The sequence below is a fragment of the Solanum lycopersicum genome, chromosome 2, assembly GCF_036512215.1.
Source record: "Solanum lycopersicum chromosome 2, SLM_r2.1".
Lineage (NCBI taxonomy): Eukaryota > Viridiplantae > Streptophyta > Magnoliopsida > Solanales > Solanaceae > Solanum > Solanum lycopersicum.
The window spans coordinates 40,746,803-40,890,768 of NC_090801.1; the positions used below are offsets into that span (position 1 = coordinate 40,746,803).

Below are 143,966 nucleotides of genomic sequence, written 5' to 3' on the forward strand. Positions count from 1 at the left end.
TTTTCTCTTTCGAGAATTTTTATCCTTGGAACCATTTGGTCTACCATGCTTCAAATGTGGTCTACTTATTTGCCTTAACAATTTGTCCCGTCGGGATATCAACTCGAACTGGAGCATTAACAGCTGGAATATACAACTTAGTAATCCTTGGTAGATTAGTAAATGCATCTGGTAGCTGATAGAAGTATTCCTTCAGTGACTCATCATCTATACGGTGATTTGGAACACTTCTCAAGAATGAGGTGAATCTATCCCAAGAACTACTAACTGACTCTCCTGGTAGTGCCAAAAAGTTGTTCACTCTATCTTTGTGGTTTAGTTTCTTGGAGACCGGATAGTAGCGTGCTAAGAAGACATCTCTTAATTGGTTCCAAGTGAAGATTGAGTTGTACGGGAGCTCAGTGAACCATATAGCAGCCTCTCCCGTCAGTGAGAGAGGAAACACTCTGAGACCTATTACATCTAGATCCAAATTAGGCCTCCCCACACAACTTTTACACACTGCCCTTACCATAGCTATATGGGCATGTGGATCCTCAGAAAGTAGCCCTGAGAACAAACCTCTGGCAGTGAGCATTTGCATCAGGCTACTAGTTACCACAAAAGTGTGGCCTATGGGTAGAGGGGGCGAGACAAGTGGCCCATCTGAATCTGCTATATTATCATACCCTCTGTAGTATGCTTGGGGCCGTGGAACGGGATTTTGTCCCCTCTGTTGATATTCACCCGGAGCATCGGGTAACATCTGACCATGAAAATCAACCGGAGCTGGGATGTTCTGGTTCGGATCCTCATAATTTATTCCCAAGTTTCAATTCATATTGAGCAGTGTACGCTCTAGCTCGTGATCGTTGGGAAACAAGGGTTCTCTTCCTCGCCGTGTATTTGGCATACAAGGAGGATAATTCAAAAAAGAAATCAAAAACAATAAAACAAAGTAAAATCAAGAAAATATCAACTAAACTATAGTAATAGGTTCAAGTTAATCTAAAAGCTAAAATCCCCGGCAGCGGCGCCAAAATTTGATACGCTCAAACTTACTTCTCAAATAAGAAGTAAAGCGGTCGTGTCAAGTAAATAACCCAACTAGTGAGGTTGGGATCGTTCCCACGAGGAAAATAGTCTAGACTTAACTTCAACTTGTTATTACTATTGCTTGGTCAATGACTTCCTTGGAAAGTAAAAAACATAAAAAGGGGGATTTCTATTTCTAAATGAGTGGAAATAAATAACAAACTTGAAAGAGACACTTAACAGCTTTGACAGTTGGATTTTAATCAATTAATCAAGGTAACTAGGGTTTACGTGTTCCCCACAAGTTCATAACTTGATAATTCTAACAATAGCAATTCTTTCCTATTATCTTCCATGCAAAGTGATAAGTTATGTATTTCTAAATCCTTGGTCCGGCATCTAGAAAATCTCACTCCGAACCTTGGTCCGGCTACGTGTGTTGCTATTCTAACCCTTATCCTTACCTCATATTAAGCATCATATTCGATATTTGACTAAGTTATTACCTCGTATCAATAAATACAAGCCTATTAGATAGTATACACTAAATCTATGTTAATAATTCTTTTCCTATTATCTACCTCCTTGGTCCGGCAAGTAGCATTAAGGCGAGTTCTAACGTTGACCTTCCGTTAAAAAGATTTTTAAGCGAAAGAATTATTAATACATGCAAGACACTAATCTAGAATTGTTATTTTAGTTAGGGTTTATCTCATTATCTGCCTATGGTTCCCACAACCCTAGTTATGGAGTTTAGTTACTCATAGCCATAAACACAATATTCAAATAGATTAAATACAAATTCATGTACTTACTTCAATGAGAAAGAATAAAATCCAAAGTTTGCTTGATTAATATCCAAAAATCACTTGCAAGAATCTCAAAATCCAACACTAATACATAAAGTCTAAAAATCTGATGTCTAATCTCATAAAGTCTAACCTAAAAAATGAGGTTTTTCGAACTACTTATAAAAAACAAAAACCTAATTAAACAAGGATTCTAATTACAAGAAATCTGCCAAAACGCGGCTGGGTCGACGGACCACGTGACGGACCGTCATGGTCACGACGGACCGTCATGGACTCCGTCGTCCCATACTTGTGCACTTTCTTCTGCTGCTATCTTCATTCCCCTCGACGGCAAGTATGACGGACCATCATAGGAACAACGGTCCGTCGAGGGTCTCGTTCCAAAACACTTCAACTCTTGGAATCTGGGTACTGGGATCACTTCTCTGAACTTCACAACGAACCTGCAGGACGACGGACCGTCATAGCCACGACGGACCGTCACAAGCTTCGTAATCCCACACTTGGTCAGACTTCCCCATCTTCCTTCAGCAGCTGCACTACGCTGCCACCCACGGACCGTCACAAGCACGACGGACCGTCATCAGCTCCGTAGGTGGTCTCTTCTGCAATTCTTCACTCAAAATCTCCGCATTCAGCTTTGGACGGATTTCCTGCAAAACAAAGAGAAACTTATATAAAAATTAGCACAAAAAGGCTTTTGGACACACTAAACTTAAGGAAAAAGTGTTAATAATACCGTAAAACCACGGTATATCAACACTCTCAACTTAAATTTGTTGTTTGTCCTCAAGCGACGCACTATGACTCACTACACAATCTTTGGACAATAGTATCCATGTTTTATCCTTTGCAATCATTTGGCTATCAATCCCGATTAATCTCATCACATCTATGCATGTTATCACTGTTAGACTTGAATTTTGTGGGATCAGAACATGACACAGACTCACCACGCACTAACACCTATCCTCTTCAATTTCTCACCGTGGTGCTAACAATTCTGGTATTGTGACTAGTGTCCTCACTTTAAACAAAATCCTCCTTTTTCACACAATGATTTCAGTTTGAGTATAAGGATTACTTTTCAACACTCACTCTCAGAACAAAGTCACACTCATTCGTACCTTTTGCCATAAGCTTGCTCTTATTTTCACTGCCTTAAGTTCACTATACAACCCTTAGGATCACGATAGGACTTTTTTAGCTAGTAACATAGGCTCGGGGTCAGGTAAGGTATATTTTTGTATACTTTAGTGACTTTTTTCCCTCCTTGACATATCGGCTAAACCTTCCACTGTCTCTCATTTCATCTTGCCCAGTTTCTCATATTCTTTCACTTTGCTATTTTCTCTTCTTTCTTCATTTGTGTAAGTGACTCTCTTCTTTTCTTGCTTGTATTTCTTGTGTATTTTTCTTTTTCTTGACTTTTCTTTTCATCTAATTCTTGAGTCACTTTACTTTTGTTCTTTCTCTCACTTCGTTCTTTCAACCCCACTTTCCAAAGCATTCCTCATAGTAGCCACCCTCAACTCATGGCTTTGCCATGAGTCAACGTACACAATACCCAAAGTCGGGTCAGGGCCATAACAAAGGTTGTTTATGCATTAGCCACCCTCAACTTATGCTTTTGGCATAAGCTGAGGTGCACATGTCCAAGGAGGGACCAGGGCCAACACATTGTTCCCAGAAAAGATCAGTTGGGGTGAAAAAGAAAGGTCAAATTTTAAGCTCAGATTATTTGGATCAAATAAGGATAAATTTCATTTGGTTTCTTTTCTTTAGGCTAGAAATGGGCTATATTGAATAAGGGCCTATGATCCTTTCCTAACTATCTATTACAACTTACTTTTAGCAGGACTAACCAGGCAAGTTCTAGCTCAGTACCAATACTGGACTATTCAAATTTCCTCACACTCACTTGACATCTCATCACTATACCAGATTATCAGGCACCTAGTTCGAATTTAAGACTTAGGGTAATGCAATGGTGTAACTCTGTTTCATGCTTAGAGCCACACAATAATCAGTTACTATGCCTAGTCATGCATTATTTTCCAGTTTATCAGGATATCATTTTAGCCATCATGCTTCAGACTTAAACGATGTACAAAAGATATAAACATGACGGTTCAACAGAAAAAGTAATCAGTCTTTTGGGGAAAAAGAACACAGGCAAGAAAACCCCAAAAGAGGATAGTGAATTGGGCTACTTAGACTTCACCCTAACACTCACTATCCATTTACCCCACCCCCAACAAAAAGGCATGCAATTGTCCCCAATGCATAAAAATCTAAATACAAGAGTGGTAGGTGAAGCAAACCTATGGCGCAAAGCGCCGTCGATCCGCAAGATGGTGCGTACGGTTTCCCGAAACCTACGTCCTCTGCAATCTGGACACCCTCAGTGGTGTCTTCAGCAACAACCGCACCATCAGTAGTGCCTCCTGCTATCTCCACAGTGCGGGAGCTAGACGCCCAGCCGCTAACTCAGATGCTCTCATGCGGTTCGCCTCCTCCTCAGCAAGGGAGGCTCTCCGCGCAGCCTCCATCTCTTGGAGCTCCTTCTTCCTTGCTCGCGCCTCATCCTCTGCTCGACCCTACGACTCTTGGAACTGTCTCGAGGGGGAGGTGGTGGAACTTCTGAAGTAGCAAAAAGGGCTGCCAACACGATGTCCTCAGCAGGCTCGACAGAAGGGGCCTCAGGCTCCGGCACCCTAGCCTCTAAGATCATGTCGGTGTCTGCACGAAGACTGTCGACTGCAGCCTGAAGAGTCGACACATCCACCGGAGGGGCTGGTCGGGCTAGCACTCTCAATTCAAAGGCGTCCAGACGCTGGTTGACCTCAGCGATCTTCCACTCTGTAAACTGCATCATCTTCCTCTCTAGACGTTCTTCGGACTCTGTGATAGACCTTTGCATCCACGGCTGGATATGATGCAGAAGAGTGGCCATTTGTGCCTCTAGTTTTTAGACCCTTGCAAGCGGGACCAGTGTCGGTAGAGGGGCTATGCGAGAGGAGCTCGGGGCTGTGCTACTACCCGGGATAGACTCGACCGGGGTAGTGTCAGTGGACACCTATGTAGCTGTGCGGGACTGGGCTACCGTATCAGCAAGATCATCAGCAAGTGGGGGCAGCTCTGGACGGGGCCCTCTGCGTGGAGCCAACTCATTGGCTCGTCTCTGATGAGGCCGACGTCTACAGTGCCCTGCGGGGTCTTAAGCTGATCTACGTGCCATATGGGCACACCTGCGGACCTGCAAAGGGCAAAGATCATGCATAGGAAAGGATAGGTAGTAGTGACCTTGAATGCCATCTCGTGCATGACTGCCTGGAGAAGCCATGCGAAGTCCACCTCAAATCCGGCTATCATCGCCTCCATCAACACTGCTCGATCCCAGGTAACTATGTTATCAGCAGTTGTGGGGGAAAGGTAGTGACGGACAAGCAGCCACAGGAACTTTGCTGTGAATATGAGGTTGGCCTTCTTGATGTCCCCCTTCGGCTCAGTCACCCAATCGGCACCCTCTCCATCTACTGACAGGTGCAGGCCCATCCACCTCTTGGTGGTCTCTCTCAATGCTGGCTCGCAAGAACTGTCCATCGTTTACTATCTGCCAGCAGTAGCCAAACTCGGCAGTGATGGGGGTCCGAGTAGCATCTACACTCTCGCCGTATAGAAATCGGCGGATGGCTGACAGGGAAATGTCAACATGCACACCACGGACTCGAACCTGCTCCAGTGGGGCCTGTTTAGCGGGGGCAGCCTGCCTATCGATCTGTGATCGGAGAGTCGCTACGTAGGATGCGTAGAACTCTCAGACCATTTCCTCGTTGTATTGTCCCAACGGACGTGCTGACCACTCTAAGCGATGCCTGGTGAAGAGCTTGTGGATCTCCGGCATCGTTGGGAGACTCCCTGTAAGTACCCGCCGCTCCAAGGTGAGTGTTCGAGTCATCACTCCTTTATCAGTCAGGAACTTGGCGTCGGAGTAGACTTGAAACTTCCCGTCGACACACCACCGGTTGGGCTGGTCAGTGGTTGGAGTGGGGACCTGAGCTGGTGAGCCGGATGTGGAGTTTGAACTGTAAGCCTCATCAGACGAGGTCGACGCTGCAGCAGTGGCGGGGGCGGGAACCTCAGCAGAGTCAGAGGCTTCCTCGGACCAGGATACTCCCAAGGAGCCAGAAAATCCTTCCTCATTTATGGCTGACCCAGAGGGTGTGCAGGTCAGTGTGCGCTCCTCATCAGATTGGGAGGCAGTGACTACGCCGGACTTCACCTTTTTGGGTGTGGCTCTGGGAGCATGTGCAGCACGGGAAGGTGTGGAAGTGCCTGGGGGCACATACTCAAGGTCCCGCTCATCATCAGAGCCGATGATCATGCGTGCAGATGGGACGACAGACTTTGATCGCCCGCGTGCGCAGCTTCGGTCTTGCTTGGGTGACATAGTAGATAGTACCTGCAAAGGATCAATATTAGTACGAGTAGTGGCAAACAAGACAAGCGAAACCATACGAAATAAAACATTAAAAATAGTATGTCATTGCTGTAGAAGCAGTGACACATGACGGGCCAGGTGACGGCTCGTCGTGACTATGACGGACCATCGTGAGGTCCGTCGCGTTTTACTTGGACTATATATATATATAGAGAACCCTGAAGGAGAGTCTCTGACTAGCATGACGGTATGTGCAGGACGGACCGTCACAGGTACGATGGTCCGTCGTATATGTCCGTCGTAGGACACGAGAAAAAAATGGAGACCCTTGGGAGAGGGTTCTCTGACCGTTATGACGGTCAAGCAGGACGGACCGTGGTGGGTACGACGGTCCGTCACATGTCTTCGTTGAAGGACACTTGGAAAAAAAATGAGAGACCCTTAGAAACAGGGTCTCTATCAACCAGAACGGTTGTACAGGACGAACCGTTGTGAAGACGACGGTTCATCACATGTGTCCGTTGGGGAACACTTGGGAAAAAAATGAGAGACCCTTAGAACCATGGTCTCTGTCTAGCATGACGGTTGTGCAGGACGGACCGTCATGCGTGCGACGATCCGTCACATGTGTCCGTTAGGACAGGGGTGCTAGGGCTTTTGTAAGAAACCCTACGATGGTCCGTCGTAGGTACGACGGTCCGTCATCGGGGTCTCGTTCTGAATAACAGTGACAGAACTAAGGGTACCCTAAGCATCCTCGATGAACCCACATCAACCTTGTAGTGTTTTGAACTTACATGTGACTAACCCAACTACCTAGGAAACTAGAAAAGCAAAAGCACCTATGTCGAGGGTGGTAAACATATTAATTTCGAACATTTGTGATCTAGGTTAGAGAGAATAGTCTAAAGTAAACAACATACGATGAGGAACTAAGCATAATACTAACTAATAAACAACAAGGCAAGATAAAAGAGTATAAATTTAGAGACACATACCTTAGAAATGGACAAAAATAAATGCACACGTACTCGGTGGCAAGGTAGACACTCACAGCAACAGTTTCCACTAGTAGATAACACGTTAGAGCTTTGGAGAATTGTGAGAGGGCAATGATCGGTGGTTGAGAGAGTGTGGAAGTTTAAAAGAGAGGGGAGATGAGAGGAATAAGGAAGTAATGGGGTGAAATGAGGGGTTGGGGGGTTTAAACGTTCTGATTTTGAAAAAGGGTTCCGCCGGGTCTGGTCGGGTCGGGTATACCTCATTAATCATGCGACGGTTCCCCGACGACGGACAGTCGCAGTTGTGACGACCCATCATTGGTTCCGTCGTGTGTGCCCTAGTTTCAAAATAACAGAAAAACGTACCTGGTACGACGGATGCATACGGCGGTCCGTCGCTTGCGACGGTCCGTCAATGTCTCCGTCAGTGACTGCTACAGAGTAATTTTCTGCAGAATTTCCTGGTGATGTGCCTGCAAATTTAAAACCCATTAGTAGAAAAATGCTACCATTACTAAAAAGATGATAAGTATTGGGTTGCCTCCCAACAAGCGCCTGATTTAATGTCGCGGCACGACTGGGGACCCTTGATTACTCAAACTTCATCAAGATGGTATGCCTCTATCACTTCATTTGCCGATTTAGCATGCCCAAATTAGATTTTTATGCGCTGTCCATTCACCTTGAACCCCACACCCTCCTTAGTTTCCAACTCAAATGCTCCATGAGGGAATAGTTGGGTAACCAAGTAAGGACCAGTCCATTTGGACTTGAGCTTTCCCGGAAATAAGCGCAACCTGGAATTGAATAACAGCACCAAATCCCCAACCATAAACTCTCGCTTTTCAATTTTGTTGTCATGGTACTTCTTCATATTTTCTTTGTATAGTGCTGAGCTTTCATAGGCTTTTAGGCAAAATTCATCGAATTCATTCAACCCATTTAACCGTTGCTCTAGAGCTTCGCTCCAATCCATTTTTAACTTCTTCATAGCCCAAATGGCTTTATGCTCTAACTCAACCGGAAGATGACAAGCCTTCCCATATACAAGTTGGTATGGAGACATACCTATGAGAGTCTTATATGCTGTCCGGTAGGCCCAAGGAGCATCATCAAGCCTCCTTGACCAATCCGTTCTACTAGCATTCACTATTTTTGACAATATCTGTTTTATTTTCCGATTAGACACTTCAACTTGCCCACTAGTTTGAGGGTGGTAAGGAGTGGCCACATTATGGCGAACCCCGTATTTCTCCAATAACCCCTTGAACAATCTGTTGCAGAAGTGGGAGCCTCCATCACTAATAATGGCCCTTGGAGTGCCAAAACGAGAGAATATATTCTTTTTCAAGAATGCAGTGACACTCTTTCCTTCATTGTTTCCAAGGGCTATGGCTTCGACCCATTTAGATACATGATCGACTGCTACTAGAATGTACTTCATGCCATGAGAACTCACAAAAGGGCCCATAAAGTCAATACTCCAAACATCAAATAACTCAATCACAAGAATGGGGTTTAGAGGGAGCTCTTGCTTTCTTAAAATACCACCATCTCGTTGACATTTGTCACATGCTTTAGCAAGCCCATGAGCATTTTGATGAAGAGTTGGTCAATAGTAACTACATTGTAATATCTTATGTGCGGTACGGATACTACTGTGATGTCCACCAACGGGTCAGGAATGGCATGCCTCCAACACACTCAACATTTCACATTCTGGCACACAACGCCGAATAAGCCCATCGACACAACTCCTATACAAGTATGGTTCATCCCAAAAGAACTTCTTCACATCGTACATGAACGTTTTCCTTTGATGAAAGGACAAGTCTGATGGAACAATATCACTAGCCAGATAGTTCGCAAAATCTGCGAACCATGGAATCAAGTCTTGTGAAGCAGCCAATACATGTTCATCGGGGAAAGTATCATCAATGTCAGTCTTATCCCCTAACTCTCACATAGCTTCATCCTCTAGACGAGACAAGTGATCAACAACTTGATTTTCAGTTCCTTTTCTATCCAGCACTTCAAAGTAAAATTCTTGTAGTAGTAATACCCAACGAATCAGCTAGGTTTCGCATCCTTCTTCGCCATCAAATATCTCAATGTTGAGTGGTCAGTATACACTATAACTCTAGTACCAAGCAAATAGGAGCGAAATTTCTCAAAAGCAAAGACTACTGCAAGGAGTTCTTGCTCAGTCACTGTGTAGTTCTTTTGGGCTTCATTTAGGGCTTTACTAGCATAGTAAATTGGGTGAAGGATTTTGTTTCTTCTCTGTCCCAATACTACACCAAGAGCCACCCCACTCGCATCGCACATTACCTCAAATGGACTGTTTCAATCCGGGGAAATAATGATAGGCGCAGACACTAACTTTTCTTTTAGCTCACTGAATGCTTTAAGACAGAATTCATCAAAACAAAATTTACAATCTTTCTCCAGCAGTTTGCACAATGAGTGTGCAATCTTTGAAAAGTCTTTGATGAATCTCCGGTAAAAACCTGCATGCCCAAGAAAACTTCTCACACCTTTCACAGAGATCGATGTGGAAGTCTCTCTATTACCTTGACTTTAGCTCGATCAACCTCTATGACCTTTTCTGAAATGCGATGACCCAACACAATACCCTCTTTCACCATGAAATGACACTTTTCCCAGTTTAGTACCAAATTGCAGTCTTCACATCTCTTAAGGACCTCAGATAAATTGGTCAAACACCGCTCGAATGAATCACCAACCACAGAAAAATCATCTATAAAAACTTCTATAGTATCCTCCACCATGTCAGAAAATATTGACATCATGCATCTCTGAAATGTTGCGGGTGCATTGCACAACCCAAACGGCATTCTTCTGAACACAAAGGTCCCATATGGACAAGTGAAAGTGGTTTTCTCTTGATCTTCTGGTGCAATAGAAATCTGATTATACCCCGAATACCCATCAAGAAAACAATACCACCCTTTTCCTGCAAGTCTATCCAACATCTGATCCATGAAGGGCATAGGAAAATGATCTTTTTCAGTCCATGAGTTTAGTTTACGGTAATCCATACACACCCTCCATCCAGTAACCGGTCTCATTGGAACAAGTTCATTTCTTTTGTTGGGGACCACAGTCATTCCCCCTTTCTTAGGTACACACTGAACCGGGCATACCCGACTACTATCACCGATTGGATAGATTACTCCGGCATCCAACCACTTAATGATTTCCTTCTTCACAACCTCTTGCATAGGAGGATTCAAGCGTCTCTGATGCTCAATACTCAGCTTATGATCAGGCATGAGTTGGATTTTATGAGAGCAAATACCAGGAGGGATCCCAATAATGTCCGCAATAGTCCACCCAATAGCTCTTTTGAACCTTTTTAGCACCATTACCAAACTCTGGATCTGTTGTTCATCCAAGTCTGATGCAATGATTACCGGCAAAGTGTCACCATTTCCTAAGAATTTATACCTGAGACGAGGTGGGAGAGCTTTTAGTTCTAACTTTGGAGCCTCCTCTATAGATGGTTTCGCGGGTAGGGACTCGCGATTCTTCATATCAAGCTCAAATTTCTTCGGTTTAAACCGAACATCACCTCGGTCAAGATCTGCGACTACTGACTCATACTCTTCAATGCAATCGCTATCAAAGTTCATTATCACTGCCGCTAATGCTTCTACACCTAGACGTTCTTCTATTTGTGTCTCAGATGTCTCACCCATGTTGTAGGATATAGCAGATACCGATTGGATCTCACCACTCTGCCTCATAGACCTACAAATATTAAAGGTCACTTCCTCATTGTTCAACCGAAATTTCATCTGCCCCTTTTCCATGTCTACTAAGGCTCTTCCCGTAGCAAGGAATGGCCTCCCAAGAATAATGGGCACTTCAAAATCGACTTCACAATCAAGAATAACAAAATCTTCTGGAAATATGAATGACTCCACTTTTACTAGCACATCGTGGAGTATACCTATAGGCCATTTTACTGTTCGATCAGCCATCAGAAGCCACATCGCAGTGGGCTTTGGGTCACCCAAACCCAACTTCTTGTAAATAGAGAGGGGCATGAGATTAATACTTGCCCCCGGATCACATAATGCTTTCACAAAATGTAATAACCCGATTGTACAAGGAATAGTGAACGCACCCGGATCTTCTTTCTTTTGGACCAGAGATCTTGTAGCAATAGCACTATAATGCTGCATTCTATCATCATCCTCAAAAGTAACCAATCTTTTGTTTGTGACCAGATCTTTCATAAACTTGGCGTAACCGGGCATTTGTTCTAAAGCTTCTACCAAAGGAACATTGATAGAAAGTTGCTTCAACATTGTTATAAAACGCCGATATTTGCCATCCTCGGTCTTTTTCAATAATCTTTGAGGAAATGGAGGTGGTGGCCTAGGCATAGGAGTTACCTTTTTAGGAACCTCAGCATCTTTTGCAGTGTTATCCTCTAATTCAGCATCAACATTTACCACTTTATTAGTATCTTTTGTCACCTTATTCTCATTAGATGGCCTAGGTGGGTCAATGGTTTGCTTTCCACTGCGAGTAGTAATTGCCATACAATGTCCATCATTTTTCGGATTTTGGACAGTGTTGCTGGGAAGAGTGCCCGGTTGCCGTGTGTTCACGGTTGCAGATAATTGGGCCAATTGTAACTCAAGTTGCTTAATTGATATAACATGTGTATCAACTTTTTTCCCAATACCCGCTAAATCATTCCTCAACTCTTTATTGTGCTCATCACTAGCATCGAACCTCCTCATCATTTTATGCAACATATCCTCAACTCGCGACATACTACCTCCACCATCCCTAGGAGTAACTTCACAATTTTGAGGAGGAACATAGGGTCCATTCCTGTCGTTTCTATTACCATAGTTACCCCTGTTGAAGTTGTTGTCGCGATTGTAGTTTCCATCTCGGACATAATGACCCTCACGATTGTAGGTACCATAGTTCAGACCTTGGTTCCCTTGACCTTGGCGCCAATTCTCCTTATTAGAGCCTTAGGCACTTGGTCGGAAACCCCCCATCTGTTCATTTACTGCATAGGAATCCTCCTCATAATAACACTCATCATTTGGAGGTGGTGGTTTAGCCAAGTAGTTGACTGCATTTATCTTTTCTGCACCCCTAGTGACATGTTTTAGTACCAACCCAAGCTCAGTTCTCATCTGACCCATTTCTTCTCGAATCTCATTTGTGGCTGGGTTGTGAGTGGACTACACTGCGAAGGTGTTTCTTCCTGTATCGGACTTCCTAGTACTCCAAGATTTTTTATTTCGGGAGATTTTCTCTAGTTTTTCAGCAATCTCAGCATAAGGGAATTCTCCATAAGATCCACCTGCTATAGTGTCTAACACCTCTTTGTTGTTATCATCTTGTCCCCGATAGAAGTATTCCTTCAGTGACTCATCATCTATACGGTGATTTGGAACACTTCTCAAGAATGAGGTGAATCTATCCCAAGAACTACTAACTGACTCTTCTGGTAGTGCCACCAAGTTGTTCACTCTATCTTTGTGGTTTAGTTTCTTGGAGACCGGATAGTAGCGTGCTAAGAAGACATCTCTTAATTGGTTCCAAGTGAAGATTGAGTTGTACGGGAGCTCAGTGAACCATATAGCAGCCTCTCCCGTCAGTGAGAGAAACACTCTGAGACCTATTACATCTAGATCCAAATCAGGCCTCCCCACACAACTTTTACAGACTGCTCTTACCTTAGCTATATGGGCATGTGGATCCTCAGAAGGTAGCCCTAAGAACAAACCTCTGGCAGTGAGCATTTGCATCAGGCTACTAGTTACCACAAAAGTGTGGCCTGTGGGTAGAGGGGGCAAGACAAGTGGCCCATCTGAATCTGCTATATTATCATACCCTCTGTAGTATGCTTGGGGCCGTGGAACGGGATTTTGTCCCCTCTGTTGATGTTCACCCGGAGCATCGGGTAACATCTAACCATGAAAATTAACCAGAGTTGGGATGTTCTGATTCGGATCCTCATCATTTATTCCCAAGTTTTGATTCATATTGCGAAGTGTACGCTCTAGCTCGTGATCGTGGGGAAACAAGGGTTCTCTTCCTCTCCGTGTATTTGGCATACAAGGAGGATAGTTCTGAAAAGAAATCAAAAACAATAAAACAAAGTAAAATCAAGAAAATATCAACTAAACTATAGTAATAGGTTCAAGTTAATCTAAAAGCTAAAATCCCCGGCAGCGGCGCCAAAATTTTATACGCTCAAACTAACTTCTCAAATAAGAAGTAAAGCGGTCGTGTCAAGTAAATAACCCAACTAGTGAGGTTGGAATCGTTCCCACGAGGAAAATAGTCTAGACTTAACTTCAACTTGTTATTACTATTGCTTGGTCAATGACTTCATTGGAAAGTAAAAAACATAAAAAGGGGGGTTTCTATTTCTAAATGAGTGGAAATAAATAACAAACTTGAAAGATACACTTAACAGCTTTGACAATTGGATTTTAATCAATTAATCAAGGTAACTAGGGTTTACGTGTTCCCCACAAGTTCATAACTTGATAATTCTAACAATAGCAATTCTTTCCTAGTATCTTCCATGCAAAGTGATAAGTTATGTATTTCTAAATCCTTGGTCCGGCATCTAGAAAATCTCACTCCGAACCTTGGTCCGGCTACGTGTGTTGCTATTCTAACCCTTATCCTTACCTCATATTAAGCATCGTATTCGATATTTGACTAAGTTATTACCTCGTACCAATCAATACTAGCCTATTAGATAGTATACACTAAATCTATGTTAATAATTCTTTTCCTATTATCTACCTCCTTGGTCCGGCAAGTAGCATTAAGGCGAAAGACTTTTAAGCGAAAGAATTATTAATACATGCAAGACACTAATCTAGAATTGTTATTTTAGTTAGGGTTTATCTCATTATCTGCCTATGGTTCCCACAACCCTAGTTATGGAGTTTAGTTACTCATAGCCATAAACACAATATTCAAATATATTAAATACGAATTCATGTACTTATTTCAATGAGAAATAATAAAATCCAAAGTTTGCTTGATTAATATCCAAAAATCACTTGCAAGAATCTCAAAATCCAACACTAATACACAAAGTCTAAAAATCTGATGTCTAATCTCATAGAGTCTAACCTCAAAAACGAGGTTTTTCGAACTATTTATAAAAAAATAAAAACCTAATTAAACAAGGATTCTAATTGCTGGAAATCTGCCAAAACGCGGCTGGGTCGACGGACCACGTGACGGACCGTCGTGGTCACGACGGACCGTCATGGACTCCGTCGTCCCATACTTGTGCACTTTCTTCTGCTGCTATCTTCATTCCCCTCGACGGCAAGTATGACGGACCATCATAGGAACAACGGTCCGTCGAGGGTCTCATTCCAAAACACTTCAACTCTTGGAATCTGGGTACTGGGATCACTTCTCTGAACTTCACGACGAACCTGCAGGACGGATCGTCATAGCCATGACGGACCGTCACAAGCTTCGTAATCCCACACTTGGTCAGACTTTCACATCTTCCTTCAGTGGCTGCACTATGCTGCCATCCACGGACCGTCACAAGCACGACGGATCGTCATCAGCTCCGTAGGTGGTCTCTTCTGCAATTCTTCACTCATAATCTCCGCATTTAGCTTTGGACAGATTTTCTGCAAAACAAAGAGAAACTTATATAAAAATTAGCACAAAAAGGCTTTTGGACACACTAAACTTAAGGGAAAAGTGTTAATAATACCGTGAAACCACGGTATATCTAATCTCACAAAAGACATGTTGCGAGTTGATAATAAACACACATGTGACCATCTTGTAGAAGCATCTATCAAGACCATATAATATTTAAAGAGTCCACATGCAGGTTGAATTGGTCCGCATATGTCACCATGTATACGTTCCAGAAACGCGGGGGATTCAATTCCAACCTTAATTGTTGATGGTTTAATGATAACTTTCCTTGAGAACAAGCACCACAAGAGAATTCCTTTGATTTAAGGATATTTAGGCTCTTTAAGGTGTGCCCATGTGAATTCTCAATGATTTTACGCATCATATTAAATCCGGGATGGCCCAACCGGTCATGCCAAATGAAAAAATCATTAAAATTAGTAAACTTTTTGTTTACTACGGCATGTGATTCAACTGTACTTATACTTGTATAGTACAACCCAGAAGCAAGTGCATGTAATTTTTCATGCACAATTTTCTTCTCTACATTAATTGTAGTAATGTAAAGGTATTCAACCTTTCCTTTATTAGCCGTCTCAACATAATAGCCATTTTGGCGAATAACTTTGAAACTTAATAAGTTTCTTTGAGACTTACTACAATATAATGCATTATCAATGCTTAATATTGTCCCTCAAGGTAGTAATAAGGTCGCTCTTCCAGAGCCCTCAATTAATATTTTACTACCTGATATTGTGTTGACATATGCCATTTTCATAACCAAATTAGAAAAGTATTTATTTTCTTTTAATATTATATGTGTTGTAGCAGTATCAAGAATTCATACATCTCCATTACTCATCTTGAATCCAACTAACAACTGGGAATTTCTATTAATTTTCATTAAAATAAAATACATTATAAGAAGGAAGAAACAAAATTAACAAGGGAAATTTAAATACTTCAACATGAATAACATAATAATTAAAAACAAATAAGTAAAATATTAACAAACTTCATTCCCCAGCTAAAAGATCAAGTATCAGTTTCGATCTCCAAAGAAGTCATCAACTTCCATATGAGTAATTTCACCAAGGCCATCAAAAACATCATCCTTTAAAGCCAAATTTGCTTCAACATCCTTATCATATTTTTGAGATGTTCCCGACTTATTATCATATTTAAGAGTCATATGTGACTCAGCTTGAGCATTGGAAGAGGAAGCACCACTTTTATTTTCTTTCTTTTTAAAGGAATTTTGATAGAGCCTTACAAAATGCTCATGTGTGAGACATTCATTCTTTCAATGGCCATGTTGTTGTCTCTTTTATTATGACCACCACCTCGACGATAAGTGTATCGTATCTTATCTTTGTCACGTCCCCGTGCATTATTATAGCCCCGATGATTTTTTACTTCAGATTGATCATCTGCTCCCACCACATTTGCCTTCGGTAATGGAGCAGCTCTAGTGGGACGTGCTTCATGATTTTTCATTAAAAAAGCATTATGTTGCTCAGCCACCAAAAGACATGAGATTAGTTCAGAATATTTATGAAAACCCTTTTCACGATATTGTTGCTGCAATATCACATTTGAGGCATGGAAAGTAGTAAGTGTCTTTTCCAACATGTCCTCATCTTTTATAGTCTCCCCACATAATTTCAACTGGGAGGTTATCCTGAATACAGCGGAGTTGTATTCAATTATGGTCTTAAAATCTTGAAACCGTAAATGCATCCACTCATAACGATCTCTTCGCAACACTGTTGCCTTTAGTTGGTCATATCTCCCCTTTAAATCAGTCCACAATTTAAATGGATCTTTTACCGTCAGATATTCAATCTTCAGGCCCTCATCAAGATGATGACGAATGAAAATCATAGCCTTCGCCTTATCTTGACTCTATGCTTCATTTTCCTGAGTAATAGTGGCATCAAGACCTTTAGCAGCCAAGTGAATCTCAGCATCGAGTACCCATGAAAGATAATTCTTTCCAGAAATATCTAATGCCACTAACTCAAGTTTGGATAAATTTTACATAATGAAATTATGAGAGAATATGTGAATTAAATAAAAATATTTATATAATACCTTTGCAAGTAGCAACTTCGTGCTGATAACGTGTTGTAAAGAAAGCTCAGAATGTAAGAAGAAAAACACAAGAAGTATAAGATAGAGGAGAGAATTTTCTTATTCAAGTGTATCATACAATGGTGAATGATATCTCTATTTATAGTGTTGAGATATCATAGTCAAAGGTCACCTTGAAATTGTACATAGTTATCATCAAGGTTCATATCACCTTGAAATCTTATCACATTGGAAACACTAATACATGAATCCAATTAATTGTTGGATAACTCTAATTGATCATCCACATATACTATAAAATGGATTTACAACATCATGAAAATATTAATAATTTTTTTGGAAGAACGTGAATTCTTTTTATACATAAATCATATTAAATAGCTTGACAGTTTTAAAATAACCTTTGACATTCCTAGAAAAGCTTTGTAATTAATTTATTGGTCATTGAAACATTTTGATTTTGTATTAATTAAATTTTATAAATATAAGTTATTAGATGTGTTGTAAAACTAAAGCAAAATAAGACAAGAAATATAAAAGATAATGCAATAGAAATAGGGAGACAAAAGATGAGAGTATTTATTATTCTTCAAAGTATTCATCAAATCTTCAAGTGTATACAACATGAAGTTTATGTCTCTATTTATAATGTAACATAGAGGCATACAAAAGGTTAGTCATAAACATGACATTGACATGAATATAACGGGGAGGTTATGAAAGTGAAAGGTTACAAGAATAATGGTTATAAAGGTGGAGGTTATGGAGGTTATAATAATCTTCATAATGGAGGAAAGTAATGGAGTATGTTCTTGATGTAATAGACATCCATAATATATTATTTTATAACGCTCCCCCTTGGATGTCCATAAAATCTTACTAGAAAAAAAATCTTATTAGAAAAAAAAATCGTGCAAAAAAATTCTAGTGAAGAACAACGAGTACACATAACTCTCAATACGCTTTGAATGTTGCCTCGTTAAAACCTTATTAGAAAATTCAATTGGGATAAAATCATGCTTAAGGAAAATAGTACAATGTGTATTTTTTCCCCTTGATAAAAACTTTACTTGCTATCTTGGAAACTATGCATTTCAATCTTGTATCACAACTTTTCAAATATTGATGTTGACAATCTTTAGTGAATAAGTTTACAAGATTATCACTTCAATAGATCTTTGAACGTCTATCTCATCATTTTATTAAAGATCATGTGTGAAAAAGAGTTTTGGTAAAATATGCTTTGTCCAATCTCCTTTGACTGTATCATTCCTTCAATATTATTTTCGTTTATGGTGGCTGGAATATACTTTGCAAAGAAAAATCACATATTTTCTGAATATGATAGATTGTGATTCCAACCAAACACACTCCCGACTTATTTCATAGATCAATATTATTTCTGCATGAATTTGAAGAAGTGGTTACCAGTGTTTGATTCTTTGAACACAAAGTATTGTTGTGCCTTCATATGTAATTAAATAGTCCATTTCCGATCGAGCTTTATGCGTTCAAATCTACATAATCAAGTCATTTCTGACTCGGAGATTGATCTTTTCAATTTTTTATTGAAGCTCATCTTTTCTTCTCAAAAAAAATCACACATCTTCCACGTGTTAAGTCACTTGCTTTGTTAGTATCCTGTCATGACTTGAATGATAATATGACATTCCTTTCACAATACTTTCGTTATGTATATCAAATAATCTTCTACCATTTGCCTAACCAGCAATTTGTAAGTGCACCAATTGCACTAATACATGACATTTTAAATCATTTTCATGAGAATGAAAAGATTCTTTCTTTGTGTTAAGCAATCTCAAAACCATTGGGTACTTCATGGAATTTTTTTAAGACCTTTTAAATTCTTCAAAAAGTTTCATACAACATTCATCTCGTTAGACATGATAATTAGTCATTATACATATTCAAGTATATCATTTATTTCCAGACTGAAATAAGTTTCATTGTATCCACAATTGGAGAACATATCTTCATTTAATAATGTCAAGACTTATTGAGAAAACCCTTTATACCCCAAGGCACGAATCGTACTTTATATCTTACAGTTATACTTTTGCACAGTGATTAATTTGTACCCCCCAACTGACATATATTTTGATCTATGAACTATATGTTCAAAAGCATCACTTTTTAAAGTGAAACAAAATATACTTGAATAGTGTCAATCATTTATGTATCCACACCATATGACATATTCGAATTTAAGATTATCGTAATCATTTATAGCATTAAGTGCTAAATCATATCAAATACATCGATGACGATCATTTTGATATCGATTCCAATACGACATAACTTATCGAGATCTCTTCATTTTTTAGGTACTAGAACCTTTGACAAGGTATTATGAAATGTTATGTCATAGTGCTCTTTCAAAGCACTTGCCTCATTAGCAATAACCATTTTGATAATTTGCTCCTCTCCTTTCTGAAGGAGTTTCACATTTGAAATCGACTAGTTTATCACGCTTATGGCGTACCATAGACTCTGTCCTTTAAGGACTATTTATTGGAGCATTTATAGCTTAATTAAAATATTGGATCAGCAAATACATCTGGAAAATTACTTGCAACATTTTGGAAATGAATTATCTCTTAAACTTCAAGTTCACATTTTTCTTTAATGAGGATCTAGATAATTCACTCCACACATAATTTTCAACTGCTACACATATCTCCCCCTAATATTAGAAAATCTAACATTCACCATCAACCTCATTTTGGGATCCATCTTGGTGCGTGGTGGAGCAATAAAATCATATGTGCGCCCATCAAATTTTTAGATGGAAACTATTTGGTTCCTGACCCTGAACCAATTGTGTTGAGAGAACTTTGTTGGCTTGATGCGTACATGTTAAATAAACTCATCTCATACCAAATTTTATTTGAGTGAACTATTCTCATAATCAATGGTCTAGCTATAATTAGAGGCACACAATTTCTGCTAAATCAATCAACATTATCAACATGACTTTAAAGTTTGGAACTGTGCTCTTAATTTAATAATTCGAGCAAATGACCTTACAAAAATCAATTTATAAGTTGATACAAATGCACATGTGACCATACCATAGATGCATCTATTAAATAATAATAGTAAACGGTCCACATGGCAGGTGAACGGGCCCATATTCAACTTTTTATATGTTTCAAATAATTTTAGGGGATACAATCCCAACCTTAACTAGTACAATGATCATTTTATCATGATAACAAGAAATACATGAGACTTCTTGAAGAATCTTTTCTTTCTTCAACATATAACCACATGAATTCTCAATTCTTTTGCATCAATTTAAATCGAAATGGTCAACCAGTTAAGCCAACTGATATTTTTCTAGTAAACCTCTAGTTTACTTTTGCATGTAATTTCATCGTCATGCATGTATTTATATACAACAAACAAGAAAAGGGCGGGTAACCTTTTATGTAAATATTCATAACCCGTTTTGATTGTAGTAATCCAAAGATATTTAATCTTTCAATAATTTACAGTCTTATTGCAATATGTTTTTCGATTCCTCAAAAACTTACAAAATTTCTTTTGAGACTTACTACAACCTCAATATTATGAACTATTTTCATTTCTGTATAGTAACAACTTAGTTCTTCCAAACTCTTAATTAAGTTTGTGTACTACCACAAATTTCATAATACCATTCTTATGGTGGCCATCTACTTCGAGGAGAAATTTTTTACTATTGTTATGGTTATAATTAGTACATTCAAGACTTATTTCTTGATAACTAATGACAAATTTGTGTTGCCACACAACAACATTTATTTTGGTCATGACCACAAACTTTACATAAAAGATTTATTTCTTTCTTTTGTCCTCCAATAGTTCATTATAAAACATACCACAATATTTTTATAGTACTCAAAGTATATATGACCAAAATGACAATCCATGTCAAAATATTTTCTTTCAATCTATCAAACCTTCCCTAGAAATGAGATGTGACATTCATCTAACAATACATGAACACGTTCTTATCCATACGAACACAAGTCAGATTTTTATCAAGAAATGGACCATAACCATTTGAACACGCTCCATAAGTTTTTAGTAGAAACTCATTGTCATGCTTTCACAATTATCAAATTTATGTGACTCGCCTCAACATCACTTTAAGATGTAAAATATATCAAATGTACTACCACTTTGTATTCTTTTATTTGATAGAGGATTTATAAAACTTTTTAAATTTGGGTTGCACCAATAGCAATGTGTCCAATAACTTCTCATACCACTTTGATTGATAAAATTACTTTCACATTTGAAGGACCATATTAAGAACTCATAATGTTCTTCCTTTTAATTGTCACAATGATGACCATACCCATATTCATACATTCAACCACTTGTTATTTTTTAGACATATTATGCACTGCTACTCCGATCAGTGGGGGGGGGGGGGGGGGGGGGGGAATCTTTGGTTCTATCGAACATACAGGGAATTGGAGGTAGCATTCTACTGATGTCAAGTCAGGGACTGGTTTCTTCACATTCACATATAAGAATGGAGCAAATTAATTGGGTAAACTTCGTGACTTTCAGTCAAAAATATAAATTTTATGTTAATCATCATCATATTATCACTATAGTGCATTGGGACTTAAACCCAATGTCTTACCCATATAAAGACAGCTTTGGTCATAAATTAATGGGACTTGAACCCAACTTCTTATTATCATGGAGTATTTAGACTTTAACTCGATGTCTAACCCACTTGGTGCGGCAAAACCTGAATTCACCGTCTTACCCGCAATCATTGTCTTAATAAACCAAATGTGTTATCAAAATATATATATCGAAAACCATAAACATAATCTGAATTTGACTTATAAAATAAGAAAAATGAGCAAAATCAATTTATTAGAACAACATGTTAGAATCATAAAAAAAATTCCAAGTTAAAATAAATTTAAACATTTTAATAGTCCTTCTCAACATTGTTATGAAGATTGTCATAATTTACTAACCATTTTGGAATAACTACAAAATAAGTTTTGTTAGTACAAATAATATATAAGATATGAAGTATAACATGCAATCGAAAATTTACTAGGATAATTCACAAAAATAACCTACCATTGATTCTTGACGGAGAATGAGCAACTCGTGCTGATAACATGTTATTAAACTAAGAACAAAATAACTATATTAAGATGAAGACAAGAAGAATATAAGACTAGAGGAACAATATAAGATCACTCTCTTTGGTAAGAAAATTAATGATGCATAATCAAAAGTAAAATATAAAATAAATTATATAGTAATTTACCTTGAGAGAAAAATAAACACAAATAATTTTAACTTCTTTATATTTCTTTGTTTCAATCCTTCAATTGTAGAACAATCGTACTGATAACATGTTGTAAAACTAAAGAAAAATAAGACAAGGAATATAAAAGATAAAGCAATAGAAATAGGAAAACAAAAGATGAGAGCATTTCATATTCTTCAAAGTATTTATCAAATCTTCAAGTGTATACAACATGAAGTCTATCCCTCTATTTATGGTGTAACATAGAGGCATACAAAAGGTTAGTCATAAACATGACATTGACATGAATATAATGGGGAGGTTACGAAAGTGAAAGGTTACAAGAATAATGATTATAAGGGTGGAGGTTATGGAGGTTATAATTATCTTCATAATGGAGGAAAGTAATGGAGTAACTTCTTGATGTAGTGGGCACATATTATTTTATAACAAGATGAATATTATTAAATGTTAATCAAGTGAAGGATAAAGTGGTCATTTAACTTTTGAGGTACATTTAATTACTATCTAATATTAAACTAATTAGAAATTTAAAATATATTAATTTAGTATAAGGCAAAATGGTAATTCAACTTTGCAGTTAGGATCTTCCCACTTATAATAATATATGATTATTGCAGAAAAAAATTTATGTTGAAAAATCAAAAAGATTTATTGTAGTAAGACATGAAGATATGATTTATCTATTAAAGAAAACATTATGCAGATTAAAACAAACTCTCAAAGTTAAGTACAATTGAATGAATAACTATCTGCTAGACTTGGAATTTCAAAAAAATTACATGATACTACTCTTTATATCAAGAAAATTGGCTCTATCATTAATATTATTTCTCTGTATTTACTTATGATAGAAAATAATGTTGCATTGATTGAAGAGTTCTAGGAAGAGATGATGAAAGTCTTTGAGATGACTGATCTTGATGAGACGCTTATTCTCTGCGAATGGAGATCAAGCAAATTTATAATGATGTCTTTGTTTGCCAAAAAAAGTATATAAAACAAATCCTAAAAAGATTAGAATAGAAGAATGCAAGAGACGAGTACTCAAACGAATCAAAAGAAGAGAAAGACATAAAATCACCACTGAAGTTGTTCCGAATTTTCAAAAAGACACATTAACTTTGCGGGTCCTATTACCCCATTCAACAACTTCACAATATTATGTACACCCCATTTTTCACCTAATACCACTCATACAAAAATGTTTGTAAGTCACGCACGAATAGTCACTTGACACGTGTTAAAAGTAATTTTACATTATTTTTATTTGATTTCTTTGCTTTTCTTTTAATTTCTTTTTCCTTTTTTTTTCTTTTTAACTGTTTCTCTTTCTTCTTCACCCTCATTCTGTGTTCTTAACTTTTGTCATTCCTTTCGTTGTGTAGAACAGCCGTCAAAGCCGCTGTGGCGGGACAAAATTTTCGACAACGTTATTAATTATTTGTCAAACTACCACCAATTAATTTATTTATGAAAATATATATTGGTAAATAATCAAAATCTAAATACTCAAAATATTATCAAGTCAAAACATGACATTTAAATAACTTCCTTCTTCAACTTCTTACTCCCAAATCGAGTTTTTCATAGTTTCGTTATTCCTAAATTTAATATTGGAAAATAATCAAAATCTAAATACTCATAATATTACCAAGTCAAAATATGACATTTAAATAACTTCCTTCTTCAACTTGTTACTCCTAAATCGATTTTTTCATAATTTCGTTATTCCTAAATCTAAAACTTGATTTGTAGGAGGAATAAAATCACTAAACTAATTTGTTTTACAAAAAAAAAAAGAATAAAAATGAACATAATAACATTTGTTTTTTAAAAAAAAATGGAGGGAAGGAATTGATTTCCAAGAAATATGGATAAACTAATCATGGTAGGGAAGATGAGAAAAAAGATTACAAAATTAAAAATTATTCATAGTAAAGCTTTAAAAAAATCAATACATGGGTTTTTATATTTTTTTCAAAATAAGTCAAATTGGGAGTGGCACATGGCAATTTTACATTGGTCTGAAGCCATATGAACAGTCCTTCACACACCCAAATTTCGTGACAACACGAGTGGTGTTAAAATTAGTCAAAAGGGTATGTTTATTGTAGATTTAGATAGTTTCGTGGGGCACGCAAAGTTAAGGTGTCTTTTTGAAAATTCGATACAACTTCAATGGTAACTTTATATCTTTTCTCTCAAAAGAAAAAACTGCAAAAGAATGATGGAGTTGACTAGTTGATGAAAGACTAAAAGAGTATATCTAAGCTTAATTGCATGCTTAATATATTTTCCACAACATGGCCTTACATCTTGTTTTCTGCAAGTGTTATATCCATGTTTTTGAATTGTGCCTGTGAGTTGAGTATGATTAGGTATATTAAAGGAACTCTTAACATATTACATCAAATTTAGCAATAGTCAACACTTCAAACTCTGTGAATATACTTATTTTACAGGTCTTGATCCAGTAGGAATGTTGATGATGCCTCAGAACCAGAAGTAATCAAAGACTGGAATCTTTCAGCAAAAAGAATAAAGAAAAGAAGGGGTGGGGGTGTGAAAGTTGTATACATGATAAATATGCCCCAATTTACAACAAACAATGGTTAATAAAACTAGACCATTCACACACTAAACTTGCTATTCTACAACTCAAGGGAAGCCAATGAGCTATTTGATTCCCAAGCAAAAGCCAAAATGAGGAAAACTAAATAGATGAAAGGTCTTCATATACTGTCTTGATACCTGGTCTCTCAGATACCGAACGTATGCATCTTAGAGCTATTGCAAGAACCTCCTTCATTTGCTTCTCCATTGCTTGATTTCCCATATCAGATGACAATGCATTATCAAAACAGTCGAATCCTCCAACTTCTGCCACTTTCAACCTTACCCAATCAGTCAAGTCTACACCACCATCTTCACCGGAAACAACATCACCTGCACATTTCCCAGTTAAGACCTCCAACAGAATGACTCCGAAAGCATATACATCTGATTTGAAGGAAGGCACTGGTTTCTTTGATGCAGCCAACTCTGGTGCACGATAGCCTAACACTCCAGCATCAAGAATTTGTTCAATTGTCCCCGCTTGAGTCATAAGACGGTGAAGGCAGTAATCACCAACTCGTGCATTAAGATCAGGACCATCCAACAAGACGTTGGTTGCTTTAAGGTTTCCATGAGGAACTTCACGGTCAAAATGGAGATAATTCAGGCCACGCGCAATATCAACTGATATTTTGATTCTTTGGGGCCAGGTTAGTGGTGGACCTTTTCTTCCAGGCCGATCTGCAAAGATGCCGCATGTTAAATGTATATACAGAACCTTTACTCTATACAAACTACACAAAAGCATACAAAATAGTAGAGAAGTTGAGCAGGTAGAATCATCAATCGAAAATAAGGTATTTGAGCATTGAATTATTTGCAGTTCATTGTGACCTTTTTATGAGCAAAGTACCACAACTGCTGAACCTTACTGCCAGTGCAGAGATATTAAGCAAGTAAAGGCCTGCTTACACGTCCAGTCGGACGTAGTGTATAGGGCCTTGGCCAAGTTTAAAGTTTTCCAGCAATAAATCAGAAGCTAGACTTCAGCAGTTTAAGTTGAATTCCATAGTGAAAGTGATACTGTATTTCATGATAATGCAAACTGTAACTTGATTGCGGGAATTCACAAGGAATTCGAGGATCAAGTGACTTTTTCAGGAGTTCTCACAAGAAGAACAGCTAAAGAAAGAGAAATATCGAGAGAATAGAATCAGAAAAGAAAGAGTTCAGTTTCATATGTGATTGTGAATGAACTGATTACAAGCTATATAATGAATGAGTGAATTAAATGGACTCACTATGCTAACTAAAAAGGACATGGCTTCTTATCCTTAATTTGTGTATCACAGAACGAGAAAATTTTGCACCACAACAACTGTCAAGATATCAAACTAACAAATTGATTGCCATGAAATACTAAAGCATATCAATTAATGAAAGATTAAAAGTAGTTATGAGTTCAAAGCGTTATAGCAAACGATATGCATAAGACGAACTGCAAGGTGGACGCAAGAAGATAAAGTTTACCATATAGAAAGCTTGACAGACTTCCGGGAGATATGTAATCTGAAAGAATAAGCTTCTCATGTTGTGTAGGACCCCAGTAGTAACCTCTTAATCCCACCACATTTGGATGCCCAATGTTGGCAAACTTTTTAGCCTCCTTTGTGAAATCTTTTCTCTGTTTGGCCACTCCTTCTCTCAACCATTTCACAGTCAAGAGCAATCCGTTATCTAGTGTTGCCCTGTAAGATGTTCCATGGCTGCTTCTGCCTAAGACTTCAGCTGGGGCCCTAGATAATTCCTCAGCTGTAAAAGAGATTGTATCATCAAGGAAGAACAGCTCTCCAGCCAAATTATCAGCAAGGCTTTCTGCACTATATGATTCCCCCGACTCTGGTGACCAAGTGAAATGACTCGTTTTCGAAGGGGAGAAACCTGTCGTTTTCTCATCAGCACTAATTACTTCTGATGATGATGCTTTCCTTGAAGCAGCTGCAACATTTTGTGCTGAAACAACTGCACCTTCTCTACTGCTAAAACCAGAAGGATTTGATTGGGTTTGACGGCGGATGTCTTTGTCAGTAACATGTGCCTGAGAGTTCCTCGATGCCCGTAAGTAGAATACAAAAATGGCTAGCAAGATTAAAACAACAAGAACAACCACACAAACAACAATGATCACCACTTTGATAATAGTTTTAAGTTGCCTGCTCTTATGCTTTTCTGCTGAAGCTTGACCCGATCCTGAGGGAGGATTTGGAAACTGAAGTTGAGAGTTTCCCGGGTAGAAAGATGATAAAGGAAACTTTCTCAAATTCTCAGGTACGACACCGGAGAAGTCATTGAGTGATGCATTAAAGCTTTGGATACTGTTAGGAAGGTTTTTTGGCAGTTCACCCGAGAAATGATTCTCTGAAACATCTAAAGAAGTAAGAGAGCTAACATTACCCATGGAAGTTGGCAAAGATCCAGAGAAATTATTTCCTGATATATCGAGTACTTGAAGTGCAATCAATGATCCAAATCCGTCAGGAAAGTAACCAGCGAGCTGGTTATGACAAAGATCTAGAACACGAAGCTTAGGAGTACTAGCCGGAGGAGGGAAATCAATGCTTCCAACAAATGCATTGTTTTGTAGGTGGAGTTCTTCAATAGTGGGCAAAGTTAGTAGAGAAGTAAGAAGATCCCCATCCAACTGGTTGAAACTGAGATCAAGAACAGTGATCTTAGGAAACTGTGTGATAACTTTCGGGAGAGATCCTGTGAGCGTATTGCCTGAAAGGTTGAGGTAATATAAACGCAGAAACTGAGCCGTAACCTCAGGGATGTTTCCAGTCAAATGGTTTTGGCTAAGGTCAAGAAATTCAACATTCCCCCATTTCAGCATTCTAGCTAGATTACCTTTGAACTGATTTTTCGAGAGATCAAGCACCGCAGAAGTTCCAGTCACAAAGGGAAGTTCACCAGAAAGAGCATTGGAGGACAAGTTAAGTGTTCGCAATGTTGTGGATGTTATCATGCTTATCGAACCTGCAAAATGAAGAGATTGAGAAAAACAGCGAAAACAGTTGTAAAGTTTATTTACCAAAGGGTTTCATGTATTTACCAGTGAGATTGTTTCCACTTAAATCCAACTCAGTGAGAAGCAATGCATCTCCTTTCAACAGATCATTCGGAATAAATCCGGAAAATAAGTTGTTGGCAAGTTTAAGCACCTGTAGATCATAAACAAAATTGAAACTAGGCAATTCCCCTGAGAGCTGATTGTAGCTCAAATCCAAGACCTTCAAGTTGCCAAATATCTGAGCTTCATTTCCACTTACAAGTGAACCTTTTAGCTGATTATGACTAAGATTTAAATACTTAATCGACTCCGATAAACCTGGCAAAAACTTCTCCTGCTGAGAAGCAGTGTTCACTAGCAAATTTCCACTCAAGTCAACATGAGTTGCAGTGGTAAGCATCAACATTTCCACATCCAAATTGCCATCAAACATATTACCGTGCAAATCGAGCACTTCAAGATTTTCCATCAGTTCAAAACCTTTAGTAATTTCCTTTGTGAATCCATTAACAGATAGATTAAGGTATACCAAACCAGCCAACTTCATCAAAGATGAAGGTAGAGCCCCAGAAAAAGAATTGTGACTCAAGTCCAAAGATTGCATAGACACAAGCCCTGAAATTGTCTCCGGTATCATACCGGAGAAGTTATTACCAGCTAATGACAGATTCTTTAATTTCCCTAACTCTCCAACCTCTGGAGGTATAGAAGAGTTGAACAAATTACCAGAGAGATCTAGATACTGAAGACTCTTCAATCTACCTATATTATTAGGCATTTTCCCAACAATTGAATTGTTAGCCATTGAAAGCTTAACAAGCTTTGTAAGATTAGCAAATACACTCAAATCAACATGAGCAACTAGACCCAAGTTATCAAGAACAACACCTGCAACATTACCACCATTACACATTATCCCATTCCAAGATGAAGGACACCCATTGAAATCAATAGATTCCTCATTCCAAGATTCAAGAAGAAACCCTGTTGGATCATGTTCAACACCTTTCTTAAACTCAAGCAAAGCCAATATATCAGGGGAGGGAAGTTGCCCGATGACAGAGCCAAAATAAAGAACAAAAATTATCAAGAACTTGAATAACTTCATTCTAACACCACAATGTAAGATGGGGTTCACTTACTTACAACAATAAATCAATGTCAATACACCACCATTAAAAACACCATCACAAATAGCATATCGAAAAGAAAGCAAGTCTCTTTCAAAGATTCATAGTTGACACCTCAAATTTGCTTGCTTGTAGTAATATTTTCAAGTTATGCATTTAATTAAGCTTGCATTAAATACTGGAAAATGGAATGGACCCAGAAAAGTTTTGGCCTTTAGATATGTTGAGAAGCTCAGGCAGGACCAAAACTTAGAATGGTATTGGTAGTGACTGACATTTCAACTTTTGCTATTGTTTCTCTCTATGTTTTACCTAATAAAATAGGTCTTGTTTTATTATGTGGAATTCTAGTTTGGCTTTTTATTAGCTTAATCATACAAACACTAGATATTTCAAACTTTTATAACTTATTATCCTTCTTATTTACTATTATTACTCACATTACAAATTATTATGAGATTTAGGCATATATTCTAAACTTCCCCATTCTATTTGTAAAAAAACATGTCTTGTTAATTTGATGGAATATAAATAGCATGATACATGAATGTGAGTTTTAACTTGGCTTTAGTTTTATCTATGTACTTTATTTTTGAAAGTACAGAAATAGACACACTCGTTCTACGTGGCATAATACATTGTAGGACGTCAAGTAGGATATAAAATTGTCATGTAGAACGAATGTGTCTATTTCTTGAACTTTATACATGTTTGAATGTTTAGTTATACACACTCAAAATTAAGGGTGAACACAGAGACACTCCTTCCCTGAATAGTGGCTGCTATTGAGAAGACGTATATTATTACAATATAAATTTGGGGGTTTTATGCTCTATTTGCTTTCTTCTTTTCCTTCTTTTGAGATTGGCATAAATCTTATTTTAAAAGTAGCTAGAAAAGGAGGTTGTTAGGCAAAAGTTGGGGAGAAAGAGAAATAGCTGGAAATGAAATGTGATTTTTAGCATAAATTTGTCAGTAGATATCCCTAAAAGCATAGGCATCTTTTATATTATATATTTATAAATCTGTATCACTCTGTTGTATAAAAATAATTAATGTAATATTCGAATAGAATATTTTTTTCTCATTCAATTTTTACAACGTATCTTTTCTTTGGTCCATCACTAAAAGAATATCATATTTTTTTATTTGATAATATATTTAATAACACAATCCAGTATTTTATTTATATTTTGTCCCACTTATATTTTTTCGGAAATAATTTTAAATATTACAGAATTTTCTTATATTTCTTAAACTATGTCACATAAATTAATTAAGACATAAGGACTACAAAATGAAACCTCTTGCTGTAAAACTATGAAGTGTAAGGGGCTGTCACGGTGGGTTACATATTTGCCAATTGACTAAGGTTTCTTTACAAGTATTATTGTATTTGATGTTTCATCTTTTGTTGAGTTGAGAACGTAAATAAGTCATAAAACAATATAATTGATCAAAATAAGTTATTATTTTAGAAAGTAACTAAAATAGGTTTAGTGAAAGAAAAAAAATTATTTTATCTAATATTCCAAATATTTTTCGTTAGTCTCATAACATTTATATTTTAATATATAATAAAACTATTTCTTACATTTTATAAAGTAAAAGTTTTTCTTGAGTTAGAAACCAAAATAAGCCACAAAAATATAAAAGTAACCAAAATAAGTCACTATTTTAGTAAGTAACTAAAATAAGCTTAGTGGAAGAAAAAGTTTCACTATATCCAATAATCTAAACGTTTTCTGTTAGTTTCATGACGTTTATTTTTAATATATAACCGAACTTTTTCTTACACTTTATGAAGTGGAGTTTTTTCTTCCACTTTATAAGGTGGAACTTTTTATTCCATTTTATAAAGTGGAACTTTTTATTCCACTTTATAAAGTGAAACTTTTTATTACACTTTATAAAAAGAATATTATTCACGTCTTGAAGAAGCTTTTTCAGTGTTGTCATATAGATTATATTGATTTGATATGTCATTAAAACGAAAAAAATATTTCATTATGTATTTTTATTATTTTATTCTGAAAAATCTATTTAAGGACATTTATACATAGTTGATAGCACCTACAACATAAATCTTCTATATTTGTTCATTTCAATCTAAAAAAAATATCTTCAACACCTAAAGTTAAAGTTTCGATTTATTGGGATGGCGAAATTACACATGACGAAAATACCATTTATCATAATTGTCCTCCCAAACACAATGCTAAATATCCAATAAATGTCCGATATCATAAATTTATTTCATCAATTTATAAAAAGAAATGGGTATAAACAGTACGATTATAATTTGATTATAGCCGAAAAATACCCTACTTCATTTTTATCACAAGGACAAGTAAATTTGGAGAATGAATTGTCTATAATGTCGAATCGTTGACCGACTTTTTAAGGGTTCCAAATGACTATATAGATCAAATCAAGTCAACAATACTTGGAATCTATGTTAGGAAGGAGCCTAAGATTAGTCAACAACGTTCTCCTTTATCAGTCGATGTTCATCCCTAATTAGAAAATCGTAATAGCATTATGGATTTTCGGTAACTCAATCTACTGATTTTCCTAAAATGACTCATTATCAATACTCTTACTGGCCAATATGATTTTGATTTAAACAAAACTATCAATGATAGTGATCGGTAATGCTCAATTATTGTATTTCAATTATTGTTTGTTGATTTTTTCAATTATTTATTAATTTATATTATTTATTATTCTTATTATTATATATTTTATAGCGGTTTACCTCAGCAAGATAGGGATATTGCTCCAAGTTATGGACTAAATAATTATTTTGGTCAGTCCTCACACTTTGACATGACGGAAAATGTTGGGACATCCTCAAATTTTCATGTCTCGCCTACTTTCAATGCAGATGATTATCGCTATGTCTAACACTTATTTTTTTTATTTGAGTAAGTTAATTGCATGAGCCAAATATTTATATATATTTTTACATGTGTAGAAAAAATACTACACAAGATGAACCCATTGATCCTGTGAATATCGATGATCGTGACCTTTCTAATTACGGCTCACCTTCAGCTAGTGATAGTGATGATTTGCCTAATGCTGAGGAATCAGGAGATAATGTTCCATTTGAGGCATCATCTAGTGATGATGATTTTTTGACTCCCAATCGATCGCCAAGACCAATGTCCATGAGTCCGTTTCGTAATCATGAAATTTCTATCTTGATCATCTCTCGAATGGTCTAGATATCTTTGGTGATACACGTGATGAATATATATCACAATGTATGTGGCATGAACCAGAAGATTTCATGAATGATGTTATTTATATTGAAAAAGACATGTTATTCAATTCAAAGAAGCAGTTGCAAAGAGCAGTTAAACTTCTACATTTGAACATAGCAAGGGAGTGTTTTGTTATTAAATCAACAAAGAAATCATGACGACTTGTTTGCAGGCGTGTCGAACAAGGATGTCGATTTAGGTTGACTTCTTTTATTGATAAACATACTAACATGTGGAAAGTTGGAAGACATATTAAAGAACATACATGTGATATGGGTACGTGCCGCGAAGGGCATTTCAACTTGGATGTTGAGATGATTGCTAACGTCCTCCGTGTTGATATAGAAAGAACGTCAAGGTACAATTTTATCCCTAAATAATTTTTATTTATAAGGGAATATTCATTTTTTTTATAATTAATATTATTATTAATTTCAGGTTTCCCATCAAAGAATGTCAAACAGTTGTTCTTAAAGCATATGACATTTCAGTAAGTAAAAGAAAAGTCTATCTTGATCGCAGGCAGGCTTTTGAAAAAGTCTATGGTACTTGGGAGTGTTCTTTTGCCGAGTTACCGAGGTTCATAGAAGCTTTGAAACACTTCAATCCTGAAACATAGTCAATTGCATGTTGATAGTCAAGACACATATTGATGCAGAAATAGTCAAACAATAAAATCCACCATTTGGGAAAATTATGAAAATTTGTTGATATTTTTTCGGAAAAAAAATAATCAGAAAATGTTTCAACTTAAAGCTAGACAAAAAGATGAATTTTTGTGTACTTTATGACATAGATACTTTTATTTTGTCTTATATTTTACGATATTCTACCTCTTAATTTATTTTATTTTATTTTCATATGATTTTGAAGTAGTGTTACTATTGAAACTTTTATAGGACGTGTAAACCTAAAGTTTTCTATCAATGAATTTAGATGCCTTCCTAACCAAAACTAAATTAAGTCTAAGGTTGAAAGTAAATATAACCAAAATCACATTCTAAAAAAAAAAATCCTACAAGTACAAAGCTGCAATCTTACCTATTTTTGCACCTAAAGAAACGAATATGAGTTGTATGTTGTCGGGTTGTGCTTCTCCAAAATTTTGATTTGTTTAGTGTGGGGCCGCTTCAAACTGTCGGATTGGGACCATATTCAAAGTGAATTTTTTATTTTTAAAGTCATGAAAAGGAAAAGGAGAGAAGGTGAAGGTGAAGAAAAAAAGGTAACTTTTTATAAAGTGGAAGATTTTCTTCCACTTTATAAAGTGGAAGAAAAAATTCCGTTATATATTAAAAATAAACGTTATGACAGTAACGGAAAACGTTTAGAAAATTGGATATAGTGAAACTTTTTCTTCCACTAAGCTTATTTTAGTTACTTACTAAAATAGTGGCTTATTTTAGTTACTTTTATATTTTTGTGGCTTATTTTGGTTCCCAACTCGTTTTTCTTACACTTTGTAAAGTGAAACTTTTTCTTACACTTTATAAAGTTGAAGAAAAACTTACACTTTAAAAAAAAGAATATTTTGTTTTGCTTTCTTTATGAAGTTTTTGTCATATCATATATTTGAGATACTTTCCCAATATATGCAAAAAATATAAATATTTATCACATGCAGTTAACTTATTTAAATAAAAGGTCAAGTGTATTGGACATACTGATAATCATTTGCATAAAAAATAGGCTAGACATGAAAATTTGAGAATGTCCCAATATTTTCCATCATTTCAAATTGTGAGAACTGATCAAAATAATTATCTTATCCATAACTTGGAGGAATATTTCTATCTTGCTGAAGTAAACCGCTACAAAAATATATAATAATAATAATAATAATAATAAGAAGAAGAAGAAGAAGAAGAATAAGAAGAAGAATAATAAATTATATAATTAATAGATAATTGACAAAATGAAAAATAATAATCGAAATATAATTATTGAGCATTACCAGTCATTTTTATTGATAGTTTCATTCAAATCAAAATCATATCGAACGGTAAGAATATTTTGATAATGAGTCATGTTAGAAAAATCAGTAGATTGAGTAATCGGAAATCCATCAACGCTATTATGATTTTGTAATTGGGGATGAACATTGACCGATAAGATGTAACGACCATTTTTGGTCGTTTTGAGCATTAGAACTTTTTATGTTAGAAAATTCTTTACGATGGAATTAAGTGGGTGTTTTGGACTATTCATAATTATAATTATGAAATTAGTGGGGTAATTTTACTAATTTATTTAGTTAGTGGTTAAGAAAATAATATTATAATTAATAGTGGGTCACTTTTATCACTATTATAATTAGATGAGTATAATAACTAGGGTAATAAGTAATCAGGAAAAAAAAGGAGTGGAGGAGAAGAGGATTTGTGGCGGAAACCACCTAGAGGCGTTCATATCTCTAAGGTTTGTACTCTTTTCTCATAAAATATTATTTTGACAATTAGTGGTGCTATATAAATAAGAAATCAATAATTGTGTAATAGTGATAGAGGGGTGATGGAATAACGATGATAGATAAGTTTCAATTTGCCTTTTTCATTATTACTCCATGTAAATAGTTTAATATTAATAAGTTAGTGGAGTTGAATTGTATGCAATTGATTAAAAATTTAGAATGGTAGTTTGGTAGCAAATGTTTAAGTGTACTATACATAAGTAGTATATGCTCACGATTTGGACAATTAAAGTATAATTGTTCCAATTCCAGTAGCGTTCACCTTTAATTACTTTACTTAGTTCTCTATCTTATAAATTAGGTATAGATATATTGAGATGAGTAATTAAATATTAGGTTTACTGTATCATTTGAATACAATTAAAATTGTGATAATAGAAGGAATCTAGACTTACCTTGGGTTTGAATTTTATTAAAATGAATATAGAATTAGGTAAATTGACGGGTATAGGCTAGACACAGAATAATTGGAGTGTTTATGATTTTGTTAACTTACGCCTTATGTATATATATACTTGATAGATTGGAAGGGTTCGGAGGCAATAAGGAAAGGAAAGACATTGGAGAAGTAGTTGCTTGACTTCGGTTCTTCAGTGGAGGTAGGTTATGGTTTATGTTTTTCATAGTAAACTCTTAATAGCGAATGATATGTATTGGGTAGTGTTGTAAACTCTTCTATATGCTTAATTGTATGCTTGCATGAATGTGATTATATAATTGTGATAAAATAAGCATGATGAAGCAATTGAATTCTAAATCTTGAAAAACCCTAATCTACTTTGTTAATGATGATGTCTTGGTATAAAAGAAGGCTTGATGAACGAAAGTAGTGAGATTAGGGGATCGGGTGTCACGTTCCGGCACCAGGATAGTATGATGAGGATCGGAGTGTCACGTTCCGACACTAGGATAGTATATGGATCGGGTGCTATGTTCCGGTACCAGGATAGTATATGAGGATCGGAGTGTCACGTTCCGACACCAGGATAGTATATGGATCGGGTGCCACGTTCCGGTACCAGGATAGTATGATGAGGATCGGGTGTCACGTTCCGGCACCAGGATAGTATGATGAGGATCGGAGTGTCACGTTCCGACACCAGGATAGTATATGGATCGGGTGCCATATTCTGGTACCAGGATAGTATATGAGGATCGGAGTGTCACGTTCCGGCACCAGGATAGTATATGGAGCGGAGTGTCACGTACTGACACGAGAGAAATAAAGATAATGAATCTTGAAAGATGTTAATATACTCAATTTAATGAACCTAATTCCCAAATGAGTATGATGGGGAGGCGTGAGTCCTCATTGATGTGCTTGGTGTTGTGACCAAGGGTTGTGGTAATTGTAAATGCCGCATGTTGAGTATTGTAGTTGATTTTATGATATTATCTGATATATACTGTTTTCTATTTTGAGTTGGCCGATGATATCTACTTAGTACTCATGGTTTGTACTGACCCCTACTTGTATGTTTTCTTTTTATTATTTGTGGAGTGCAGCAAACGTACCGTCGTCTTCAACTCAATCGCAACTCTAGCCAGTCTTCATTACACCGAATTTCAGGGTGAGCTAACGCTTCTAGCTTGGACTGGATCTTCTTCTTCATGTCTTGATGCCTTGAAGTTCCGGCATGGACTAGTTTTTTATTTATTCTAGCTTTCTAGATACTCTTAGAATTAGTAATTTGAGGATAGATGTTCTTGTGATGATGACTTCCAGATTTTGGGGATAATGATAAGTTTGAGTTTTAGAAGTTGATTATTGATTTCGTTAATGAGTTTTAAGTCTTCCGCATTATTATTATGTTATTAGTGGTTGAAATATTGGGGTTTAGATTGGTTGGTTCGCTCACATAGTAGGATAAGTGTGGGTGCCACTCGCGGCCCGCTTTGGGTCGTGACAAACTTGGTATCAGAGCATTAGGTTTGTTGGTCTTATCACATAAGAACGAGTCTAGTAGAGTCTTGAGGAACGGTAGGGGGACGCCTTTACTTTTCTTTGAGAGGCTATAGGACTTTAGGAAAATTCCATTCTTTCTTTCTTTCGTGCTATTACTTGGATCCAATTGGTATCTAGGTGATACAAATTGGTATCTGAACTTCTTCACTCTATTTCAACTATGGGTACTACTAGAGTATTTGAAGTTGAAATAGCAACAACAAAAAGAAAAAAAATATGTCCTTAGAAATAGATATATTTTCTCGATCGCAAAATGTGGTGGTAGTCTCATGTAGAGTGTGGGTTAATAAAGACACTACTATGACTTCATAGAGTGAGGGTATATTATAGAAAGTCATCGATGCTTACTTGGTTAGAGTTGGGAAGTGTGTTATTTTTGTTATTGAATTGATCTAAGAAGTAAAACAAATTGTATGGTCTAGAGAGAGAACATGTTCGATAATGTTTCGTGATTATTCAATGGGTAGGGATATGTGGGCTATTTGGGTACGATATTATGGATAGGTATGATGTGTTCTAGTGAGGTATCCAACGGACTTTCACGGTGTGGCAGTACTAGGGTTATGTGGAAACAGGTACGTCGATTGTCAAGTATGAATACTAATTACTAAAGGAGTTACAAGTTGTATGACATGGTAAGATAATAAGATTTAGTGTTGCATTCACATTTGAGAAACCAACTAGTTTATTACTACAGGAACTTAGATTGAGCATTATTTTAAAGGAAAATTTTAGTGATGGATCTTTGGTATAATATTAATACATTTAGGTTGTGAAATGTATCTTGAGGGTTCTGAATGAGTACTGGTGATTTTATCTCAAGCTTCAAAGGGTAGACATATACTAGAATGACAAACTTATAGGAAAAGAAACCACTAGTGAGTATACTTGGGTGAAGTAAATTGAAGATTTTAGCAATAAAGTGCATATAAAATTGGATTAGTCCCTTGAATTTGATTGGTATACCTAAGTTTAAGGTATTAGATCGAGGAAAAAGTTCAATTCATGGTGATAAAAGGGTTAACTGAGCATGATGGAAATAAAAATTCGTGAGAAATTGTAATTGGGATTAAATTATATGATTAGGATTTGTTGGTTAAATAAATTTTATATGTAATAAAGACTTGCGAGTATCTAAAGTTGTGATTTTCTACTATTTTGTGAGTAATGAGGGTATATGACAAGTTTTAAGAGATGTTGGGTCAACGCTCGAATAAAATTCAAAGGAGCTGGAATCATAACTAAAATAAGATAAAACTTGTGGGATGTGTAGCCTTAAGAAAAATAAGTGAGAGCAGAATTATTTTCTCTAATTGTAAGAACTAAAAATGTATCTTCGAAGGGATTGAGAATTGGGTTCAAAATTGCGTGATTTCATCTATTTTGTTTTGGTTAAGGTAATAGCATAACAGGTTAATCAGCTTGGTTAAAAGCTATTGAATAGAACTTAAGAGAGAAGTGTACAGACGTTCGGCTTGAGTGAGATGATAGGTTCTGTTGTACTGTTGAATTTAGAAATGAGTAGGGTTGGATTTTTAGTGAAGCATTTGGTATGGTTGGTGGAGATGAAATCAATGATAAGCTAAGATAAGGTATTATAAAAGTCTTCAAAGTATAAGCAAATGTAGATATATAAGGGTATTGGGTTACACAATTGGACTTAAAATTCAAACTTTTCAGTATAAGTCTGCATTCTTGGTGATATGTTTTTTTTCAAGGTATGAATTTGTAAGGTAATAAATGATTGATTGCATCGGTATTAAGCATGTGAAAGAACTTATACATGTTTTGGATCATAAAGTTTATTACTTTTGATTGTTAAAGGATCTAAGAAGAGTTTTCTTCTGAGTTTTGATTTAGAATGTGAAGTAAAATGTCATGGGTTGTTGGTAAAAGGATGAGATCGATGAGTGATCTAAAGAAACACGAATATTGACATATTGAAGGGTCTAACAGAATTTTGCACCATGAGAAGAATTTGAGAAAAGTTAAAGAATAAGACCTCTCGTATAAACCCATGGTTTGTAGTTGATGGTTTTATTGATTTTTGCCTATAAGTTTAGATATTACTGTGAGATGTGAAGTAGTTCGATATAGACTTACTAGAATTTATCATCGACTTTTATAAAGATTGAGTTTTGATTTGGATTGCAAACAATGAGGCATGAAGAATTAAGTATTTTACATGGGGTTAGATTGCTCAAATTTGGATAGATGACTTAAGAATGATGCATAAGGTGTAATATAATTCTACATGGTTATTAAGAATTTAGAGTTGGAATAATACTACTCTATTGTTGGGATTACATAGAATATTATGATGTGTTACATAGATATTTAATGGTGAATAGAGGTTATGAGCTAATAGGATACATAATAATTTGAATGACCAATAAAATTTCTAAGTGTTGGCATGAGGTATGTGATGGTTTAGAAGGGTAACTAAAGCATGATATGTAGAAGTGGTGTGAGGTTGACTTGGGGTTTGATTTAATAGTTTATCATGAAGGAAAGGTACTATCAAATTTTAAATAATGTTAGTAGCCTTGATTGGAACTCGTAATTGTCATGAAATGCTTAAATAGAAATGGAGATAGCCATGGTTTGAACATATATTTTATAAGAATACTTTGATACTAAATTGGTGATTGTGGGTAGCTAGAAAATCATTAGAGAAAGTGAAATTTATTCAAGAAAAGCTTTTGGCAACTCAGAGTAGGCAGAAGGAATATGCAGATCGAAAGGTTAGAGACTTGGATTTGATGGAGGGTGAACAAGTCTTGCTGAAGGTTTCACTCATGAAAGGTGTGATGCGAATTGGTAAGAGAGGTAAGCTACGTCCGAGGTACATTGGACCATTTGAAGTTCTGAAGCGCGTGGTGGAGGTGGCCTATGAATTGGCATTGTCTCCAGGGTTGTCAGGAGTGCACTCGGTATTTCATGTGTCTATGCTGAAAAAGTACCATAGTGATGGAAATTATATTATTCGTTGGAATTCACTTCTTCTTGATGAGAATCTATTTTATGAGGAGGAGCCTATTGCTATTCTAGATAGAGAGGTTCGCAAATTGAGATCAAAAGAGATTGCCTCTATCAAGGTTCAGTGGAAGAATCGGCCAGTTGAAAAGTCCACTTGGGAGGGTGAGGCTGATATGCATGAAAGATATCCACATCTTTTCACCGATTCAGGTACTCTTTCTCGCCCTCGCCTTTATTTTGATCGTTCGAGGACGAACGATGGGTAAATTGGTATCTATTGTACCGACCATTTTTGGTCGTTTTGAGCATTAGAACTTTTTATGTTAGAAAATTCTTTACGATGGAATTAAGTGGGTGTTTTGGACTATTCATAATTATAATTATGAAATTAGTGGGGTAGTTTTACTAATTTATTTAGTTAGTGGTTAAGAAAATAATATTATAATTAATAGTGGGTCACTTTTATCACTATTATAATTAGATGAGTATAATAACTAGGGTAATAAGTAATCAGGAAAAAAAAGGAGTGGAGGAGAAGAGGATTTGTGGCGGAAACCATCTAGAGGCGTTCATATCTCTAAGGTTTGTACTCTTTTCTCGTAAAATATTATTTTGACAATTAGTGGTGCTATATAAATAAGAAATCAATAATTGTGTAATAGTGATAGAGGGGTGATGGAATAACGATGATAGATAAGTTTCAATTTGCCTTTTTCATTATTACTCCATGTAAATAGTTTAATATTAATAAGTTAGTGGAGTTGAATTGTATGCAATTGATTAAAAATTTAGAATGGTAGTTTGGCAGCAAATGTTTAAGTGTACTATACATAAGTAGTATATGTTCACGATTTGGACAATTAAAGTATAATTGTTCCAATTCCAGTAGCGTTCACCTTTAATTACTTTACTTAGTTCTCTATCTTATAAATTAGGTATAGATATATTGAGATGAGTAATTAAATATTAGGTTTACTGTATCATTTGAATACAATTAAAATTGTGATAATAGAAAGAATCTAGACTTACCTTGGGTTTGAATTTTATTAAAATGAATATAAAATTAGGTGAATTGACGGGTATAGGCTAGACACAGAATAATTGGAGTGTTTATGATTTTCTTAACTTACGCCTTATGTATATATATACTTGATAGATTGGAAGGGTTCGGAGGCAATAAGGAAAGGAAAGACATTGGAGAAGTAGTTGCTTGACTTTGGTTCTTCAGTGGAGGTAGGTTATGGTTTATGCTTTTCATAGTAAACTCTTAATAGCGAATGATATGTTTTGGGTAGTGTTGTAAACTCTTCTATATGCTTAATTGTATGCTTGCATGAATGTGATTATATAATTGTGATAAAATAAGCATGATGAAGCTATTGAATCCTAAATCTTGAAAACCCCTAATCTACTTTGTTAATGATGATGCCTTGGTATAAAAGAAGGCTTGATGAACGAAAGTAGTGAGATTAGGGGATCGGGTGTCACGTTCCGGCACCAGGATAGTATGATGAGGATCGGAGTGTCACGTTCCGACACCAGGATAGTATATGGATCGGGTACCACGTTTCGGTACCAGGATAGTATTTGAGGATCGGAGTGTCACGTTCCGACACCAGGATAGTATATGGATCGGGTGCCACGTTCCGGTACCAGGATAGTATGATGAGGATCGGGTGTCACGTTCCGGCACCAAGATAGTATGATGAGGATCAGAGTGTCACGTTCCGACACCAGGATAGTATATGGATCGGGTGCCACGTTCCGGTACCAGGATAGTATATGAGGATCGGAGTGTCACGTTCCGGCACCAGGATAGTATATGGAGCGGAGTGTCACGTACTGACACGAGAGAAATAAAGATAATGAATCTTGAAAGATGTTAATATACTCAATTTAATGAACCTAATTCCCAAATGAGTATGATGGGGAGGCGTGAGTCCTCATTGATGTGCTTGGTGTTGTGACCAAGGGTTGTGGTAATTATAAATGCCGCATGTTGAGTATTGTAGTTGATTTTATGATATTATCGGATATATACTGTTTTCTATTTTGAGTTGGCCGATGATATCTACTCAGTACTCGTGTTTTGTACTGACCCCTACTTGTATGTTTTCTTTTTATTATTTGTGGAGTGCAGCAAACGTACCGTCGTCTTCAACTCAACCGCAACTCTAGCCAGTCTTCATTACACCGGATTTCAGGGTGAGCTAACGCTTCTAGCTTGGACTGGATCTTCTTCTTCATGTCTTGATGCCTTGAAGTTCCGGCATGGACTAGCTTTTTATTTATTCTAGCTTTCTAGATACTCTTAGAATTAGTAATTTGAGGATAGATGTTCTTGTGATGATGACTTCCAGATTTTGGGGATAATGATAAGTTTGAGTTTTAGAAGTTGATTATTGATTTCGTTAATGAGTTTTAAGTCTTCCGCATTATTATTATGTTATTAGTGGTTGAAATATTGGGGTTTAGATTGGTTGGTTCGCTCACATAGTAGAATAAGTGTGGGTGCCACTCGCGGCCCGCTTTGGGTCGTGACATAAGAAGAACATTGTTGGCTTGTCTTAGGCTCCTTTCTAACAAAGATTTCAAGTATTGTTAACTTGATTTGACCTATGTAATCATTTGAAACCCTTAGAAAGTCGGTCAACGATTCGTTATTATAGATAATCCACTCTCCAAAATTTACTTGTTCTTGTGATAAAAATGAAGTAGGTATTTTCCTACTATAATCATAATAATACTATTTATACCCCATTCTTTTATAAGTTGGTAAAGAAATATATGATATCGGATATTAATTGAATATTTAGCATTGTGTTTGGGAGAACGATTATAATAAGCGGTATTTTCATCATATATAATTTTGATATTCCAATAAATTGAAACTCTAAGTTTTGGTTAAGAAGACATTATTTTGTTATTGAAATGAAGAATAATAGAAGACTAAAGATGTTGAATGTGCTATGTTTGAATGTCCTTAAATAAAACTTGGATGGACTTTCAGGGGAAAAAAATTATACTTAAGTGCAGTAGTTTTTTTATTTTTATGATATTCAAATCAATATAATTGTATGACAAACACTATAAAAATATCATATGGAGAGCAAAATTTGAAAATATTCCTCTTTGTAAAATGTAAGTTTTTCTTCCACTTTATAAAGTGTAAGAAAAAGTTTCACATTACAAAGTGTAAGAAAAACTTACATTTTATAAAGTATAAGAAATAGTTCTGTTATAAAGTGAAATTTTTTCTTCCACTAAGCCTATTTTAGTTACTTTCTAAAATAATGGCTTATTTTGATCACTTTTATTTTTTATAGCTTATTTAGGTTCCCAACTCTCTTTTGTTTATGTGGTAAACACAAATACTATCTAGTGTGGTTTTGTTCTAGGGTTCTAAAAAATTTAAGTTCAACATTAAATTTTTTATTCCTTATATTGCATTCCCTTATATTAATAGCAAACAATTCATCACTTAAAAGTTAAATTATAAAAATATTTCTTTTATTTATTTAAATACTCAAGTTTTAAATATTAAAAAAAAAACACTACCTTGCAAATTCTAATAATTAGAAATGGATTCAGCTTTCTTCCATTACCCCTTCCCTCCATTTCGTCAAGTGCACCTCTAGATAAGCAATACATGTCTTATTTAAAGTTAAAAGGTCAAGATTATATTATACGAAAAAGGGCCTAAAATACCCTTGAAGTACAGAAAATGGTACAAAATTATCCTCCATCCACTTACTGGCTTCAAAATGCCCTTCTCATCCACCTATTGGCTCCAAAATACATTTGTTATCCACCTTTGGGTTCAAATTTATTTATTAATATAATTTATAAACCAACCCACTATCCAATCATTACTAACTAAACACCACCCAATTAATAAATCAATTATAATATCAAAATCGACATAAAAAATACTAAAACACGACAAAATTATAGATTCCTGAAAATGATATTAAATATTATTTGAGTCAGAATCAAAGCCCCAATTAAATTTAGGTTGAGCCACTTATTTAGGAGGATACTTTTAATAGGATTCTCTTTCAAGCTTTAATTAGAAATTTATGATTAAAGGTAAGAAGTAGTACATCCTGAATTAATTCATGCACTTTTTTAAATATAATTTTATAAATATTTATAATTTGTTTTAAAACCTTTAATATATTATTTTGAGAGAAAAAAAGTTAATCTATGAAGTAACATCACATAGTTGAGACGAAAGAATAATTAAGATGAACATAGTCAGAGTTTTAAGTTTATCGGTAATTTTTATTTAGACACTTGAAGTTTTGAATGTATGATAATTTACTTCTATAGATATTTTCGATTCAAATTTTTAAGTAAACTCAATTGCAATAGATTTCTTGTTGTTGTATTAGTAATGTGACGGGTTTATTAATTTAGAGGGGTTTAATTAGTAACAGATAGGTAGTGGATTGATTTATAAATTATATTAATAAGTTAAATTATAACAAATAGTTGAGCGCCACGTATTTAAAAAAATATTTAAATAATTTAAATTTAAAATCGTTGTATAAGTGGTCAATTTTGAACACAGATGTAGATGACAAGGGTAGTTTGGAGCCAATAGATGTGTGGGAAGGGTATTTTGGAGCCAATAGATGGATGGAGGGTAATTTTGTACCATTTCCGATATTTTAAGAGCATTTTGGGCCCTTTTCCGTTGATAAATTAAATTATAACCAATAGTTGAGTGTCAAGTATTTTAAAAAATATTTAAAAGGATCTTTTGAACCAAAGGTGGATGACAAGGGTATTTTTAAGCCAATAAGTGGATGAGAATGACATTTTTGAGCCAATAGATGGATGAAGGATAATTTTATACCATTTTCAATACTTCGAGACTATTTAAGGCTCTTTTCCATATATTATATTAGCAATTATCATAACTATAGTTATGTCGACTAATTTTAAAAAACTACTGTGTAAATTTGGTAAAAATTATAATATATATCAGACAAAATTTAATATTTGTTTAATAGCATTAATTTTATCTTATATTTTTTTTTATTTAAATATTTAGTTATTGAACATAAACCGTTTATATTTAATGTGATAAATAGTAATCTTCAAAACATTTGTATTTAAAATAATGTTTTCTTTTATTTCACAAAAAAATATAAAAAAATACTTTAAGAAAACATGTATTTTTCCCCTTCAAACGTACAATAACCACATTAATTTTCTCCTTGGAATAATTTTGATATCGTTTAATGCCAAAACCTTTTGTATTTTTATTTTTATTTTTATTTTGTATCTTTTATTTTATAGTTTTTTTTCAACATTGATAATTCTTCATTTTTTTTGTTTCTCAATGTAGTATAATATTTCAAGAATAAGGTTTGCTAGTACATAAAATTATTTAGTTGATTATCACCTTAAATATCATAAAATTTAATATTTAAATATAAAAATATAAGATGAAATTAAAGATATTAATAAATATTAAATGTTGTATGGAATATATTATATTTTTTATCAAATTTAGAGAGTAGTTTCTAAAATTAGTTGACTTAACTATGGTTATGATAGTTGTTAATATAATTTAATCTTGACATTTAAACTTTAAATAAAACATGTGTCGCTTATCTAGGGGTGCACTTGACGAAATGAAGGGGAGCCAAATCCATTAGAAACATACAATTAAAATCTAGAGAGAAGTATTGAAAACACCTCGAACTTGACGTGATTTACTAAGTTTTATTCTTGAATTATTGACAGTTATAAAACACTCTTTTACTTGACTAATTGAACTTACATACATTTTTATCATGACATACACATAAACGTGTTATTTATGTATGTATATATGGAATGTTGATGTGGCATATACGTCATAAATATTTGTACAACATGAAAGGAGTACTTTAAAATTCAAATAGTCTGATAGCCGAATGTTTTAAAGGTTGTCAGTATTTCGAGGACAAAAGCAATAATTCTCATCAAGTTCGGAAACGAAACTAACAACCTCATATTTATTTTATTTTTAAAATTATTGTGAAAAAATCTACAAACATATTTTTTTTCACCCAATAAGAAAATAACAAGTACTAGATTTTTCTTATAGTTTAGTATATCTCATAGTATTAAGAACTAAATTACATATTATCCCTAATCTTTTTCAAATAATAAAAAGTCTTACAAATTTAAGGATTTCGGATACATCAGTCAACGTTTAATATATTTCATCCTGATATATTATCTTTATTAATATATGACACATGTCCTGATTCATCGCTTAATATTTCGATAGATTATCTTTGTTGATACAAGATACAATTGTCCTGATGTATCGCGTCCCGATAGTCGTATAAGAGTGATGTATTTGGAAATATGAAAGAGAAGGGATTTCTGTAATTTTTTTCAAATGGTAGGTGATTTTAAAGATACACTGACCCCATTGTTAGGGTCGAAAAAGCAGGTGTAACGCTGAAGCTAGCAAAGTGAACCTCGAAAAATCACGAGTAAGAATATAAACGAGAAATACCAAAATACACAAAGATTAAACATGGTTCGATCAATCTATCTACGTCCACAAAGGAGATGAGCAAGTAAAAAAATATAGAGAGGAACAACCTCGACCAATTCACTCGGAATACAAGGAGGTACACAAAATTCTCTCTCGTAACCGCAACTCTTAAAACCCTAAAATTGCATCGTGAAAAATAATTAAGTTAGAAGGAGCAGACCTATATTTATAGAGTTCTAAACCTTTTCTACAAGTAAAAGGACTAGTAAAATATTAAAACTTTTCCTAAAGAAAAACTTATTATGGTAAGAAATCAGGACAAATAAAATTCAACACCATAACCCTTTTTTATCAAAAAGAAAAAGAAAATAACAAATGAAAAAGTCAAAAGACGTCAAAGACCTTCTTAATAAATATAACTTATTTATAAATTGTTCATTTTGATATAAATACACAAAGATTAACAATTGGCTCAATTGTAGTCCTCAATCCCAAAGGGTCAAGAATTAGTTAAATTATTTTTCTTACATTCTTTAATTTAACAAAATTCATACTATGAGTCAATTGCCGGACTTTAAGTATCACTCAATGTTTAAGAGGCTGCAATTCACGCATCTGATAGTTGTTGATGACCTTATGATTTTTTGTAAAGGTAATTTGAACTCAGTGAATAGACTGATGGAAACATTAACTCATTTTAGTGTTGTTATTGGTCTAGAAGCCAAATTTGAAGAAATCAATTGTTTAACTAGCTGGAGTTGATGAGGATACAAGAAGCAAAATTATTGCAAGAGCAGGATTTTCAAAGGGTGCCTTTCTCATGAAGTATCTAGGACTTCCATTATCCCCAAAGAAATGGAGGAAGATAGAATGACATTCGTTGATAGATAGGAGGTCTGTTCTTTGTTATCAGAGAAAGGTGAACTATAGTTATATTTATACTTTTTGTTGGCTATAGTAATATTTTTATAGTTATTACCGAAAAAAATAAGTCTTTCTTAAGCATGCTTGAACTATTTCTATTTATCATTATAAATATTTGACTTAAGTCATCGACGAACTTCACTTGTACACCTCAATTAAGTCCTTTACCTATTAAACACTTTCATTGCTCAAAATGAATGTCTATTATACACTTCACTTATTTGGAAAGGAAGGTGCAATACATATAATTAAGCGTGTAAAAGGGGTGTTTTTATTTTTTTCTTCTTTTTTTCCTTAGTCATAACTTCTTCCAACACCAACATCAGTTTGTCGTGGTTGCCACCCCACCACCATCCATCCTTCTAGTCTATATCCCTTCTTCAACCACCTCTCCATCTGTTGGGTTTTATTTGCCCTGATTTCTTACCATAAATAGGTTTTCCTCTTAGGAAAAGGTTTTAAATTTACTAATCCTTTTTTGGTAGGAAAAGGTCTAGGATTCTATAAATAGAGACATATTCCTTCTAACTTAATCAGCATTCACAATGTAGTCTTAAGGGCTTTGAGAGTTTTGGTTAGAGGGAGAATTTGTGGGTCACAAGTTTGATACGTTATCACTTGTGTGAACCTCCCATGTATTCTGAGTGAATTGGTTGAGGTTGTTTCCCTATGTATTTTGTACTCTCATATTTATAGTGGATTGCTCATCTCCTTTGTGGACGTAGGTCGATTGACCGAACCACGTTAAATCTTTGTGTCTTTTGGTATATTTCTCGTTGTCTTCTTACTCGTGGTCTTTTGAGGTTTGCTTTGCTAGCTTCCGCATTTACACCTGCTTATTTCCGGTCCTAACAAGTGGTATCAGAGCCAGATTCAATGATGGAGTCAGGTTCAGTGGTTCGATAATCGATGATTGAACCAGGTTAGAAAGATGTGTTCATCTTGGCGGTGTAGTTCTAGCAGTAACCTTTTTGACAGTAATGAAGATTTTGTTGGAGAAATTGTTTCAAAGAGATTCTTTGTGTTGAGACATAAATTTTGCAAAGGAGATTATGGAGAAGAGAAGCAAGTTGTTGAGGATTAAGTGAAGAAGGTGGACAAATTTATTTTGTCAGAAATTCAGGCCAAGGGGAAGATTTGTTGGGTTTTATTTGCCCTGATTTCTTACCATAAATAGGTTTTCCTCTTAGGAAAAGGTTTTGAATTGACTAATCCTTTTTTGGTAGGAAAAGGTTTAGGATTCTATAAATAGAGACATATTCCTTCTAACTTAATCAGCATTCACAATGTAGTCTTAAAGGCTTTGAGAGTTTTGGTTAGAGGGAGAATCTGTGGGTCACAAGCTTGATATGTTATCACTTGTGTGAACCTCCCATGTATTCTGAGTGAATTGGTTGAGTTTGTTTCTCTCTGTATTTTGTACTCTCATATTTATAGTGGATTGATCATCTCCTTTGTGGACGTAGGTCGATTGACCGAACCACGTTAAACCTTTGTGTCTTTCGGTATATTTCTCGTTGTCTTCTTACTCGTGGTCTTTTGAGGTTTGCTTTGCTAGCTTCCGCGTTACACCTGCTTATTTTCGGTCCTAACACCATCTCCCTTGCAATTATCACTTTCATTTGAAAAATACTATTATCATCTCTTCCTCAATTTTTCTTTAAAATTTCAGCCACTATCATCTTATTCACCGAGAAAATGGAAACCCACACTATCCATTTCCCCATCTCTTTCTATTTTCTTTCTGAAAAATATCTATCTAAATCCAAATAAATTAGATTTAAAAAACATATCTAAATAAATAAATTATTGAATTAAGAGGAACAGTGGTGATGATGACGGTGGGTGGAGGACACAGTATTTTGAATACATGAGTTGCACCATTTACACTCCTTAACCTTCATGAAGCTATGAATATGCTAAGAGATTAGTTATAAATTTATGTGTACTCCATCAATACACACTTAAAGTTATGGACATGTCGAGTCCTCTAACTTATAAAAGTTGAAGACGAAATACAGTGGTCAAATTGAGAGGCTACAACGGTTTCAAGATTTTTATTCCCCTTAGAATTCTATACATATGTTTTTATATTCGTCAATTTATCACGTCATCACGAGTATACTACACATTTATATTTTTAACTAGTTGTCCAAAATATGTTCAAATAGTCCAAACTTGAATTGGTAGAGATGTTAATTAGATATTAGTTTTAGTTACTGTGATTAAGGCCTCATTTGTTTTCATTAAGATTAAGATGTCTGAATGTGAATGTAACATTTTAATATATATATATATATATATATATATATATATATATATATATATATATATATTATATATAAAACTCATTTTTTTCTCTATTTTTGTGCACCTTTTGTGCTAATGTGGTACATTCAACCTAGTAAGTTGGTTTTGTGTTTGTACAACACATGCTCGCCACATGAGCAAATAGTTTTTAAATCTTCTCAGTTTCTGTATCTTGTATTTAAATTAAGTTTCATGAAAAGTTGAGACTTTTATGAAAAGTTGTGACTTTCATGAAAGTTGTGACTTTTATGTAAGGTTCTGAAAGATTGTAACTTTTCTAAAGAGTTGTAACCTACACTTTGTTTAATATAAATAGAGGGATTTTCTGCCACTATTATTTGTAGGTTGTTTTTCGTCATAGGGTAGTCAAAGTCAAATACATTAATGTCACGACCCAAAACGGGTCGTGAATGGCACCCACACTTACCTCCTTAGGTGCGCGAACCAACACATCTAAGCCCCAACATATACCAATAGTTCAACTATAAATAATATAAATAATGCAGAAGCTCCAAAAGATACTAAGCAACCAATTTAAATAAGTTTCTAAAGTTTAATACTTATCATCCCAAAATCTGATAGTCATCACATCAAGGACATCTAATCTCCAATATTAAGTCTAAGAATATCGAATACACTAAAATAAAGAATAAAATGGTATGTGTCCGAAAATATAGGACATCATGTCGTGACCGAGAGAATACAACACGAGCTTGAATGGATAGCTCACCCTGTAACTTGATATGCGGGAGGCTGGCTAGAGCTGAGGGAAATCAGAAGTCATAGATACACTCGCTGCATTTCATAAAAGGAAAACAAAGAAGAAAACAAGTAGGACTCAGTACGAGGCAACATGTACTAGTAAGTATCATCGGTAAACCCAAAATAGTAACTAATATACAAAGAATAATAGTATGAATTCAACTATAGCACTTAACATGTGATAAGAAACAAACAACATGAACAAGTGTCAATAACAATAAAGTAAGCACGTATTAAGTCAACGGTATCAAGATCACACATGAGGACTCATGCCTCCAAACCAAACCATTTTGGGAGTTGAGTTCTTTGAGATTGAATATCTTCCATTAATTCAACATATTTTTCCTTTAATATTATCGTGTCGGAACGTGACACTCCGATCCAAAAATACCGTGTCGGAACGTGACACTCCGATCCAAGAATACTGTGTCGGAACGTGACACTCCGATCCAAGAATACCGTGTCGGAACGTGACACTTCGATCTAAAAATACCGTGTCGGGACGTGACACTCCGATCCAAGAATACCGTGTCGGAACGTGACACTCCGATCCAAGAATACCGTGTGTCTGTGTCGGAACGTGACACTCCGATCCAAGAATACCGTGTCGGAACGTGACACTCCGATCCAATTATACTATTAATTTATCCTTTATTATCACCGCTTTCAATTCATTGTTATATTATTTTCATCAAGCCTTCTTTATTCAAGGCATCACTTCGATAGATAGGATTAGAGAATATAAATTTTACGATCTCAGGATTTCAGACCAATCACAAACCACACAACCAAATCACACAATCACACAGTCAAGTACATAGAGAACTTGACAATATCATTCAAGGCATATCAATCACTATTAAGAGTTTACTATCAAATAGCATAAACCATAACCTAACTCCACCGAAGAATCGAAGTCAAGCAACTACTTCTCCAATGCCTTTCCTTTCCTTATTGCCTCTGAACCCTTCCAATCTATCAAATATATATATATATATATATATATATATATATATATATATATATATATATATATATAAGGTGTAAGTTCACAAGGCCATAAACACTCTGATTATCTGTGTCTAGCCTATACCCATCAATTCACCTAATTCTATAATCAATCTCTTAAAGTGTAAGCCTAATGGTAAGTCTTAATTCCTCCCATTAGCATAACTTTAGTGGAATTTAAATAACTCGATACACCTAATATTTAATTACCTAACTCAATATTTTAAAACTTGCTCATAACAAGATAACTATGGAAAGAACTGAAATTTAAGGTTACGTCTATGTCCAGTAACCTCTACCAGGGAAAATCAAAACAACATATTAGATAATTTATAACACCCATATGCAAAAATTCCCAATTTTATCATAGAAATATCAAATTTTATTACCCCACCTTACTCTCTTATTGGTTATATATTTGGCCTCAATTTTATAATCAAATAATTACATAAGAATTTAAAACCTTCCTACTGTTAATTGTTTATTATTCTTCAATAGACCATTAGGCCATCATTACATGCAATTCAAAACAAAGGCATTTTCCATTCAATATAACAACTTGAATGGCAAAGAACGTGATAATACATAATATACAAAATTTATTTAAAATAGTAAACACATGATGGTAACAATTTAATACTCCATGAACTAATTAAATTTTCTATATATAACTTTCACTTGCCACTCATCCACCAACTTTAAGCCAATTCTACCAAACATTACACTAAGATATATATTAAAATGTACGCCCGATCCCTCTTCACAACAACATAGTACTAATTTATATATATATATATATATATATATATATATATATACACACACACACCTTTTCCTTCCAATCAAGAACATAACAATAGTAATAATAATAATACTCACAAGCAGTTTCTGTACAATCCAATACGACTCCACTAATTTTTCTAGCGTTTATTGAATATCCCTTTTTTCCAATTCAAATATTATACTAAAAATAATCAACACAATCATGCTAATACATTCAAAATCCAACTCTAAATTTGATTTCCTGATGGAACAACCGCTTCATGACTGCTGCAGATATGGTTTCTCTTGGCTAAAAACCCTTATTTTCCCTCTACAGAATATTTCCTCCTAAATATTATGTAACTAATTATAAGAGTGGTGAAAGTGACCCTCTATTAATTATAATATTATTTCTTAACCATTAACTAAATAAATTAGTAAAACTACCCCACTAATTTCATAATTATAATTATGAATAGTCCAAAACACTCACTTAAATCTATCAGAAAGTATTTTCTAACATAAAAATTTCCAGTGCCCAAACCGGCTACACGGATTGTTACAATTAATTAAGTTATTTATGAAGTTTGTTTCATTCCTTATAGTTTTCTTCCTCCTACTTCAAAGAGATTAATCTTTACCATAAGTCATAGTTATTCATGTAACTATGACAGTTTCTTTTTACTATTTTGGTGACCTTTTTTAAACTCTGTAAAATAAATTTAGCAAGGATGATTGAAAATCGATCTTCTTTATATTCCCTTCCTACAGGTGTATTCATATAAACAAAGAAAAATGATTTTAATCGCAATGTGACATTACTACTCTTGCACCTCTCAGTCCACAACTCATAAAACTGTTGAAATGGTTTAATTCATTATATTTGGTTCTTAAATAACAAAACTTTTATTTCTGCCACAATTATTTTAGGTTTATTTCGCTTTAGAGGAGTTGAGTTTAAATACATTAATTAAGCTTCTTATGGTGTTTCATTCCTCAAAGTTTTCTTCCTCCTATCTAATGAAGTTTAATCTTTTACTGTAAGTCATAGTAATTCATGTATCTATTGCAATTTCTTTTTTCTATTTTTGTGTATTTTTTTTAACTCAATTAAAAATTCTAATGAGGGTGATTGAAAATTTATCTTCTATTTTGTCTCTTTCTATAGTTTTATTCGTATACTTTTTGAAAAATTTCTTGTGACTTGTGCTATATTTGATAGCACATAATAACGAATACGTGATAACTAATACGTATACAATGCTGATGTTTGTCAAAAGAACCAAACAGGTTGCTCTCTACTTTGTCACAATTAGTATATTATTTTGTTTGCTCATTTTTAGGTACAAACATTTTATATGTCATTGCACCCTTCCTAGAATATTAGTATAGAGACAATTAGTTTACTTCTTTTATCGCAAGTTAACTAATTCGTGATATTTCTTCGTCTCTTCTTTTTAGGCATAGTAAATTATCATGTTTTTTTGAAACTAACAAATGTCCAAAATACACTAAAAATAATATTTTTTATCGGTAATGAATATGCACAATAACGAAGAGTGCTAGAACCTTTACCTATACATTTATTAATTGTCATTAGATTCAATGTTATCATGGACTTTTTCAGGGACATTTATAATTGTCGTTTAAGATCATTTTTGTCGTAAGGATAACTCTTTCTTTTGATAAAGTTTTTTTTTGCGTCTTTTTTTTTAATAAAGAAGTAATAACATTTTCTTTTGGCTTCTTTCAATTAAATTTGTGAGCCGTAAACTTGGATACAGATTGACAAACTATCTTTCTGAAAAATATGTTAAGGAACATGCGTTTTTCTTCTTGATTGTTAGAAAAGTAAGATTGCCTTTATTATTATTTGTGGATATTTGTGAGTTGAAGCACTCAGAAAATTATGCTTTAAGATTTTAATATGTTATGTATATCAATTTGGTTTAGAATATTCAGTTATGAATGATGTTGCCTACTGCTTGGTTGATAATTGCATTAATTCTTTGTAACCGCATAATATAACCATAACAATAACTATGGTTCAATTCCAAATAAGTTGGGATGGTAATGTGAAACCGAAGCAATTGTATTGACTATTCTGAGTGAGGAAAAATATTTATGATACTAACAATTTTAGGGTCATAAGAAAGGAGCCGAAGGTCCTCCATTTGCATTAGTTAATTATGTTCTTGTATGGACATGATGTTCCACTTTACTTGGGAGTGTTGTTGTTCGAGGCTTTTTGGTCTCTCCTTTCACGTCAGATGTTTTTCTTTATAAGTTCATGGATTTTAGAAAATTTCACTACTTCTTACCAACTATTTCTATGGAGATTTCTTAAACTTCTTTCTTATACTTAAAATATCTCTATAACTCATAATTTTTCTATAAAAAAATAAAACGGAAAAGGGCCTAAAATACCCTTTGAAGTATTGAAAATGATACAAAATTACCTTCATCCACCTATTGGGTCCAAAATACCCTTGTCATCCACCTTTGGGTTCAAAATTGACCACTTCTTTGATTGTTTTAATATTAAATTCTTTAAAAACTTTTTAAAATACTTGCCATTCAACTTTTGGTTATAATTTAATTATTTAATATAATTTATAAATAAATCACTACCCACTCATTACTAACTAAACCCCACCCAAGTAATAATCCAACTATAATATAAAAATCGTCATAAACACTACTAAAGCACAATGAAATTATATATTCCTGAAAATGACATCTAAAATTATTCGAGTCCGAATCGAAGCTTCAATTAAATTTAGATTGAGCTGCTTATTTAGGAGGACACTTTCAATATGATTGATTGAATTTAAAATTTTATGATTAAAGGTAAAGAAGTAATACATCCCGAATTAATTCATGCACTTTTTAAAAATATAATTTTATAAATACTTATGATTTGTTTTAAAACCTTTAATATATTATTTTGAAAAAAAGTTACCTATGAAGTAACATCACATAATTGAGACGTAAGAATAATTAAGATGAACATAGTCTGACTTTTAAGTTTATCGATAATTTTTATTTAGACACTTGAATGTATGATAATTTACTTCTGAGATATTTTCGCCTCAAATTTTTAAAAACACTCAATTGACAGTAGATTTTCTTTTGTTGCATTAATAATATGACGGGTTTATTAATTTGGAGGGGTTTAATTAGTTTTGGGTGGGTAGTGAGTTTATTTATAAATTATACTAATAAATTAAATTATAACAAATAGTTGAGTGACACATATTTTAAAAAATATTTAAATAGTTTAAACATAAAAACGTTAAATAAGTGGTCAATTTTGAACCAATAGGTGGATGACAAGGGTATTTTGGATCCAATAGGTGGGTGGAAAGGGTATTTTGGAGCCAATAGGTGGATGGAGGGTAATTTTGTATCATTTCTAATACTTTGAGGATATTTTAGGCCCTTTTCCGAAAATAAATAATAAAATATATAAAGGATTATTAAGATTTTGGATTGCCTTAAGATAAAATGATCTTAAACCCACCTATGTGGCACCACCACAAATCAGAATTCCCTTTTAAATTTATTTATTTCCAAAAGTAGTCTTCCCCTTTCATGAAAAGTTGTTACTCTAATGAAGAGTTGTGACTTTTATGAAAAATTGTGACTTTTGTGAAGAGTTACGACTTTTATTAAGAGTTGCGACTTTCATAAAAAGTTGAGACTTTTATGAAGAGTTACAACTTTTATGAAAAGATGTGATTTTTGTGAAAGGTTTTTACCTTTCCAAAGGGTTGCAACATTTTCTAAATAGGTGTAACCTTCTGATACGGCACAATAAACATATATGCATGCTATCCTTTATTGTCTATAAATAGAGGAATTTCCTCTCATTTTAAAATAACAAAAATTCTAAACCTCTTTTTCTTCTTCAAAACTAAATATTTATGTACTTTGTACCTGTTGAGTGGCTCACGTACGATTGCATATGCTACAGATCTAAGTATTATTTATTTAGTCATCTAATTGTGCTTATGTTATTAAGGATAAATGATAACATGCAATAAATTTCATTTTCCTTTCCATTATTAATGTTTGCTACCACGTCATCGTGCATGTGAGATTATGTAGTGTTTTAGTTTTAATAACCGATAAATTTAAAATATTAATTTATGAATTCTCTTACATAAATTGCCGGGTGATGCGCTGGTTATTTTACTAGTTAAATATATATGAGAATATCAATAATGATGTATACTGACTAATTATAAAATGATCAATTAAAAATGACATATGCCCAATCTTTTCGCTCACCACTTGCCTTTAAGATAGTGGACACTCTCTATGTCACATTAGCCTTTAGGGTATATATATTCCTTCAAGAGAGTGTGCATACTCTCTCTCTCTCTCTCTCTCTCTCTCTCTCTCTCTCTATATATATATATATATATATATATATATATGTATGTATGTATGTATGTAAATATTTGCGATATGTGAGTTCTAGCTATGAAGCAACCGCCGCAAAGATTTGATAGGGCAATTCGATTGATGCAACCGCCGCAAAGATTTGATAGGGCAATTCGATTGATACAAGAAAATTGTGAATTACATGGGGATTAATATGAAAATTTCTATGAAACATATTTTCCTGTAAATTTTCAAACTAATTTCCAAAAAAAAATCCCTATGTAATTCACAGTTTTCTTGTAGTGGCAATGAAAAGTCTAACCGTAAATATTTTCTAGTTTCTACCTTTCTAATGGCCCCCAAGAGAAAGGGTTTCGAATGAGCAAATATTAGGCTTTCATTAGCTGTTATCTTCTCAATATATTGAAGTTGAGACAAATGGAAACCCTTTTTGCCAAAAGTTTCCACAAAGATTCACGGAACCATCATTTCCTTCTCCAAAGCAAAACAAGTGTACTCTAAAAAAATTTATATATAACAGAAAAAAAAAAGGCAAAAGTGAAAAGAAAAGGAAAGAGGCTCAAAGTGATATCTTGTAAAGATACATCATAATCAAAAACTAATTGACATTAGTGATGTCAAAAGAAAGCATCATCATCATGATCTACTTCTTAATTAATTAGGATGGATTAAGTGCCTTTATGACAATTAGATGAGTAGTATACATCATATATGCAATCAATGGGGGAACCAATTAGTAAAGAAAGGGGGACCTATAGTTATTTTTGATCATGTGCCAATTGTCAAGGAGCAAAGAGCCGGAGACACAACGAAATCAATACCCTCTATGCGATGCAATTGCAACTAATATGAGTAGGTATGGTAGAGATCGCATTAATCAGATATGAGTTCATTTGAATTTAATAATTTATCAGTTATGTATATGTTCTAAAACTTTATACGAGTTTTGCATTCATTATACATTTGTGATATTCAAATCCTGAATTTCGATACATTCAATTATTCACAATTTTTTCAAAGTACTAAAGCATAGAGTCTTCTTCTCCAAGAGTTACTTTATGTATTTGCCTTTTCAATTGGTTGGGTAGAAAAGGGCTGTTTGTGGAGTGAAAGGCAAGAATATTTACTAGCTTATAGACATAAATATTGTCTAACTAGAAAAATAGAAGAAATTATGATACTTATTTTGTTGGTCTATTTTATCAACAATCATTTTACTTAAAAGTAGTTAGTACCATTTTATACAAATATCATCACATTTAAAGTAATAAGCAATGACCAAATGTTATTTATTTGTATGGTAATAAGTCATTTTATTTATTTTTTTATGTTTTTTTTTTTCAAATATACTTTTGTTGAAGTAAGCACGTCGACGGACGGTTGTCTACCTCAAGTTTCCTTTCTCTTATATACTCTTTTATTGTATATAAAGTGAATTTGTGAGGTAGTGCACACCCATTAAGAAAAAAAGTGTATATATAAATTGAACACCACTTTTCACTTTTGTCCTTCTAGTTATTTTCAAACCATTCTTGAAAATATAAATAATTCAAAGTAAAATTATAAATATGAACATTTAACTCTCTTGAAATTATCACCTAGATAATGTAAATGAGGAACAAAAATGAAAGAAATATCCAAGAATTCATTTGTCTCTAATTACTTGTCCATTTTTTCTTTTTGTAGTTGTCTCGAATTACTTGTCTATTTTGACAAATCAAGAAATGACCAAAAAAAATCATATTATACTCTCAATTTATTACTTTTAAAAAGATAGAACTTTTTGAAAATATTAAATTTCTAATTCATCTACTTCATAAGGGTGAAATGATAAATTCATTATTTTAACAGTTGGATTCTTAATAGACGTGTCAATTAAAAATGGATAAGTAATTAGTGATGCAGGAAGTATCTTTCTTGAACATTGAAAAATTTACTTATTTTGAATTAAAAAAAAAATTCTAACAATTTAGTTAATATGAAACTACTGAGGAAAATGAAGGAAGTATGATAATATAATATGAAAGAAAACTTTGAGGCCCCAAAATTTACTGTCTAATTCTCTATCTATATTCATTAAATTACTTAAAAGTCTTGAAAAAAATGGTTAAAATAAATAAGAAAAGGAAGTATGACAACCAACTTTGATGTGTCTTTTTCCTTCAAAACAATCCCAGAAACTTTCAAGACAAATGGAGATGTGTCCATTTGTCTCTGTGGGACCCACTTTCTTATGTGTCAACCAATGGTTGGCTATTGTGAACAATAAATATCCATTGGGTCCACAACTCCCATTCCTCTCATAAATATTCCTTCACCAACTTCACCTCTGATTAGTTTGGTCTTATGAATGCACCTATGTGCTCTTTGCATATACACATCATTGCAATTTCTATCTTTTTTCCTACTTTAATGCCTTTTTTCTTCCATCAAGTACATCAGATCTCAATTATTATAAAATTAAATTAATTATATATCATTAATGAGATTCATTATTTATTTTTCTTATCTACTCTTGCAACTCTAATCATTTGAAATTAGGGGTGAGCATGTTGTGATAAGGTATTTAAATTATTGGTATGGTAATATTTGATTTTTAAAATTATTATATCATCACCATATCAATTTAATTCAGTATGGTTTGATAGTTTAAAGTTTGATTTCGATATATTGCGGTATGATAAATCAGCAATCATGGTTTGTGTAACTTCGAATAATATATATTTATATAATACAATATTATGACTTGACAATTCAAAAAATGTCTTAATTGTATCATACTAATACATTGCAGTGTAATTTCAAAAGAAAGTACAAACAACTCCTTTTATTAATCAATCACATTTAAAATATATTTCAATCAAAATAGAAACTATGTTTCAACTTCTAAACATTTAGTTTATATTAACACTAGGTTGCATATTTGTTAATATTTGAATAATATATATACATATATATATGTTGTTTATGTAATTTTATACTCCAGTATGATATTCTGTATTTTGGTTTGTCATTTTTAAATAACAAATACCATCGTATATAAATATACTCTGTTGGTATCAAACAGTTTCTGAGCAACTTATTTATTGAAGGATTCCTTCTTTCTCCTTGATACCATCAAAGTATAATATACTATAGTTATATCAATGAGTTACTTAATTGTGCTTTCATAAGGTTTGCTTTAGTCCTTCGATGAGATTATTCAATCATTCATGATATGACGATGGTACTATTGATGTTAATATTATTTTTGGTTAGGTTCTGCGGTGGTATGGTGGTGATTATTCATTAGAGAAGATGTAAAGATTTAAAAAAGTTGTATTTTATTAAATATAAATTATATCTGCTTGTAGTATAATTTCAATTTTAATATTGTATATAGTTATGAAGAGTGATGAATTTGGGATTCTCATTCAAAGGATTCGAAATATAAATAAAAGCATAAACGTGTGGAAAAGACAACAAAACACAATTCTAAGAAAATAACAATATATAGTTATTTTTCCGATCCCAAGGTAGTTTATTCGACCAATTCCTCAGTCTCCCGCTCAAGTAAAACAAAAAGTTGATTATGTTACAAGAGACTTTTGGTTTAAACTAAATGCTCACAATGGGATTCAAATCCTAAGCGTGAGGATCAACTTTAAAGGAGTTTATCACTATGCTACAGCTTGCTCTATGTTTATGAGAAGATCGAAATTAATATATTTATATAGATACAAAAACCCTTGAAATCCACGTAAATCTGCCCCTGATTATGAATTCGATAGTTAGATATTTTAGATTATATATAGTATATCTCTATCATGTAATTTAATTTAAATAATACTTGAATGGTTGAATTTCAAATATACCTGAAGATTACATGGACCAACTGGACAATGTCCAAATCAAAACTAACAACCTTCTCATGTATAGCTTATATTATATGTGCTACTCCCTCTACACCTAAATGTTATTATCCTTGTTGAAGTTGATAGTCCATAATATTTGTCATTTTACGAAATCAACACATAATTGAATATATTCTATATTGTAAAACTTAAAAACAAAAGAACAATATAAAATGAAGACGTTAAAAATATAAGACAAGAGTATGAAATAATTTTTTTTCTTTCAAGTGTTCATCAAATCTTTAAATGTATACAATATGAACCCTTATATAGTGTAACATAGAGGCAGACAAAAGGTTAGTCATAAATATGACATTACCATAAATATAATTGAAAGGTTATGAAAGTGAGAAGTTACAAGAAAGATGGTTATAAAGGTGGAGATTATGGAGGTTATGGTCATCTTCATGAGAAAAGTGGTGAAAATGAGTGAATAACTTCTTGGTGTAGTGGACATCCACACAATAATATTTTATAACATTCTACTCATTTTAGTAATTATTCTTGGAAGTAAACATTATCTTATTGAGCATAGGAAATCTCAAGATTCTTTCATATCCATTAGTAAATTGCTTCAAACACATTATAACTCCCACCATTGCATCTGTTATAATATAACTCCCACCATTGCATCTGTTATAATATAACTCCCACCATTGCATCTGTTATAAAATATAACTAGTGAATAACTTTGGTGTAGTGGACATTCACACTAAAATATTTTATTACATTCTACTCATTTTAGTAATTATTCTTGAAAGTAAACATTATCTTATTGAGCATAGGAAATCTCAAGATTCTTTCATATCTATTAGTAAATTGCTTCAAACACCTACTACAACTCCCACCATTGCATCTGTTATAAAATCTGATCTTTAAAGAAAAGTTCAATGAACAAACTTACAATACAAATGGAGAAAGAACAAAAAGCTCTTCTGGAACTTGAAAATTTAATAAAAATTAGGAACGTTGAAGATTTCAACAAGGAGAATGTTGTTTCAATAGATTCAAAGAACATAAAAATAGAAGACTCAAAAATTCCAAATACTCTCATTTGGAACAAAAAATGACAAAAAGGTTGTGTATTAATGTTGATTTACTCTTCAAATCTCTTTATTTATCTGTCTTCTTTTATCAGCACACTTTCAATTTATTGAGGAGAGATTAATGAAATCAAATGAGGATTGATGGTAAAATACATAGTTTCTTAATCATATGCAGGTTGAGATCCCTGCACAACTTGACACTATAGGTGACATTGATTTTTGGATAATAGAAACTCAGAAACACGTATATCTTGTGCGATTTAAATCTATCAGCAATTCTCCAGATTGTTTCTTCAATTACTACATAACATCAAATGCTAATGCCAGCCAATAACTTATAAATTGAATTTGGCATCAGCCTCACTGAAAGGAGTACAAAAACAGAAGACAAAAATGACTCGAATATCCATCAAGCTACAAATGCAGATAAAGACTATGAAACATGTCATAAATTTTGCAGAAACCTCGCATACAAGATAAACTTTATCTGCAACCTAATAATGAGGCAAAACTATATCATCTTTTAACTCGCCAACGAATTGATGCAGCTTCATAAGTTCCGTGCAGATCCACCACCACCTCACTTCTTCCCACCCCCAGAGACATTGAACTTGAAGAATATAATATCACCATCTTGGACCACATAGGTCTTACCCTCCTGCTTATACTTCCCAGCAGCCTGTGGAAGAACACATTCACCTTAGACAACTTTCAAAGGTCATCTATAAAGAAAACTCCAGCTTAGTGCTCAAGTCAGGTCACGTATAGGAACAATTATGTTACATTGCAAACTATTAATTTTGTCTTAAGACTTATTAGAGAATTTAACATATGAACTGCCAATAGTAATTACAGAATTCAATTGTCATGGTAATTTCATCCGTAACTTTTGCAGTTTGGTTGGATAGCATAAAAGCATTTTCCATCACTGAGATATCTTCTTATTTTATGAAGTCCATCACAAAGTATCTCTTGATCAGAAGCAACATTAGCATTTCATTTTTCTTTCTCTTTTAATTAAATTAGTGTCTAGGCCAACCTGCATGTATCCTGACGCTTCTACCAGGTAATTTCTACCTTCCACCAGCCAATGTACTGGATAACGCTGCCCGTCGAAGCTTAGCAAATGGGAAGAAATCACCTTACATTATTCGTCTCCGCTAAATGTTTAAAACCTGGTCTCCCTTGGTTTCCACCCACTCCGTTAACCACAAATCCACAACCTTGGGTGATTCTTCTTGTTCTTTTTTCTTCTTTGTTTTTGAGATAAGTAACTTGAGTATCAGTCCCTCCGTTTCAATTTGGTTGTCCTATTTTGACTTGGCACGGAGTTTAAGAAAGTAAATAAAATTTTTAAATTTTGTGGTCTTTTAAATAAAAGACATGTCAAATGTACCACAATGTTCTTTAATCATGTGATCTTAAACATGCCATATGGAAGTTGGAATTAAACCGTTGCTAAAAATGGAAAGACGCAGTCTTTCACACGGACTAAAAAGGAAGTAGAGCAAACAAAATGAAATGGAGAGAGTACATATTTAGTGAAAGCGTATATAAGAATTTGCACGAGGACAAAGATACAGATGGTAGGGTGCTATATCCTATTTTCTAACAATACGAAAAGCTACCTTGGTGCAAAAGGGCAAATAGTGGAAACACATGTTAGTCTGATATAATATACTTGGAGGCACAGCGATATCTGAAGAAAACAGAATAATATAGGTATAACCACAGGTATATTTGTTTGAGTTGAATTTCACTATTGTCTTTCACTTTATTTTTGTTCTTGTGGAGAAAATTTAGTAGAAATTTGCTCTAGCTTGTCTTTGTTTTTTTGTTGACAAGTTGTGCTGAATATATTTATATATATATATAATAAAAAAAGTTGTACTTGTGTGGGGAGTTGATTGTTAACACTCGAGTCTTTCACACTATTCTTGTTCTAGTGAAGAACTTCTCAAAGTTTGCTTCAACCCATATTTTGTTTCCAAGAACAAGTTGTGCAGAATAAAGCACATATATATATATATATAATAAAAAAAGTTGTAATTGTGTGGGGAGTTACTCCCGAGTCTTCCACACTATTCTTGTTCTAGTGAAGAACTTTTCAAAGTTTGCTTCAACCCATATTTTGTTTCCAAGAACAAGTTGTGCAGAAATAAAGCACATATTATCATTTCCAGTACTCGTGAAGCAGAAGACATATCATTAAATTGCCAATGATAACTTAAAAGAGTACCTTAACAGCCGATTCACTACCAAGTTCCTTTAGATCTTCAAATTTCATCACCTGAAGACACCAATACCCAAGCCAGTGGTGTCAAGAGAAAAGACAAACGGTAGCTAAAAATGAAAGCAGTCATAAATGAAAAGGATTCCACTTTTTGAATTTTGAAATGAGAATTATCAGGTCAAGCAGAATAAGATATTTTCAGCTATAGCTTCCATTTCATAAATTTCCACCTTCTGGGGCAAACTCCAATTCCCAAAAATCTACATCTGATGTTATTAAAATTTTCAAAGGTTCAGGCGAAGACGTATATCATCTCCTTTTGCAATTGCAAAGTTGCTAATCAGTTATTGGGTGGGTGGGTGTTGTTGGGGGGGGGGGGGGGGGGGGGGCTCAATTTGTTTGGGATGCAATGAGTGAAGCTGGGACATTGAAGGAGGGGTTTTGCGAAGATGACTCACACAAGGGGAAGAGAAGTCTAAGAGCATGGAGTGTTGCCCCTTGAGCAATCATGTGGGTTATTTGGAAAGAGAGAAATAGGAAAGGCTTTGAAGGGGTAGAACAAGATTATGTAAAACTGAAATTTAGCTTTTGTTTCTAGTGTCCTTTAGGTGTACTCATGAGGCCCCTATTTACATAGAGGATTGGATCTCTTTGTTGAGAACCATATTTTGGTGTAGCTTCTCTTTTTTTTGGTATACGGCTCATACGGGGTTTTCCCCAATTGGTGATAAAATAATTTTTACCTAATCAGCAAAGAAATTTTAAAATTTCATCAATCGAACTCCTTTGGATAAATAAATGGCTTCCTGGAAAAGTAGTTAGGAAATCGCTAGGAGTTTCTGAACAAGTAAACAATTTATGGGTGTGAAACCACCACCTGTACTGTGTATATTCAACTAAAATAATAAACTGAAAGCTTTTGGAACTGATTATAAGGATCCTGAACAAGGGTAGGTAAAAGGAAAAAGAAGGCACATAATGACCTCAGCACAGATGAACCCTCTCTCAAAATCTGTATGAATTGTTCCAGCAGCTTGAGGAGCCTTCATCAGCCTGCGGATTTGCCAGCATTTAACCTGTATTTTAAAGAGAAAAAAGATTATGAGGCCTTATAATCATCAACAATGGTGACTTAAATTTACTTTTTTAGGGGATGGGCTGACACTCTTTCCGTTTTGAAACATCTCAAAATGTTGGGCATCATGCCATTACTATAAAATTTACACAACTTTCCACAATTGAAGTCATTAAGCATTTCAACCCTTAAACTTTCAAGTTATGCTTTTTTTTCTCAAATTAAAATTTCAGCCATGATTTTAATATTTGCTCCACCATCACTAATATAATATACAAGTCAAATTAAGTTCTTAAATTTCATGTCCAGTCACATGACATCATATAAACTAGAACGGGGCAATAAATTATTTATGTAGCATTAAACTCAACACCAAGTAAGAGAAGGAATGGGACAGAATGAAAGAGGAAGAATTTGAAATACCTCATCTGGCCCTGCTGTGAAGAAATAAATAAGATTAATGGCTGCAAATCCAGTCTTAATGATCTTTGGGAGGCAACTGTAGCATGATAAATCAAGATCAGCTAGATGAAGTGACAGAAATGATGCTTTCCATATTTATCATAGGCCTAAATTTCACAGCGAAGTAAAATTTAAATATGTTTAAAGATTACTGATATGCTTAAACAAATGAAATGGTGTCAATTTCCCAAATCTATAAATATAGATAACTAATTGGCCCAGAAAGAATGCCACTTTAAAAGTAGCTTAAATTGCAGAACCAAAGAAAACTCTTCTCTTTCAAGAAAGTAGATATTTTGAGGTTTTAACCCATCAATGTAGTCCACTGCCATAATAATCTATATATTGCAGCATTCATCAAACATGCTTCCAATCCAAGAAATTAAGGTACTACTGATCACTACAACTGCAGATTAGATTATTTAAGACCAACATTTGGAACGCTAAATCTAACCATGTTTATGTGTTATATTAATTTCAAATTGTCTCCTTCAAACACACAAGCAGTAAGGCTTTAAATGCAACATCAAGTTCCTTGATGAAACACAGCTTAAGATAGATCATGTTGGACCATACATAGAGATAAAACATGGATATATTCCCACTTTCAGGATTGAAATTTTCTCCTATGATAGTATAAAGGAAGACAAATTTCAACAACATCAAAACCTAAGGCGTCATAGAAAAGTCAAATACATGAATATAAACTTATTCTACCCTATTATATGTTATATAATCAAAGGTGGACTTTGACAAGTGTCATGTAATGCCTTAACCAATATAAATTAGCAAGGCCTGTTGTTATCTTTAACTGTTTAAATTACCTAAAAGCAAAATAAGGACCAACCACCCATGAATATCTAAAATATAAGGCAGTTATACGCCTTGACAACAAAGAAGGTTTTACACAAAATATACTTTAATAAGTAACATATGTTACTTCGTCTTTCAAAGACACCAAGTCCATTATACATAGTAATATAATGTTACATGCCAAGGCCTACCACAAACACAGCAATCCCCCCCCCCCCCCCAAAGCTACAAGGGTCATGATGAGCCCAAGGTCATGGTACGCCATCGCCATGGGGGCACAAGGGAGTAAGATCTCATTGAAAACTAGAGGATCCTAGAGGCACCCAGATGCCTCAAGTCATGTTGGGAGCACCCAAGGGAAGCAAAGACGTTCTAGAGAACAGACCAATGTCATGTTCCATCAGACATGGCACCCTCCTTGATGAACTATAAGGCCTCAAGAATAGTCTTGGGGCGGGGGGGGGGGGGGGGGGGGGGGACTATAAGCAGGAGAAGAAGATCGATATCTGACAAGTGACAGCATCCTATAACCAAGTTTGACTGTAACAGTGTGTAGTGAGTCTTAGTCTTATACTAAACACTAATTCACCAATAGAAAGTTTTTTCCAACTCTCCAGAGTCTTACTTTCTGTTACCTTCGTGTAGACAATCAAGCAAATGGTCACACACTGAAGTAAAGCTCAGGGAAATATTGATGTTGTATGTGGTGCTAGAATGAGTCCAGGCTTGTGACGAGGACTGCCAAAGTTCGGGGACCAAACCAGGTTTTAAAAAATGGTTACAAGGAGGTATTACGGCTGAGATTGATGTTTGGTTGTGAAGACAACTACTATAGAGAGTACAGAGCACTTGCAGCGAGATGTCATGGCAAACAGGGAGAAACTTGTCGCAATGACACGGGAACGTGAAGAGAGAAACAAGCCAAGTGTATAAAGCACAAGGAAACATCACAACCAGAAAGAAGACCGCCATAAGTTGGAGACAGACGTAAACCAAGGTGAGGAAAGAAGCGCCATCCACATCAACTCACTCAGCAGAAGTGTCGGCCTGTTGGCACTATAAAGCTACAAAATATTGCAACTCCAAAGAGCACAAAAAGTTTTATGTGCAAATCATATGATACACAATGAATTTATCTTTAGAATTTCTTTTTTCAAAGTCAAAACTACCATAACCAATAAATTTCCACAGGAAGGAATAAAAAGATGATCTCAAGAATATACTACTAGATCCTGGAAATTACGAAACACCTCCTTGCACTGGGAACTCCACAAAGACACAAATCTGGAACAAGAAAACAAGACTCCAGTTTAGGCAACGCATGCTTCCTAATAGCTTCAACTTCATGTAAACACTATAACCAAGTTTGACTGTAACAGTGAAGAAGCAGGAGAAGAAGATCGCAGCATTTGCATACAATGAAGAAGTATATCTGACAAGTGACAGCATCCTATAACCAAGTTTGACTGTAACAATGTGTACAGAGTCTTTGTCATATACTAAACACTGATTCACCAATACATAGTTGTTTCCAACTCTCCAGAGTCTTAATTTCTGTTACCTTCATGTAGACAATCAAGCAAATGGTCACACTCTGAAGTAAAGCTCAGGGAAATCTTGATGTTGTATGTGGTGCTAGAATGAGTCCAGGCTTGTGACAAAGACTGCCAAAGTTCGGGGTGATACCAAACCCGGCTTTAGAAAATGGTTACAAGGAGCTATTACGGCTAAGATTGATGTTCGGTTGTGAAGACAACTATTGAAGAGAGTACAGAGCACTTGCAGCGAGTTCTCATGGCAAACGGGGAGAAACTTGCCGCAATGACACGGGAACGTGAAGAGAGGAACAAGCCAAGTGTATAAAGCACAGGGAAACATCACAACCAGAAAGAAGACCGCCATAAGTTGGAGACAGACGTAAACCAAGGTTAGGAAAGAAACGCCATCGGCCATCCACATCAACTCATTTAGCAGAAGGGTCGGCTTGTTGGCACTATAAAGCTATAAAATATTGCAACTCCAAAGAGCACAAAAGTTTTATGTGCAAATCATAGGATACACAATGGATTTATCTTTAGATTTTCTTTTTTCAAAGTCAAAACTACCATAACCAATAAATTTCCACAGGAAGGAATAAAGAGATGATCTCAAGAATATACTACTAGATCCTGGAAATTACGAAACACCTCCTTGCACTGGGAACTCCACAAAGACACAAATCTGGAACAAGAAAGCAAGACTCCAGTTTAGGCAACGCATGCTTCCTAATAGCTTCAACTTCATGTAAACACTACCTCCGGAATTTGACAAAGAACATGGTTACTCTGCATCCCGAAATGCTCCCACAAAATTAGGATACTTTCATCATATCTTAAGCTAGTATTTGCAGGAAATATCCCTCCAATGGACTATGGTTTCCAGTTTATTGATACTACACCAAAAGAAACTTGTCTACATCAGAGGCTACTGGCAGAATACTATGACCCAGCCCAATAACAGGGTAAGCTTTTAGATTTTGGCAGATGGACAATGAAGGGAGAATTTCAGATTGCCAGTTCCCATCCTAATTCTCACAGTAAGGAAATCCACATTTAAGTAAAATCCCCACACATCTTTGCTAGACTATCACCCAAGCACTCTGCTTCAGGAACAATATTCAAAAAGAGTTCATGAGGCATGATATATGCATTGAAGTATTCCAACACAGAATGTCCCTGCAAGTTATATGTCTGTAGGCCTGACGAGTGCTTGTGTTGAGGAAGGCAACACTCCAGTGCTTGAAGCACCCAGTTTTTAGTTCACTCTTTGGATGTGATAAAATAATAGAGAACTGATTCACCACAGACTAGCATATCATTAATTAGCTGACAGAAGAGCCAACAGAACTGTCCCAAAATATTCTTACCCATATCCAACAACTGAAATGAGCAATGGAAAAATAACCTAAATAGCATCCCCAGATGACATGAGGCTGGTGAAAAGCTGTACAGAATCAGTGAAAACTCACCAAGACGAGATACTTTATAGAATTGATGCAGGACTTTGAATTGGAACAACATCAACTATGCTGGTCAAGGTTTTAACCCAGTTCCAGAACATGGGCAAAATAGAGAGAGAAGTAGGAAGAATCATGAGAGAAGGCAGTTAATGTGCTTGTCCTAGGAGACAACTTTGACATGTTTTTCTACTAGATCTGAACAAATTTATACGCTACACTTTTTTAATTTGAGACAACTCATTTTCTTGTTCTGGCTAAATAAGTACAAAGGGATTTTACGAATCTCTTACTTTTCTGAAGTATTAATAAGGATTTTATTTATCATAGAGGAGCATAAAGCAAAGTGCATTCATGTATAGAGATGTTTCCAGAAAAGTTACAAATGGAATCTCCTAAAGTTCCTAGAGAGAGTTCAGGGACTCAAAAAAGTTAATTCTATATTATATAAAAAAATCATTTTAGTCCAAAAGGCTAATCGATAAAAAATCATACAGAAGTATGAGCACTGCAATCATTTTCCTTATCAAAAAAACAAAAATAATGTGTTCACAGGAGGTTATTTGCATCTAAAACATCTGTCACTCCTTTCTATACTACCCAGAAAAGCATGCTGAGATAGTATTCCAACTACCTCTTTTTTTTTGAGAATTAGTACTGTTAGTATTCCAACTACCTCTTGAGGAACGCACCTTATGATGACGCATGCCCACAAAAGATAGGTCACATAAAAGATTGAAATCTCAGACTATGCCCTCAAAAAGGAAGGTAATATAAAGATTGACATCTCATATATTGAGGATGGAAAAAATGAAGATGAGTCCGATATATAAACAATAAGGAAATGCCTCTACTCTTCTAGTTTCCCCGCTCTCTCATGGGAGTTAAAAGATTGAAATCTCAGACTATGCCCTCAAAAAGGAAGGTAATATAAAGATTGACATCTCATATATTGAGGATGGAAAAAATGAAGATGAGTCCGATATATAAACAATAAGGAAATGCCTCTACTCTTCTAGTTTCCCCGCTCTCTCATGGGAGTGAGAGGGGAACAGCAATTGTTAAATATCATCAGTAGAGAAATCTTAAAGAACTCCAAGATTTCTTTAGTTCAACGCATAGAATAGAAGTATCTAATTATTGGAGACCTTTACACTTATAACTTACCTTTGTAACTTGTTCTCTTCACAGTATTTTGCTGCTTCATCTGGTGGCATATCAGCAAGGTTTCTCTCCACAGCAGCACTGAAAGGAATAATTATTTCACCACCGTGCTCCTGCACCCTGAAAATTTGTGATAGAATATCTTTTTATAAATCAGGGTATAACTAAGTTTTAAAGATAAAAGAGATCATAACATAGCACCATAATAACTCCACGAAAAATCATTTAGGTGGGGCCATGAAGTCCAACATCAGGACAAAAACTCATTTGAACAACAGTGAAGTTCTGAATTGAACACTGATTTATGTTCATGATCACAATATGCCATAAACAGTGAATGTAACCTAGATGACTGAATCTAGTCCAAAAAAGACGGAAAAGATTCATGCAAACATGAAGAATAAAAAAGGATAGGGTAATCATATAACCAAAGTAATATAGTTTACCAGAACCTCATCAAGATCGTGAGTTACAATGGCCACAAGTGAACTACAACCCAGGTTATAAAATCTAGCTTACTCTATTTAGTTTAGGTCTTTCAGAACAGTGAATTTTTAATTAAAAGGCAAAGCAATTTAATCTTTAACTATGAGGAGTGACAAAATAAGAGACCAAAAACGAGGAACTCTACAGGCACTTAAATTCCCTGATGGAGAGCGAGAAGAGGGATTCCCCTCCAATATCTTGCCAGCTTCAGAGCAACAATTTCAAGAATAGGAGATAGCTGAAGTGTGACATCATATATTTTGTTCATGAGGGAGCACATTTTTGTATGCATCTGATCCATTTTGTAGCCCACACGTGTCATTGCTTTGCAGACGACAATGTAGAGAACAAGAGCAGAAGAATGATGTAGTGTAACCCAAATTCTTTTTATGATCAATATCGTAACCAACTTTGTACTGGCAGGGGAGTACTATAAATTTGCAGTATATTGATTTTTTGTTAGAATTAAAAATAATCTGATTATCATATACAAAAAACAGTTCTGATCAAATATCAAATAACACAGTTCCCTCAAAATTTAGCTTTTCTAAGTGTGAGAAGGGCAAAATAATTGTGATAACTGTTAAGAGGGATGGATCATACCATGCATGAATCTTCGGCAGAAACTTGTTCTTTTTCCTTTGATAGTCTTTCTCATTCATATTAACCTGTCAATGTTTTCGTTACATAATCAGTAGGCACAATGCAATATTCAGACTATTCTGCTGATCCTAATCATGTACTGCCTGGCTGGCAATGGAAGAAACATCAACGCATCATGAGAAACTACCCAAAAACTATGTGAACAATGTGACAAGATACAGATATAACCCTAGTACAGCATATATTTTACCTGATTTGTTCCACGAGTAATCCCCAACTAGTGATACATCCTCCCCCCCCCCCCCTCGCACACACACACACACACACATTCAAAAAAGGAGTACGGAGACAACATTTCCAGCCACATATGAATAACTTTCCTTTGATTGGTTAAACAAATTGGATCATTCTAATTATTACCTATAACTGAACTCGGAAACTAAAAAATTCTGCCTTTTGTAATATCAGTTTGTGCAGTAGGATATACATTGAAAACACATATTGCTACTTACAGAATGTAAATTCTGCCAGATTTCGTACATAGCCAAGACAAAGAGGAGTTAAATACGTTAAACTCACCAAGTAAACAATTGGTTTTGCAGTAAGGAGCTGGAAGGTATTCAAGAATTCAACATCTGCAGCTTTCCAGTCCCCCAGACGAACATCTTTGCCTTCCTGGAGTGATGCTTTGACCTGTGTAAACAGGCAGCGGCATAGTTCCATTATCTAGACCTTTTCAATCATTCAATTATCTGAAAAATTACCTTCTCAAAAAAAAAATGAGCTATAAAATGTGCTCAAATTTTTGCACTCAATTACCTGGAGAACTACAGTGAAGTAAAATATGTGAAGATTTAACAAGAAAAAAACAAGAGAAAGCAGTTCATCCTTTTCTTTTCAAATCAATGTAGACTCGAGCTACAAAACAGCTGAAAAGTAGTGGAAGACAAGTCTGACACCACCATTCCTTTTAAAAACTATGATTCTGCCAGACTTCTCCACCAGAAATGAGCATACACAAATAAAGAGAAGTATCTTACTAGTTAATCTAACCTGAGATGGATATTCAATCATCTGTACCGATATCAGTCTCCTTTCTCATCTAGAAAAGGATCTTAAAAGGAGGAGACACCATTTTTAAGGAAATATATTTCTTCTATTGGAGGACAATAAATACATGATGGTACCAAAACATCTAGTTAGATTATAAATGGAGAATGTCAATGGACTATACAGAAACAGAAAAATTTCATACTGCTAACATTCAAAGACTTCGCTACCCAGAGACCAAGAAAGTCTTAACAGATACAGAGATAAGATAAAAATCTAAGCAAGTAACAAGGTCAAAAAAAGAAGAGCAATAGCCACAAACCCTTAGACATAATTCATGCTCTATTTTCAATTGTTTGTCATTGCTTCTCTTCATACTCTTATCAAGATCTTCTATCCTTCTCTCCATGAACTCGATGTCCTGGTTCACACAAAAGGATGACATATTTCATCAATCATGAAATTATTACAGTGAAAGGCACATTCAGTTGAAAATGCCTAAATTTACAATTAAGTTACAAATTCCTCATAAATAATCAAATTAACAGGAAATCCAGCATATTAGTCCAAAAGGACCTTCCAGCAATACACAATGCCTCAGTAATGGACACAGGAACTTAGTGATAACACAGTATCGATCCATGCAGGAGTCTCAATCATCTAAATTTATGATGAATGCTCCTTGTACATACATCCATTACACAAAGCACCACTGTGCATTTAAAATGCTTTTTATTAATTATTAGCGAAGTGTTACAGTAGAAACCTTTTTTTACCTGACACAAATTACTAACCATCTTCATGTGTCCAGAAATAAAAAGAGCATGCTGTTGAAATGGCATGGGAGATTTGCAGATGAAGATTCTAGCCTATGGAAGAAGGTGGTTGCTGCAAACATGGGCAGCAGAGTCACTCGTAAATTGAATGTGACAGATCACCGCATGGGGGTAGGTCCCTGGAAACACACTAGCAGCTTATGGGAGGAATTCTCACAGAACATCACCTTTGAGATAAGAAATGGGCAACATGTCAAGTTCTGGAAGGACAAATGATTGAACAAAATCACCCTGATGGATAGCTACCCATCCCTCTATGGCTCTACCAGCTAGCCAAGGAACCTGACTCAACCATAGCTTAAAACAGATCAAGGAATATTTGAGACCTCCAGTTTAGAACACACATGAATGACTAGGAGCCACACAACATTTTCAAAATGCTAGGAGGACTGGAGAACTCCCCCGTGGATGAAGAAGTCACAGATAGAATCAGGTGGGGAAGCTTGGACCATGCTCTTATACTGCTAAGGCAGGCTACAAACACCTCTGTGAGCAAAATGAAATCTAGACTCTTGGCCCTCGAAATTCATTAGGAAGACGAAGCTGCCATAAAAGATGTCTGCTTTTCATGGAAAGCTCTCAGAAAAGCCTGCCTGCAGTCAGCTGGTAAACAGATGTTACACATGCAATTAAAATTTAGAATCTGTTAATCACCTCTTCCTGCACTGCCCAGTAGCTACAGATATGTGGTCTATGTTTTTATCCATGCTGGGTATAAACTGGACCATACCTCGAGGCATTAAGGAAGCAGTTGGGTAGGAACAGTTGGAAAGTTGACAAAGCCATCAAGAAAGACTGGAAGATGATCCTCTCTTGTATCTTTTGGGTTCTGTGGCAAGAAAGGAATCGCAAATGTTTTATCATCTTTAAGTAGTGTTGGCTCATATCTAGATTTTATCAGTTCATTTCCTTCAACTTGGGCCATCTTTTTGCTTCTTTTGGTGAGCTCCCTGGTTAGAATGGAGCATATCGTAATGGAGCTAACATTAATATTGGTTACTTTTGTATCTTCGCATCTTTTTTATGCCATCTATGGAAGATATTATATCATAAAACAATGTGACAAGAAATATAAGAGAACTGTTCAAGTGCCAAACAACCTCTTTCATCAGAGTGCTCCCGCACCCAGTATGAGACCGCTTTCTTGCTGCATTTGTATGCAACTGATCTTGTACTTACTCATAGGAATACTTTCCTTTTCTTTTCTTCATTTCGTGTTTTCGATAAATACGTAAACTCATAGGTATTGACAATTGGGAACATGTAGATGTTTTATTGACCCGAAGATATGATTAGGAAAATTTCCAACAGTAGAAGCTACTCATTAATGCAGTAGTCAAGTGCAATCAACAAAATCCCCCTGACAATGCTTATTATAGAGTACATTCAATTACGGTATTACAAAATAATAAGTTACTGCCTTCAAGGAACTGAATGCATGCCCCAACAAAATCCAAGAACTCAAAGTGCATGAACCAACTTACCTTAAGCCTTAGTTCCTCACTTATAACCTCTAAGTCTCTCACAGGATCAACAGTGTCATCAACATGGATAATATCTGGATCTTCAAATGCGCCTGCCAAACCGCAAAATATGTACGATAGCATTCAAAGTCTGACTATATAAGATACATCTAGAAATAATTACTCAGATCTTACGGACCACCACATTTGCAAAAGTATACTTAAGAACCAGCAGAGAGTAGCTCAATAGATGGGAAAACAAAATGGAGAGTGAATATATTACGTAGAACATGGAAAATGCCGTCAACTGCGCGGATGTGGGATAAGAAACTGTTCCCCAATCCTTGTCCTGCATGAGCACCTCGAACAAGTCCAGCTATGTCATGAATTTCCAAAAAGGCAGCCACCTAGATGTCGTCAAACATTCATTAAAAAGAAATTACAAAAAATATTGTCCTAGAGACAAATGAAGAATAAAAAAAAGAAGCTATCCAAGAGGCAAATCAACTTAATTATATAGAATAATTTAATAAACAATTGAGTCACAAATAGATCATCATAGCTACATAAGGGAGGGAAAAAGAGGCACATCAACTTCTTCTTTTCTGGCCAGTATTAGTTGTTGGATTTGGATGACAAACCTCACTCTTGGGCTTGTAAAGTTGACAGAGCCATTCAAAACGCTCATCAGGAACGTGCACTCGAGCTTCATTAGGCTCAATAGTACAAAAAGGAAAGTTTTCTGCCGGAATGGATAACTTTGTCAGTGTGTTGAAGAGAGTAGACTTCCCCACATTGGGTAATCCTACCTGAAAGAGAATAAACAAGCTCAACATCAAACTTCTACAGATATATCCATATTGAATTAGTGTAAATGATTCTAAAGATAAAGGTGAAATTTTGGTTAAGCTGAACCAACTGTCACATGCAAATTTAACAGCCTTGAGTTTTTTCTTTAGGTTTTAACTCCCAGAACCTAACTGTTTTTTGTTGTCAAGGAGTTATCACCATCTTCTTGATGCTTTTTACTACAGCCTCTTAATTCATCAAAAAAAATAACAATCTTTAGTCCCATTTCCTCATCAAAAGTTGTACATCTACCTAATGCAAATAGTATAAAGTAAATAAGCTACTGAAAAATCAAAATACGGGTTTATAACTGTAATAGCTCAGTGGATAATCAAAATTTGTATTCCATTTTCTAGATATTCCAGTTATTTCAGCTACGAGGAATACAAACGGATATCAGACGCATATGTATGAAAAAATAAGAAAAGAGAGAGAAACTTACGATTCCAATTTTCAAGTGGGATGAGAAACGGCCAAGAATCGGCCTTTCGGCAGGAACTTCTTTACCTTTAGCTGCTTTTGGTGGCATAACTGAGAAATTGGGAAATGGACAGAAACTTGATGTGGTGAAGAGCTTAGGGTTTTGGATTTTGTGTTCGTTACAGTATCAGTGGAGAAATGGAAAAATAAGTTTTATACATGGTGGTCGGCTCCAGCGAAAAGAAGATGCTGACCCGAAAGTTGCTTGATTGGGCTCAAAATTTTGATACCTTCAGATACGTTTTAATACATGTATCGCGATATATATAATGTCAAACTTAAATGTAATTTGTTCAACATTTGATTCACATGTTTGGATACATAACATATCACTCTAGCCGTTATCCCATTTTGCTTGTCACATTCTTGTGTATCTAATATTTCATATACATAGATATATACATATCTAGTGTATATATAGTGTGATTTGCATGTATCTGAGAAATATATGAATATTGTTTTGCTTTTCTCTCTATTTTGTGTATTTGATAGCAAACGCACATGTATCTAAGCATATTCTTTTTTAATATATGATATGAAACTTTTAATTATAGTGGGAAGACACGTAATATTTGAAAGTATAAATAACAATTGTATATATGGTTGTGAAGTATGTCTAATAAGATCGAAAATTGGATATTCTTTTATCGGGGTGTATGTGAAAAAATTTGAATTATGTGTATCTGAATTTTTGTTAGAAGAAAATTGCTCTCAAATCTATATTTCACCACACGATTCAATAAACAAATCTATTCTAAATAAGCTCAAATTTAGAAATACAAATTTCATATATCAAAAACAGTAAACCACAATCATTAATTTATCCATATAACAACAAATCTAACACACAATACAACACTATTTTAAACTTTTGCATGTATATTTGCATTTTAGTCGTATATAACTAAAGCTCATGCAAAAATAGACTAAATTTTCAAAAAAATCAAAAAAAAAATTGTTCTTCAAACTTTAACAACCAACATCGAGATATACTCCAAGTAGAATCAAATTTGAAACATAAATTTCATATATGATACGGGCCAAAAACTTAATGATCAATTTATCAAAAGAACAATAACTCTTAAAACAAATTTTGCAAGAATGATTACTTACAAGTATTTTCAAAAATTCATTTGATTTAAATTTACTTTATATATTTAAAATTTTATCAAGCATTAGATTTTAATTGGTATAAATTCAACAAATTTTTATATGACAACTAAAAAGAAAGAGAATGAGTAGAAGAAGAAAAAGATGATTTTATCGAAAATTGCTTAATAGTGGAATTAGTTAAATATTTTTAAGAAGTGGGTATAGATTCAATGTGGAAAATTCTTTTAAATATCTCAAATTGCTAAATTTTTATATACATAAATTTTCAAATATATAACATAGTGAAGAAAAAAAAAGACAAACAATCAAAGCGAAGAATATATAAGACTTTTAATTATTTTTTTTAAATGACCAAATCAACTATGTTTAGCAAGCAGGCATATTAATGACCATGTGCCTATTCCTAGACAATCATTAATGATAACATTACTAAAAGATAACTCTCGTTATGCATGGGTCCAATAATATATGTGAAATATTTAAGATATATTTTTATTGTGAAAATTAAACTTTGTGAACATATTATTTAAAAAAAGTTTAAATGTAGTATTCAAAAATAAAATTTATATCATCTGTGTTTATAAATTATTCTCTCTAATATGTATTAAAGTTGTACTATAAATGTCACGACCCAAAACGAGCAGCGAGTGACACCCACACTTATCCTACTATGTGAGCGAACCAACCAATCTAAATCCCTACATTTCAACCATAAGAACCAGAATATAATGCGGAAGACTTAAAAGTCATTAACGAAATCAATTAAATAACTTCTAAAGCTCAAAACTTATCATTATCCCCAAAATCTGGAAGTCATCATCACAATAACATCTATCCTCAAATTACTAAATCTAAGAGTATCTAAGAAGCTAAAATAACTAAACAGCTAGTCCATGTCAGAACTTCAAGGCATCAAGACGTGAAGAAGAAGATCCAGTCCAAGCTAGAAACAATAGCTCACCCTGAAATCTGACGTGATGAAGACTGGCTAGAGTTGCGGTTGAGTTGAAGACGGCGGTAGGTTTGCTGCACTCTGCAAATAACAAAGAGAAAACATACAAGTAGGGGTCAGTACAAAACACGAGTACTGAGTAGATATCATCGGCCAACTCAAAATAGAAAGCAATATATATCAGATAATATCATAAAATCAACTACAATGCTCAACAGGTAGCAACAACAAGTACAAGAATCATTGATAACAACGCCAAGTACACCCATGAGGACTCAAGCCTCCACACCATACTCATTTGGGGAAATAGGTTCATTAATTTGAGTATATTAACATAATCCAAGATTCATTCTCTTTATTTCCTCTTGTGTCGGAACGTGACACTCCGATCCCCTAATACTATGTGTCGGTTCGTGACACCCGATCCACTAATACTATGTGTCAGTTCGTGACACCCGATCCCCTAATACTATGTGTCGGTTCGTGACACCCGATCCCCTAATTCTATGTGTCGGTTCGTGACACCTGATCCCCTAATACTATGTGTCGGTTCGTGACACCCGATCCCCTAATTCTATGTGTCGGTTCGTGACACCCGATCCCCTAATACTATGTGTCGGTTCGTGACACCCGATCCCCTAATTCTATGTGTCGGTTCGTGACACCCGATCCCCTAATTCTATGTGTCGGTTCGTAACACCCGATCTATTAACCTCATTCTTTTAGTTCATCAAGCCTTCTTTTATACCAAGGCATCATCATTAACAAAGAGGTTTTTAAGATTTAAGATTCAACAGCCTCATCATGATAATTCATCACAATTACATTATCATATCATGCAAGCACACAATTAAGCATATAGAAGACTTTACAAAATTACCCAATACATATCATTCGCTATTAAGAGTTTCACTACGAAATAGCATAAAAACCATAACCTACTTCCACCGAAGAATTCGTGATCAAGCAAGTGATACGCTCAAACTTACTTCTCAAATGAGAAGTAAAGCGGTCGCGTCAAGTAAATAACCCAACTAGTGAGGTTGGGATCGTTCCCACGAGGAAAATAGTCTAGACTTAACTCCAACTTGTAATTACTATTGTTCGGTTGATGACTTTCTTAAAAAGTAAAAGCATAAAAAGGGGGTTTTGTACTTCCTAATAAAATAAAAATAACTAACGAACTTGATAGAGACACTTAACAACTTTTAATGTTGAGTTTTAATCAAGTAATCAAAGTAACTAGGGTTTACGTGTTCCCCACAGGTTCATAACTTGATAATTCTAGCTATAACATTTCTTTCCTAGTATCTTGCATGCAAAGTGATAAGTTATGTATTTCTAAATCCTTGGTCCGGCATCTAGAAAATCTCACTCCGCACCTTGGTCCGGCTACGTGTGTTGCTTTCCTAACCCTTATCCTTACCTCATATTAAGCATCATATTCGATATTTGACTCAGTTATTACCTCGTACCAATCAATACTAGCCTATTAGATAGTATACACTAAATCTATGTTAATAATTCTTTTCCTATTATCTACCTCCTTGGTCCGGCAAGTAGCATTAAGGCGAGTTCTAACGTTGATCATCCGTTAAAAAGACTTCTAAGCGAAAGAATTATTAATACATGCAAGACACTATTCTAGAATTGTTATTTTAGCTAGGGTTTATCTCATTATTTGCCTATGGTTCCCACAACCCTAGTTATAGAGTTTAGTTCCTCATAGCCATAAACACAATATTCAAATATATTAAACAAGAATTCATGTACTTACTTTAATGAGAAAGAATAAAGTCTGAAAATTTGCTTGATTAATCAACAAGAGTTGCTTGTAAGAATCTCCAATAATCAAAAACTCAGAAAAACAAAGTCTAATAATATGATGTTAAATCTCCCAGAGTCTAACCTCAAAAACGAGGTTTTTCGAACTATTTATAAAAAAATAAAAACCTAATTAAACAAGGATTCTAATAACTGGAAATCTGCCAAAACGCGGCTGGGTCGACGGACCACGCGACGGAACGTCGTGGTCATGACGGACCGTCGTGGGCTCCGTCGCCCCATACTTGGGTGCAATTCTTCTACTGCTTTCTTCATTCCCCTCGACGGCAAGTGTGACGGACCGTCACAGGCACGACGGTCCGTCGAGGGTCTTCGTTACAAAATACTTCAACTTTTGGAATTTGGGTACTGGGATCACTTCTCTGATCTTCGCGACGAACCTGCAGGACGGACCGTCACAAGCTTCGTAATCCCACACTTGGTCAGACTTCCCCATCTTCCTTCAGCAGCTTCTCTACGCTGCCACCTACGGACCGTCACAAGCACGACGGACCGTCATAAGCTCCGTAGGTGGTCTCTTCTGCATTTTTCGCTCAAAATCTCCGCATTCAGCTTTAGAAAGATTTCCTGCAAAACAAAGAAAAACTTATATCAAAATTAGCACAAAAAGGGCTTTCGGACACACTAAACTTAAGGAAAAAGTATTAATTATACCGTGAAACCACGGTATATCAGCAAGCTATCCCCCAAAACCTTTGCTTTCTTCTTCGTTTCTCTCTTCTCTCGATCGTTCGTTCTCCCTCTTCTCTTTTTCTGATTTTTCCTTATTCAAACTCTTTTTCTTTTACCCTAATTACCATATAATAAATATAAAAGATGACCAAAGTAACCCACTAATTAATTCAAGGTTATCTCCTTTAACCCCCAAAAAAATGAATTATTAACATTCAACCACTAATTTTATAATTATAAGCAGGAATAGTCCAAAATGCCCCTTAAAACATTTAACAGAAATCCGACCCAGTCAGGGTTACGCAGCCTGTGACGGCCCGTCGTGCCTGCGACGGTCCGTCCTGCTGCTTCCGTCACAAAGTTCAGAGACTGAATTTTACTAAAGGGCCTGTGACGGTCCGTCGTGCTCACGACGGTCCGTCCTGCCATGTCGTCGCGAAGTTCAGAGAGTTGTTCTCAGTACCCAAATTTTCAGAATCTAAGTGTTTTGGAACGAGACCCCCTCGACGGTCCGTCGTGCCCATGACGGTCCGTCGTGGGATCCGTCGACTCAGACTGTAATTACCAGAAATAAACTCTACTGCTTAAAACGACTAACAGGTCGTTACAATTATAATATAGGTGCATTAAAGCATATGATAAACGCATTTTCTATAAATAAAATCTATCTCTAACGTGTATAAAAATTATATTATAAATGTATTATAAATATTCCGTGAAAGAGAAAATGCTATTGCTATCAATGATAAATATTTCTTAATAGAGGATATCTATGTAACTTTCTTTTATAATATGTGGATAATATTTATAGTTGAATATAATGTTATTTTAAAAGTGAGCTAACAAACAAACTATAAAAATATTTTTTTAATTCGAAATATAACATAAAATTAGTTTTGGATTTTCAAGTAAAATTAATTACTCCCTCTGTCTCAATTTATGTGACAAATTACGCTTTTCGAAAGTCAAACAATTAAGTTTCATCAAGATTTGCGCATGACATCTTCAATTTTTAAAATGAAATTTACATTTTTATAAACTCTATAAAAAGTACTATTACAATAATCAATAATCGAAAAACTTTTAAAATGTATGAAAAATTTTGAGAAAAAAGTCTGAAAACATATATACCTTTAAAATGCACTATTAAATAGTTCAGCGGGTAACATGTCTTCCATAAAGTTTGGTATCATAACAACAATTTCGATTAAAATTGAAGTATTTTTCAAATCATTTTTTTCAAAAATTTATGATCAAACATAGACTTATTTAAAATTTAAAATAATCATAAATTAGATCGGAGGAAATAACATTTTTTACCAAAAGAATGTCATGCGGAGAGAAATGAAGGGAAAGTGTTGGATGGGACCCATATGTCACGGGGACTTTTTGATTCGGACAAGACTCCGTGCGGCACTTGACGGTTTACTCACGATTCTTTCACGTTCTTGCAAACTCAAGTAAGCCTTAAACTCGGATCGCTAAAAAAATAAGAAGAAAGACACAGGCAAAATTTCGGAATAGGGACTTATATTACTTGTTGGATTATTGGATGCTTTACAAATGAAATGATCCTACTATTTATACTACTCTAATGCCTAAGAGTAAATGCTGATTTACAAGTCCCTAAGTACATGTTTTACATCCCTAGATGATGTCTATACTTCTTTCGAAAAAGGTTCCTAGAATCCCTTTTAGTCTGCCTCAAAATCTGCCCCAAAGTCTGCTCCAGGTCTCTAGGGCGTTCTAGAGTATGCTGCAAGCCTCTCCAAGTCCCTTGGGCAGCCTGGACTGCTGCCTGCCCCATCAGAATGCTGCAAACTTGGGCCTGCCCCATCAGGATGCTGCGAATTGGGCTGGAAATGTGGCAATATGTCACAATCTCCCCCACTTAATGATGCGACGACTGCGACGCATCGCTGCAAAAACTCCTGGACTTTGTCCTTGAATTGCCACAAGTCTTCGTACTTCTCCCATGTGGCTTCTTCCGGAGTCTGTCCCTTCCAATGTACGAGGAACATAGCGCTGGCTTGTTGTCCTCGTTTCTGTTTGGCTTGGAAATCTATGATGGTTTCAATCTCTCGATCATGCGAGGCAGTGATAGTGATAGGGGCCTTTTTCGATTTGTTCCGGCTGGGATCGTCCTTATCTTCATGATACGGCTTAAGGATGCTTGCATGAAAGACCGGGTGGATTTTCAAGTGTGGAGGCAACTCCAACTTGTATGAAATTTTGCCCACCTTGGCAACAATCTTGAACGGACCCTTATATTTAAGCACTAAATTATGATGGACGCCTCTTAGTGCCTTAAACTGCCTTGGATTGAACTTTACCAAAACCATGTCGCCTTCTTTGTAATCCGTGGAACGACGCTTGCGGTCGGCAAACTTTTTCATTCTCTTTGCTGCCTTATCCAAATAAGATTTGGCAGTGTCAAGTTGTTCCTCCCACCCCTTGGCAAGATGGTAAGCGCCCAAGCTCCTCCCCTCAAACGTAGTTGGCATTAAATGGGGAGATTGGGGTTGCTGACCTGTTGCCAACTCAAATGGTGTGCGCCCAGTAGACTCACTCTTCTGCAAATTATAAGAAAATTGCGCCATGTCTAGAAGTTTAGCCCAATCTTTCTGGTGCGCACTGACATAGTGCCTAAGATAGATCTCTAACAAAGCGTTGACGCGTTCAGTCTGGCCGTCATTCTGGGGGTGGAAACTTGTGGAAAAATGCAGTCTTGAACCGAGAATTTCAAAGAGTTCATTCCAAAAGTTCCCAGTGAAATGAGGATCCCGATCGCTGATGATGAACCTCGGCAGCCCCCAATACTTCACTACATTTTTGAAGAACAATAGTGCCGCTTCCTTGGCAGTGCAACCGACTGTGGTGGCATAAAGGTATCATATTTAGAAAATCTGTCTACCACGACCATAATGGTGCCAAATCCGTTCGACTTCGGTAAAGAAGTGATGAAGTCCATAGTGATGCTCTCCCATGGACGATCTGCTACGGGAAGTGGCTCCAACAGCCCTCCTGGTTGCCTTTGCTCCACCTTGTCTTGTTGGAACACAAGACAAGTCTGCACATAACTCTTGATATCGTCCCGCATACGTGGCCAGAAGTAAAGAGCTTCAATCAACGCCCTCGTCCTTCGCTGGCCTAGATGCCCCGCCCACGGAGTATCGTGGCTCTCCTTTATAATCTGTCGTCTGATTGAGCCGAACTTTGGTACATAAATTCTCCGGCCGGTGGTAAGCAAGAATCCATCTTCTACCCAAAAACGCCTGGTTTGGCCTTGGGCAGCCAGTTCCATTATCTTTTTGGATTCCGGATCGTGCTGCATACCATTTTTGATGGCACCTTGTAATTCACAACGAACTGAGGAGATGGCCGCTAGATCAGCCTTCCTACTCAATGCATCGGCCACTACATTGACCCTTCCTGGTTTGTATTCCAAGATGTAGTCAAATTCTTCCAAGAAATCTTGCCATCGAGCCTGCTTTGGTGTAATCTTCTTCTGCGATTGAAAATAGCTAGTGGCAACATTGTCGGTTTTCACTACGAATTTGGAGCCTAGTAGATAATGTCTCCATGTGCGTAGACAGTGCCCAATGGCCGTCATCTCCTTTTCCTGCATAGTGTACCGTCGTTCAGTTTCATTTAACTTCCGGCTTTCAAATGCTATTGGGTGTCTCTCCTGCATCAAGACTCCCCCAATGGAAAAATCAGAGGCATCTGTATGAATCTCGAAGGTCTTTGTGAAATCGGGCAGCATCAAGACTGGTTCTTCAATAACCGTAGTCTTAAGACCTTCAAATGCTTCCTGGCACTCCTCGCTCCACGCCCATGGCCTGTTCTTCTTCAGCAGCTCTTTCAGTGGGGCGGCTTTAGCGGAGTACCCACTAATGAACCTGGGATAATAATTCGCAAGTCCAAGAAATGAACGTAGTTCGGTCACCTTGGTAGGTGCTTCTCAATCTTGGATTGCCTTTACCTTTGCCTCGTCCATCCGAAGCTCAACTTGGCTGATCACATGGCCCAAGAAGTGTATCTTGGGTTGAGCAAACTCGCACTTCTCCCGTTTGACGTAGAGCTGGTTATCTCGCAAGACTTTGAAGACTTTTTTCAAGTGCATCACATGCTCCTCTAAGGTGTCACTGTAGATGACTATGTCGTCTAAGTACACCACCACGAACTGATCTAGGTAGGGATGTAGAATTTCGTTCATCAGCGTGCAAAAGGTGGCAGGTGCGTTGGTTAAGCCGAAGGGCATCACCAACCATTCGAATGCTCCGTATCTGGTTACGCATGTTGTCTTTGGTTCATCCCCCTCTGCGATGCGCACTTGATAGTAGCCTTTCCGAAGATCCATCTTGGTAAAGTACTTGGCCTGTCCAAGACGGTCAAATAAATCTGCAATCAACGGGATTGGATATTTGTTCCTAATTGTGACCTTATTGAGCGCCCTATAGTCAATGCACAAGCGCATCAACCCATCTTTCTTTTTCTGGAACAGCACTGGCGCACCATAAGGTGCCTTGGATGGACGGATGTGACCTGCTTCGAGAAGCTCTTTCAACTGCTTCCTCAGTTCCTCTAACTCAGGCGGAGCCATGCGGTAGGGTGCATGCGCAGGTGGCTTGGTTCCAGCCTCCAACTCTATCATGTGGTCTACCTCGCGCCTTGGAGGTAGTGTTTTCGGTATTTCTCCCGGCATCACATCTTTGTTTTCCTCCAAAACAGTTTCTATGATTGATGTCAAGGGCTCCATAGCACCATGGTCTTCACCCGAACTTGCAATGGTGGCTAAGAAGGTCGGTGCTCCTTTCTTCAGGCCCTTCACAATCTGCATGGCCGATAAGTGAGCATACCCATCTTTCTTTGGCACCTTAATAAGAGGTACCATGCATGATCTTTCCCCTTCCATCACCATGAGTTGTTGAAGGTAGGGATCAATCATTGTGTGGCAACGTTGAAAGAATTCCTGCCCAAGAATGATGTCGAAAATGTCCAAAGGAGCAACGGTAAAATTTGTTTTACCATGCCATTTTCCTAAGGTGATGCTGACCTCACGAGCGATTCTGCATATGGGAGTTGGTGGAGCGTTGACCGTCTTAAGGCGATTGTTACTTGGAACAATTTTCAGTCCCAATTTTTCTGTCATCGTCTTGGTCATGATGTTTGCTTCGGCATCGGAGTCCATCATGGCCCGAGCTGGTTGCCCATTGATGGAGTTGTCCACATACTGCGTCTTGCAGTCTCTTGGCTTGTCGGTCTGTTGGCTATGGCACCGCATAGACTAACCATGCCTAACTGAGTTGTGTCTACCGATTTTGCCTTCTCTTGTGCCTCCTTTTCCTTCCGTTCACGGACGATGGCACCAAGGCTCTTCATCTCTGGGCACCTGGCATAACCGTGTGGTCCGCCGCATATGTAGCACCCATCTCCTTTGCTAGACTGCGTCCGCTTCTCTGAGTACTTTTGGCGTTCAAATCGTCTGCCATCTGATTTAGGTGTGTCGTGTTGTTTGGGATGTGCCGACTGTTCTCTGCCTCGTCCACGGTCTCCCCCACCTTTGGCATGACTGCCCCTTGCCTCCTTGCCCTTCGCCTTGTCCAAACGATCATGTTTGAAATTTGTCAAGGTTTCGACTTGAGTGATGGCTTTGTCTATGGTCTTTACTTGACGCCGCTCTAACTCTGTCCTCGCCCAATTCTGCAGCCCGTCCATGAAGGTGAACAACATGTCATCATCCGTGAGTTGGGGAATTTGAAGGGTAAAGATTGTGAACTCTTTCACATATGCCCTAATACTTCCTGTCTGCTTCAGTTCCCGGAGTTTGCGTTTCACTTCATACATGGCATTATTGGGGAAGAAATCTTTCTTAAATTCCTCACGGAATTGTTCCCATGTGTCGATGGTACATGTGCCCTTCTCAATCTCGGCATCTTTGCGTTTCCACCATAACATGGCTACATCGGAAAGATACAACACGACAGTGTTGATCTTGTTTGCATCACTCCTGACCCGATTACACTTGAAATAATTCTCCAAGTGCCAAAGGAAATTTCCCACCTCTAGGGCGTCGCGGACACCTTTGAATATTGGTGGCTTGGGAACCTCAACTCTGGTCTCCCTTTCCTGGCCAAGTGATGTTGATCCTACAACCTCCCTATCTTCCTCGAGAGTTTCCACCTTGTTCTTCAGCGCCTCGATCGTCTCAAGGGCGTCCAAGAACCTAAACTCCAAGGAAGTAATAGTTTCCTTCATCGCTAATTCGGTCCGCTTGCGTACCTCCAACTCCTTACGGATGTTGTCAATTTCCTCAAGGGAATGGTCTTCAAGGGTTTTGAAGTTTCTGTCCACCCTGTTCAAACGCCGGCCTAAGATCTCAATGGCCTGGTCAACCATTTCTACCCTCGCAACCAATCTTCTCCGGCAGCAACGTCCACGGCATCCTCGCCGGTATCTTTGTCACTTACATCAACAATTGTGGGCGGGTGAGATGTTTGCACGTCACTTGGTGTGGGATCGGCCACAATCACTTCATTTCCTTTCAGCTGCTTCTTCCCTTTTTTTGATTTCTTTCCTCCATCCGGGCGGACGTTGGTGGTGGTGCCGGCACCGACACCGTCTCCTTCGTTAGTCATTTTCTTACGATGAACCTGCTCTGATACCACTTGTCACGGACTTTTTGATTCGGACAAGACTTCGTGCGGGACTTGACGGTTTACTCACGATTCTTTCACGTTCTTGCAAACTCAAGTAAGCCTTAAACTCGGATCGCTAAGAAAATAAGAAGAAAGACACAGGCAGAATTTCGAAATAGAAACTTATATTACTTGTTGGATTATTGGATGCTTTACAAATGAAATGATCCTACTATTTATACTACTCTAATGCCTAAGAGTAAATGCTGATTTACAAGTCCCTAAGTACATGTTTTACATCCCTAGATGATGTCTATACTTCTTTCGAAAAAGGTTCCTAGAATCCTTTTAGTTTGCCTCAAAATCTGCCCCAAAGTCTGCTCCAGGTCTCTAGGGCGTTCTAGAGTCTGCTGCAAGCCTCTCCAAGTCCCTTGGGCCGCCTGGACTGCTGCCTGCCCCATCAGAATGCTGCAAACTTGGGCCTGCCCCATCAGGATGCTGCGAATTGGGCTGGAAATGTGGCAGTATGTCACAATCTCCCCCACTTAATGATGCGACGACTGCGACGCATCGCTGCAAAAACTCCTGGACTTTGTCCTTGAATTGCCACACGTCTTCGTACTTCTCCCATGTGGCTTCTTCCGGAGTCTGTCCCTTCCAATGTACGAGGAACATAGCGCTGGCTTGTTGTCCTCGTTTCTGTTTGGCTTGGTAATCTATGATGGTTTCAATCTCTCGATCATGCGAGGCAGTGATAGTGATAGGGGCCTTTTTCGATTTGTTCCGGCTGGGATCGTCCTTATCTTCATGATACGGCTTAAGGATGCTTGCATGAAAGACCGGGTGGATCTTCAAGTGTGGAGGCAACTCCAACTTGTATGAAATTTTGCCCACCTTGGCAACAATCTTGAACGGACCCTTATATTTACGCACTAAATTATGATGGACGCCTCTTAGTGCCTTAAACTGCCTTGGATTGAACTTTACCAAAACCATGTCGCCTTCTTTGTAATCCGTGGGACGACGCTTGCGGTCGGCAAATTTTTTCATTATCTTTGCTGCCTTATCCAAATAAGATTTGGCAGTGTCAAGTTGTTCCTCCCACCCCTTGGCAAGATGGTAAGCGCCCAAGCTCCTCCCCTCAAACGTAGTTGGCATTGAATGGGGAGATTGGGGTTGCTGACCTGTTGCCAACTCAAATGGTGTGCGCCCAGTAGACTCACTCTGTGAATTGGGCTGGAAATGTGGCAGGATGTCACACATAGTAAGTATTAGTAGACCCAATAAATGATAAAATCAAAGATTAATTATGTCAAGAATTTCAAAAAGTTAAAATTCTATAATTCATATATATAAGACTAACTGTTACTAGTTATGACATTATTCTTTATGTTTCAAGTTTTAACATTAATAATCACGGGCTACAACATTTGTTAAATGAAATAAAAGTTTAAAAAAAAAGGAAAAATTATTCATATACACATTTAAGAGATAATATTACGGGTTTTAAACCTACTTTAAAAAAAATTCTTGCTTATAATAGTTTAATAACGGGTTATAACATATCAATATTAATTTATAAATCAATTAAATTTTACTTTATGAAATAATTAGTCTTTTTATAATTTTATACTATTATTAAATTATTTAAATAAAGAATACACCATAATTATCACTTACACAATCATAGAAATTTACATTGATTATTGTTCCTTTTTGGCATTAATTAAATATGTAATCCTTATAAATTATTTAAATAAAAATACACCATAATTATAATCTTACATATTTATAGGGATTTTCATTGATTATTTTTCTTTTTTCTACAGTTACCCAGGTTACCTATTCATCTTTCCTCTCTTTCAATTGTATTCCATTGAAACCGTTTTCTACATCTAAATACTGATTTGGAGAAATTTTTCATCATACAATCAAAAGAAAATGACGGATTCACGATACTAAGAATCAAGATTTTAAGATTTTCGATAAAACATGTCAAATTTTTTTTAGCATACTCCTTGAAAGATCCTTTGACTAGTAGAAGTGACTTCGACTATTGAAATACATGCTCCAATTGAAGTCAAGCATATGACAGATTTACCTCAACAAGAGTCATGTATTTTTATCTTTTAGTGATTTCATCAAAAAATTAACTCACTTTATTTCTTAAGTTATTTTTCTTTCAATTTTATTTTAGTAATTGTGGTATATACACATGTTTATTTGTTGAATATATCAAAAATGAAGTTTTTAATATGAGCTCCATTGATAACAAATTAGTATTTCTTTTTGTTAAAAATATCATATTATGCATGTTGTTGGAATGAAACTTGTATTGGTGTGAAACTTGTACGAAATGTAAATAACATCGATATGAAACTGACTCAGATTCTGTAAGCGAGAAAAAATATCAACAAATGTGGATGTAGGTCAGTCATCAAAATCCTCCAAAAGAAGAGCAACACTGGACAATAATTCGAAAATTTCAAAGTAAAAAATGGGCCAAAAAAATTGTGTTGGGTAAATGTTTTATTTAAAATATTTTCTTAATTATTTCAATTTTTTTCATTTATTAATTATTTTTCGAACGAAGTGCAACAATGTGTATAAAATTTATATTATATATTTCATTTTATGCTTTAAATTGATATCCAATCATCTGAATGAGTATATGTTTGACATGAAATTGACATGATTCCTTGAATCAATATTTATATCCATTGGTATAAAGTTGATATAAGTTTGATGTGTATTTTCTAACACTTGTATAAACTTTGAAGTCTTAATGAAGTTGATAAAATGCTACACTAGCTAGTAGGAATTAATTTTTTTCAAATTATTTCTTTGTGTATATTATTTTGGCATGAATTGTTATAATTTATGCATCTATATGTATATGTCTTGTCATTAAATTGATATAATATTTTAGCAATATGAAAGAAGCAAGAACGATGATGACACAATTAGTGAGAGCGAAGTCACTAGAATTGTAAGCTAGCAAATTTGATGGACCTTGCATAGCAAAAGAACATGCTCTGTATATGAGCAATTATCCAACACCAAGAGCATGCTGATCAAATGTGAGATTTGTCTGCACCTTAAACTTTTTAGAATTATAATTTTTTTAAAAAAAATTTTGGACGATATTTTTGTGTTTGATGCAGTTTTAAGTATTTGATGATAATATCCACTATTTTCTTCCTGTCACATACCAACTATATATAAATTACAGATTGACTATTATAATTTCAGGATACTAGTTATACACAACTGCATATCAATGAGGTACACCATTCTAAGATAAATTACATATTGAGTATAATAATTTTTGGGATAACAGTTATAAACAAACTGCATATCAATTGGATTCAACATTTAGAGTTCATGATCTTACAATGTCTTATTAACTGAAACAAAATGAATACCAATTTAGAATTCGTGAACTAACTCCGTCTAATAATTGGTATTCAACCTGTACACTTTTAGCATCCAGATTTATACATGATTGATTTTTTTTACTTCATATTCTAGCACAAAAAAATAAAAAATAAAAACTGAATGAAGTTGGTATTCAACCTATAAATATCTTGAAGAGATGATTATGTTAATGTAAAATGGTGATCATTTTGTAACAACCTCAATTACATTTTGTTTTATTATTCAACTTGGACACCTTATGAATACCAAGTTAATACTAATTATAAATTATGTTGTCTTAACAAGCGTGAACTAAGTACTTGAAAGATGTATGAAGTTGATGTACAATCTATATAAATAATATAAAAAACAAATATGATAATTTAAAACAAAAATCATTAAATTTTGCATCAACATCAATTACATCTTGTTTTATTTTGGTTTAGAATAGGACATGGATACCAAATTTATACATGTGTTAACTTACATTAAATAATATCAGTCGCTATTAGGTGACATACCAAATGGATACCAAATGCATACCATAATTCTTATATAATGTTCACTAATATGTACAATACTTTATATATTAAACTGCACGAATTTTATTTCCAGCAATATGCAATTGGTATGATTTCTGTATGAATCTTGTACAAAAGATAAACAATGTATTAAACACTTGGTTTTAATGCATTTGATATCAGTTATGTATATATTTGATATGCATCATCAATAAATACTATTGAAAAATAATTACTACATTGTACCAATCAAAATAAAACATGAGTCTAAAAGACAAAATAAAATATAAATTTTATGTCATTTAAAGAAATAAACTATCATTTTTTGGAGCTTAAGATCATATTTTTTGTGTTAGCTCTGATCTAGTTTTTGCAGCCTCCTTGTTATACTTATGAATCCATGTTTGAATTGTTATCCTCATTAATTCAAGACGTGAAATCACTGACGGCATCCTTGCTAACCTGTTAATATTATACAAAGGAATAACAAATATATCATATTTATTTTCACTTTTCATATCAAGATAATACAAATTTTATTCATAACTTTATTCTTCTAACAAAAATTTATACACAATCATCATTACTCATTCATGCCAATATTATTCCAAACGGTCTACTAGAATTCATACCATAAAACATTTCATGAAAAAAAATATGTTGTACATAATATAAAGGAATAATAAATATGTTGTATTTTGTACTATCCAAAAATGGGTGAATGACACTCGTCTTACCCCACCAAGATAAGTCAGCCTAAAAGTCAATCACCTAATTGAGTACGAAAATAAAACAAAAGTCCAATGACAATTAAACTGAATTCAATCCCAAAAACATGGTTGTCACGTGCACAAGCCTCTAATGTAAATACTAGAAAATTGAAATAGAACATACAAGTCTAAAATGACGTTGTCTTTTAAGTAAAAACAAAATAAAAAAATAGGAGTAGAAAGGGTCACAAACAACTACCTTATAATTCTCTACAAGAAACCTCGTAAACGAAGAGAATGGAAGATATCACGAAGATCCGGACTCGTAACCTACAAAAAAAATTGTAGAAGCAAGGGGTGAGTACCAAACCACAAGGTAATCAACGAGCAAACCTCTAAACACTAGATAAGAGAACAAATTTCGGATACTTCTTACACCCTATTCGAACCTCCATACTACAACCTGCATAAAACCAGCCCAACCTAACAATTCACAAGGTACACAACTCAATAACAATACTTTAACAAATTACAATTCTCAATAACAACTCAATATTCGTCAGACACCAGTTTCACTGAAAAACACTAACAATATCAGCAAAACACAAGTTCAAATCATCAGCGATCAAAATTGTGCAATGCTATGAAATTCAATGTCAAATATAGTGATGTATGTCTAACTTAATGATACACACCCACTGTCTCTCAGTCTGGGACCCATGGGGGGACATCTCTGTCCATGCATCCATCGCAGCGTGCGATACGATCCTCGATAATAGTAACCATCGCGATGCGTAATACGTCCCTCGAAATATAATATCCATTGCGGCGCGCGATACAACCCTCGAAATGGTTCATCCTCTTATCACATAACACTTATCACAACCATGTCTCATATGCAGTGCAAATGACATATTCAAACAAATAATAAGGAAATAACCATTTTGATAAACAAGGCATACATTTCAATAATGCAACCGTAATACAACATCAACAAATAAGCAATGAGCCTCTGAATCATTCTAAAACATCAAACAAGGAAATACACAAATTTCATACGCTTTACAAGGGTTTAGAAATCCACTTGCCTTAACCAATCGAACAATCACTCTGGGACTTCAGCTTTCCCTTTCTGTTAAGCTTCTGAATCGATGCAATCTATTCAAGTATGTATTCACAATATGGTTTTGGAACTAAGAACACTCACATTATTATGTTTTTGATATTGACCTAAAAATTCACCCAAATTTATAATCAAGTTCGTAATTCTTGATGACAACTAACATTTCAACTATCATATTTTCCAAGTTTCAAGTCTGGAATTGCATCCCAATTTTTTCAATATCATAATTCAAATGGTACTCAAAAAATACCATTCATCTAATATTTAAATATACATACCAATATAACAAAACTTGAACCATAATATAATAACCAAAACTATGAAAATTACACTATAGTGAATTCATAGTATCGTTGCAGAATTATGTTTTGTTTTCTTCTTTTCAGCCCCTTTTCTCCCAATCAATGATTGGCTTATTTTGGCCAATCATTAGTCATCATTACGTATTTAATTTTTTTGTCAATATTTGCCTTAATTTTCGGAATGGAGTCACTGGTCACATTAACAAACATATAGAAATATACCTTAATTTCGATTCCAAAAATTCTAGCATCCAATTAATTTTATTCTTTTGTATATATATATATATATCATTGCTTTCTAATGCAAATCAACGATTTGTCTTCACTGACCTCAATTTACGCTAACTATGAATGCCCACATTGCATCCGAAGGAACATTAATTGCACCGTCAAACCAATTTCTTGAATTCATAGAATATTGTCTTTAGCACATAATCAGTTAAAAAAAACAATTACGACAAAGTACTAGTGATTGTTACTTGCACATCGAGTTCTATTTTTCTCTCGTGTGCGTCTGATATACCATGATTTTACGGTATTCAAATGCTTTTTTCCTTAAGTTTAGTGTGTGTATAAGGCCTTTTTGTAGTAGTTTTAATGTATTTTTCTTTGTGTTCGTAGGAAAAACTGTCCAGAATGAAAACGCTGAAGATGTGCTAAAAATTGCAGAAAAGATGACCTATGGAGCCATCGACGGTCCGTAGGTGGCAACCGTCGCCATGAAGATGTTATGCTGCAAAGGAAAGATCGGGGAATTCTGACTAAGTGTGAGGCTATGGATAGGATGACGGTCTGTTGTCTCATCGATTGTAGCCCAGTACCCGATTTGAAAAGATTCTAAGTGTGGAGCAATGAAGGCCATTGACGGACCGTCGTCCTGTCAACAGACTGTTGTCTTGGTCCGTCGATGGTAAAAGAGAGTGGAGAAGAAAGCAACTGAAATAAAGTTGAATTATAGATCGAAGGAGGTGTCGATGATCCGTTGTTGCCTCAACGGCCCGTCGGTCAAGTCGTCGACGCGAGACGTGTTTTTGGACATATTTTCCTTATTTAGGTTTCCCTTTATGTTTAGGATTCTTTTATTATAAATAGGACTAAAAAACCTCATTTTTGAGGTTAGACTCTTGATTATTTTTTTTATTTGTAATATTGGTTGTTGTATTGGGTTTTGGAAAATACTTTATTTTTTCGAAAATCGTTTATTGCATCATCTTCTCGAATTCAAGTGATTTTCTGCATTTTCTTCAATCTCATCAAAGTAAGTACATGAATTCTTTTCTAATTAATATGAATTGTGTAATTATGAACATGGGTAACTAAATTATCAACTAGGGTTGTGAGAACCAAGGCTAATTAACAAAGTAAAACTAGCTAAAATAACAATTCTCAAATAGTTTCTTGCATGTATTGATAATTCTTTCGTTTAGAAGTCTTTTTAACGAGTGCACGCATTAGAACTCGCCTTGTTTCTACTTGCCGGACGAAGGAGGTAGAGAATAAGAAAAGAATTATCAACGTAGATTTATTATATACTATCTAATAGGCTAGTGTCGATTGGTGAGAAGTAATAACTAAGTCATACATCGATTATGATGCTTAATATGAGTTAAAAGGTAAGGTTTAGTAAAATACACACACGTAGCCGGACAAAGGTGTGGAGTGAAATTCACTAATTGACGCACTAAGGAATTAGGGATGTATAACTTACCACTTTGCATGCAAGATATTAGGAAAGAGTTGTTATAGCGATGGTTATTGCGTTATGCCTATGGGGAACACTTACACCCTAGTTTCTCTCATCATTTGATAAACATCAAATATTTGAACTAGCTACTTGTTTACTTAGACTTAATTAATTACTTTTGTTACATAAAATACCCCCTTTAATTGTTTGTTTTCAAAAAAGACTTGACTAAATAGAATAAATCGTAGATTAAAGTTAATTCTAAAAAAAATTCCTTGTGGGATCGACCCCAACCTAATATTTGGGTTCCTTACATGATACGATCGTTTATACTTCTTTAGGGAAGTATAATTTGAGCGTATCAAATTTTGGCGCCGCTGCCGGGGAAAGTGGCTTTTAGATTAACTTTAAGCACATTACCAAATTTTAGTCAACAATTTCCTGATTTTACTTTCTTTTTTTTTGTCTCTCGCAGGTCTAGCTTTAGTGTATGACAAGTAAACAGAGTCGAGGAGAATCAATACTTCAACTTGATCCAGAACTAAACCGCACACTTCGCTGAATGAATATTCAAAACAATCCTGCTTATATCGATAATGAGATCAACCCTCAACTCCTCCGCCGGTTGATGCTCATTATCGAGTGGTTGTTGATAACCCTGGTGAAGGTAATCCGAAAAGGCAACCTCCCGCCCCATGCCCTCAAGAGTACTATAGGGGTAATGTTAATATCACTGACTCTGATGGGCCACTTGTCCTACCTCCTCTACCACATGGTCATACTTTTGTGGTAACTAGTAGCTTGATGCAGATGCTCACCGCTAGAGGTTTATTTTCGGGCTACCATCTGAGGATCCACATACTCACATCGCTAAACTAAGGTCGGTGTGTAAGAGTTGTGTAGGGAGGCCAGACTTAGACATGGATGAAATTGGATTAAGGGTGTTCCCTCTCTCACTGGCGGGGGAGGCCACGATTTGTTTGACTGAGTTGCCCTACAATTCAATCTATACTTGGAAGCAATTGAGGGACGTGTTCCTAGCAAGGTATTACCCGATTTCTGAAAAGCTACACCACAAATATTGGGTGAACAACTTTATGGCATTACCAGGGGAGTTAGTAAGCACTTTGTGAGATAGCTTCACCTCATTCTTGAGAAGTGTCCCAAACCACCACATTGATGATGAGTCATTGAAAGAGTACTTCTATCGGGGGCAAGATGATAAAAATAAAGTAGTGCTTGATACGATTGCGGGTGGTTCTTATGGGGAGTGAACTTATCAGAGATCGCTGAGAAGTTAGAGAAAATTTCCCAAAATGATAAAGCTTAGAGCACTAGGAACTCGGGTACTAGGAGAAACACTTTTGTCGTGCAAGCTTCACATAACCAAGCTGCAGATGAGATTCGTGAAGAGATGGCTCAAATGAGAACTGAGCTTGGGTTGGTGTTCAAACATGTCACCGGGGGTGTAGAATAGGTAAATGCGGTGAACTATTTAGCTAAACAACCACCACCGGTTGATGAGTACTACTTTGAAGAAGATTCTTATAAAGTGAATGAGCAGAAAGAGGAGTTTATGGCCGAACGCCCAAGGCTCCAATCAGGAAAATTGGCAACAAGGTCAAGGAAATCAAGGTCGAAACTATGAGAATTACAATCGAGAGGGTCACTATGTTCGAGATGGCAACTACAATCACAACAACAACTTCAATCGGGGTAACTATGGTAACAGAAACAATCAGAGTGGGCCCTATGTTCCACCTCAAAATTGGGAAGTTGCTCCTAGGGATGGTGGAGGTAGTATATGCTGCAGAAGATGATAAGGAGGTTTGATGCTAGTGATGAGAACGCCAAAGAGTTGAGAGGTGATTTAGCAAATATTCGGCAAAAGGTGGATGCACATGCAATCTCAATCAAGCATCTTGAGTTGCAAATGGCCTAATTGTCTTCTACTGTGAACCCACGCCAACTGGGTACATTTCCTAGCAATACTGTCCAAAATTTAAAAAATGATGGCCGATCGGACGGTGAAGAGGCCTATTGGGATACTCCATTATGTGATAGTAAAAGTGGAGTCATTTATTTTTTTGGCCGATTTTGTGATTCTTGATTGTGAGGTGGACTTTGAGGTGCTTATTATTCTTGGGAGGCCGTTCCTTGCTATCGGTCGTGCTTTAGTCGATATGGAGAAAGGGAAGATAAAGTTTCGCCTGAACAATGAAGAAGCGACTTTCAACATTTGTAGGTCCATGAGGCAGAACAGTGAGATCCAATCGGTATATGCGATATCCTACAAGGTTGAGAGTTCGTCCGAGGTACAAATAGAAGAGATTCTTGGTGTTGAGACACTAGCAGCACGTGACAGTGTCTGGGTGCCTGGGGTCACGTAATCAGGGTCGCAATCATCGTCGGACGACCGAATCACCAATTGGCGGAAAGTGGCGACAGACTTGGAACGTCCTCGAGAATAGACTAAATGTTGCTTGGGTTCCATGTGTACCTGCAAGGCGGGATAATTAGTACCAATTAAGCATGCAACACATTCAAAAGAATCAAAGACAGAGGAGGAAACACAAATAGAGTGGTGATGCAGAACTACAGAAATGACTGATGAACCCCATCGACGGTCTGTCAGTGTGGGTCCGTCGGTGGACACTTAGAAAATTTATTTAGACATTGCAGAAACAAAGGTTCTTTTAGAGACAACGGATGTGCAGGACAGACCGTCGATGGAACGACGGTCTGTCAGTGGGGGGTTTGTCGATGGACCCTTAGAAACCTTTTTGGGTCGTCCGGCGTAGTCACTGCCTCCAAGTCTGATGAGGAGCGCACACTGACCGACACACTATCTGGGGTCTATTGCAGGATCTGAGGAAGCGTCTGGCTCTGTAGAGGCTTCCGGGTCTGAGGAAGATTCATCTTCACATAGGGCCACTGATCCAGCTACATCGGTCCACTTTGCCTGATCTGAGAAGGCTGATAGTGTGAATTCTACTCTAGTAGCCCTGATCGACGTCCTGCACCAGTTGCTGATTAGCCCAACCGGTGGTATATCGAGGGCCAATATCAGATATAGAGGGATGCGAAGCTTCTGAACGACAGGGGGTCATGACTTAAACTCTGAAAGTCGAGCAACGAGTTCTTATCGGGAGTCTTCCCACGATGCCAGCTATACATGATCTTTTCACCCGCCATCGGCTAGAGTGGACGGCTAGGTGTTTGGGCCGTTAAAGCGAGGAAATGGTGTAGGAGTTCTACGCCGCTTATGTGGCGACTCTCAGGGGTAGTTTGGACAGACGGGCTAACCCCACCAAACACGCACCACTTGAGCATGTTCTTATTTTTGGAAAGCGGGTGGATATCTCTTTGCCCGCCATATGCAGGTTTTTATATGGTGTTGACAGTGATGCCACCAGGACCCCCCTCACTCTCGAGTTTGACTATCGGTTGAAGCTGGTAAAGGACGATTGTTTCCAGCGTGAGAGAGAGCTGAGAGAGAACACCAAGAGGTGGATAGCCCAGAACATCTCCGTGGATGGCGAGGGTGCTGGAGCCCAAAAGAGGTATAAAGAAGGCCAACCTCACCTTCACGGCCAAATTCTTATGGCTCTTAGTCCGTCATTTCCTCTCTCTCACTGCTGCTGATAATATTGTTACATGGGATAGAGCAGTGCTAATAGCTTCCATGGTTGTTGGGTTCAAGGTGGATTTCGCATGGCTGTTACAGGTAGTCATTCATGAGAGGGCCTTTAAGGCCACCACTACTTACCCATTCCCTTGCATGATTTTTGAGTTGTGCAGGTCTGCTGGAGTGCCCGTGTGGCACATTGATGTGCTTAAGACCCCGACTGGCATAATGGATATCGGTTTCTTCTGGGATGAGACCAATGAGCTGGCTCCTAATAGAGGGACCCGAGCAGAGCTGCAATCTCTAAGTGGAGAGCTTGGCAACCAACGGTAGAGCAAGCCCAAGGGGCTGATCAGGATACATCAGAGCCTACTGACACCACCCCGGTTGAGTTTATCCCGGGTACTAGCACAACACCGAGCTCCTCGCGCTCCACCCCATCTTCAGCATTGATCCTGATCGTTAGGGTACAGAAGTTAGAGTCCAAATGGCCACACTTTTACATCATATCCAACCTTGGATGCAGAAGTCCATTACTGAGGCGGAAGAGCGAATCGAGAAGAAGATGGCCCCGCAGACTAAGAGGCAGATTATGCAGGTCCACCAACACCTTAACGTATTTGAGTTGAGGGTTATCGCCCGGCCAGCCCCTACTGTTTATTTTATGACTCTCCAGGCTGTTGTGGCAAGTCTGAGAGCAGATATGGATGCCATGCTGGAGGCCCAGGTGCACGAGTGTAAGGCCCTATCTGCAGAGCCTGCTGAGGATATGGTGATGGCTGCAATGCTCTCTACCACTGCTGCGCCATCACCTCAGAACTATGAGCATACCAAGAGGCACCGATCTAGAGAGGATGATGAGACTCGATCTAGGAAGAGAGAGCGTCTTGAGTTGGAGGCTGCAAGGAGAGACACGCTGATTGATGATGAGGTCCGATAGATGAGGGCTCAGGAGGTGGCTGTTGGGGCGTCTAGCTCCAGGATTGCTGATGTTGAGAGGAGCACCACTGAGGGTGTTGTTATTGCTGCGAACACTACCGATGGTATCCCTATTATAGAGGGAGCGGGTTCCAGGAAACTGGACCCGCCATATTGTTGATCATCGGCGCTATGCACCTCAGGTTTGCTTCACCTACCACTCGATTTTATATTTTTTTATGTATTGGGGAAAATTGCATGCTCTTTTGTTGGGGGGTGGGGTAAATGGAAAGTGAGTGCTAGAGTGAAGTCTGAATAGCCCAACTCAATATCCTCTCTTGGCTGTGTTCTTTTTCCCCAAGAGACTGTTTCCTTTACTGTTGAACCGGCACGTTAGTATCTTGTACATAGTATTGATATGAAATCTGAAGCATGATGGCTAAATGAAATGATATCCTAATTCAACGAAAATGCTTGCATGATTAGACATTGTGAATGATGAATTTGTGGCTCTAAGCATGACGTAGAGATACACCCTTGCATGACCCTCTATCTTAAGCTCGAACTAAGTGTCTGATAATCTGGTAAGGTAATGTGGTGTTAAGTTAGTGTGAGAAAATTGAATAGACCACCGTTGGTACTAAGCTAGAACTTGCCCGGTTAGTCCTGCTAAAAGTAATCTATAATAGACAATTAGGAAAGAATCATAGGCCCTTGTTCAAGATAGTCAATCTTTAGCCTAGATAAAAGAAAACCGAATGAAATTAATCTCTTCTTGATCCAAATGATTTGAGCTTAAAATGAACCTTTCTTTTTTACCCCAACTTATCTTCTGGGAACAATATGTTGGCCCTGGTCCCACCTCGGACATGTGCACCTCAGCTTATGCCAAAAGCATAAGTTGAGGGTGGCTAATGCAGATAACAACCTTGTCGTGGCCCTGAACCAACCTTGGGTATTGTGTACCTTGACCCATGGCAAAGCCATGAGTTGATGGTAACTATTATGAGGAATGCTCCGGAAAGTGGGGCTGAAAGAATAAAGAGAGAGAATAAAGAAAAGAAAAGTGACTCAAGCAAAGTTGAAATCAAGTGAAAAATTACAAAACTTGAAAGTAAAAAAAAAAAATAAGATTCACTTACACAAAAGGAGAAAGAAAGGAGAAAAGCAAGGCAAAAGAATATAACAAAATTAAGAAATAGGGCGGAATAAACGATCAAAAGGTTGGATGCTTAGTTGTTATGTCAAAGAGGGCAACAAGTAATGCTTAGTTGTTATGTCAAAGAGGGCAACAAGTCACTAGAAAACATCAAAATGTACCCTACCTGACCTTGATACTACGTTACAAGCTTAAAAAGTCCTATCGTGATCTTAAGAGTCTAATACGTTGAACTTAAAGCAGTGAAAATAAGGGCAAGCCTATGGCGTTTAAGTACCAATGAGGTGAGAAGTTATTCTGAGCGTGATTGTTGAAAAAAAATGATCCTTATACTCAAACTGAAATCACTGTGTGAAAAATGAGGGTATTGTTATTAAAGAAAGTACACTAATTGCAATACTGGAAAGTTGGCACTTTGGTGAGAAGTAAAAGAGGAGAGGTGTCAGTGCGTGGTGAGTCTGTGTCATGGTCTGATCAACATGAGTGAGCCTAATAGTGATAGCATGCATGAACATAATGAAAATATTTAGGATTGATAGCCAGATGATTGTGAAAGCTAAAATAAGGATACTTTTGTACAAATGTTTTTGTGGAGTCATAGTGCGTCGCTTGGGGACAAACAACGAATTTAAGTTGAGGGTGTTGACGTACCTTTTCTTTACGGTACTTTCAGTGCTTTTTTCCTTAAGTTTAGTGTGTGTCTAAGGCCTTTTTGTAGTAGTTTTAATGTATTTTTCTTTGTGTTCCTAGGAAAACTGTCCAGAATGAAAACGCTGAAGATGTGATGAAAATTGTAGAAAAAAATGACCTATGGAGCCATCGACGGTCCATCGACCCATCAACGGTCCGTAGGTGGCAACCGTCGCCATGAAGATGTTATGCTGCAAAGGAAAGATCGGAGAATTCTAATAAGTGGGGGGCTACGGAAGGGATGACGATGGACTGTCTTGGTGTTCCGTCTGTGTTAACAGAATGTATCCCCAATACCCGATTTTAAAAGATTCTAAGTGTGGATCAACAAAGGCCATCAACGGACCGTCGTCCTATCAACGGACCGTCGTCTTTGTTCGTCAATGGTAACAGAGAGTTGGAGAAGAAAGCAACTGAAAAGAGAGTTGAAGTATGGACCGACAGAGGTGTCGACGATCCGTCGCTGCCTAGACGGTCCATCGGTCAGGTCGTCGACGTGAGACGTGTTTTTGGACAGATTTTCTTTATTTAGGTTTTCCTTTATGTTTAGGATTCTTTTGTTATAAATAGGATAAAAAAACCTCATCTTTATGGTTAGAATCTTGGTTATTTTTCTGTTTTGTAATATTGGTTGTTGAATATTGGGTTTTGAAAAATACTTCATTTTTGCGGAATCGTTTATTGCATTATTTTCTCAAATTCAAGTGATTTTCTGCATTTTCTTCAATCTCATCAAAGTAAGTACATGAATTCTTGTCTAATTAATATGAATTGTGTAATTATGAACATGGGTAACTAAATTCACAACTAGGGTTGTGGGAACCATGGGTAATTAACAAAGTAAAACTTGCTAAAATAACAATTCTCGAATAGTTTCTTGCATGTATTGATAATTCTTTCGTTTAGAAGTCTTTTTAACGAGTGCACACATTAGAACTCACCTTGTTGCTACTTGCCGGACGAAGGAGGTAGATAATAAGAAAAGAATTATCAACGTAGATTTAGTATATACTATCTAATAGGCTAGTGTCGATTGGTGCGAAGTAATAACTAAGTCATACATCGATTATGATGCTTAATATGAGTTAAAAGGTAAAGTTTAGTAAAGTACACACACGTAGCCGGATCAAGGTGCGGAGTGAAATTCACTAGTTTCCGGACCAAGGAATTAGGGATACATAACTTACCATTTTGCATGCAAGATACTATGAAAGAGTTGTTATAGCTATGGTTATTGCGTTGTGAACCTATATGGAACACTTACGCCCTAGTTTCTCTCATCATTTGATAAACATCAAATATTGAACTGGCTACTTGTTTACTTAGACTTAATTAGTTACTTTTGTTTCATAAAATCCCCCCTTTAACTGTTTATTTCTGAAAAAGACTTGACTAAATAGAAGTAATCGTAGATTAAAGTTAAGTCTAGAAAATTTTTCTCGTGGGATCGACCCCAACCTAACATTTGGGTTCTTTACTTGATTTGACCATTTATACTTCTTTAGGGAAGTATAATTTGAGCATATCAGTGTCGGCTCATGTAAACTTTTGCCTCTCCTTCTTTCTAAATTAATTATTTATTAAACTGACTAAATCTACTAACCTATTTTTAAAAAAATACATGACCATAATAGTATAGGGTATTAAATATGTGGTCAATTTAGCCCCTAACTATCTATTAATTCAATTATCTACAATCACCCATAAATTAATTAACTCAAGTTATACGAATAATTCAAATTTTCAAAAAATGACCTTCCGAGCATTACATATTTATATTCAAATGTCATATCAAACCTAATACAAATTTCATCCACAACTTCATTCTTATCACTCAAATTTATAGACACTCGTCATTACTTATTCATACCAATATCAATTTAAACAGTCTATCAAAATTCATACCATAAAACACATTTCATATATTTATTTTTTATACACATTTCATGAATCACAACGATATCATCATCACTATATCATACAGTATCACAAAAAAATACAATCAGGTTATTCAAATATAAATACAAAATTGTCACATTCATTGTGTTTACGGTATGCAAATATAAAAATCAATTTACAAAAAACTCATAACATCAACAATACAATTTCCACAGAAATTATTAAATAATATGAAAAAACCGAAGGTTCATAAAAAATTCACACTTTAAATCTATTATACACAATCCAATTCGAAAAATTTCATTTTCAGTTTCATTGTTCTTAAACTTTTTTTTACTGAAGTTGGAATAAAAATATAAATAATATATCGCAATAAATAATAACTAGAAGAATCCCATCTATCACCATGTTTTATTAATATCGATAAGAATCCGTACATTACCACAAAATAAAGATTTTTGAACCAAAAATATTTTTAAATTTGTCATGAATGAAGACAATCACAAAAAAAAAGGATTTAAGGGAGTGAGAAACGTTTGAATAAAAGAAAATCCGATTTTTAAGTTAATTTTAACTGACTGAGTAAAAAAAGAAAAACAAATTGAAAAAAAATTAGAGGGAGAGAGAAAACGTTTGAAAATAAAATAAAACCCAATTTTTTATTCAATTATAATTGATTGAATAAAAAAAACCATATATTCTTATTTTGTTTTGAATCCCCTAAATTTATGACATTATTAATTATTCTTAATTATTCTTTTTTTCTAATTTTATTTTTGAAAAAGAGCTCAAAATACCCTTAAGCTATTGAAAAATGTTTTAAAATACCCCTCATCCCTCTATTGAACTAAAAACATCCCTTCATCCACCCTTTTGGTGCATCCCTACCTTTAAAACTAACAACCAATTTTATTGTTAAAAAATATTATTATTATTATCATTATTTGTTTCATGTCATTTTCTTATTGGATAAATTGAATATCAACCCATTTAATTTTCTCCTACCCACCCATTGTACTGAACATGACCCAATTAAAAGACCCATTAAAATTAATTTGATTGATTTTTTTCTCCCCCTAACCCCAATTATCTTTCTTCTTCCCTCTTTTCTTATTCAAAATTTCAAGATAATATTAGGCCAAAATTAAATGAAGGACAAAGTTACTCAATTTCAGATAATACAGGAAAAATTTGACCTTTTTCCATTTCAAGAATGAATCCATAATTAAGGACAGACAGAAGCAATGACTCATTGTATTTGCATATGCATTCATACAATTATTCATCAACAATTATTTGAATGAACGCAAATTAGCATTCACTAATCATGTGTTTTAAATGGTTTCACTAGCATACATATACATCTAACACAAAAATTCAAAAATATTTTTAATAAAGCTAATAATAGCAATCTGAATATGTGAAAATTAATTTATCGAATTCTTGATACTTCAAAGTAGTGTTAAGCTTAGGAAGCTTTTAATAGCAATATTTGTGAAAAGATGATTTTCAAAATTGAAAAAAAGTATAACAATATTTTGTGAATGTTTATTTTAAAAACAAAAAGAAGATTAGTATGGCCACTAACTTTCCTCTTATTTGATATATGTTTTTTTATTAGTCATTATATTAAAGGAAAAATGGAAAGGAAAATACAAGGTAGGAACTAAAATTCTCGTCGATTACAGATAACTAAGTGTTAGATAGTAGATACCAATGTTAAAGAATATTTACATATGCATTTATACAATTATTCATCAGGAAAAGAAGTATTCTATAGTAAAAGTTAGAGATGGGAAGGAGATAAAGAGACAACTAAAAAATGGCACACAAACAGAGAAGCGCAGTCAATTTTTTTTTTTCATATTAACACTTATCTAGATTGCACTAGACATTGTATTATTTGATTTAGGGAAAATACCCAAGTACCCCCTCAACTTATACCCGAAATCCCAGAGACACACTTATACTATACTAAGGTCCTATTACCCCCTGAACTTATTTTATATGTATTTTTCTACCCCTTTTTAGCCTACGTGGCACTAGTTCGAAAAAAAAAGTCAACCATCGTTGGGCCCACATGATAGTTCCACGTAAGATAAAAAGGGGTAAAAAATTATTAATAAAATAAGTTCAGGGGGGTAATAGGACCTTAGTATAGTATAAGTGTGTCTCTGAGATTTCGGGCATAGGTTGAGGGGGTACTTGGACATTATCCCTTTGATTTAATATTACCTTGAAAATTTTGAATAAGAAAAGAAGGAAAAAGAAAGATGCTCGGGGTTAGGGCAGAAAGATTCAAACAATTTTTTTAATAGGTCTTCTAATTGGGTTTAAGTCATGTTAACTACAATGGATGGGTAGGAGAAAATTAAATGAATTGAGATTAATTTATCTAATAAGAAAATGACATGTAACAAATAATAATAATAATAATAATAATAATAATAATAATAATAATAATAATAATAATGATACTTTAAAAGAATTGGTTGTTAGTTTTAAGGGTAGAGATGGACCAAAAAGGTGGATGAAGGGAAATTTTTAGCATAATTGATGGACGAGTGGTATTTTTAGACCTATTCAAATAGTTTGATGGTATTATTGACCCTTTTTCGTTTTATTTTTGAAATTTTCTTAATTCGTGCTACTTAATAATCATCTATAATCAATTCAAATTTAATTAACAATCATATTTTTTATTTTCTTCCCTTTGTCCATCATAAAAGATTTTTTAAAAATCTTTTTTATCTTTTTAAAAACAAATATTTTCAATTATTAAAAAACAACCTTTTTAATAATATGTTATAATCCGAAACTTGAAAATATTACTATAATGTATGTTATAAATAAAATTTTCAGAAAAATCACCTCACATATCTATTTTAAGGCATAGAATTGCACCCTTTAGATGTATTTTTTATATTACTACTTATAAAATTATAATTACAAGTATTAACATATTAGTAATAATTTATAAATTAATTACTTATATTTTATTAATTAATGTATATAATATTAATTGGTGAGAGAAAGAGAAAATTATGAGAAAGAATAAGTTCATAATTATCGATTACACATTTTAAGAGATTTTCTCCCCTTTATCACAGCCGTACTCTATCCCTACTCCAACTTATACACGTTCTCTTTTCATTTTTTTCTTCAAACTTCTCCACTGTTCTTTTTTTTCCATTCAAACAAAAACTGTTGTATATATTGACAAGCCTCAAGTTAATTCTCTCAAAATTGAATTTATCAATGATACATCTCAACAAGAACTAAGATCAAATTATGTATTCCTAAATTATTGTAATTTGTTCATGACAATTTAGTTCACTTATTTTTCAAATATTTTTTTCAATGATTGTTCAGTGATTGTGGCATGTACACATGTCTATTTGTAGAGTATATTAGTAATGTAATTTTTCATATGGATCACATTGAAATTGATTCAAAATACTATCGTCTAAGGTATGTCACATTCCTCTAGCGATGTGGAAGAAACAAGAACGTTGATAGCACATTTAGTGAGAGCAAAGTGACTGACACTGTTAATAGAAAATTTGATGGACACGATAGAAAAAGAACATACTCTGAATACTACCAATTATCCTACACCAAGACCAAGGAAATCAATTGCTAGACAGATGATCAGCTTAGACTTTCATTCCATGTTTATATTTTAGGATGTTTTTTTTATTTTTTCGCTTCAGTTGTTGACAATAATATATATCATGCATTATTGTTACTATGTAGTATTAAACAGAATTCATTGATTTTGGTCATGATTTTTGGAAACCAAAAATATGTTTTACGTTGGGTATAAAAACAACTATAATTAGATTTTTTTGGATGGATACATATTGGATACCGATTTAATATGGTGTTAGTATTAAATTTTTAAAAAGTAGGATACAAATAGGATATCAACAGTAACCAATTTTAGATTTGAGATTTTAGTTTTGAAAAACATTTCATACACAAAGTAGTAAGAATTAAATATGTGGGGTAATTTTTTATTTCAAAAGAAGTCACAAAAGTTGCAACAAACTGAACATTAGAAGCTATAAAATAAAAGTATAGGATAAAAAAGTCCTCAAGCTATTCCCCTTTCTTATAATGTAAAATTATACCATATGATAATAATTAAACACAAATACAATTTTCATGAAACTGAAAATCAAAAGGTTCTATACTTCTCTTCGGTGAAACTAACGAAACATTTTAAAAATTATATGTTGCATTGCTAACTTTAAGTGAGACCCACATATGAAAAATACAAACTAACATATGATGTACTTTTTTTGTTTTCAAAAGAAAATGTTCACACTACAGATCAATTGGTATAACATAATTAAAGCACGCAGTCTAAAGTAGGAGGGCCTAAATAACCAAAGTATCCCTTAATTCAGTCTTAATCCCCGGAAGCACACATCCTAATGATCTCATGTGTGCTTCCTTTCCAACTCCCTCTTATTAAATAGGAGAAATTTTGCATGTTTTCTAAATCTTGTTAATAGTAATAAAAAAAAGATTATATATATAATTAATTGTGGTATTAAGAATTTCATATTAATTAAAGTTGATTCTCTTGATTTTCCACTTATATTTTATTTTCATTCCTCATCTAGTATGAATTGATTTGTCATTTTGATTATCATGAAAAACTTTGATATAATTGTGGAACTAAGAAAAAAATTTAAGTCATTTTTAATGTTTTACTTATTTTCCTATCTGAAGAAGACTTATCCTCTCATCCTGGATACACTTCGATAAGCATACTTTCTTACTCTAAGAAACTTTTAAATGACAAAAAAAAAAAAGAAGCAAAATACTAGTCTAGCACATTCACAAATTTTCTCTGTTTTTGGATTAATGATTTTGATTTTATATCAAGTTTATTTATTAATTATCTGCTTAACTGGCTAGTAACTTTTCCTATAATTATTTTATCCTTGCATTCATTATTTATTTACTCATGTTTTTGAAAAGGAAGAATGAAGGTCAGCCATCTTAACTATATGTGAAGTTTTGGATATGTCTTACCTTTAATATTTCTAGGATTGATATTTATGACATGTTAAATATTTGTTTGAGAATCAAGAGGTTTAATCTTGCTTGGTATCTCTTCGATAAGGTGTCGTTATGAATGAATATCAAGTTATGTGATTAACATGTTTAGAATATTCATTTTAGAATCAACCCTAAATTAGCACATTGTGTGTCGTATTTTTGTATTTCATTTTAGAATCAACCCTAAATTAGCACAGTGTTTGTCGTATTTTTGTATTGTATTTGTGTGTCTTATATTATTAACATGCTTTTAAACATAAGTTGAAGATGTGAAGAGTTTGCCTGGTTTAAATATACATCTAAACGGAGTTTTACTTAGAGTTTAGATGTATTCTTTCTTTGAAGTGTTACTTTTATTTTGTTTTGAGATAATTTCGTATCAAACTATCACGATCTGATTTCTCGAGTCATGTTAACACCTAAATTAACTCACAATAGGTAAGTCAACCTGTAACCTCGAACGACATGTAACGACCATAAGGACAGAAACAAAGAAGTAGCAACCGCTTAATAAAATAACAAGAGATATAGAGGAAGCAAATCAAAAAAATATATACATAAATAAATATCCCACCCAAAATCTGAAAGTCACAAGTGTAGAGTTGCTAATAAAAGAGTAACATGTCTCTAAAATGGACCCAAAATATAAAGACTTGTCTAAAAATAATACAAAAGACTAGTCATCAAACTAAAGATGGAGATAAGTAAAGTCTGAAACGCCATGTGCTCACCCTTACATCTGAATGCGACAACTGAAGGCTCGATCTGAACGTTGATAGCTAGTGTTCAGAACTATATCATGAAAAAGATGCAAAGTATAGCATCACTACCAAAATAACATGTACTCAGTAAGTATGATAGGCCTATTAAGCAAGGTAATATGAAATGCAAGAATTTAACCCAACAGAGGTCAAAGAGTGGAATTATAAAATGCACATAAATATACTAAGAAACTGAAATAAAGTAAGTAACAACTAGCAAAACCTAACTAGACCCCATAAGCCAAAAGGTACACTCGTGCACAAGTTTAAGTAAAATTGGAACGAACCCCAAAAGCTCTATAGGTACACAAATAAGCTAAGAACTAATAAGAGAACTTCAGGATACATCCAGAACTGTCACACTTTCCCACGAACTATAACCGCGGTGGAGGCACCCAATGACCAACTAGCATCGTGGACACAAAATTGACCAAAGGGGTGTCCCCATACTTGAACCAATACTAAAAGGTGAGCTAGATAGATAAGCCATGACTAAATATGAAACATGGACTTAAAAAGTGACTGAAATATGAGCCGGAGAATTAAATCGTGACTGAAATATGGGTTAAGGACTTAAACTTTGACTAAAAGGTACTCACCTCTGACTTAAACCTTGTTGGATTAAATTTATACAAGGGCCTTTAATCTAGAGCAACAATAAGGTATACGAGCTTGAACTATAGAAAGAACTCCAACAACCCAAAATTTCTTTGCTAACTCAACACTAGTCCAAACTGTAGCATTGGACCACTTTCAGATTTGCCAAGGACCTATTACAACTCCTACTCTACAACTCGATGTCAAATAACAAAATAAGCCCAAAATGACCTGCGTACACGCCGAGTCGATTACAAGAATATGTTATGGAAGAAAAGAGCATTCTGAGTTGAGTTCTTGCTAACTAAGGATCACATAACAGACGAAATTCTGTTATATCAATCTAGAGGGAGCTAAGCCGTCTAAAGCGACGCTAGAGAGATTCTAAGACCTATCAACTCCACAATATGCTAGTCTAAGGCAAACACTAGTCTACAACTGTAATAAGGCTAAACATCTGCTAACATCATTCATAAAAAATTACAGTACAAGCCACAAGTTATGGATGATCTCAAAAAAGTAAACAAACATACTAACAGTCCTGAAACCTAATAAATAACCTAAAACATGATTTATAGCAAGCTAAGCATTACAATATAGTTACCATCCCAAATTAGCATAAACCAACATACATTTACATTCTCGAGCTCAATTTAATGGCGAGAAGTCGTAGCCTACCTGAAAGTAGACCACATACGATCCAAATCACATCTTTAGAGATTTTTTCTTATATACGGTCTTTAAATGATACCATCAAGATAGTTTTTTAGGCACTAAAACACATTAATCAGAGACTGGTTGAAATTTGAGTCAAAACAGAATATGTGAGACCCGTATCAGAAATTCTGAAACTAGCTCTATCAAAAAGTCCATATAAGCTCCCCCAAACATATATTTTGCATGCAATGTTTGAAATTCATTGTGAGATTGAGTGTTTTTAGTCTCCAAAAAAGAAAATCATGCTATTGTATGTGAATGAGACTTCTTTATGATGAGGGCACCAGAGTAGCATTGTTGATTATTGATTATCTAAGGTGATTGTTGTATGTGGATTTAATTTTGGTGATGTCATTCATTGATTCGCATGTGTTAACTTGATAAATTGAGAATTTACATTGCATCTGATACAAGAAAGAGGAAGGTATTGTGTTTGTGGATTAAGTTGTTGAAAGTCATGTGACTATCGTAGGTTTTTCGAGTCTATTTGGATTAGCTTAAAAATTAGTGAAAATCTACATTTAAGTCATTTTTAGATTTTGGATGTTTTTGAAAAAATTAAAAATGACTTAAAATAAGTTAAACTTCAGAGAAAATGGACAAATGACCCCCTAATATATAATTGAATTCTCAATTACACACTTATATATTACGGGGTCCTACCCCCTTAAACTATTTTAGAGCAAAATATAAACAAACCCTAAAACTAGACAACAACATTATTTTCATGTAGTGTCCACCACACATTGATAGTTGTCAAATATCACACATATTTAAAAATTAAAAAACGTACTTATATTTCTTTTCTTCATCATCTTCTTCTTATTCACTTGTCCTAAGTCATGCTTCAAATTTTTTCGCTATAACTCCCCAAAACCTTTATCTCTCTCCACCCTATTCCTCTCTAATCACTCCCCACCTCCACCCTATTCCCACCTTCTATAACCCACAAATTAAGTATCAATATTCATTCATCAGCAACACCACAAAAACTACTTTATTAGCTATTTAAACCTCCATTTTTACCTCCCTCACTCAAATTTCACAATTGTAATTCCAATTTCAAGAATGAAGTTCTAACTAATCGACTTGGAATTGAGGATGAATACACATTTTTATCTATTTTTTAAATAGTGGAGGATTTACGCCTTCTACGCTTAAAGAAATAACTGAATTATCGTAATTGAGTAGAATCAATTGATTGTTGCTACTCAACTTCGTGAAATTCTTATTGTGCGTAGGTTAGATTCATTCCTCGGACGTTAGGAAAGACTAAGAATAAGATATGAAGGTTGATAATTATGCACGAACAAGAAGATTAATGACTTTAATTTTTTTACTAAATAAATAATACTTTTTATGGTGATTTAAATGGTTAATGGATGTGAGTAATAGAGAGAAAAACTATGAAAAGTATCAGAAGATGGGTGCGGAGATGGGTCTTCTATGGTGATAGTGGTTCAATAGTGATGATGGATATTTATAGGTAGGATGAGTGTTAACGAAAGAGAGAGAGAGGAAAAAATGATATTGAAAAAAAAATGAAAAAAGTAAAGAAGATTGAATTAAAGGTTAAAGTTGAAAAATGATATCTAACAAAAAGTTAAAATATTTTTGAAATATTCTACTATTAGGTCTTTGTCTCGGACATGCTTTTAAGAGTGTGAGCACACTCTCTGTGTCATGTCAATACTAAGTGGTACATTTATTCCACTTTAAAATATTCTAATGGGGGTAATAGGACACCTATAAAATATAAGTTTGTAGTTGAGAATTCGACTATAGGATAGGGAGACATTTGACCATTTTTTCTAAAATTAATCTAAAATAAGTTTAAAGACAACAATACGACTCTCCCTACTTTTTTTTTGAATTAAGAGTCATTTATGTTTGACTTTACAAAGATACTTTTATAATCTTCTTCTTAAATCAAACTCAAACAGGCTCTTCGTCTTATATATCTGATAGTGTCGTGATGTGATAGTCGTGTTAGTCACTTGAGGACAAGCAACAATTTTAAACTAAGGGTATTGATGTGTCACGAATTTATGATACTTTTGATGCTTAAAACTTAGAAATTAATGTACGTTATGTCGTGCTTTTTAAAAAATTGATGTGTTTTGTAAATTCTTTTGCAGGTAAATCATGATTCGATAGCTAAGTGTTTAGAAACAAATGTTGTAATAAGTTCTTTTAATCATCTATGAGTCATTCTATGATCTATGGTTTGAACCACGAGTTGTAGATGACAATTATAATTTAGATTAAGAGATTTGCGAAAAAATACTAACTTTTAGGGGTAGCAACATGAGCCGTAAAAGTGCCTATGATTGTAGATAAAAGTTGGGGTCCGAGAAGGTGGAAAAAAGTTTTATTTCTACAAGGAAGAATTACAAGCAATAGAAATCTCCAAGAATCGTAGTTTTTTTCGCGGAAAAAGTCATAAAACTATCTAGTTATTTTCATCCACGAGAGGGTTTACGACTCGTAAAAGCAATCATGATCAATAAATCGAGTCGTAGAAGTTGTTGATGCCATTTTTCCTAATTTGTTTAGGATAAGTTTTTAATATCTATAAATACTTTTTTCTATATTTTATTTTGCACTTCACACTTATTTTATGGTACGATTGAACAAATAAGCAAGTATTTTTGTGTTATTCTTGAATTTGGAGATGTCAAACTTCAATTCATTATTTTTGGCAAAAATGCCTAAGTACCACCCAGCCTGTGCCCAAAATCCTGAGACACACCTAACCTTTACCAAGGTCCTATTACCCTCAACCTTTTTTCAAATAATTTTTTATCATTTTTTGGCCTACGTGACAATATAAACCAAATAGGTTGAAAGCTTTGTTCAACATGCGATGGGCCCTAATTCCTCAACATTCTAAAAAGTATGCTATCAGTTCAAAAAGAAGCTTTTACACTTTCCAAAATTTCAAAAAGCTATCACTATACGTTTTCAAGTTAACTTTACCAAAAAAAGGAACAAGGGAAAGAACATTATCTTCAAATAATTTATTTCTGAAATTTGATTTTCAGACACATAATTGATTTTCTATGTTGGATTTCGGTACTTAGGGTTCGATTTCAGTCGTGCATGTGTAGGTCGATTTCAGTCATGCATCTGTGGGGCAATTTCATTTTTCTAAGTCATCAAGAATCGTTGTTGAGTTCAAGGGTTAGTTATTTTTTTGATTTTATTTTGTTTTTTGTTATTGTTATACTTAGATTTCATAGGGGTTATGATATGTTGTTAAATATTAGTTTCGATCTTTGAGTGAATATAACTTCATGCTTATTTTTTAGGATTTAACTTGTGATATTGTTAGATATCAAACTTTGTATGCAACTTGTTATTCATATTGTCACATATGTCTTCAATATGTTAGAAAGTATTTTTTAGTATGGATTGATTGGGGGTATTATATTTGTGTGAGTTCTGTTCTCCTTTTAAACATACAAAAAGAAAAATATAAGTTGAGTGTTCAGCTCTGTTGTATTGTGGGGTTACAATAAAATAACTTCATGTTGGGTCTTCTATTGTGTCTGTGTAGGGCTACAAATAAATAACCTTATCCTAAGAAGAAAAATATATGTTGGATGTTGTGTTGTGTCTGCGTGGGGTTTCAAACCTAATTCAAAGAAGACAAAGATATGTCGAGTATTGGCTTTAACTTGAATTGTTTTTATATTTGTTTGGATGTGTGTGTTTATTTAGTCAATTATTGTATTCTATTAGTAACTTATACTTAATTATTGGTAATATATATACAAATAGATATCAGTGGATTTACATTTATTACTTGAAAGTTGTATCATGGTGGAGCCTTATTGTTTGAAGGTGGGGAAAAAAGATATGTGGGTGGGTTAGTGAGTGATTATGTTAATGTGATGTGGATACAATATTATTTTTTTAGATTAAAGACTACTACATTAAAGAACTAGGGTATAGCCCAAATTGTAAATTTAGTATCCGACCACCTAATAGTTGCATCTTAGGAGATATTGACAATGATAATATTCTCTTAGCAATGTGTAATTGTTTTCAAAGTAGGAATGTTTTGAAAGTATATGTCCACATGCTTGAAGAGGAATCTGGTCCAATTTTTAATAAAGTTGGGACCACTGAAAATAGGGTTAGTGAAAACATTGAATATAATGAAGTAGGTGAGACTTCTTTTAATGGGTAGATGTATCTCTAAATATTACCTCAAATATTCTTTCTGCATATAACTCAGCAGTAGAGTGTCACCTGGTGGAAGTCATCAGTTCGAGCCTGATTATCCCAACAGTTCCAAATATCGATCCATCAGATTATGAAGATAGTAAATACTCTGTAAAAGGATTTGATGAGTCAACTGAAAAGAGTGATGATTCTGATGATAGTGAACTACTTGAAGATGATTAATATGGATGTGATGTTCATGAGGAGCTGATTCAACTGAGGGCTGAAGATCTTTTTTGAGAAGGACAAAAAGAAAGAGAGAATTCTTGGAGATACTGAAGAAGTATCATATGGTAATGCTGGAGCAGATCTTGGGTTTGATGAGACTGCTATCAATACAAATACTTTAGAAGGAAGGCTAAGGGGTGATGAACTATATGTAACACTCTGTAAGTCCATGACCTAATCCAAAGCCTCATATGTTGGTCTAAGGTTGGTAACACTGTCAAGACGTCAAGAAACGTCCAAGAAGTCCAAAAGCTAGTCTTATTGAACTAGTAAAACGTTCTTAGGTTTCGTGAAGGTTTAGGGGTGTTGTATGAGATCAAAAACTTGTAGAGTGACTTTAAATGGGTAAAATTATGTATATAGAGTGAAAATGTCCAGGTCCAACCCCCCAACGGTTCCCAAGGACCTCAAACTTGGTTTGGCAAGCTGCCAAAGCAGCTGCCAAAGCAACAACTGAAGTACACATTGAAGAAATGTGTCCGTGGCGCGCTGGTGGGACTTTGGTCAAAAATCAAGTCTGCGTTGGGGCAGGTCATAAAATCTACTTTCTAGAAAAATAATTTAGAAAATCTTGCGGGAGTAGCTCTGCGTCGCGGACTATTTCCCTGACGAAAATCTGAAATTTGAAATTCAAGTTTGACTTCATTAAAGAGTCAACTTAAGTGAGGGGTACTTTGGTTATTTCATTAAAGGGTGATTTTATATCAGTTTTACCTCACATTCACTCTCTCAAATCAAATCCATAAATCAAAACCCAAAAGCTCTCATTGCTCTCTACTATCTCTCTATATTCAAACTCTATTGAAGGAAGGAGAAAGCTTGAAGAAGAAGGTCAATTTCTCTAGGATTTCACTTGGTTTTCATAATTTAAGCTTCATTAAGTTATGAGTTCTTCACTCTTGGGATTCCTCTCCCCAAGAGGTCCTTTCAAAGTTGATTTCTAAATAACCCAATTCCAAGGGTTTTCCTCTTCTAATGGAATTTCTTCTAAACTTGAAATGATGATTGATTATGTCTAATTGTGATTACCCACCGTTAATTAAGTATTGTTGAGTACTTGATGTTAATTAGGGGATTTTCGTGTGGATCATGTCTTTTTCCCCAATTTCCCCAAATCTCGGATCTTGTTTATGAATTGATGAGAATTGAAGAATGTATTGATTGTTAGACTTATTATATCTATTTTGAGTCATTTAGGGCAATGTATTGTTGGGATTGGATCTAAATCTTTATGAATTCATGATGAACCCAATTCCCCCTAACCCTAGGTTATGAATTCAAGTTAATTGGGATAGTGATGGTGCAATTGACTTAGTTCTTGTTTTAATTACTGTTGTATGATATTGTTACACCTATTTATAAATCAAATTTGATTTTTTGAGGTAATACCAATGATGATGACTTTTTAAGGAGAAATTGGTAAGACTTTGTGAGTCTTGACACTTTGCTTCAATTGTGATGGCTTGTACTTGGTGATGAAGTTCAATTGAAGCATGCATTGTGATTATATTGATTAGGTGTTGGTATGATGATGTAATTGAAATGTCTTGATTATGTGAAGATGTGAGATTATGCTTAAGATGAAATGATATAAGGTTGGTTATGAATTGTCTATGTGCCTTATCATGACATAATGATGATAATGTGTTATTCTCACAAATGAGGGTTGTATTGAAAGGATATTCTCATGCAATTTCTAATGAGATAAAGATTATGAATATACAAGGGGTTAGTCTCCTATGTCATATATTAAGCTATGATGATTAATAAACGCTTAAAGACATTTCAAAAAGGGACATTAGCTTAGCACCAAGTGCAGTAGATATGAGAGGTGTCCTTTCACGATGTGGGAAGGTAGGTTCACAATGGTTCTCATGAAATGGTGACAGTAATGCGATTATGCATCAAAAGGGTCCCAAGTATATCTCCTAGTTCTTGAATTATGTTGCCCCGATAGGAATACTAGCTCTTGGATCCACCTAGAATGTTATGTTCATGTTTTGATACTACCGTGACAACTTATCCACCTTCTTTCGGTGTAGGGTTTCATGACACCATATTCTATGTTTAGATCAAATGGTCTATGTCGGTTAAGACAATTGTTCTCGAAAGTAAAATGAAGTAATAAAGTGAACACTAACTAGGGTGACGTAAGAGGTTTGACTTAGTCTAGGTAGGGGGTATGAGACTCTACCTATACATTGCACTAGTTGATCTTAAGGGAAGTCTTAGAAGGTTATTATTATGTTATATAAAGTAAATTTGACTTTACATGTTGATGATTCTATATGATGTTAGTTACATTTATGAATATGCTATTGGTCTATATTGCTAAATGTGATGATGACTATTCTTGATGCTATGTTATGTGAATATAGACAGTACTAATGATTCTTTGTTGGGTTTAATAGGTTGAGTAAGGTTATGAGGATTTACTTATTTATTGCACTTGTGGACTTGATGGTGGGTTATGAGTAGGGATCTTGTATATGTTGTAATGTTATGAACTCTTATATATGCTATGTTGTTATAACATGATGTTGAAGTTGTATTGATTATGTACTCAAATATTCTATGATACATGTTGACTTGATTATACTTGATAATGTTGGTCTTGTGTTGTATATGATTTTGTCTTAAGGAATATGTGGTTATTGGCTTATATGGGTTTTTGGTTGTGAATAAGGCTTTTCAAAGTAACTTAGCATGGTTTTGAACAAATGTTCCCTTTATCATGATTTGAAATATTTATGTGCATATTCCCATACATAGAACAAGTGATGTACTAACCCATGTTTCTATGTTTACTACAAAATGTAGGTTCCAACCGTTGAGTTTATAGAAGGCCATTAAAGAAGACTTGGATTCTCATTCTCCAAGTTCGGTAGGTCGTCACTTTTCGAGGACGATGCCACTATCTTGCTAAGGGATATTGTTTAGTCTTAAAGACACCTTTCTTCATTCCTTTTCATTTGAAAACTAATGTTGTGTATGCCTATATGTGGCTTTTATTGTCTGAAGTATGGACTATGTCCAATGTTGTACTCGCTTTAGATAGTTTAATATGACATGTATCCTAGACTTCTTATGAATCTATATTTTTATCTTATGTATGTGAAATAGTAGAAGCCTATGTAGTGCTTCATACGAAAGGAGTCTATGTAAACTTCCTATGTATATATTGTGTGTATGTGAGAGGTCTATGTAAACCTCAATGCAGAAGTAATTAAAAAGTTTTAAATTTTCCGCAATTTAACCTATGAAATGTAATGACGAATGCTAAAAGGTTAGTCTTAGTCCTCTTCAGGGATGACGACACTGGTTACTTCTAAAGGGTTGCTTGTAGTTTTCAAACCGACACAGATGATAATTGTCTTAAGGAAGGTGAAAAAATGAGGTTGAAACTACCTAACACAAAAAGAAAAAAACATATCACAAACAGTGTCAGATTTGATCCCAACATTAAGAAGATTGTGTGGCAATTAGGTATAGGTTTTGAAAGTGTACAAGAGTTTAGATTGATAGTCAGTAAATATACAATTCATAGAAGGGTTCAGATTGAAAAGTGTGTGAATGAGCCAACTAGAGTAAGGGTGAGATGTTGCAAGGTAAATTGCAAATGGTTTTTCTATGCAAGTTTGGATAGGAAGACTCATAACTTTGTTATTAAAACTTAAATGCCAGTACATTTATGTCAAAAGACTTCTAGAAATTACTTGTGCAACTCTAAATTCATTGCTAGTGTTTTTTAAAATAAAGTGATTGAACAACCATATATCAGAGTGTTCAAGTTGCAAGAGTTAACCATGAAGAAATATAATGTACATGTTGGTAAGACCACAACTAGAGGAGCAAGAGCTAAAATTTTAAATGAAATTATGGGTGATCATGTTAAGGAGTTTGGGAGAATTTTTTATTGTAAGGATGGCTTATTAAGGTCTAATCCCGAGAGTACTTGTGTGGTGAAACTAATGAATCTGGTAGGGCAGTATTTGAGACATTTTACATCTGTTTTGTTGCATTCAAGTATGACATTCATGTAAACTAGAAAAAGCATTGGTTTGGATGGTTGTTTCTTAGGGGAGTATGTAGGGGTCAATTACTTATTGGAGTGGCCACAGATGAAAACAATCAAATGCTTCCACTTGCTTGGGTTGTAGTTGAAAATGAGAACACAAACAGTTGGGTTGATTTATTTCTTTGTTACATGAAGACTTGGGATTAGGAGATGGAACAAGTTTCACCATTATGTCAGACATTCAAAAGGTGAACTTGTTTTTATCTAATGTTTGTTGTAACTTATAGGGACTGGATATATCTATTAAGGAGTTGTTGTCAGCTATTAAGGAAAGAAAGTGTGCTAGGAAATACTAACAAATTGGTCAAAAAAGGAAGAAATTGTTCTGAAAGTATGCTAGAAGTACCTTTGAAGTTGAATTAAGAGAAAATCTGCTAGAGCTATCTAAACTAGGTAAGGGTATAGTGGATGATCTAATTTACTATGATCAAGAATATTGGTGCAAAGTATATTTTAAGTGTAAAGTCAAGTCTGGTGCAATAGATAATAATATGTGTGAGAGATTTAACGCTTGGATTTTGTCTGCAAGGAATAAAACCATTATTAGTATGCTTGAAGAGATAAGGATTAAGGTCATGACTAGATTAGATTTTGGTCAAGTGAATTTCCAATCTCTTGGATAACCAACTTCTCTCTAATGGCAATCAAAGTATTAACCGAAGTAGACCATACTAGCTATGCATGGAATCCGGAGTCATAAACCTACTCTTAAGGAATATGAAGGGTTTCTTTGTACTCTAACCAAACCATACTCACTTGGTGCTATCCTTTGTTCTCATAGAGTATTTCAATAAAGGAGTACATGAAGAGGTTCCATATCTAGTTCACAATCCAATCACATTACACCTTACCAAAGGCGGTCCACTAAGGCTACCTACAATGGGCAAGAGGATAGTTCAATGACTTTCCTGAGGATGATTTCATGCCGTTTTATCTAATCAACCCTAAGTCCACCATTCACACAAGAAGGATATCATTACGGCTTTCAACTTCAAGGATATCATAACCTTCCAACAAGGTTGAAGGTTCCACATAAGGACCTTCTTAACTATGTTCAAGGTCACATATCAATCACACATACAAAACTAAGAAGCTTTAGCATACTAAGTCAAAAACTCATATTCACATTGTACATGTATCAAGTAAGGGACACAAGTCTACCAAAGTAAGACACGTACATACTTCACATATAACATATCATTCTAGAAGCACATAGGTATAACCAATATCATCTATAGGTCATCCTACTTATTACTATAGTATCATCAATCTACGTATCACAAGTATCATATAATCTTATCAAGAACATCACACTTCGACATCAAGTAATGCACCTAATGACTACACTATATTCTATTAGACACACACATCATAACTAGAAGGGCTCATGCTTTGACTCCACATAAACACATAAGTCATCTAGACATTAATTATAATCACATATTCAAGATATAACATGATAAGACCATAATACACAAAGTAATGCCGACAAGGCCACATTGATTCACAACTCATAAAGTAATGCCGACAAGGCCACATTGGTCACAAGTATAGCACATAAGCACCGCCAACATAAGTGGACCATACCAAACATCATTACTATCTAAGAACTATACTACACAATATAGAGAAAGTTAGATCAACATACCATGAATCCAACCTCACAACTTCAATCCATAGCCAATTCATCCAACGCCATATACCAAGGCCCTTACTAATGGCCATAATCATCAATTCAACCCAATAATCACAATACATAATGAATCAAGGATAATACAACATTAACTTATGAAATTAGGACAATCAACTAACAATTCTAGCATGATTCTGTAACAACCCTAAAAATGACTATGTTAAGTAATGTCTAACGTATCTAGAATGCCTAGATTAGACCGGGTTCACACGGATTGATGCGCGTAGAACCAGACCTCTGAACCTCTGAAACAGCCAAGACAACTAACTTGGTGAGTTTTTTGAGCTAGGAAAGGTTGGGTCCAGCCATGTAGGGCATCCGAATATGAAGATTTACCCGGATGAGTCTTAACCGAACTTAAAAAGGGGTAATCTTAAGTTTGGAGGGTCTAGGGGTAAAATGGTATTTTCCAGGCTAAGGGTAGTATTGTAATTACCCTAATTAATTAATATGGTTAAGGGGAAATTTGAGTAGAGGTGGCCAAATTGACCCTTTAAGCAAAATCTTGCTCTACCCGTGTTCTAGCCTTGGTGGAAGCAATGATTTAATTGATTTATTGTATTTAGTGAATTAGTTAAATTAATTAATATTTAATTTACTTATTTAATTAAAGGAAAATCAGATTTTTGATAAAATAATAATAATAATAATAATAATATTAATAAATAATGGGGAGTCCTAGTTTGACTAAGTCTCCACCTAACTCTCCTAATCCTAATCCTCTCATTTTCACGTCTCTCACTCTCATTCTCACGTTTTTCATCAGCAAAAGAACTGAAAATAGTAATTCTCATTTCTTCAAGTACCAAGTTTAATATAATATTAAGTGTTTCTCAAGGGATTCGAAATCGGGTTCCCTTGCTCAATTTTGTATTGACACATAAGTGGTACGTGAACATATAAATAATGAATGCTGCATTTAAGAATCGAAATCAAGATCTTGGCATACCAACAGGATACATAAGTCTTGTATCACATAATCTTGGGTAAGTATGAGTCACTTAGACGAGTTATGAATGAATCCTCATGGCTTGTACGTATGGATCCATAAGTCCAGCGTACATTTAAAAAAAGCGAACCTAAGATGTATGTAATGAAATGATGTGACCAAGGAGGTTTAAGTAAGAGTGTGAAACATACAAAAAGGCCAAGTGCATTGGCATATGACGAAATGAACATTCACGCAAGGGGAGTGTAGAATGATGTAAAGTCAAATCTCAAGCATACTCCAAAAGAAAGTGTTTAGAATGAATTCATAGTTAATATGTAAAGAAAAGAATGACTTAATGATTATAGGCTGATGCAAGTGAGACAAGATACATCTACGCCTAAAATCAATGTCACTAAATGAAATGACTAAGAAAGTATATTTATGCTAAATGATGATCAAGCAAAGAAAGAGTGGCTACATGAGGATAGGCTAGTACAAGTGAGACACGTTTTATCTACGTCTAGAATTAATGTCCCTCAATGTAAACTCCAAGAGAGAATATGTATGTTATACAATGAACAAATAATGAAAGGTGAGTAAAGATAAAATGAAAAGATGTTAAGAGAGTGTTGAATATTAAGAGACAAGTCTCAATCACACTCTATATGTAAGTGTAAGGACAATTCACACTTAATACATAATGATGAGATGAGAAATCATCTAATGAGCTATGATGCCTCATGCTAGAAGCCATCTTCTATGATGTATGAGATGAATGTAACAGAACTTTATACTGAGCACCGATAGGCTAGCTATGAGTTGCGCTGCCTTCTTTCAGGAAGGCAAAGGTTCGTGTAATTCTCATGAGATGATACTGTTCATCCAGACGAGTATAGTTCTCCTTATATCTCCTAGTCTTTGAACCTATACTGCCAATATAGGGTTCTAGCAAGGTTCAACTCCCTATATACTCTATCATGTTTTGGTTCACTTTGGACGGTGATTCCATATCTTTTCGGTGTGGGGTTAAACACTGGATTTCACGATGCTCACATGATCTATGTCGGTTAAGGTTAAAGTTCCCAAAGAAAGAATGAGGTTAGCCTCAAGCAATGCACATAATGAAATGAACGATGCCAAAGGTGTTAGCATAGGATAATCAAGAGATGAGCTAGACTTAAGTAATGACACTAGGTCATTCTTGGTCATTGCACAATGAACCCGATGAAAGTCTTAAACTACATCCTAGGTATGGTTGGTGTTTACACTAGCTTATGAACGAATGAAAATGAAGTAGGTATGAATGAATGAAGCAGACTCTGTGTTTGCTAAAGAAGGCTCCCTAGTTGAGTTCCCATATGTTGAGCCCTCATTTTGGGAAGTCCTAATGTCAAGTCCATGATTCTAAGGTCTTATGGCATATGGACGAATGATATGAAATATGTTATGTGCTAATAAGCAATATGTTATGTGTTGTGTGCAATATGTTATGTATGATGATGAATGTTACTCTCATAGCATGACTTTCCTAATCCGATGTTGGCAAGTCCACTGACTTGACTTTCCATAATTCATATCGTTAGGAGAGAACTCTTCTTAATCATGCATGTCCTTGGTGTATGTTTGCATATACCCATACTTAGTACAAGTGTGTACTAATCCCATACAACTTTTTACTTTTAGGTGCAGGTGCAGCTAGACGCTAGAGCTTACGAGTCGACGCTGAAGTTATCCGGACGTGGAGCTTTCATACGGATATGGTAGGCCCTCATGATTTCGAGGATGCTTACTATTTTATTCTAGCATTAGACGTGGACATTAGCTAGTGGAGTATGTTCCACTAATGTTTCTTTCCCAGTTATTTCAGATATTGTATTGGTGCCATTTTGGCAACTCTATATTTTATATAGATATTGACTATGTCTTTAATTTGATTATCTTGGTATTAGATGGCTGTTGTAAATGCTTATGAGTTTATGTAGATAGTTTTATGCGAGTTCAATATTTCTCACTATGAAGTCTAAGTAAACAAAAGTTCAAATTTTCCGCTAAAATTAACCTAGATGAAGCAACGTTGACGTATGTAGGCTTGTCTGCGACCTCTAAGAAATCAACGACGCCGGTCTATTCTGGGGTCTAGACTCCGGTCGTGACAGATTCATTCATAATTCAATACCCCTAATCAAACTACATAAGAATTCAATTGTATTACGACATAATCAATTTACCCACAAAGTCGCCAAATCTAGGGTACATGAATTACATGGATTCATAGAGTTTTTAAGTTAAAATCATCTAATTAACAATAATTTAATCAAGATACAATGATTCAAAACATTTTATGCAAGAACCCATGGATAGATTATAAAATTGGACAAGTTCATCTTTAAAAGACTTTAGAAATCACTTTGAAGATTGGATCCTTGAAAAAAAGAGATCCAAGGATGAAGGTCATACCTTAATTGATGCTAGAACACAAATTTGATGAATAATTGATGAAGAATCACCAAAGAAATCTTTAATCAAGCTCTATCTAGAGTTTTGGCTCCAATAGAGTTCTAGAGAGTTCTTTAGGGAATTTGGGTTTTGATTTTTGAAAAGTGAATTCATCTAAGTGTGTAAGAATTATAAACACACTTAAAATACCTAAAACACCCTTAGGTAACCGCCCAAACATTTATTTGGATGTGGGGTGAATTTACCACTTCAACCCTACACTTAACAGTGAGCCTGCGCAGGTTGCAGACCCAAACGACGCCTGCTCACCTACGCCTCGTCAGCCAACCAATGGACCGTCCTGCTGGTTCTTGATTTGGGTGAGAGTCTGAAATTTGGAAGCTCATGCTCCCACGCCTAAGTCTTGACCAACACCCCCCACCTACGGGACGTTGACCTACCTACTGGCGTCGATTGCCATTTGTAGGTGGGACTGCTTTTGGCAACCAAGATGAGTCCTTCCTCAAGGAACCTTCGTTGATCTTTGGGGAATTTTTCCTGGACGTTTCCAACACAAATATGTTTGTATACGAGTTTATGACCTCTCACATCAATTTCATCCAAAACGAACAAGTAAAACTCAATGAAACATACTAAGGCACGCAAGGTCGTTTCAAGGCAAACCTTTCAAACGTTATGAACTTTTGACCTCCAAACTTCATGAAACCTTATACACTGCCTTCTAACATCATTTAAACCCATTTTAGGACTTCAAAACATCAGACACAAGCTTAGACTCTAGTTACACCTAAGTCGTTTTAGAGGTGTTACACCTAAAATCACAAGTGCAAGTGCATCAAAGGTTGCACCTAGAACAACTACACCTCCAACAACTTCAAAAACACCAAGACATAAATCAAGGGCTTCACCAAGAACCATTACACCTCCAAAAACTTCAAGAACACTAAGACGTGAAGCAAGTGCAAGTGCATCTAAGGCTCCACCTAGAACCACAACACCTACAACAACTTCAAGATCACCAAGACATGAAGAAAATGAAATTTTAAGTGGTGTCGAAGTATCATCAAGAGCCTGGAGTGGTAGACGAAGGGGTAGGGGACCGGGAAGTGTAGCAAGAGGTATTAATCATTCCTTGAACGTTGATTTACATGTTCTCAAGGTAGTATAACACAGGGTGTGGACCAGAATACAAATGTTGAAATAAAGGAAGCTGCTACTGCTAAGAAAGAAAAGGTGTTGGAAACACAACTCAATTTAAAAGGCCAAGAGTAAATGTAATGGGTGTGTCTCAAGCTGAAAATGGTTTCAAAACATTCAATGTAAGTATTGTGATGCATTCATATTGTATGTTCTCTAAAGACTTGATAACATTTTTTCTCTAATAACCTTGATTCTCTACAATTTTTGTAGTCTGGACTCTGGACTGCTAAGTAACAGAGTATTAGCTGGACCAAAAAGAGTTTTGAGATCAAATGTTGTAACTGAGGATGTTGGTTTTAAACCAACAAGTGGATTGAATTGGAAAGGAAATCAAGCAATCACAACTAAAAGACTCCAGTAGATTAAAGATCAATCCAGACATTCAAACCCAAATGCTTCCTCCTCTTCATAGCCTCAAGACCCATGAAAACTATAACGTTGATAAATATGGTGTTTTCTTAGTACTGTTGAGGTGACTACTATAAGTACTATTTTGTTTCTTGTTTGAAGGAAAAACAACTATTACCTGTTTTTTGTTATGTGTATGTATGAAATAGTACTGAAATTCTTGGTACTTATGCAATGTGAAAATTTTGTTTTGCTTTTAAGTTCACTTTTAGAATCAATTTTGTACTAAAAATTTGCACTTAAGTAATGAAATTTCGGGCACTTATCCAATGTGACTTGTATTATTATGTGAAACTTTATTTTTATTTGCGAGAATAGGTATTGCAATTTTGAGTACTTATGCAATGTATTATGTTATTTCTGTGTAGCTTTGTTGGAAGAATAGGTACTGTGATTAATACCTCTTGCTTTACTTCATTTTACAATTTCAAACACAAACAAATCATGACAAGTAGCGAATTAAGACAATTTCAAATACAAAAAAAATTTAATTCTTCATTATGGTAGAGCAAATAAAGATTTCAATACCACACAAAATTATGGCAATTTCATTTGATCCTTCAACCTACCAACTTGGGTTAGAAAGCTAACAAATATAACAACAAAACAAATTATCAAATCACAAATAAATTTTCCAAGACAATGATAACCTTTATCCTTTTTCTTCATTTTCATTCCTTTTCATCTTTTATTCTTTCGAATCACCCATTTGTTTTACATCACCACTCTACTCCTTTGAGTTGATGTTGAGATTTTTATAATGATTTAGAAGAATTTTACTTTCATCCAAAGGAAATTTCTCTTGTTTTAACTGTTTAACCCTTATCTAATTGCTTGATTTTGTCTGAAATAGCTAATTCGAGATCAAGGGTAAGAATTAGTAATACAAGCGCCTGTACATTTCAAATAATGTGGTAACATTCATATAATTAGGAGACCAATCACCTAGGTGAACTTAAATTACCGATCTTACATGTTACACACTAAAAAGGCTACTAATATACATCTGGTCTTATTAAGTTATGACTTCATGGAAATTATAAAATTCTTGTTTCATCTTTTATTCGATTCAAAATATGTTCTCTTGATATTTTGTTGCTTGCTACTTGTGAAAAACATAAATCTTATTTTTTCACACACCCTTCAAAAATAACACGACTAAGAACACGAATAATTACAATTGACCTAGTTACAATCATATTCCTCTTAAGATCGATCCTAACCTTTAACAGTATCTATATTTGAGCAACAATTGTTTTATATATTGAAAGGTGTAATTTGTTGCGTATTAGAGACTCAGACAAACATTAACACTATAAAAATATTTGATTGTATATAATACATCAATTGCAAAGTAAAATACTAATAATTAAATCACAAAAATTAAGAAAACAAAGAAAGGAAAAAATAGTTATAAAAACTCAAATAGTAGAACTTGCTTGTGGAATTGAAGTCGCGAACCATCTGACTTCAATTCTAACTTTCGTTGAGAGGGTTCATCCTAAACATAAGAGAAAAGACATAAGTGACACATGAAGTTGTTTCCAATTTGTAAAAAGACACCTTAACAATGCATGCGCCCTATTATTTCCCTAAACAATTTTGAACTGAAATTAGTATATTTTGTCCACCTAGCATAGAGATTGTACTCTCTTAAGAAACGTGATCAACCTAAAATAATGAATATAAAATTATTTTTACAAGTATTTGTTATAAAATATAATTTTTATTTTTCTTATTATTTTAATTTTTTTTTCTTATTATTTTTTCTCTTTCTTTTTTCTTCAAAAAATGGGAAAAGGTAGAAATACCTCCCTAGACTGTGACTCAAATCCAGATGTACACCTTAACTAAACTAATATTCTATTATCCTCCTGAACTCTTTTTTTTTGTAATTCTGTTCACCTATTTGACTTACGTGACATTCAAATATATACCACGCGCCTCAATTGTGTGGAGTCATGGGGTGTGCCACATAAATCAAAAACTGTAAAATAATTATATATAAAATGATTTTTTTTGGGGGGGGGGGGGGGTTAATAGGACCTTAATTTAGTGAAGACGTGTCTCTAGAATTTCGGTGATAGATAGTCTAGGGTGGTACTTGTACCTTCTCCCTCAAAAATTCATTCTCATCTCCATTAAAACTCCTCACTTTCAAAGTCCCATTTTTACCACAACTCCACTCTCTTTTTACTACTACTAGTTTAACTCTCTTCAATTTTAAAATTTTATCTAAATAGTTTTTACATTTTGATGAATGTGATTAACCCATTAGATTTCAAGATGATTAGGAGATATCATTTAACTTTTTATCCGAAGTAGAATCAAGTTCTTCCAATTTTGTAGAATTTATTGATTTTTCACAATATTCATTTCTAATTTTGAAATTATATGGAAACGAAATAAATTAATAAACGATACCTTCAAAATTTTAAGTTTTTTAGAAAAATAATTAGTTTTGTTATCAATAACTCAACAAAGTCTCAAAAATAGTACTTTTTTTAAGAAAAGACATAAAATCACCATTGAAGTTGTCTCGAATTTTCATAAAGACACCTTAACTTTGCGACTGCTCTATTACCCCACTAAACAATTTTGAACAGATAAAATCATACCATTTTTCGATCACCCCCAAATTTTAAGAAGCAAGTGTGTTCACACACCAATCATTACATGACATGTGTTAATTTAATTAAAAATATAATATTTTTTTCATTTAAAGTTTTTCCTTTATCTTTTTCTTTCTATATCTCTCTCTCTCTCTCTCTCTCTCTCTCTTATTTTTTGAATTTTAATTTTGATATATCTTAAATTTCATTTCATCTTCCATCTCCCACTTTCAAGTGATTCGTCCCTCAATTTTCTTTTTTTTTTCTTTACCTCCATCCCCCATGTCAAATTGAAACCCACTTCTATTTTTTTTCTTTTCTTTTTCTTCTTCTTCTTCTTCTCTGATCAAATTCTTTATAAAATTCATATTATTTTTAAGACTTTATTGAATTATTGATAACAAAATTAATTATTTTTAATTTTTTTTTAAAAATTTTGAAGGTATCATCAACTACTCATTTTCATATAAATTAAAAACTAAAAATGATAATTTTAAAAGAATCAATTAATTTCCAAAAAATTGAAAGAACTTAATTGAAATCGAATAGAAACTAAATGATACTTTCTAATCATCTTGAAATCTAATGAGTTTATCACATTATTCGAAATGTAAGAAAATATTTAGGTATAATTTTAAAATTTAAGAGAGTAAAACTAATAGTAATAAAAAAAGAAGGTGAACTTGTGGTAAAAATGGTGACATTGAAAGTAAGAAGCTTCAATGAATGGAGATGACAATGAATTTTTTAAAAGAAAGAAAAAAAAGAGAAAAAATAAAAAGGAAAAAAAAGTTGGAATAATAAGAAAAATAAAAAATATATATTTTATAATAAAATACTTGTAAAAATAAAATTATATTAGTAAGTTTAGGTGCACACCACTCTCTATATCAGATGGATAAAAATGATGTAATAATACATATTCAAAATTGTTTAGTGATGTAATATGATGGTTATAAAGTTCAGGTGTCTTTTTTAAAATATGGGATAATTTCAGTGGTGAACTTTATGTCTTTTTATTTTTTTATTTTTTACTGATAGAATGGAATTGAGTTGAAGAAAAACAAAAGAAAGAAAATGAGGAGGTACTAAGCTTGAAGTGTGTGTGGGTTGTGGGGGTGGAGATAGGAGGTGAACTGGAATTTAAAATAAAAAAATATATTTAAATTAAATTAACACATGTTAGATAATGATTGAAGCATGATAATATTTGCTATTTAAAATTTGGGATTGATGGAAAAATAATGTAATAATATTAGTTCAAATTATTAAATTGGGTTGATATGACATTTACATAATTAAGATGCATTTTTGAGAATCCAAAATAATTTTAGGTGTCACTTTTTCCCCCCTTAAACATAATAAGCGATTATTATTATTATTATTATTATTATTATTATTATTATGTTTAAACAAAACTTTTAACACACTTATCATATAATTTTCGAATAGCAAATTTAATTAAACCTTCTTGAGCATACATGAATTTGTTCCTATCTACACCGTCACAATTATTATCATTATCATCATAGTTATTACTTCTCCGTTTCTCCGTTCACTTTTAATTGTCATAGTTTCTTTTTTTTTTTAGAGTCAAATGATGAAAACTTTGACTCACATTTTACCATGTCTTTTCAATCACATCAGTATGAAAAAAAAATTACAATTTATGATACCGCTCGTACAATAATATGTAATTTTTTTTAATTTAACATATCAGATTATATAATCTAATTTAACTTTTAAAATTACTCCCCCCGTTTCATTTTATATGTCATCTTTCAAATTTCAAGAGTCAAACAAGTCTATTTTTGACCATAAATTTTTCATAGATCTTTTAAACATTTTGAATTATCAATTATTGTGACTCATAAATTTTTTATGTAGTTTATAAATATGTAAATTTTATTTTTGAAAAATTAAAGATTTCATATATAATATTTTAAATTGTTTAACACTTGAAAATATAAAAAAAGATCATATAAATTTGAATAAAATAATAATCAAAATGGCTTTCAAAAAAGACAAATAATACTAATTGAAAGTAGACATAGGGAGTTGTTTAGTTGCATCAATCATTATCAATTATCATCATTATTAGTATGAAACCATCTGCATTATCATTAGGGAACATAATATATTTCTCTAAATAAAATTAAATAATACTAATAACTTTATTATAATTTAATTATGCACGTGAAGCAGTAGTTAAATGGAAGTCAACTGGTGTTGCACAGTACAACCCCTCATTCGTGTATATATTGAATGAAAATGAAAAAAATTTCAATTCGATCGTATTCAATATTTATCGTGTAAAATATCATAATCAAGTGGTAAAAATGGGTTCAGAATCTGATGATTGCAAGGTGATGATAGGTGTAGATGGCGGCACTACCTCTACAGTCTGTGTTTGCATGCCACTTCTTCCCTTTTCCGATATCCATAATCTCCCTGATCCACTCCCACTTCTCGGCCGTGCCGTTGCCGGATCTTCTAATTTTAATAGTGTTGGAGGTATATACAATTCATAAACCCTTAAATTCATTGGAAAATATAATTTATTGATGAAGCAGGTCAATTTTAGCAGAATGGATGATTAACCCTAATTGCTGCTATGTATTTAAGGGTTTCAATAAATGAATTTGTAGAGAAAAAGGTTTTTTTTTTTTTTTGATATGTTGGTTGCTTTATTTGCTTACTTCTTTACATTATTAAGGGTTTCTCATGTTGTATTTTCTGGGGGTGCTTAGTTATTTTAAAAGAATAATTTGGAAGACCTTTTCGAGTGTTTGTTATATCTGAAATGTGGAGTTCAACTATACTTTTGTGCTTTATCGGGTGGGGCAGGGGAAGATGGTAGAAAGATATGAAGTAGCAACTATCTCTGAATTCCTACACTAGTTGAGGTCAAATGAACCTGACAGACACATCTTTTTCCTTTTGGGAGCGCACTCGTAGTAGTTGGTGTTTGTAGGAGCTTTGATATCCATTGCACAATCTATGGTTGTCTGCACGTGGGTGGATGTTCCAAATCCAGATTGATTATTAGGAGGATTCATCATAGTTATGTTGTATTTAAGCTGGTGTTCCCCCTGCCACAACCACCTTCTTTATACTTGGGACTGACGTAGGTCAAAATCAGAAGCAAAATTTATATATGTTATCAGTAGGATATTTGTACCATAAGTCCAAGGTCTTGAATTATTATGTCATTTGTTAAAGATGCTTTTGGATTATTTTGAGCATGAATGGTCATCATTGCAAGTTAATGCATATTGGATTCAAATTTGATGCTATGAGCAGAATAATAATGTGGATGTCTGTGGATTTCAATTGTTGAAGTTTGTTAAATCAACTGCTAGAAATGTTCTCCTTACGATTGGAGTAATGCCATAAGACAGAAATGTTCTCTGTTTCTAATAGATATTAGTTTCTGTTTCCTTATCATTCTCGGTTGATGTTTACAGAAGATGTAGCTAGAGAAACACTGGAAAAAATTATAGCAGAAGCGCTGTCTGATGCTGGTGTCAAACGATCAGCTGTTCAAGCAATTTGTTTGGGTTTATCTGGTGTGAACCATTCAAAGGATCAGGAAAAGATATTAGGCTGGCTGAGGTTTGCTTGTTGCACTAATTTGTTAAAAGATATTTTTGCTTGTGGAGTTAATCTTGTATGCAACTTTTGAACTTAGTCTCAATATTAGGCTGCTGACATTTGCTTTTAATCACTGAGAATTCTGCTGTTCCAGCTTCAAAATTCGGTGGAATAAGGGGTCCTGTCCCCCCTCTATCCTTTTCCACTCAAATATTAGACTTGGCCCACCAACCAGAACTTGAACTCGTGATGTGCTTTTACCGTACATCCCGCATTGTACTATCTTCGCCAATGAACTATTGCCTGGGAGTTTCAGTAGTTCTAATTTTTAGCAAGCAATTTCACATAATTGTGTCTTGTACTCCAATTGTTTCGAAATTATTAGACATTTTGGACCTGAGCTTATTGTTCCAACATTATGGGGTATTCGGATCTTGATATGCAAAATAATTTATAGTAGTGATAACGATGTATATTCAAAAATGTATATACATTTCACTAAATAATTGTCAAAACTATGATATTTTTACAGGAGCACATTTCCAAGTCATGTTAAGTTGTATATTCAGAATGATGCCGTGGCTGCTCTAGCAAGTGGCACGATGGGAAAACTGCATGGCTGTGTTTTAATAGCTGGTACTGGAAGCATTTCTTATGGATTTACTGAAGATGGAAGAGAAGCTCGGGCCGCTGGTGCAGGGCCTGTTTTGGGTGATTGGGGGAGGTAAAGTTGGTGCGTATTCATGTTTTTCATAAATATACGTATTCTTCTATGTTTTCCTCTTCCTCATAACCTGAAAAGGATGAATATGTGGAGAAATATATTCTGCAACTATATACAGGAAATTAATTGTTTTTTTTTGTTTTAGCTTTTTGCCGTCTTTGTCTTAAGATGCTTCTGCTGATGTAGAATTATGGCATATCACATGGCCTTAAAAAAATCTCCTTATGCCTGGTAAAATTTAGCGGTGTAGCTTTCTATGCTGCTAACATTGTAAATTGCATCATTGGTGAGGATGCACTTATGTTCTGAGTAACAGTTGAATTTTCAGATTTGTTTGCACAGTGGCAGATGTTCATCTAGCATGTTATGCGTGTTTTGCCAACTGATGGCTAAACTAGAAATTTTGAACTTGCTGCATGAGTAAAGAATTTGTTAATATAGAAAGCAATTTGGATAGATGACAGTTCTGCTTTTGATTAGAGGTGGACTTTATACTAGAACTGGATTCTGGCTTTGTGTCCTTGTAGATTATTTTACTTCAACGTATAGGACTCTAGTGAGTTTATTGCTGCTCAGAGGTTGTGTTTTAAATCTAAACTCATTTAGAATATGTTCTGAATTAGAGAACTTAGTTCTTTCCTGTTGGAGCACTTAAACTAACTCTTTTACAAGTTGTGTATCTTAGTTGATGGCTAAGTTGCTCGGGCTCTCCAAAAATGTTGCAGCATACACGTCGGATCCTCAAAAATGCACTACTTTTGAAGGGTCCGACAAGTACCCGATGACTATGAAGAGTCCGAGCAACATTGGTTGAGGACAGTGAAATGATACTTTGTTCTCCTTATTCCGGTTGGCTGATGAATTTGGTTATAGCAACTTCATTTACATATTCAAATGCATTCAGTTTCCATGTGCATCTCAAATTGGCACTAACTCTGGATGCTCCTTCAAGCTTGTCACAAATGTCATATTTCATGTATCTAGCTTTCAAATGAGGTTGTATGGAATAACTCCTACTACACCCTTGGTTAAGGCCATGGTGAGTTGATCCCAAATTTGGGGCTGGTATTATGATTATGTGTCCAACTTTTCATTGATATAGTGTCTATCTTCCTTAACGCGATTGGTTATATCACATTGAAGTGGATTCTGAGCAATACTCATTTCTCCCTTGTCCTGATATGGTGTCATTGGAAGCATTATAAAATTTAAACCTTGCACTGAGCATCATGGTTAATGTAAGTCATCGATGCTAGAGATATCCCTTGATGCTTTGCTTTGGCAGCTAATTGGGCTGCAACAGATTGAATTAATTCAGATTACCATATTTCACCTAAATTTATTTGGGGTAAGCTTTTTGTAAGTACATGTGGTATTCTGCTTTGATGCCTGTTTCTAGTTCCTGTGGTTGTTGAAAGAGAATAGTATTACTTTTCTAGAGCTCTTTAAGAGTGAAAAATTCAATATTGGACGTCCATTCTTGAAGTACATCTCAAGCAAAATTTACAAAGAGAAAATATCTTACTGTCTTTGAAAAAGTGAGTCGTATTTAATGCTGGTTTTAGGATTTTGATTAGTTTGAGAACACATATATGTACTATACTGTTCGCTTGTTTCCTGTTAATTTCTCAATGACTACAGTGATTTTTTCAAATTTGCACTTGTTCATGAGTTACATTTGGGTTAGGATACTCCTAGCACAAAGCAGTTAAGGGTCTTTAATTTGTTTGTCTTCTGTACCTTATTTGTACGTCATTTTTGTGTTTTTGAGGCGAAATAGCCCCAGATCAAGGATAGGGCTGAATACTACTTTAATAATTGATAACTAACACAGCTAATTTTTTCAAACTGCCATTTATGTTATTTTTTTTATGTTCATGTCATAGTGTTTCACTGTTCAGGATATACACTTATTTAGGTTTGTTGCAAAAGAAAGAGAACAATAAGTAAACAAATGAAGAAAGAACACAGAAAATACTGTATTTTTTTTTTGATGACAAGGGAAACCCGCAGCCGCTACCCTTTGGGTGCGCACAGGGTAAAACCCCCGCTCCTATGCAATAGCTCGCAAACCACATAGGAGAGGTAAACCGCACTAGGCAAGCCTGGTGTGACGAGCTCGACCCAGAAGACAAACCCCTTGCTTTCGCTGGCAAGGAGTTCCGAACTTGAGACCTCCAATATGGAAGTCCCAAGCTCAAACCACTGGGCCACCTCCAACATCAATAATCTGTATTTGATAAAGATTATGCCACAAGTGAATTTGCTACTCTTTTGAATATGATCATAACTATCAGTTCCTGATAGTGCAGTGGCTATGGGATTGCAGCTCAGGCATTGATTGCAGTGATGAGGGCTCATGATGGTCGAGGTCCACAGACAATGCTCTCAAGTTGTATTCTACAGTCACTAGGTCTTTCTTCTCCAGACGAACTCATAGGGTATCTTCTCTAAACTGATGCGTCAAAGTTAATGGACATTTGAAGTGCCTTCTCCAGCTTCTTCCATTAGGGAAAGGATTGTAGATGAATGAAAACACCTTGGGAAATATTTACACCATATAAACTGATGAAAATTGAAGAATATTTGCTTGAGAACAAAATTTCAGCTGTTTCATTTCATTCTTATTGGTATCTAGGTGGACCTATGCAGATCCATCTTGGGCTCGCATTGCAGCACTTGTCCCAGTAGTTGTATCCTGTGCGGAGGATGGTGATCAAGTTGCCGACGAGATTTTACATAATGCAGTTCAAGAATTGGCTATAAGTGTCAAAGCTGTTGTCCAGAGACTACATTTGGCCGGGGAAGGTTTGACATTGATTTTAATAAAAAAGTTCTAATTTATATGCTTTATCATGCTCTTTTTTGCATGCACTTAAACCCTTGATGATCATGACAATGTAAGAGATACACGTCTACTCAGCTTCTTTTCCCTTGTTATCCTCTCCTCTACACAGTATTGATGTAGGTGCTATACTTTCTGGTATACTTCTTGTATACAGGTCGTCTTAACATCAGTAAAATTATTTACCGTATCAAAAGCAAAAAGAATTCCTGCTAGTACCGTCTCACACCTCGTTCTATTTTTTTGACTGAGGTAACTAAGAATGTGAAATTCTACGATTGAAGAAGATGAGCTGAGGAGTTGCTGATTTTAAGATTTTTTCCAGATTTGCAGATGATTTTCATATTATTATTGGCCTGTTACATATATTAATATTTTAAATCACAGATTATGTTTAGATCTTTTAGGTTCAGTTAATATCTCCTGCCATTGTCATCTTCTTCTATCATCTTCACCTTGATTAACTTACTTTTGTGCTCTCTTTCTGTAAGAAAGACCATCGTTTCTTCGTATTTAAAACTGATAAAGACTATGAATTAATGTTGGCTGGGTGGAGTGCTGTAATCTAATTTTTGTTTCTCTTGCTTTCTCTTTCCCCCTTCTCCCCTTGTTTAATCTTTTCTGCCCCTTTCTCCCATTTATCTTTTGGAGCGCATCAATTTTTGTATCAGAGAACAAGTTTTGATTTTTCAACCATTGCTGCATCCTATCTTGATGGGCGATTAAGTACTCGTCACCTGACCTTCAAGAAATAACTCAACCCTCAACACATTCAAGACATTATTTTCTTGATGCCTTGAATAAACGAAGATGAGATTCCCCTATTAGTTTGGGAATCCTTGGAATTATGCTAATACCCTTTTATGTAGCTCAAGAAGAATAAAAAATTATGAAGTGATGAGTTTGACTGGGCACAGGGTTTAAACAAAAATGAGAAGACTTTGTAATGTTCCAAAATTATCCTTAAAAATAAATGAAATCTTTAAATAGAAGTGTACACTGTTAAGATGTCCACATCGGTAGAGGGATGGGAATTTGGTCTCCGTATATGGACTTGGACAAACCTCCCTGAGCTAGCTTTTGGGGTTGAGTTAGGCCCAGGTGTCATACCTTATCATGGTATCAAAGCCACGCACATCCCAATTTGTTGTTCACCGATGATGGGCCCCCATTAGAAGTGTTCACGCTCCAGTTGAGGTCTGGGCGTGCGGGGGATTGTTAAGATGTCCCACATCAATAGAAGGATGGGAATTTGGTCTCCATATATGGACTTGGACAAACCTCCCCTCATGAGCTAACTATTGGGGTTAAGTTAGGCCCAAGTGTCGTATCTTATCATACACCTTTGTGGAGTTTTTGCTAAATAAGGAGAACCCAACATGGGTCATTTTATTTTGTTTTGTTTTGAAGTTGGTAACTTTGTATTTCTATAAATGTTGAAAAACAAACAAACTCAGTACTTTGGTACACTGAACCATATTTACTGCAAAAAGACACTTAAGAAACTAAAGCTATTCTAATCTCCTAAATCGAGTTTAGTATATCTAGAATTTCTACAGTTTCTTTTGATTGTGTCTGTCTACACCAAAAACAAAAGAGCAGAATAAAGTTCACTTTTATCTTCTGCACCAAGTTGCTCCTATTCTCAATATATGTGGAATTCCTTACTTTCCAAACTGTCCACCATATGATAGGTGGTACAATTATCCATCTAGCGCTGTCTGTAACCTCTCATCCTGCTTCTTCCTAGCTTACTGAAGTCGCTGATAGGTTTCCTGGCATTGTCCATGTGATGCCTCTGAGAGCCAGAAACATCCTCCATATTTGACTTGTGATTTTGCAATGTTGGAAAAGGTCTCGCCGTCTCAGTAGTTTTCCCACATAAACTGCATCCAGGGCATATATTAATCCCTCTTTTCATCAGGTTGTCTTTGCCCTAGGGTGAGAACAGCTTCTCTTGTCAGAAGCCAGAAGCCCGACAAAACAATTAACCTTAAAAAGTATCTTGGTCTTCCAAACGTATTTCCAGGGTCACTCGTCAATTTGGTAATTGGATTGATTCAGGTTGTTATAGACTACATTCACTTTATAAACACCACTACCACTAGTATGACCATTATACCACTATTAAACCCTTCCTGCAGATCGCCCCAAGTTTTTAACAGATTGTAGAAAGAGGTGACCCTACTCAGCTCCCAATCAGTTGGCATTCTTCTGAAAGTTATGCCCCATATAAGGCTGGGCAATGCAACGGGATGTACCGGTAACGTTCCCGTTCGTCCCGATCCTACGAGACGGAACGGGACATCTCGAACCGGGACATGGAATGGAATTGAACCGAGGTTTGGTACCGGTGTACTGGTACCGGTTTATCCCGGTTTATCCCGGTCCGGTCCGGTTTCGATTAATTAATATTTATTAATTAATTTATATTATATAATTATAAATTATAATTTATATTTTATATTAAATAATAAATACTACTTAAGTAACCCAACTACCCCTTTAAGTATTACATTAGTATTACATTCGAGACTTAGTTGAAACAGAACCCTTCCTTGAAGGTGGTTGCGTAAACTATGCACTGTACTAGTAGTTATAAATTGAAATTGTAATTTATAATACAAATTTAAATAAATTAGATTGATAATTTTTAATTTGTGTAATTGTTTTATCCTTATTTTTATTTAATTTTTTAAAGTTACTAATATAATTATTTAAATTACATGTTATAAATATTACTTATAAATTATAACATATTAATAATAATAAGTAATAACTTATAAACTTCAAAAGATTTAAATCTTGAAAACTTAATTAGACTTAACTTGCAAACTTAATAAGTAAAATTTTTAGAAAAAATATCTTTAAAATAACTCAAGTAAAAAATTACATTATAAATTTAAAAACTATTAATTTAAACTTAGAAAAACAAAAAAATATTCATATTTTCGTAATTCAAAAAAATCATTTCTTGAAATAACTAGATGTGTCATCCCGTTTATCCCGTCCCGTTCCTGTTCCATCCCGGTATATAGTGGGAAGGGACGGAACCGAGTATCCGTCCCGGTAATTCCGGTCCGGTTCATCCAGGTACCGGTCAACTCGTTCCGGCCCGGTGGTCCCGTTCCGGTCCGTTGCCCAGTCTTAGCCCCATCCCTTGTCTGTCTGCTGTTCTGCCTTGGTTCTGTGTTGGTGTAGGACAGGTAAGCTCTCTTGCAGGATCTCAGTACCTATCCTTACCTCATTCCAGAAGTCGGTTGTTTTCCTAACATGGGTAAGCTGTTGATGGTGTCATTAAGTATTTGTCAAATAAGGAAATGTGTCGTTCTTTTTGGGAGTGACTAGGAAAATGTGTCATATAAATTGGACAGAGGGAGTAGTTAGATATGGGGTCTTATTTCTGGTAAGAATTCTAGCTTGTTCAAGGCTCTCTATTCGGTAAACAGGACTCTTCTTACTCCTACTTTGTATTAACACGGGATGAAAAGCTTATGAATTGATAGGGTTTTACATATTTTTCTGTAAAACTGTCTGATTTTCTCTCTCTTAATTTGTCTCATTTACCCTTATCATTTTCCTTCCCTGGCCTTTCTCCTATCCTCTTTTTGGTATCAAATTCGTGCATGTTGACAACTGCAGATGGGAAAGGCTCCTTCCCTGTTGTTATGGTTGGAGGCGTACTTGGAGCTAACAAGAAGTGGAATATTGGGAATGAAGTTACTAATTCTATTTTAAAGACTTATCCAGCAGCTTGTATAATTCGACCAAAGGTTAGTACTGTTCTCTCGGTATGATTAAGTCTTGTCCAGTTTTTAACGACAACATTGGGTAGGAAAAGAGATTCTTTTCATACTGCTTTTTTTGAAGTTGGTGGAAGGAAAATACAATCTTGGTTGTCATTCGATATTTCAGTTGATATTGCCACACATTCCTGCTTTCTGTTGTTTGTGCTGTCTTTGTTAGATCCTCAGTTTATTGTGCTCCTTATCTTCCGTTATAGTTGGAGGCTTGGAGCTGCGAGTGCAATGAGGGAATACAGGACTAATGAAATATGATTGGTGTAGCTTAGTGAAAGATGTTACTTTGTTATGCGTCCAAATTTCTAATCTACATGCGTAAGGGAAATGTTTGTGTTGAAATCCTTTCAAGCGCATAATACAAAGCGTATATGATAGATTTGGAATTAACATTTTAGATACCCAGGAAAAGCAATTGAGAAGTTTTAAGTTTATTATATAGCTCACACCTTACTCATAGCTATCTTAGACTTCTCAAATACATTAGGCTTCCCTCAGAAATGCAATATATAGTCTCTCCTTTCTGAAAAAGAAATAGGAAACATGAAAGGATGTGCAGTTTGAGGGTAAATCTAAATTTTTGCTGTAACTTTGTAAAAATAAAAGCTAACATGTGTAAAAGCTACATAAAAGTGATGTAAATAAAAAAGTACCAATGTCATTCTTTTTCATTTCATTTGTTTAAAAAGAAATGACGGGTTTAGAGTGCAACAGTTAAAAGTATCTAATATTTGATGTAAATTAGCTTCCTCAATTTTTTTGACATAGAATTTACATGTATAGGAAGTATTTATAGTACTATCAAACATAACTTCTACTAATAAAGCTATTTAGGAAACTTCCAAATACGTTGCGGTAAAGAATAAAATATTTGCTTACCATTGTGTCGTATAAAAAGATTGGTTTACCTTTAAAAAAACAGATTTTAAGAAGCATATGAGTCTTCTAATTCTTTGCTTCTTCTTCTCTTCATTCTTTTCAAGGGGTGTGAGATTCCATTAATTCTTGTAACCTAATAGGTAAAAGCTAAATATTGGATTCCCGTCTTGTGAATCCTTTTGACATGTTTTCTCCTTTGATCTCTGAGATAGCTACATTATCTGTCAATGGTTTCTTATGCAGATGAAAAACAAAGTAAGCAGGATACACGTTTCTTTTCTCTACTTTACCCATTTTTTCTTAAATTAGCTTCATCTTTCTTCCAGGGAACTGTTATCTCTCTTAATTTTTTCCTATGTTTAATGTTTCTGTCACACAATTCTTCAGGTGGAGCCTGCGGTAGGAGCTGCTTTACTTGCATTAAATTTCCTGATGAAAGAAACAATAGCGAATGACCACAGTTGAAACCCGACTGTACAGATCTGAAAGTGTTCCAACTGTATGACCATTGATTTCAATTCCGGGCATATATGTCCATCGATCAGTGGTTTATATCATGTACTTTGCTCTTTTTCCTTTGCATATGCAGACTGCTAATGTGATAAGGTATTCAAATGATCCTTTCACTATATAGCTGTAAAGTATTTTTGTTTCCTAAGGTTGGCAGTCTTTTTATGCCGGGGAACTGGAAGTGAAGGAGATTGTGTGGTCATTGTTGCATTTGTATTGCAAATGGATACATAATTTTAATGACAATAGCAATATCTATATAATAATCTTTTACGACATTCTCCTCTCTCTCTCGAAAGAATCTCTATTCTCCATTCATGGCCGTTTTGGGAATTGGCTCGAGCAGTTTTTCATAGATTGCGTGAATATTCTTCATAAAGATTGGAAGGCAACAGTCCATTCTCCTCCACTTTAGTCCAATCTATGCTAAGCTGCTATCCTTATCCATTTTATGTAAATTAGTTGTGTTCCTGCAACAACTTGCTATATTATATAGATGACATGTAGGAAAAAGAGTGTTTACATTTACTGAACAGGTACCAATTGATGCAAACAAGAAAATGGAAACGGTTTGTTTAGGAGTTTAAGCTTGAAGAAGATGATGGCTAAAAGGTATCTTAGAAAGAGGAGAGAAAGATCTGATTATGACAATCAATGAATATGAACTTTTACAATTGGGATCTTATATGTATATATACTATACTGAAAGCCAACTATCACAATTGGGAACTTGGAAAACAAGTGGTTTTTAAAGAGTAGAAACTATTTTTAAAGAAAAAAGTTTTTGATTCTAAAATTAACCCCGATAACCGATTTTGACACCCCAATTGGGACACGATCCCGACAATTGATTTGGAATCCGATCTTGTAACTTAACATTGGACCTAGGACCTGATCTCGACACCCGAATTAGAAGACGACCCTGACATCCATTCAAAATCCAACTTAGGATCTGACTCCAATTTTAAAATTAGGACCCGACATCCGAATCGAGATCAAACTCCAGCTTCGACACACAAACTTGTAAACAACCTTGATGATTGATTCATGATTCAATCCTAACACCTAACCTCAACTCCTGTGTCGGGACCCAACATTCAGACTAGAACCGATCGTAATGCTGGCACCTATGTCAACACCTAACCCCGATATATGATTCGGAAGTTGATCTCGACATCTAACCTAGGACTTGACCTCAACTTGGGACTCGACACTTAAAACCAAGACCCAATATCCAAACTAAGATAACTTCTGAATTACTCTGACAATCGACGTAGGACTCGATTCCAACACTCGACTTTGACTCCAAATACAAGATCTAACTTTCAAGTCGAGATCTGACCTCGACTTTGGACTCAAAATCCAACTTTTAAATAGGGAATCGATCCTAAAACTTGATTCGAAATCCTACTTCTAAACTGGGATATGAGACTTAAAATTTTTTAAAATTCCAATCAATTGACAAAATATCACACCCCAAAATAGGGAGAGCAATTGACACTCGATACCCTATAAGATTGAGTTATCCAATAAAACATACTAGCTAAACCAAAGTGTGAGACAACAAGATTGGCTAACACAACCTCTAAAAAGTGAAGTTTGGACCCTGAAGGTCATGACCTGAATGAGAACAAATCATATAAACAATGGTAGACACGCCAAAAAAGATAATAATAATAATATATATGTAGCCGACGAGGCCACAATTGAAGATATGCTTACTTACACACACATAAATACATTCCAAGACTATTGGCGGTTGAAAGACACAAAAGAAAACACAAAATATTGTGTCCACAATAGTCTCTATGAGTGATATAAACATTGCCGGGACAAGACCCCGACTATATCCAACTGTACAACAAAAGTAAACATCCACTGACAGCCCCAGGATAAGATGGAGCTTACCAACTCACAGTTGAACCTGAATCCTAGCGGGTGGGTCGATTAGAGTCCCTGCCTGTTCCTGCTCGAACAAAACAAAAAGCAGTGTCCCCGATTAAAAGGACGTCAGTACGAACAAAAATGTACTGATATGTAAAGCGGAAAATAGAATCATAAATATTTATCGTAAAAAAAAGGGTAATAGAGATACCACCTCAAACTGAAACTCAAATAATTTCCATGGATAACATTTGGCCCCCTAATACATAAATATGCATAGTATGCTCGTATAATCGTATGTCGTGAATATATATATATATATATATATATATATAAATGCAAATGCATGACATACCCAACCAAATACTAGCAATGGTGGTGCCTTCCGGTTGCGAACCGACATCATATTCGCCAACTTGTGGCATCTATGTCTCATACATATAAATATAGGCAATAGGCCTCATACCTTCCAATTATAGCTCGGGAGTTAAATGCATAGCATGTCATGTCATGGATTTATAACATCTATAAGTTACTGTTGTCATGTTGCCAAGCTTGGCCCGTTTGTAGTCTTGTTCCCATAACCTCGTACTAACTCTAGTATATTATATAACAATCTCGTGGAACCTTGTATGTTCTTCCAAAAAAAGCTTGAAAAGTTAACTCAAATTTGAGAAAGATAACCTAACTTTGCAGATATTCCTAACAAGTTTTAGGTGATTTATTTAGTTCCTAACTTGATTCCTAGATAGTTCATAAAAGAGGTACTCCAAAAATCAAGAGTTTTAATAGTTTAAACATTTAAGTCATATTAGAGAGTTTTGAAGATCGTGAGTTACTTTAAAAAAAATCATAATAACTTTAGTGGGGAACGAGGTCTGGTTACAAGTGATAAGAGTCTCCCGTGATATTTTAAGTCACATCACCCAAGAAAAAAAATAAAAATTCATACACGTGGACATATAATTAAGGATACCGATAAAAGGACATGTAAATGTCGAATAATATGTTCTAGGTGTATTAAAAAACATTCTTGGGAATATCAAAATAACATAATTTTTAATGGTAGAAATCGTCAAACTAACCTTCATCATGCAAGAACTCCATAGGAACCCTCTCTTAAGCTTTCTTTCTGGTTTGAAGAGAAATGAAATGTTTTCATGGCTTCAAACGTTGAATTAAGCCTATATACCGTATTTTGACCCGAACCGGATCGTGACTCGAATTCTGTCCCGACAGTCCATAGTAAAACCCTCATAACTCTTTACTCCGATGTTGGTTTGCCACGAGGTTTGTGTGTTGCAAACTAGACTTGTAGGCCTTTGATTTAATGTGGTAGTCCTTCTAACTCCTTATAGATTGGGAGAAAACATCCATGACATTTGACCCAAAGTTAAGAAAATATTACTAGAGAAACTTCGATAATTTTTGCTGACCTTAGTTTCGTTAATTTTCTTAAGTTCAAAACTTAATATACGACCCTTGTACTATTATAATACCTCATAACAAACTATTCTTAGCATGTTGT

General features: G+C 35.0%; 3 protein-coding genes and 1 long non-coding RNA gene across 4 annotated transcripts; 2 read left to right on the forward strand and 2 right to left on the reverse strand.

The window, feature by feature from the left end:
* Positions 1 to 24,787: 24,787 nt before the first annotated feature.
* Positions 24,788 to 29,500, reverse strand: LOC101265972 (LRR receptor-like serine/threonine-protein kinase GHR1). The gene is made up of 3 exons (XM_004231512.5): positions 28,043 to 29,500; positions 26,461 to 27,966; positions 24,788 to 25,671 (listed from the first exon to the last, which is right to left on the reverse strand). The coding sequence occupies exons 1-3, from the start codon at positions 29,106 to 29,108 to the stop codon at positions 25,088 to 25,090; spliced, it is 3,156 nt and encodes a 1,051-aa protein (XP_004231560.2). The 5' UTR covers positions 29,109 to 29,500; the 3' UTR covers positions 24,788 to 25,087.
* Positions 29,501 to 40,337: 10,837 nt separating this feature from the next.
* On the forward strand, positions 40,338 to 42,213 carry LOC138342288 (uncharacterized). The gene is made up of 3 exons (XR_011215141.1): positions 40,338 to 40,396; positions 40,971 to 41,047; positions 41,955 to 42,213. It is a non-coding gene; the product is annotated as an uncharacterized lncRNA (long non-coding RNA).
* A 19,437-nt stretch (positions 42,214 to 61,650) lies between these two features.
* On the reverse strand, positions 61,651 to 76,241 carry LOC101266277 (obg-like ATPase 1). Its single transcript, XM_004231513.4, has 12 exons — positions 75,906 to 76,241; positions 75,256 to 75,423; positions 74,898 to 75,021; positions 74,636 to 74,727; positions 72,638 to 72,736; positions 71,845 to 71,958; positions 71,266 to 71,330; positions 70,180 to 70,296; positions 65,166 to 65,241; positions 64,651 to 64,743; positions 63,674 to 63,724; positions 61,651 to 62,113 (listed from the first exon to the last, which is right to left on the reverse strand). The coding sequence occupies exons 1-12, from the start codon at positions 75,990 to 75,992 to the stop codon at positions 62,015 to 62,017; spliced, it is 1,185 nt and encodes a 394-aa protein (XP_004231561.1). The 5' UTR covers positions 75,993 to 76,241; the 3' UTR covers positions 61,651 to 62,014.
* Positions 76,242 to 130,312: 54,071 nt separating this feature from the next.
* On the forward strand, positions 130,313 to 140,830 carry LOC101266574 (uncharacterized). Its single transcript, XM_004231514.5, has 7 exons — positions 130,313 to 130,716; positions 131,670 to 131,817; positions 132,329 to 132,520; positions 134,833 to 134,961; positions 135,159 to 135,328; positions 139,008 to 139,138; positions 140,432 to 140,830. Exons 1-7 carry the CDS (start codon positions 130,542 to 130,544, stop codon positions 140,507 to 140,509), a joined length of 1,023 nt encoding a protein of 340 aa, XP_004231562.2. The 5' UTR covers positions 130,313 to 130,541; the 3' UTR covers positions 140,510 to 140,830.
* The last annotated feature ends 3,136 nt before the right edge of the window (positions 140,831 to 143,966 follow it).

Bases quoted from the DNA above. Each gene is read 5' to 3' on its own strand.
- LOC101266277 (XM_004231513.4), bottom strand. From the start codon at position 75,992: ATGCCACCAAAAGCAGCTAAAGGTAAAGAAGTTCCTGCCGAAAGGCCG. The intron at 71,959-72,637 runs GTTTGTGGCTAT...CTGTTTACACAG, and splicing joins AGCATGAATTATGTCTAAGG to GTCAAAGCATCACTCCAGGA. The intron at 71,331-71,844 runs GTGAGTTTAACG...AAACATTGACAG, and splicing joins CAAAACCAATTGTTTACTTG to GTTAATATGAATGAGAAAGA.
- LOC101265972 (XM_004231512.5), bottom strand. From the start codon at position 29,108: ATGAAGTTATTCAAGTTCTTGATAATTTTTGTTCTTTATTTTGGCTCT. The intron at 27,967-28,042 runs GTAAATACATGA...TTCATTTTGCAG, and splicing joins AAGTGGAAACAATCTCACTG to GTTCGATAAGCATGATAACA. The intron at 25,672-26,460 runs GTAAACTTTATC...GCATCTTTGCAG, and splicing joins TCTGTCAAGCTTTCTATATG to ATCGGCCTGGAAGAAAAGGT.
- LOC101266574 (XM_004231514.5), top strand. From the start codon at position 130,542: ATGGGTTCAGAATCTGATGATTGCAAGGTGATGATAGGTGTAGATGGC. The intron at 131,818-132,328 runs GTTTGCTTGTTG...ATATTTTTACAG, and splicing joins AAGATATTAGGCTGGCTGAG to GAGCACATTTCCAAGTCATG. The intron at 134,962-135,158 runs GTATCTTCTCTA...ATTGGTATCTAG, and splicing joins TCTCCAGACGAACTCATAGG to GTGGACCTATGCAGATCCAT.